This window comes from Hippopotamus amphibius, chromosome 12 (genome assembly GCF_030028045.1).
Source record: "Hippopotamus amphibius kiboko isolate mHipAmp2 chromosome 12, mHipAmp2.hap2, whole genome shotgun sequence".
Taxonomy (NCBI): Eukaryota; Metazoa; Chordata; class Mammalia; order Artiodactyla; family Hippopotamidae; genus Hippopotamus; species Hippopotamus amphibius.
The window spans coordinates 98,302,721-98,430,128 of record NC_080197.1 but is presented as its reverse complement, the minus strand read 5'-3'; the positions used below and the strand labels follow the sequence as shown (position 1 = coordinate 98,430,128).

Below are 127,408 nucleotides of genomic sequence, written 5' to 3'. Positions count from 1 at the left end.
CATTTCTTTAATTGGTGGCTTTGCCTAGCTCTGTTATGATCCACTATATGTCAATGTTAATAGCTTAATTCTTTTTTTTGGCTGCACTGTGCAGCTTGCAGGATCTTAGTTCCCTGACCAGGGATTGAACCTGGGCCATGGCAGTGAAAGCCTGGAATTCTAACTACTAGGCCACCAGGGAACTCCCCTAATTCATATTTTTTAAAGTGAAGTATAATTGACCTACAACACTGTGTTAGTTCCAGGTGTACAACATAGTTATTCCACAGTTCTGTATGTTACAAAATGATCACCACTATAGCTTAATTCTTCTTTTTAAATAAATTTATTTATTTATTTATTTATTTATTTATTATTTATTTATTTTTAAGCTCTTTATTGGAATATATTTGCTTTACACTCTTGTACCAGTTTTTGAGGTACACCAAAGTGAATCAGCTGTATTTATACATATGTCCCCATATCCCCTCCCTCCCACAACTCCCTCCCCCACTCCCTGTTATTTATTATTTATTTATTTATTTATTGGCTGTGTTGGGTCTTTGTAGCTGCACACCGGCTTTCTCTAGTTGCTGCGAGCAGGGGCTACTCTTTTTTTTTTTAAAGAGAGTTGCTTTGCTTTTATTTATTTATTTATTTTTATTGCCTGTGTTGGGTCTTTTTTGCTGTGCACGGGCTTTCTTTTAGTTGCGGTGAGTGGGGGCTACTCTTCGTTGTGGTGCGCGGGCTCCTCATTGCCGTGGCTTCTCTTGTTGTGGAGCACAGGCTCTAGGTGCGTGGGCTTCAGTAATTGCAGCACATGGCCTCAATAGTTGTGGTGCACAGGCTTAGTTGCTCCGTAGCATGTGGGATCTTCCTGGAGCAGGGATCGAACCCGTGTCCCCTGCATTGGCAGGTGGATTCTTAACCACTGCGCCACCTAGGAAGCCCTATAGCTTAATTCTTAATGGACATTTTTTTTTTTACTAGTAAAAAATAACATGGGTCTAGGGGCTTCTTCTTCCAGAATAGTGAAGCAAACTATTTCTGCACTTCTGCAGATAACAATTTTAAGCTCAGGACACAAGACAAAAGACAATTACCTGAAAGCTCTGGAGTATGAGCCAAAGCAGGCATATTTTAGTAAAGAGTTAAAACCTGGAAGAAGGGATTGGTCAAGAGTGATTTTCCGGACTTCTCTGGTGGCACAGTGGTTAAGAATCCACCTGCCAATGCAGGGGACATGGGTTCAATCCCTTGTCCGGGAAGATCCCACATTCAGTGGCACAGCTAAGCCCGTGCCCCACAACTACTGAGCCTGCACTCTAGAGCCTGAGAGCCACAACTGCTGACCCATGTGCTGCAGCTTCTGAAGCCTGTGCGCCTAGAGCCTGTACTCCGAAGCAAGAGAGAAGCCACTGCACTGAGAAGCCCAGGCACCACAACGAAGAGTAGCTCCCACTTGTCACAATCAGAGAAAGCCCACATGCAGCAACAAAGCCTCAACACAGCCAAAATTTTTTTTTTAATTGAAAAAAAGAGTGATTTTTCCCATTTTTGCAATGTTAGCCTGAGGGCAGACTATAGTGTTGCTTGAGACAGCTAGAACTTTGACAGAAAACCCACCATCTATCTGGCCTGAGGAGTCAGAGTTCATAAGCCAGGGTACCCACAGCCATGGGGAAGTTAGGAGGTAATTCCAAGAAGGAGAAAGAAAGTGGGCCCCCAAAATCTATTTATAAACACTATCTGAGTGTCTGAATGATCTCGGCTTGTGGCAGACTCAAAGCAGCTTGCAGTTGAGGCTAAAATAATTTAACTGAAATCTGAGCTACAACGCACCATACGTGAGGCAGAATTTGTAGTTTGATTCTAATCCAGTTAATTGTCTACTCAGAAACAATAACACTCTTCAGAGGAATATAACATAAAACAGAGTCTTCACATCATAATGTTCACAATATTTAGGATACAATCCAAAATCTTCAGTACACACACACACACACACACAAAATCAGGAAAATGTGACTAATTCTCAAGGGAAAAGACAATCAACAGAGATCAACTAAAAAATGACCTTGCTGGTGATTGATTTATTGCCTCTCAGCTCCAAATTCATCCTTTTTGCCTGCTCTATAAAAATGGATGGGCGCCCTTTGAATATTTTTCCTTTGCCTGAAGGTACTGAAGTTTTGTCAGTAGAAGGTGCTGGAGAGACATTACAGGAGAAAGCCTTTTGCTTCCTGGTTCTAATGTGCTCACTCTGCAGCCTCCTGCAATGCATGGCTTCTTCAGTGCATTGTGACCAGTGGCACCCAGAGGGCAATAGTTTTCCATGCTAAACCCCCTCTCAGGAGGTTTTGTAGTAAAAGGTGAGACATCTTCCCATGTTCAGCTTTCCCTAACACACTATAGGGCAGATTTCCAGCAAGTCCTGTGGAAAGTCCTACAGCTTCTTGTCTGCTGTTCAGCATGTTAAACTTTTCTTATTTAAATTGCTGTGTGGTTTCTTCTTTCCTGGTTGGATCTTGACTGATACAATAACTCATATATTGGAATTATCAGGCAAGGACTTTATTTTTATTATTATTCTTGTTTTAGATTTATTTATTTATTTATTTATGGCTGGGGTGGGTCTTCTTTGCTGTGCACGGGCTTTCTCTAGTTGTGGCGAGCGGGGGCTACTCTTTGTTGCGGTGCGTGGGCTTCTCATCGCGGTGGCTTCTCTTGCTGTGGAGCACTAGCTCAGTAGTTGCGACACTCAGTCTCAGTAGTTGTGGCTCATGGGCTCTAGAGTGCAGGCACAGTAGTTGTGGTGCACGGGCTTAATTGCTCCTCGGCATGTGGGATCTTCCCAGACCAGGGATTGAACTCATGTTCCCTGCATTGGCAGGCGGATTCTTAAACACTGTGCCACCAGGGAAGCCCAGGCAAGGACTTTAAAGCAGCTATTATAACAATTCTGAATGAAGTACAGAAAAATATGCTCAGAATAAGTGGAAAAATAGAAAATATCAGAAGACTGGAAACTATAAAAAAGGACCAAATGAAAATTCTAGAACTGAAAAATACAGTATTTGAAATTTAAAAATCACTGAATGGACTTAATAGCAGTTTGGAGATAGGAAAAAGTCAGTGAACTTGAAGCTAGATCAATAGAAATGATCCAGTCTGAATAATATTGAGAAAAAGAAAAGACTGAAAAATGTGAACAGAACTTCAGAAAGCTATAATGTCAGAAATTTAATATACATATATGTAATTGGAGTCACAGAAGGAGAGGAAAGAGAGAATGGGGTATAAAACTGCATGAAAAAATAATGGCTGAACACTTCCCAAATTTGGTGAAAGACATATATTTTCAGATCAGAGAAGCTCAGCAACTGTTGGTGGAAATGTAAATTGGTGCAGCCACTGTGGAAAGCATTATGGAGATTCCCCAAAGAACTAAAAATAGAACTAACATATGACCCAGCAATTCCACTCTTGGGTATATATCTAAAAAGATACATGCACCCCAATGTTCACAGTAGCACTATGTACCACAGCCAAGATGTGGAAGCAACCTAAGGGTCCAACAAGAGATGAATAGGTAAAGAAGATGTGGTATATATATACAATGAAATACTATTCAGTCATAAAAAAAAAATTTTGCCATTTGCAATGACATAGATGGACTTTGGAGGGTCTTATGCTAAGTGAAATAAATCAGACAGAGAAAGACAAATACTGTATGATATCACTTACTACATGTGGAATCTAAAAAGATAAAACTAGTGAATAGGACTTCTCCGGTGGCACAGTGGTTAAGAACCCGCCTGCCAATGCAGGGGACACAAGTTTGATCCCTGGTCCAGGAAGATCCTACGTGCCACGGAGCAACTAAGCCCATGTGCCGCAACTACTGAGACTGTGCACCACAACTACTGAAGCCCATGTTCCACAACAAGAGAAGCCACCGCAATGAGAAGCCAGTGCACCACAGTGAGGAGAACACACGTAGAGAAAGCCCTCAAGCAGCAATGAAGACCTAACATAGTCAAAAATAAATTTAAAAAAATTATCATTTAAAAAAAAACTAGTGAATATAGCAAAAAAGAAACAGACTCACAGATATAGAGAACAAACTAGTGGTTACAAGTGGGGAGAAGGAAGGAGGGAGGGGCAAGAGAGGGATAGGGGATTGAGGTACAAATTACTTTGTATAAAATAAATAAGCTACAAGGATATATAGTACAGCACAGGGAATACAGCCAATATTTTATAATAACTATAAATGGAGTATAAACTTTAAAATTGTGAATTATTATGTTATACACTTGAAACATGATATAAATCAACTATACGTCAATAAAAATAAAGTGAAAATAAAAAAAAGCTCAGCAAACCACATTTAAGCACATCACAGTCAAAATGCTGAAAACCAAACATTAGAGCCAATCTTGAAAGCAGTTTGAGAAAAATGACACGTTACCATACAGGGGACCAGTGATTTGAATTACCATGGATTTCTCATCAGAAACTAGAGATCAGAAGACAGTTTAAAGCACTCAAAGAAAAAAAAAAACTATCAACATAGAATTCTGTATTTAGTTTTACGTAGCATAAACGTGGCTGCTGGAAGCCACCCGTTTGATTCTGCGGCAGGGGAACAGAGGAGCGGTAATCACCGTGAGATGGACAGCGACCTTGAGGAAGTCACCACCACAGTTATGTACATACACCGCTACCTTCTACGCATTTATTTCATCATCTCTCTGGGGAATTTTGGCAGAAATTTTTTTTTTTTACAGGGTTTATAATGCAGTTTTTTTAAAAAAATTTTATGGGGGTGTAGTTGATTGACAATGTTGTGTTAGTTTCAGGTGTATAGCCAAGTGAATCTGTTATACATACAACCACTCTTTCTTAGATTCTTTTCCCATATAGGTCATTACAGAGTATTGAGTAGAGAGTTCCCTGTGCGATACAGTAGATCCTTATTCGTTATGTATTTTATATATAGTAGTGTGTATGTGTCAATTGGCAGAAAAGTTTAAAAAGCACTGATAGAATCAATAAGCAAAGCAATGAATGACAGATGAATACTCATTCCTTACATTTGTCTTGTCGTAAAAGCAACTTTCAATTTGCTGTCAATACATGACCTTAATCTAAGCTGGGTTTAGTTTCATGTGCCCCTTCAGCTCCCCAACCTGAGTGCCCTTTTCTCTTGTTTCTCTTTTACATTGTTTTTGCTCTTGGCCACCACCACTGGCCTTATAGTAGAGGGGTTACGTCTTGCCAAACAGTTCTTTCTGAACTTACTGTTCACCATGGCTACTCTGGTCAGTGGCCAGCCTTGCTTTGTGGCCCGAGATCAGCTGCATATTTTTGCATCTGTTCAGGCTTTTGGTTTTCAAAGATCTCTCTAATCTTTCCTCCCAGTGTGCTTTTCTATCTCATCAATATCTGACTTCCTTTTTGAAAGTAGGCAGATAGTTATGTATCATTTCAATCTTTTACAACACAAGCATCACTCTTCTAATACGCACGCGCGCACACACACACACACACACACACACACACACACTAAGGGGTCCTACAAAAAGGGGCAACAGACAAGCCCACACACTTAGGAATAGCTTCTGGATGAAAAAAATCCGAGAATACAGTCTTCTTTAGGATGGATGGTCTTTCTCAGCTATCTTTTTCCTATTTCCCTTTTCAAAAACTTCTTTCATAGCTGAAAGGCAGTGCTCACTATGCCAAAGTGGCACGCAGCTTCAACTCAGATGGGAATTGTGCCTCTCTGTCACTTTAAAATCCTTTAGCTCTTTCTTGCTCACTCTGTGCAGGATATACTTGTACAGTGTCAGTGCTTCCCCCATCATCAAATTAACGAACTGACTAAAAAGCAAAAACAAAACTACACTGGTGAGCACCCACTATCTTTCTTAAGTGAGTTAGGGGCAAAACAGCGGATGCAAAGGAGAAACCTCTCCCTACATACCGCCCTCCTCCCCCAGTTCAAGGGCAGCTTTCTCACCCCAACAGCCCTCCCCTCTACAGTTGCTGGCCTGACAGAAAACAGAGAAACTTGGGTCTTTCCCAAGGCCTCCCTCCGCCATCTAGTTACTACCGTCTTCAAAAGAGGACGTCAGTGCTAAACTCCTTCCTTGGCTAACCCCCATCAACACTTTTGCCAACATCAAAGGGAGCCAAACATGGATTTTCCAGGCCCATGGCAGTCCCGTAGCATGAAGCCACATCTGTTTCCTAGGGCCACAGAGAGAGGACACGAGGCCATAGCGCTCCCCCACAAGCCACTTTGCTTGGAAAAATCAATAAAGAGCAGTTTGAGGGTTTTTTGTTTGTTTGTTTGTTTTTATAAATTTATTTGTTTATTTTTGGCTGCATTGGGTCATCGTTGCTGTGCAGGGGCTTTCTCTAGTTGTGGTGAGCAGGGGCTTCTCTTGTCATGGAGCACGGGCTCTAGGCACGTGGGCTTCCGTAGTTGTAGCATGTGGGCTCAGTAGCTGCGACTCGCAGGCTCTAGAGTGCAGGCTCAGTAGTTGTGGCACACGGGCTCTGTGGCACGTGGGATCTTCCCGGACCAGGGATCAAATCTGTGTCCCCTGCATTGGCAGGCGGATGCTTAACCACTGCACCACCAGGGAAGTCCCAAGATAAGTTCGAGTTTTGTTAAGAAAAAGGCTGCCGTTCCCAGAAGAAGCAAAAATCCCTTGTGTTACCATCATTTCCCTGTCATCCCAGATGCTGAAAGAACGCTTAAACTCCTTATTCCTCTACTCCCCTCTTTTCCCCAGAGGCTAGAATTTATCCTTTCATGCATCCCTTTGGCACTGTGCTGGGTAATGGGACCATCAGCAGAAGCCTCCAGCATCTCCAGGTGAGTCCTGTGGGATAACACCTTTGTCTGTGAATTGGAGAAGTGGAGCAGATCTTGGTCTCCCTAACACTTGACAGGAACCAAAGAACTGAGGGATTTGGGTCTGATGTCCTTTCAACCAAGCTAGTGTCTGTGGGAGTGCATGTTCCAGGAGCAGCGGGTGGGAGAGAATGCCAGAAAATGCTTGTAATGGGGGTTGAGGAAGTTTGGGGCATCCTGGGAACAGAATATGCTGGCCCAGCCCCGAGCCATCCCCCAGCCCCTCCCACTTCCCGGTTATTAACCAGTTCCAGCTGTGCACAGTCCTGGCCATCGTTTCCCATCTGGCTTCTAGGAACTCCTGACTAATTAAAGGAGTGTGTGTATTGCAGGGGTCCTCTTAAAAACAGAGATTTCCAAGGTAACGGCTTGGCAAGCACTCAATTCCATTCAGCCAGGGAAATTTCCCTCTCTCCTGACTCCCTCAGGGCTCTGAGGGGAAAAACAGGCCAGAGGCTAACACTGCATTTCTCCCACATATCTCTAGATCAAGGGCAGTGTCTAGGCCAGTTTCCAGTTTCAGACCCCAGACTTGCATTTTATATACTAGGATGTCCAGCCCTCCAGGTCACCCCATTTGGGTAAGGGTGCTGTCAGAAGGGGGTGGGTGATGATTTAGAGATTGGCTTCTTCTGGGCTTAGAGACCTGTACCAACCTTTGCCTTCCACCCACAGCCCCACAGCTTCTGGTAGAAAATACTCTCAGAGTCTTGCCTACTTCCTGCTGCTACAGTTTAGTTTAATTAAAAATATTTCTGTACAAACTCTTCTGCCACAATCTGTGGGCAGAGAGGGAAACCAGTTTGCAGGGTGGGAGCAAGCCAGCCAAAGAACCCAGGAGTTCTTTCTCTCAGATTCAAGTTTTCTTTTTGGGGCAGGCAGACTACATGTCCTAACCCTTTACACACATTCCCACATGTCCCCCAGTTAGAGATGACAAATTCAGAGGGAAAAAGAGCTGAGTCAGCCCGACTCAGGGGGTGGGAGCTGGCGGAAGGGGAGCTTGCGATGCCCTTATGGGAACAGTTAGTCATGCAGTCTCGCGCACACGCCTGGCCCGCAGCTCCTGGCTCTAGGGGGTTTGTTTGGGTGCCTGTGGAAACTCTTGGGAGACCACTAGGATCATAGCTTGGGCCTGAGGCTCTGCTGCTTCCTAGCTGTGTGACCCAAAATAACCCGTTAGAGACTCAGTTCCTTTTCTGTAGGAGGTGATAATACCAGCCCACAGGGTTGTTGTGGAGATTTAAATGAGATAAACTATTTGGCGGCTTTTACTGTTTTACTCTGTTCTCTCCCAGGCTCCTTAGTGTCTAGAATGTGGCTCCATCCCCCAGGGACTTCCGAGGCCAGAGTGAGTGCCCATCCTTCACCTTTTATAACAACTACCATCTCTCTCACCCACACAGTAACACGCACTCTCCTAAGCATTCTTCCCCGACTCCTGCTTTTTTTTTTTTTTTTTTTTTTTGCTATATGCGGTGCCCAAGGGGAGGGAGAAATCGCCTGTCACTTTTATCTTACTTTACTCCTTTCCCTTTTCCCACACCCCTCTCAGCTCCTGTCCCTCCCCCACTGTCCTCACTACTTCCTGTCACTTTCTCTTCCAGCCCACCCATAGTCTCCATCCAGGGGCTGAGGCTGGGCTGGCAGAGCTGGAGCTGAACTCTGAGCCACCAACGCTTTCAAGTAAATGCATCGAAATGTTGCTAGTGGTTCTCTTCTGGGTAGAATTTGCTGGTGGTTTTCATTCTCTTCCTTGTTTATTTTGGTATTTTCTAAATTTACTATAATGAGCCATGGATAACTTATTCAGAAAAAAAAAATAGAGAAGACTTTAATCAGAAAAAAAAATATAATTTTCAATTGGCCCATGCCCTATTCTCAAAAGAAGAGGGATTGAAGGATGGAGGGGTGGAAAAGGGGGGCGAGAAGGGCAGGGCTGAGAAAATCCCTGCAGGAGGCTGAACAGAGCTTGTTCCCAAGCCCCCTCATTTCCTGGGGGCATCAGCCTTGATCATGGCCTCAGTCATGACCTCGGTCACTCATCAGTTAGAGGCTCTGTCTTTGCTTGCCTGTCACTGGCCATGTGGGACTTAGTCACTTGATTGTTACCCAGTTGAGTGCTGAGTGGGTCAAGAGGACCAGCATCGTTGAGGGCAGTGATATGAGTCGGGAGGCTCGCCTACTGTCATCCCGGGGTGTGAAGCTTCCCCTGTAGCCTGCCTGCCTGGGGTAGGGAGAAGGACTCAGAACTGGTGTCCTGCTGAGAACATGAGTTCAGTAACCCTTTCCCCCATTCCTATCCCTACTTCCCTATGCATTTGAATGGTCTGTAAATATTGGGTGATGCACAGATGATGGTGGAAACTTCAGTGGCTCCTAACCACTTAGAGAACAAAGCTCTAAGCATCAGCGTGGTGCATGGAAAGAGCATGGGTTAGGAGTCCGCAGAGGGATTTGAATATATGCCAGGCTGTTAGGAGCTCCAAGTCCTTCGTCATTTACCTCTTGGGATCTCCATTTCTTCTCTTCAAAAATGGCCAGAGTAATTCCTCCCTGATATGAGGTGAGTGAGAGTTAAATGAGATAATATATAAAAATCACCTAACACAAAATAGGTTTCTTTTTTTTTCTTTGATTGTTTTCTGGCTACGTTGAGTCTTCATTGCTGCACGCGGGCTTTCTGTAGTTGCAGTGAGCGGGGGCTACTCTTCCTCACGGTGCGTGGGCTTCACATTGCAGTGGCTTCTCTGGTTGCAGAGCACGCAGGCTCAGTAATTGTGGCGCATGGGCTTAGTTGCTCCGCAGCATGTGGGATCTTCCCGGGCCAGGGATCGAATCTGTGTCCCCTGCATTGACAGGTGGATTCTTAACCACTGCGCCACCAGGGAAGTCCACAAAGTAGATTTCTTTAATGTAAGTTTCTCTCTTCTTTGTTAAATAGCATTCAAGACCCTCTCTAAACTGGTTCCCAGGCACTCTCCCACCTAAGTTTGACCAAGATTTTTAAGCACCACCTGGAGCAGTGAGCTAGCCTGGGGTAGGCACAAAACAGACCCTCGGAACCTCTCACTGAGCACAGCTGGCTTTTCTCCTCTCTGCACTTTTATTCAAGACCTGCACTGTCCCTGTTCCTCAGGACTCTTACTCCATCAAACCCGTAGCCAGCCTTCACAGTCCAATTCAAAGCCTGCCTTCTCTGTGAATCTTCGCACAGCCCCATGACCCTCAGGATGGGGCACCTCCTGCCTGGCATCCTGGTTCCCTTCATTTCAGGTATTTGTGTTGGTCTCGCCCTATCTGAAATCTCCTTGCGGGCAGCCTCCAGCCCTTTACTTCTTTTTTTTTTTAAATTAATTAATTACTTAATTTATTTTATTGGCTGTGTTGGGTCTTTTTTGCTGTGCGTGGGCTTTCTTTTAGTTGTGGTGAGTGGGGGCTACTCTTCGTTGTGGTGCGCAGGCTCCTCATTGCCGTGGCTTCTCTTGTTGTGGAGCACGGGCTCTAGGCACATGGGCTTTAGTAGTTGCAGCACATGGCCTCAATAGTTGTGGCTCACGGGCTTAGGTGCTCCCCGACTTGTGGGATCTTCCTGGACCAGGGATCGAACCGTGTCCCCTGCATTGGCAGGCGGATTCTTAACCACCTAGGAAGCCCCAGCCTTTTACTTCTTTGTGTCCTTGTTAACCCCCATCCCCACCCACGCATTCCAGGCTCATTAATGCTTGAAATGATGACTTTTTATTAAAGCAGACACAAGTAGGCTTCAAGAGCATTTGAATTCCCAACTTGGTCTTGGATGCAAAGAAACTGAGATCTCATCCTTCATTCCTTTACCTGAAACCCAAGCACCTAAGAAACTTGCTTCCTGCCTCTTATTTTTATTTTTATTTTTCCTATCCTAGAGCAGACAGGGACACATGAAGGTTGCAGATGAGGGATTTGCTGCCCAAGGGTCCCTGGGGCACAGGAATGTCTAACTTCAGAGGATGGCCATGGTCCCTATCCTTAGTCTCTGCTGATATTCTGCTTCTAATCCCGCCAGGATGCCTGCACCCAGGACAATATGGAAAGTCTTTCTGTCTCCAGCAGAGGACCCTGGGGACTGGGTTGGAGGCTCTCTTGACTTCCACTCTCTGGCAGAGCCGGGGTTAATGGTCAATTGCAACACATCTCTGGGCTGAGTCACCTCCTACTGACACTCCCCCCAATTCCCCTCCCCTGAGGTTTTATAAAGAGGACCAGAGACTAGAGAGTGAAAAGAACTAGAGGGACGAGCCCCCTACCTAGCCCTGCTCACCCAGGCTCCCAGAAATCTCAGGACAGAGGACACAGACAGCCTCTGGGAGTCTTGCTTGGTGGGACCATGAACTGGCAGTGGCTGTGGATGGGCTTCCTACTCCCCATGACAGTCTCCTGCCGGGCCCTGGGGCCTGGAGAGAAGGAGGCAGCAGTGGTGAGTGCCCTGGGAAAGTCAGACCCAGGCTGGGGGAGGGACAGAGGAACTGCTCCACAGTCCCCTCCAAGCCTCCCTTCTGACCTACAATTGCCTGCCCTTCCCTTCCTTCCTCTATTCCATGATCCACTTCTACCCATCTCCACTCCTTCCCCTTATTCCTCCCCTAAGGCGCCTCTCCTTTAGTCTTTCTACATCTGTCTCCTTCTATCCTTATGGGCCATTAGGTCACTTAGAAGCTTCACCCAGAGACTAACCCCTTTTTTATTTTGCTGACCTCTACCCTCATCATAGGATTACTTGCTGCAATATGGGTACCTACAGAAGCCTCTAGAAGGACCTGATGACTTCAGGCCAGAAGATATCATAGAGGCTCTGAGGTGAGAGATGCTAAGGTGCATGCCTTCAGGGTCAAGGTCGCAAGGTCTTCTTTCTCTCTTCTCGTCCCTTCCAGTCCACAGGCCCACCTCTGCCTAACCCATGTCCGCGTTGGGGATTTAGGGAGTGGGCAGTGGGGCCTGGGGTGAGATGGGGGTTCAAAGAAGAGGGCGCAGTCATTGGATCTTCCTAGGCCCTAAGCACGTCTTTGAAGGCTCCATCCCACTTTATACCCCAAACACTAATATTTGGTCACATTCCACATGAGGTATAATTTATATGTAAAACAATGAGTTGAGTTGAGTTGGAGCTGAGTTGTTGACATGCTGTTGCCTTTTATAGACATTTAATACAGCATTTATTTATTTCTATTTTGAAGTTTTCATATGTTGGATCTAATGGGTAGTTTTTCTTTCTGCTCTCGGCTATGTTCCCAGTCCCTTGAAAAGCCACAGTACCTGCAGTGTCTGATGGATGGAATTGCCCCAGAGCAGGCTGGGCTGAGAGGGGCGGGTCCAGCCAGGAGGGGAGAAAGCAGAGGGAGGACAGGCCCTCAGGTGGGAGCAGTGGTGGGAGAGTCTCCAGAGCAGGAGGCAAGACACTTATCCAGAGTGGGAGGTTAGAAATTGCAGTAGAGGAAGAAGGCAACACCAGAGGGCACTTTACTCAAATAAGAGCATGAACACAGGAGGTGAGGCTGGAGTATTGGCTTTACACAGAACAGAAGAGGAAGTCCCAATTATGAAGACTGGATCCCGGAGTGATCCCATCAGCGTCAGAGATTTTGTGCCACTCTCAGCCACCACGTTGGGCAGCAAGGGGCCAAGGAGCTATTCCCAGGCCCCAGTCATTCCACATGCCCCTGCCCTGCTGGATCCATCCCTCTCCCTCTTTCCAGAGCTTTTCAGGAAGCATCTGAGCTGCCAGTCTCAGGTCGGCTGGATGACGCCACGAGGGCCCGTATGAGGCAGCCCCGTTGTGGCCTAGAGGACCCCTTCAACCAGAAGACCCTGAAATACCTGCTGCTGGGTGAGGACTGAGCCTGGGAAGGGGAGAGAGAGGCGGGGTGCCAGGGCTCTGGAGCGCAGGTGGCACTGGGACAGCCTGGACCAGCTCAGTGTTGAAGGGATGGCCACCTGGCAATTAACTCATCATTGCTTGCCTGAAGAGGTTGTGCCCAGGCTCAGGGGAGCTCTCCAGAGCTGGCAAAGGTATCTGTGCTTCTAATCTATTTTCTGGTCCAATTAACCAGGTCGCTGGAGAAAGAAGCACCTGACCTACCGCATCTTGAACCTGCCCTCCACCCTCCCATCCTACACAGCCCGGGCAGCCTTGCTTCAAGCCTTCCAGTACTGGAGCAATGTGGCTCCCTTGACCTTCAAGGAGGTGAAGGCTGGCTGGGCTGATATCCGCCTCTCCTTCCATGGCCGCCAAAGCCCGTACTGCTCCAATAGCTTTGATGGGCCCGGTAGGCACCAGCTCTCGGCTCTCACTTCACAGACCTCTGTTCCCTTGAGTCAGTGACTCTGGAACCTTAATATCTGGCCACCCCCATGCTCAACTGCACCCTACACTCTCTAATCACCTTCTAACATTCCCTTGGGGAGCAGCATGTCACCTCCCTGGGGCCTTACCAAGCATCGTCTTTGAAGCATATGCCTTCTTCCTTGGTTTAAGTTCCTCTGCTCAAGGCACACCTCAGAGAGGACTGGGCCAGAGATGACATAGTGGCTGGGAGGTGAAGGGACAGAGGGATGAACATCCTTGAGAGAACGGGGTGATGACAGGGGAATCTGAAAGGAGTGAGAGGTATCCAGGAAACAGTGAATATACATGGGGGAATTTTAAGGGAATGGAGTAACTGGAGTTTCTAACAGGTAGGGGATGCTCCACCCTAGGAGACTCTGACCTCCTTCCTGTCCACCTCTGCCTTTGTCCAGGGCGGGTCCTGGCCCATGCTGACATCCCAGAGCTGGGCAGCGTGCACTTTGATGAAGATGAGCTCTGGACTGAGGGGACCTACCGGGGGGTGAACCTGCGCATCATTGCAGCCCACGAACTGGGCCATGCCCTGGGGCTTGGGCACTCCCGATACACCCAGGCCCTCATGGCCCCTGTCTACGCTGGCTACCGACCCCGCTTCAAGCTGCACCCGGATGATGTGGCCGGGATCCAGGCTCTCTATGGTCAGTCCTTTCCCTTGGTGATCATGAGGGCCAGTCTGAGCAGTATTTCTTCAGGCATGAAGAGACAAGTCTAGTCTTCATGGAGGGAAGTGGCTTGGCTTCTTTCTCTTCCTCCTGCCCAGTTATTCACGCTTCTTCATTTTCAGAAGCTGTTTTTCTTTTCTTTCTTTCTTTTTTTTTGGCCACAATGTGTGGTTTGTGGCATCTCAGTTCCTCAGCCAGGGATTGAACCCAGGCCACAGCAGTGAAAGCCCTGAATCCCAACCACTAGACCACCAGGGAACTCCCAGGAACTGTTTTTCTGACACTCCCAGGTCTAATCTTCCTTGTAGACCTCTCTCGCCTCACACCCAGTCTAGGGGATGAAGAATGAACATTCCAGCAACCCCCCTTCTCCCTTTCTAGTGCCTCTCAAAACTAAAACATGTCTCTTGCTGGTATCAATATGATCTTTCCTCCCACCAAAGAAAGCTCTCTAGGTTTACCTTTTCCTCTCTATGGGACCTCTGAGCTGAACTTACAGTAGAAGAGTGGGGAGGCCAGTGCTCGAAGTTCTCTCCCTGAGCAGCACTATGTTACCTTGCAGGCAAGAAAAGCCCAGAGGTAGAGGATGAGGAAGAAGGGACGGCACTCCCCACTGTACCCCTAGTGCCTACAGAACCCAGTCCCATGCCAGATCCCTGCAGTGGTGAACTGGATGCCATGATGCTGGGTAAGACCCTCCCCCTCCAGGCTGTAGGCAGGCAGTGGGGTGACCTGCTGACCTTGAGACCTGGACAAATGGGAGTGACACGGGACCTCAGCGTGAGAAATGGCAGTTAGACACCAGGCAGGGGTTAGTGGTCATGGAAGGAGGCATGGGGAGGGAGGATTCAGAGCCAAATTAAAGGTGGGCCAGGCTGGCATTCACCTCTGTTGCCACCCTGAGGGCCACTAAACACATCTGGAAATACAGCAGGAGAAAACAGTCTTAACTAGAATGCATATTAGAAAGGGTGTTACAGCTGCCTGGAAGTACAACGTGGAAGCCACTTGGACTAGAAGGTGAGGTCCCCAAGGGGGGAGCAGCTATCTGCAGGGCTTTTGTTTTGTTGAGTGGGCCAGGTCGGATTTGCTGTGAAGAACAAAGGAGAGGCTGAAGACTGGGTCCTCCTTCTCTGCGTTTAACCCTCTCCTTGAATTAAAGTTGAATGAATTTTTGAGGAAGCAGCCTGTGGGAGGAGAGCAAGTGATCAGCCTGCCAGAGATACCGTCAAGTCTTTATTTGACGCTTGTCTTTTTGACTTGCTGACACGCCTACGCTTTCAGGGCCCCGAGGGAAGACCTATGCCTTCAAGGGAAACTACGTGTGGACCGTGACAGATTCAGGGCTGGGTCCCTTGTTCCAAGTGTCTGCCCTTTGGGAGGGGCTCCCAGGAAACCTGGATGCTGCAGTCTACTCTCCTCGGACACAATGGATTCACTTCTTTAAGGGTAAGGGAACTAGTTTACAGTGTGTTACCTGAGGCGGGCGTATGATCAGAGAAGCCATAAAAGAAGGGAGGGATGAGAGGTTTCTGAGCATGTGGATTGGAGGAAATGAAAGCTATCACCTGGGGACAGAGGTGACTTGTTCTTTCCTTACTTGCTCTCAGGAGACAAGGTGTGGCGCTACATTAATTTCAAGATGTCTCCTGGCTTCCCCAAGAAGCTGAACCGGGTAGAACCCAACCTGGATGCTGCTCTCTATTGGCCTCTCAACAAAAAGGTGTTCCTTTTTAAGGTATAAATGTCAAAGCAAGGGCAAATCCCTTCTTAGGAGGGGTGGGCTACCTCACACGGAGAAGCAAATACTTGCTCTTGAAGGGAGTTCTTCTGCAGCTGCGCCGGGCTGAGGGTAGACCTCTGGGGGTCCCTAAGCTCTCTCCTCATCCTCTTCTTCTCCCTGCCCACCCCACACCTAGGGCTCTGGATACTGGCAGTGGGACGAGCTGGCCCAAACTGACTTCAGCCGCTACCCCAAACCAACCAAGGAGTTGTTTACAGGCGTGCCAGACCAGCCCTCAGCTGCAATCAGTTGGCGGGATGGCCGTGTCTATTTCTTCAAGGGCAAACAGTACTGGCGCCTCAATCGGCAGCTTCTAGTAGAGAAAGGCTATCCCAGAGATATCGCCTACAACTGGATGCACTGTCATCCCCAGACCCCAGACACCACTCCATCAGATGGGGACACCACTTCCTCAGCCACAGGCACCGATCACTCAGCCGCAGGAGCAAGCCTGGATACCACTTCCTTGGGCATAGATATCACCTTGAATACTGACCACTCACCCGGAGATACGATCTTGGACATTACCCACTCAGCCACAGCCTCCACCACCCTTTCATTCCCTGGTAATGTCACCCTCCCAGAGGCCTAAGACCTCCGTCAATGTCTGCTGCAGCATGAGCGTGAACCATGGACCTCAGGCCTCGAAATACCCCAGTCCAGCCACCACTCCTCTGTATTCTTTCCCTCTTGGGCAGTGACTCTCTAACTCAGCCCCCAACTCCATCCATTTCTTCCCCATCCTAGATAGCACTTCCAACTGTGTCATCTACTCTCTGGAAGACACTGGTAGAGGAAAGGCATCCATCAGGCCTTATAGCTGACAGGAGGCCACAGCTGGGAATGTCTGGGTCCTGTTCTTCCTAGATAAAGTGCAAGAAAACAGCATGGCCAGTAAAATGAGCAATGGCTTTGGAATCCTTGAGAATCGCATTTACTTGCTCATGACTTCAGGCAAGTTAACTAACCTGTTAAGCCTCAGATTTCCCATCTGCGAAATAAGGTTAATACCAATCCTGCAGGGTTGTTGCATTAAATGAAATACTATATGTGAAGTGCCTGGCACATTTGTGCTTAATAAAGGTTAACTTCAAGTTCATAAGAGAGGACTGAACAGCTCTTCCTCTGGCTGTGTGTGTGCAGCTCCTATGGTAGTCAAGTCTGATAAGGTACCCTCATCAGATCTTTAAGGGTAAGAGGACTTGTCAGTATGGCTCACCCTTTGTTTTGGGATGCAAAGAAAGAAAAGAGCAGCAACAGTAGAGGCTGGACGCCTTGGTTCAGTGAATGCCACTTTATTCACATGCTCCCATGGTCTTCCTCCCTCCCATCATAACCTTTCTGCCGGGGAGAGGGACATATCTTTCTTCATGCTGTCTGGGGAACCAGGGAACAGACCTTGGGCAAGAGAATCAGGGGGAGTGGAGAGTTAGAATGGGTTAGTGGTTGGGACAACGTTCTGGTTAAGGAGATTAGTGTCACCTATAATGAAAGGCAGAGAAAGCACTCGTCTCCCACGCAGCCCTGAAGACCAGGCTCCTTTGGACAAAGGGCAAGACTCTGACATGTGGGCCAATGTTCTCTCCTTGGAGCAAGAAGCCAGCTTTGGGGGAAGGTGGGTGCTGAGCCAGGCACTGCCCTGTGGCCTTCCCCCCATTAAGAAGAAGGGAAAGGGAAGCACCATGGAGGACAGTACCCCCAACTGAGGTAGGAGAAGGCGGCTTGAGCCTACGGGGTCCAGAAGGAAAGGCTAACCAGGATCCCAACTGCTCCCTAATGAGGGACCTGGGGATTAGGGATCCTGGGCCTCCTCTGTTGCCCTTCTCCCCATCAAAAAGCTGTCAAGTGCTTTTGGAGGCTTTCTGATTTTCCACAGGTCCTACAAAAATAAAACCCCTTATTTTACCATCGTGAGGCACACTGAGGTGGGTATATAGAAGGCTATTGGGTAGTGGCCCTCCTTGGTTTGGTTTGGAGGGAATTAGGGAGTCAGTTACTTTAGGGACCAGGCACCTCTATTATTGGACAGAGGTAGGTACTCACACTTCCATTCCTCTCCCTTCCCCATAAGATTCCTCTCTATCTGTCCCTGAAACATATCCCTACAGGGCTGGTCTGGGTTGGAGCAGAGATTCCATCCCCAAGTCCAAAAGGTGGGGAAGTTTGTGTGTGGATCCTGTGGGCTCAGGCCCTTGCTAGGGTTGAGGGCATCGGTGGAGGTTTAGGCTCAGGTCTGGGTGGAACCAGAAGGTGTGGTGAGGGGTACAGTGGAACCACAGTCAGAATCCAGGTCCAGGATGGTGTGGGGGGCTGTGGTCTGGGTGCCTGGTCCCAGCTGGCGCTCTCGAAGGCTCTGGAGATAACTCTGGAGGGGCACAGGGCAGACAGGGCAGAAAAAACGGCCTGGGTCAGAGCCCCCCTCCCACCCTGATCACCCCCATATGCCCTCTGAGCACCCCTCCCCTGTCACTCACTGGAGCCAGACTGTCCGCAGGGCTCCGGGTGCTGGGGGGGAGCTGGCGTCGGTAGCTGCCCTCACAGAGCCCCACCCCAGGGGAGGTCCGGTGCCACTTGGCCTCTTGCTGACGGATTCGAAGGAGTTGGAGATGCCTTCGCTGGTGGCTCAAGACCACTGCTGGGGAAGGGGCAATACAGACTCAAGGAGGCCTCTTGAGACCCTGAAACCCACCCCCCAAAACATTCATGCCCTAGAGAAACCCATTCAATCTCCCTGTTACATTTCTCTCAAACCTAATTTCCCCCCCAGTTATTCTAAAGAAACTTTTCATTGGAATCCTCCTACCCTTTCCTTCTGGACTTCCCTGAGATCTTCCTTTCCTTCCATAACAGTCCCCGATAACTCTTCCCTGCTCCCCGCCTGACAATTTCTCTTCCCGTTCTCTCCCAGACCTTTGGCTCCTCTCACTTCCTTCAGTGCCCCGCCCCATGCGCCTTAGACACCTCTGCCTTTTGCCCTTAAGTGTATTGTCCCCCTTCCCCTCCTCAAGTCTGAGAACCAGGGACAAGAGAAGGCACAGGTTGGCTGCTTTCTGTACCATGGCAGTAACTCACCATTGGTGTGGCCTCCATGGTCCTCATCCATGAGCTTCCACTGGGCCAGGGCCCCCAGGGCCCCCAGGGCTGGCCAGGTCCCCAGCAAGACCCAGCTATACCAGCAGAGAGGAGGCAAGGCTGGAAGTGCCTGCAAGCGTTGGCCCAGCCGACTGCCCAGTGCCAGCCCCTCTAGGAAGTAGTCGGCACAGGCCACCAGCACCGCAGCACCCAGCAGGGCTGTGCCCAAAACTGTGAAGGGACGTGGCCACCGAAGAGTGAGCAGGGCCCCCAGCAGTGCCAGCCCCACCAGCCCCCCAGCCGGCACCCAGGCTGAAGGTGGCTGGTAGATGGGCTCGGTGCCCAGCAGGACCCCGGCGCCCAGGGTTAGGCCTAGCAGGAGACCAGTCAGGAAGAGCCCGACGCTGCGAACCAGCATGGTGACCAGGCCGCAGAGGAGTCCGATGCCTAGCGCAATGCCCGCGCTCACCTCCAGGCTCAGCTGTGTCTCTAGCACGCGCTCCTTGTGGCACAGCAGGAAGATCACCAGGGCTCCTGACAGCAGGCCGGAGAGAAACATCACTGCCTTGAAGCAGCGGTAGCCTGGGAAGGGAGGCAGGAGGCACTAAGAGGCAGGAAGGGGGGGTCTACAGGGATGGCTCTGATGAATGAGAAGGGAGAGGAGTGGCTAACCAGAGGAGCAGAAGACAGGAGCAGCACACCTAGGGGCCTCAAGGCCAAGGGCAGAAAGGGATCATCTGGGGAGGGGAGGGACTTTTCAGGAACTGGGAGGGAATGGGAGGGCAAATCAGGAGGTAGGACAGACGCACTGAGGGGAATCAGCACAGAAAAAACTGTCGTTCTTCCAGGGATAGTAGATGAGAAGAAATCAATGCAGGCTAATTCAGGTTACCGGGGAAGGGTAGAGAAGCCTTAAGCATAGAGGGTAGTTTGGGAATGGAATTCTGAGGTAGGAGGCAAAGGGAGGGCAAGTGATAGTCGCCAGGGGTCAGAGCTGGAGGGCATGGGCATGGTGGATGGAAGAAGAGCTGGCAAGAGCAGCATCGCCACGCTGAAGGTAGGCGTCCCCTGACAGAGGAGTAGAGGTGGCTCAGGAGCAAAGGAGAAAGTTGGTGTCATCCTTGAGGGTGACAGTCTTGGGCAGCTGCCCCCCAGAACCCTGCCCTGCCCTCACCGAAGCAGCAGTAGATGATTCCAAAGCAGCAGCAAAGAGCGCACACCAGGGCGGGTGCCAATTCAGGATTGTCCTGGGGTTCCAAGACACATCTTGGGTCTGGAGGCTCTGGGAGTTGTTGATTAAAGGGCCTGGGGTCAGACGTCATGGCGAGGGGCAGCAAGGCTTCCTCCATGGCCGAAGAGAAGGTGGTCACAGCGGGGGAGGTCCGTGTCAGCTCCTCTCATCCATCCATGAATGTCTTGAGGGGGCTGGGAAACCTGCAAGGGGGTAGGGGACAGGAACTCAGGTGCCCATGAATCTTGAGGCCTCTGTACCTCTATTTCTTTTGAAGAAAGGCCAATTTCAGGACGGAGCTTAGCCCTGCTGGGGTAACTGAAGAAACCTATAGGACCGGATTGAGGGGAGCCAGCTCTCTGTTTATCACCCTCTGAAACAAGGACATTAAGTAGAACTTCAAATCTTATAAAGGTAATGAGTCTTTGCCCCCTGGCTTTTCAGGGTGGGGTGGGAGGGGCAGGAAGTCCTCAGTCTGTGAAGGGAGGGGCCCAGGGGTACTAGTGGGATTGGGGGCTAAGACTCAGCAGCTTGTTCCAGCCGAAAAGAAAGTTTGCCCCATTTGCAGCGGGGACTCAAAATTATCCCACTGGGCTGGGAAGAATGGAGTTAATAGAGAGGGGAGAAGGAGAAGAAAGAGGAGAGAATGAGTCATGGTGGGGGTCTCCCAACAGCTGCTCCAACCTCAGAGAAGGAAGAGGGGGAAAAATCAGACACCAAAAGAGTCTGGGACAAGGAATCAAGTAGAGACCGTCACCCACACGTGGTCAAAGTTTTGAAGCCTTGGCTTCAGGTGGAGAAGGAGTTATTGGGGGAAGGGACATCCAGCCACAGTCCAACTCCCACGACCCCTCAGGGACTAAGCAGGCACCTTGCCCACAGACATCTCACATCCTGGTAGCATGTTGCCCCTCCCCTCAGGACACTGGTGGGACTTTTCTACTTCTCCCTTTCCCCCGGGGTGTCAGGGCTGCCACTGGGATCTGAACTCAGTTCCTGAAAGGAGAACACCAAGGAGGACCTGGCGCTGGGGGCACTATGGGAGTCGGGTAGGGTGGGTGCAAGCACTTCCCTTCAGCTGTCTTCTTCTGGACATCAAGGTCTCAACAGGCAGGAGAGTTGGCGTGGGGAATCCCTGGGGCTCCTCTCCTCAAACCGCTTGGAAGTCTGGGGACTCTAAACAAGGAGAGGCTGGGGAGGAGGTGTTAACTACTCACCACCCTGTCAGGGCTGAGGAGAGGAGGGGGTAGATGTGCTTCCCTAGACCCCCAGCTGCATCCCTGCCCAGAGTCCTAGGCGTCCCGGCGGCTGTCGGGCCGTGTGCACCCCCTGGGCCACTCTGTTCGTTGCGCCCTAAACTCTTGCAAGTCGTAGCCCAAGCCCTGTGAGCTAAAAGCAACCAGTTTGGGGGGGGGTGGGGGTGGAGGAAGGGGACAGGGTGTGTGTGTGGGGTGGGGGGGTGACATCACGGGGCGGGACCCTCCAACTCTTTTCACTGTGTGTGGGGGGACCCAGTTTGCCTACTGCTCTAGGCTGGGATCAGAGACCCCCCCCATCCATAGCAGGGAAGGGTCTTGGGGGAACCGCAAGAGGTTTGGGGAAAGGTCTCTGAATACTTAGGTGCTGACGCAACAACTAGAAGCTTTCAAAACCCCTACTGGTGTCCATGCGTCCCCCTACTCTGGCTTGGTTTCTTCCACTTCCCAGAGAATTGGAGTATTGTCTCCTGGAGAACTTGGTGGTCGGGATCGGGGACCCCAGGAAGGGGCTCTTACTGCTCTGGGGGCGCCGACGAGGGGTTCATGGGTAGAAAAACTCGCAGAGCAAAGACGGGGCCTGGAAGGGGGACTGACGGAGAGGCGTGTGCAGAGGAGGGGACCGACAGAGAGGGTACCCACGCCGGGTGTCAGTGGGGGCGGGGGCGCTTGTCAACGCCGACCGAGCAGCTCGGTATGCAGACGAGATGCAAAGCAGCGCGCCGATGAGCGCAGTGTGTTTAGGCTCTGCGCTCGGGTGCGGAGGCAAGCGGAGCCACGCTCCCAGTCCTTCTGTCCCGCTTCGTGGTCACGGGGCCTGAGAGCTGCACCCCGAGGGGAGGATCCGAGCCGTGGGAGCTACGGTTATACGGGGCAGTGCGCCAGCTGGGCCAGGCGCTGGGGGGGGGGGGGGGGGGGGGGCGAGCGCTGCTGGGAAAGAAGGGGCAGCGTAGGAGGGCCAGGGCGGGGGCAGGCCCGGGGCGTCCTCCCCTCCGCTCCACCCCCGCACGATACAAAAGGGCCTCTGTCCCCGTTACAGCAAGGGATCCGTGCGGTGGCTCCCCTACGCTGCCTGGTTTTGTCTGCAAGGGAAACAGACTGGTTCGGTGGCTTTCCTCTGTCTCCCGGTCTCGGCACAAGAATACGGCCAGAGGAACCTTGAGACTCTGCCCCCAATCCGCAGACACCGCTGCAGCGTCCACTTGCTTTGCTTCCAGCGGAGCAGCCTTCGGGAATCCCATTTCAGCACACGGAGGGCGGCGGCAGAGAGCCCTTTAAAAGGCGGGGCCGGTGCTTCCCCAGGCCCGCCTCCACGGGTTGGACTCTGCGCTTGCTGGACTGGCTCGCGCCCCCGCCAACCGCCGTTACTTTTCCTTCCCGTGTCTTCCCTGGTGACCCCGGAAGTGGAAATAGGCGCAGGTCGGCGGCCGCGGCGGGGACGGAAGGCGGAAGCAGAGCGTGAACGGGAGGCGGAGCCGGGGGAGCTGCTCTCGTAGCTCCCCCTGGCCCTCGGCCCAGCTGCTCGAGGGGGAGGAGTTACCGCCGCTCTTCGGTACGTTACCTTGGTCCCCTCTCCCCAGGCCGAGGGTTTGTGGGTTGTCCCTGTCAGGGGCAGCCCCAAGCTCCGCCTGCAGGTTTTCCTTAAGGGCTGTACGGTCCCCACCCTTTTCTGGGAGCCTGCGGCCCCCTTTCCGGTCGTCTTTTCCTTTCTCCCAAGAGTGACCCCAGGACCACACCCTTTATGGTACCTCCCTTTTCCCCTGATTCAGGATTATAGTTTTCTGGGGAAAGGAAAAAATAAGGGATTTGGAGGAGGGGGGAGGGAGCAGGGTTGTCGTTAATGTAGTATTGGCTTTATTGCTGGGGTAGTGAATGCCCTAAAAGAACTCGGGAAAACAAGGGAAGTGGGCGCATTCACTATATACCCAATGTAAGATTATTTAATCTCTCTCTTGGTCCCATCTTTGATCATCCCCACCTTGATCCCTTTGTTACAGGCATCAGAATTTACCATGATGGCTGTGACCTAAAATCCTCAGGAAGCCCTGGGGTCATGGCCCAGAAGCACCCCGGAGAAGGAGGCTTGTGTGGAGCCCACCACAGTGGTGGTGCCTCCCTCAGGACTTTAGAACCTTCTGTGGACTCTGAAATACTTTCATTCTCAGGACTCAGGGACTCAGCTGGGCCTGCTGCTAATGGTACCCGCTGCCTCACAGAGCACTCTAGTCCTAAGTACACACAGCCCCCAAATCCAGCCCACTGGTCGGATCCAAGCCATGGCCCCCCAAGGGGTCCAGGACCCCCTAGGGATGGAGAGGACCCTGATCAGAGTGAGGCATCTTCAGAAGAGTCAGGAGTGGACCAGGAACTCTCAAGAGAGAATGAGGCTGGGTACCAGGAGGATGGGAACCCTTCTTTTCTTTCCATTCCATCTGCTTGTAACTGCCAGGGAACCCCTGGAATCCCTGAAGGGCCTTACTCTGAGGGAGGAGATAGCCCTTCGAGCAACTTTTGCCACCATTGTACCTCTCCAGCTTTGGGGGAAGATGAAGAGTTGGAAGAGGAATATGATGAGGAGGAACCTCTTAAGTTTCCCAGTGATTTTTCACGTGTGCCCAGTGGAAAGAAACCTGCACCCCGGAGACAACGGCACCGTGTTCCAGCCAAGGAGGATACTCGGGAGGGTGGACGCAGAGATCCCAGATCCCCTGGTCGACATCGGCTGGGTCGGAAACGGAGTCAGGCAGATAAGCGCAGAGGACTGGGATTGTGGGGAGCAGAGGAATTGTGTCAGCTTGGACAGGCAGGCTTCTGGTGGCTGATCGAACTACTGGTATTAGTGGGGGAGTATGTGGAAACTTGTGGCCATCTCATCTATGCATGCAGGCAGCTGAAAGGCAGTGATCTGGACCTTTTCCGTGTCTGGGTGGGAGTCTGGGCAGGGCGGCTGGGGGGCTGGGCCCAGGTGATGGTCCAATTTCTGAGCCAGGGGTTTTGCTATGGGGCAGGGCTGTTCACCCGTTTTCTTAGGCTTCTGGGTGCTTTGCTACTCCTGGCTCTGGCCCTTTTGTTGGGCTGTCTACAGCTGGGCTGGCGGTTTCTGGTAGGACTGAGTGACCGGTTAGGCTGGAGGAGTAAAGCCACCTGGCTCTTCTCTTGGCTGGCTTCTCCCACCTGGCAGCGATGCCTGATTCTGCTGAGAGATAGCAGGCCGTGGCAGCAGCTGGTAAGAATAGTTCAGTGGGGTTGGCTGGAGTTACCTTGGGTCAAGCAGAGGACCAATCGACAGGGGAATGCACCTGTAGCTAGTGGTCGCTACTGCCAGCCTGAAGAGGAAGTGGCTCGACTCTTGACCATGGCTGGGGTTCCTGAGGATGAACTAAACCCTTTTCATGTGTTGGGGGTTGAAGCCACAGCATCAGATGTTGAACTGAAGAAGGCCTATAGGCAGCTGGCAGTGATGGTGAGTACCCTTCCCCTCTCTTTCCAGCTCTTTGTTCCCATATTTTATTTTCTATTACAATTTTTGGGAGAGTGGAATAAAGGGAAGGCAGAGTAGAAAGTCAACTTGAAGATGAAGAGTATCTTTAATTCTTAGGAAAGAGTCATGAAGACTTTTCCCCCTTTACTATGACTTTCCCTTAAAGTTTTTTGTCATGAGCTTCTTTTTCTTAATGAAAATCAGTGAACCTCATGTATTAGACATGTTGGACTCACCCTGGAATATCCAGGTGAAATCCCTCTAAGTAGGGTGAAGAGACTTAGAAAGCCTGTCAGTTCCTCTCTCCTGAACAAATGAAAGTTTTTCTGAACACGGGGAAATCCAACTATCTGTCCCAGTGAGGCAAATGTGGACAGTGTGGGAAGGCTCAGGGAGTACATGTGATTATTCCAGAACCACGTGAAAGAAAACAAGCTATTTCGAGACCAACAACCCCGAGTGGGAAAGGGAAGGAGAATGGGACATAAATCTTGAAGAGGCATGTACATCAGTATCTCATACATGAAAATATAGTTGCTTTTATTGGTAAGGGGGTATAAGTGGAAGTTGTGACTTATCATATGCTTAAGGGAACTGATTTAATACAAGCATGCAAATTGCTTTTAGAAGTAGATATTCGGTTGCTATTTTTAGATATGATTGTTACTGCTGTTTCTGTACAAGTAAAACTATTAGGAATATAAGTAATGTGTGTAAATTGCATTGGAGGCCTATCTGAGTGTATGGAACTTGACTGGTAAAATATGACAGTGTGCAAATTATCTCAACGGTTGCATGACACTAAAGAGGAATGGGCAACCAAAGTTTCCACTAACCATTCAAGGCACAATAAAGTACTAGGGCTGTATCTTAGAGAGGACTGAACTAGTTTGGTGGGAAATGTATGCCCCTTAGTGGATGGCCTGAGATATTCTGAGAGTGGGGAACAGTGTTCGTACTCAAATTGTTACTAATGGTAGAGCTCTTTTCTTACCTTCATTTCTTTTAGCAGACATCCTTTCTTGGGGAGTATCATTCAAAAATTCTCATTTTCAACTTACTTTCTTGGGGTAGAGATATATAGTAAAGTTCCCTGATCCTCAGTAGACCTGTGCCACAATCCAAAGTTCTCCCCTTTGTTCTGGGCCAGAGTATCTGTGGGCTTCTTTTTGTTTGGCCGTGCCACACAGCATGTGGGACATTAGCACCCTGACCAGGGATCGAACCTGCGCTCCTTTCACTGAAAGCGCAATCTTAACCACTGGACCGCCAGGTAAGTCCCTGTGGGCTTCTTTTATACAACCTCTCACTGCCCTTATTAGGCCCTAAAGTGCCCATTACCCACATTCTATAAGCTTGGGAATGTGAGATTTAACAGCATTCTGTTTATTTGGCCTCAGTCAACAGACTGGCTTTATCTCTGTGATTGGTGAATGGGAATGGGAACAATCAGGAAGCTGTAGGAAGTGAGGGTATTATATGTTTTGGAGAAAAGGCTGAAAAGTGGATAAAAAGCCTGTGAGGATCATGGTATATTATCAATATCTCACTCTTGGGACAGAAAGGCAAACTATTGTAGGAAGTTTTGAGTAGATATGAGAATTTCCTAGTTAGAAAATAGAGTTTGAGGATTGTTGGAACTCTAACTTTATGACTGACAATAAAGTTAAAATATGAGGGTTTAGTATGTGTGTGCCAGGTACAGTGACCAACCATCCCTGTTTGCCTAGGACGTGAAAGTTTCCTGAGACATGACGTTTCAGTGCTGAAACTGGGACAGTCCCGGGCATACTGGGATGGTGGCTCCCCACAGTGCCAGATTCAGTGCCATACGCTTCATGTGTATTCTCAACAATCCATGACGGATAAAATATACTAGGTCATATAGCTAATAAGCTACAGAGCTGGGACTTAAACCCAGATCTGTCTGCACACCAGAGCGATTAACCATTAAGCTATATTGACTCTTCAAAAGGGTGGTGAAGGAGAATCCTTTGATATGACGTTATTTTGACCCAGGTTGGGGAGAGGGTTGGAATGGATATGTGATGAAATGTGTTTTGGTAGGTTCATCCTGACAAAAATCATCATCCCCGGGCTGAGGAGGCCTTCAAGGTTTTGCGGGCAGCTTGGGACATTGTCAGCAACCCTGAAAGACGGAAGGAATATGAAATGTAAGTTGGAGCTAGAAAATTGTCAGGTGGGGTAAATGAGTAATCTTCAGTAGCAGAGATCCCTGGACTTGTGGATGAAGGCTCTCTCAGGCAGAGAGAACGGAGGTGGCTTGTCTAGCTGGCCAGGGGCCTCAAGAGGCCAATAGATCTGTCTCCCTTTGTCCCTCACTCAATACCCTCTGACTTACAAAGCCTTTTTTCTCTCAGGAAGCGAATGGCAGAGAACGAGCTGAGCCGGTCAGTGAATGAGTTTCTGTCCAAGCTGCAGGATGACCTCAAAGAGGCAATGAATACTATGATGTGCAGCCGATGCCAGGGAAAGCACAGGTATGATTTAAACAGGACAGGAGTGGGACTGCCACAGGTTAGGGATTGGATAGCTAAAAACCTTCCTTGTATTATTGGTAGTTGCAGGATCCAGATGCTAAGTAAAAAGACCCTGAGGTTTCTACTTTTGCCATATTGTCAAGAGATTGAGGATTTGAATTAGCAAGAAGAAAAGATAATATTTCTAGCTTTAAGATAGAAGGTTGAGGGCAGGGTGAACATGGGCATATGTAACAACTGAGTGGAGATAATTTTAGGTGTTTGTCAGTAATGATGAGATGTCAGTAATAGAGACTACAGCAATGTTCTAGGTAAGATTGACAGATTATTAAGGAACCGTCCTTTTGTTGGATTGCAGGAGGTTTGAAATGGACCGGGAACCTAAGAGTGCCAGATACTGTGCTGAGTGTAATAGGTTGCATCCTGCTGAGGAAGGAGACTTTTGGGCAGAGTCAAGCATGTTGGGCCTCAAGATCACCTACTTTGCACTCATGGATGGAAAGGTGTATGATATCACAGGTATACGTCTGTCCTCTGGAAGTATGGGCTCATAATATCCTCAGAACTGTGATATTTTGGCTAATTATCTCTCATGCTTGCAGAGTGGGCTGGATGCCAGCGTGTGGGAATCTCCCCAGATACCCACAGAGTCCCCTATCACATCTCATTTGGTTCGCGGATGCCAGGCACCAGTGGGCGGCAGAGGTAGGTGGTATTTCTCTCAATAACCTATCCACTATTCTAAGTTCTGAACACAATTTCAAATGACATGCCATTTAGGACATGTAGATGTCTTACCCTTCAAGAAGTTTGGGAACTGACTCAGTATATCTTTTAACATAGGTATAAATAGGTAACATAGGTAACTATTTGACTCCAATATCTCTTGCCTTATCATGTCTTCCGTTTTCCTCTCAGAGCTACCCCAGATGCCCCTCCTGCTGACCTTCAGGATTTCTTGAGCCGGATCTTTCAAGTACCCCCAGGCCAGATGTCCAATGGGAACTTCTTTGCAGCTCCTCAGCCGGGCCCTGGGCCTACTGCAGCCTCCAAGCCCAACAGCACAGTACCCAAGGGAGAAGCCAAACCGAAGCGGCGGAAGAAAGTGAGGAGGCCCTTCCAACGTTGACACCCCCTCTTTCCTCAAATCAATGTCAGGGAGTCAAAAGGGCTGTGTACAGCACCAGATGGAGTTTGATTTGTTTATTTTTAAATATTTAAAAAAAGGGAAAATTTTAAGCTCAAATTGGTCACTCAGTGCTTAAAGGAAGCCCTGGAACCACTCTCCCTCCTCCACCAGCACCCAGGAACTGAATCTTGTCTTCTGACAATACCAAAGAAATAGGGGGTGGCTAGAACAAAGAACCTAGGGCCTGGACCTGGGCTGGATGATACCTCCCATGGTAGTGTGGGAACTGGGTATTTCCCTGGGGTCTGTATGCCTTTGTCTTGTCTGTTGCTTCTACAGCAGATGACAGTTCCCCCCCCTCTTTTTAAACGTGTCTATCTTAATTTCTTGACCCATTTCAGGAGGGAGCACCCTCTTTTGCCCCATCATACTAGTAAAAAGAAGGAACAAGAAAGCATGTAACCCTAATTATAGGAGAAGCAGTTCGGAGAGTGGGAACTCTCAGCTTGTGGGTAATCACCCAACTTCATGCTTGTTGCTGCAGGGATGGCCACAACTAATAATTTTTAAAAAACAGATTCATGCCCTCTGCCCTTGGGTGAGGGGGAGGATAAAGGGGCTCCCAGCAGCCCCCTTACCATCCAAGGGTTTGTATTTTTTTAAGTTTGTTCATATTTGTATGTACATATCTATTTAAAGCCAGGGGATTATCTTTCTATAAATACGTAACTGGCAACCTGTATCTTCCCTCTCTTCTTTGCCCATATAGCGGGAGTCCTTTTTCTCCCTTGAGACTCTTTTCCCTCCTAAGTGTTAGCTGAGAGTGAAGGGCACCTCCTACAGGACCAAGGGAAAGGGGATTAAAAAAAAAATACCTTAGAGAAATTTTGTAGTTCTGTAAGTAAAGTCATTGTTGCATCTTTCTTCCCTAGCCTTTTGAAGACAATTCCCTACCCTTCCTGCTGACCAAACTGTAGCCATGTCTGAAAAAAATTATATTTATTATAAGGAAAATACACAGTAAAATAGAGCTGGAAGGTGGTGGGAATGGATGATATGGAAAAACTTAATCAAAAAGCTGCCCCAAAATGGCTTCCTGCTGTGGAGAGTGATTTGCCCCTTACCTCACCTGTCTTTCCTGATTCAAAGAAACCTACTCCTAGCAGGGCTGGGCCCAGGGAACCCCATTTTCCAATGAAAATTTGGGAAAGTTTGAGTTTCCAGTGGGAGTTTGGGAAAGGTTGTACAGTTCTCAGGCTTTCAAGATATAGAAGACAATATAGGAAAAGGAGGGATGTTCCAGCCCTTTGTTCCAGCATCCCCAGCCCCATCCTTCAGTATCTGTTGATGCCAAAGAGACGAACCCCATGGAACTGCGGCAGCTTGGGCAGCAGTACACTAAGCAGTGAGGCTGTGTTGATGAGGAAGTGAGCTGCATCATACTTGGTGTAGAAGCTGGCCAGGAGGTAGCTGGGGAGAGAAGAAATCAGTTGATTGAAGTTGGCCTTCCCTGTCCATATTCAGGTCTTTTCAGTGACTTTCTCTTCTACTTTAAATGACCAGTTTTACTGCATGCAGTCCTAGAATATCTGAAAATATTCCACCTGTATTAACAATATTTACTTTGGGGTTGGGGAGATAATTAGCACCTTTAACTAGAGATTTATAACTTAGTGTTCTTTTTCAATTGTTAATGACAGGTGGCAAATGACAGCTGAAGCAGTTTCAGCCTGTATGACTGTTAGATCCTCTTTGCTTCCACTTCTCACAGGTTTCCATCAGTTCTGCCTTTATTTATTTACTTCTTTTGGAAGTGTAAAGTAATTTGTTTTACTTGGTGTTTTATCTTTTCTCAGTCCCTTCTCCATTCCTTTACCACTAGGGAAGCAGCAAGTAATGCTTGATTACTGTCTTCTACTTTTTTACTGTTCTCTCTAGATGTAGACCTAGTGTATCATATCTCTATAGGGTCTAAGTGAGTAGAAGTCTGCTTTTTTAAAGATTCCCTGTCGACCTTTGTACCTGGCTTTTGAAGCATCTCCCATATCTCCCCCTGGACTCACAGTACAATGGGAGAGATGCTGAGGAATTTTCGGGAAGAGGTAAATTGGAGCCCGTAGTCCATCTGTTCCCAGTGTGTCAGTAGACGAGCCTTTCCTTGGTCAGGGGTCTCAAAGGGTGTCCCTTTCACTGTATGTAGGAAGACATACATAGCCTGGGAGGAGGGAAGGGGGCAGTGTGAGGGGGGCAGAAAGTAGTCCTTCAGCCCAAGAAGTATGCTAAGACCCCAAAAGGAAGACAAATCTCCAAATAATTGGTGACTGTATTTTGGTTTTGATTGGGAAAAGCCTGGGGTGGGTAAAAGGGCATGGTTTAGTGCTCACCAAATTATGGATGACGTTGGTCAAGGTCCAGACGACAGGAATGCTTAAGAAGGGGATGCTGAGTAGAACCACATGCAGCAGTCCTACCAAGATGATGTAGGCCAGCCAGATGCCCCGGCTATTCATCACTCGCGTGTTGGGGTTTACTTCGCTGTGTGCCACCCCCACATTCATCCTACCACAATGGGGGATCAGGCAGGAGTCCAACTTAATTTCCTCTCAACCCTTCTGTGAGTCTGTTCCTCCAAGTTGTCACCTGAATAGCCCAAATCCCCCAAACACTATTGGGAATGAAAGAACTTCTCCATCATGCACAAATGAAAAACTGAAGACTTGGGGAAAAAATTGAGACGGCAAGAAGAGTCCCCTCTACATCTTAGAGACATATTATGGTAATCTTCTGATCCTTACGCTTGAACTGTAACTTGAAGGAGTAAGCATAGGCTTGACGCACTTCAAGGAGCAAGGGAAACAGAAGCATCTCACTTTACTTTCCTGAAGAAGTTAAGGAACCATGAAGACATTGCGTACACCCAAAATTCCAGAAGAGGGTCATGGGAAACAAGGAACCACTAAGGAGGGATGAGGGGGTAAAGCTACCTTTTCTAATCTGTTCTAGTAACCAGCTTCCCCACTGGGGCTCGCCCGTTTGTCTCTCATCTCCTTGGCATGTAAGCAAGCAGCATCTTAATTCTTGCTCTCGAGTGTGGGGTGCTGCAAGAATGTGCCCAGGGCTTCTGCACTGAACTAGCAAGGGACGTGAGGTGAGTGTCTCGAGAGATGGAGCCCTAGTCCCGACTCCAGGGCGGCACTGATCATCTGAACTTGGCCCTTTTAAAATCGTGCTCGCCCTAAAGTTGATGACGCCTGGTTAGGAAGCAACTCTGGCCCGCCCTCTACCTAAAATTCCCTAAAACCTAGTATTGAATCTGCCCCTTGCTCCTCCCAGGCTCCCTCTCTCCTTCATCGGCTTCCCTCAGGGCTTGTCTTCACTCCTTTCTCGGTCTGTTGTTCGCCGCCACTCCACACCCCCCTCCCCTCCCTTTCGCCTCTCACCATTTTTCCTTACTACCCCTTCTCAGTCTCCTGTAACCCTACCTGCCACCTTCGGAAGCCCGTCCGGCTCGGGGCGCGGCGCCCACCTCTACACCTGCGGTCTCCAGGAAGCAGCCGCCCCGGCCCCTCTGCGCTCTCCCTATTGGTGGAGCACAGTCAGCGCCGCCACCACCCATTGGCTAGCGGTTCGCCACGGGGACGCACAATTGGTTCCCATTTCCGTCATTCGGAAGGTGCCGAACCCGCCCTTCTCCAGGTCCCACTTTTTGAGAGAGGCGGGGAAAGCCGCCGGGAGGAGTGAGGGCCGACGCCAGCTACTGACTAATAGAAAGAGTTGATGGTAGGAGGCGGGAGTAAGAGCCACAGCGATTGGTCGGCCGTGGCTGTCGGCGCCGAGGCGGGAGCTCCCGGAGGCGGAGGCGGAGGCGGAGGCGGAGGCGGAGGCAGCGGGTGGGGGCCAGGCGGAGCGGAGGAGCAACAAGATGGCGACGGAGACGGTGGAGCTCCATAAGCTGAAGGTACCGTGAGGAGGGGAGGGCCGAGTCGGACTTTTCCGGAGACTAAATTCTGTCGGCTGGATTGCGCCTTCTCCTTGCAGGCTTTTCCACTCCGTTTTTCGGCTCCCGCCGTAGTTCTGTTCTTTTGTGCCTCTCTTCTTCCCCACTACGCCTTCCTGAATTTCCCATTTCTCTTCAGGGTTTTACTGTCTTCCCTTGTTATTCATCTCCAGTGTAGTGTCGTCCGTCACTTTCCCACCGGGTTGTGTAGTGCCTTCAACCTGTTCTGCTCTTGTGTCTCGTCAGACTGCATTACGTCAGTGGTCCCCTCCCCGTGGCCCCGTGCGGGGCCCGGGACCCCTTTTTCTTCCCAGGGTTGATGCTTCCCTGTCTGTTGTCCAAAGCTGAGATTCCCGGTAGCAGATAATGGCGGTTTCGTGTATTACTGTTTATCTAGGTCTCAAACGTGATCCAGAAAATGCTTCCACTCCGGTTCTTTTTAGGTGGGGTGACGCCCCCGAGGCAGACTTGGAAACCTGAGGAGAGGCCTCCGAAGATGGGCGTCCCCTTCGAGGCCTGGGCTTTAGGAGACCTTAAGAGGTAGTGAAGGCACAGATACCCCGGATTGGAAAGTTTTTCGAGTTCTTTCAACGCGGTTCTGCGCCCGCCAGCCTTCCCCCCGCCCTGCCCTCCACCACCCTAGAGACAAGTCACTCAGAGCTCTAATATTTTGGAAAAACGTTTCCAAGGTTTGGGTTACTTCTGTCCCATTTCATGTCGCCGATGGACCCTGCATCTCTTGGTCTCACCACTGGGTGACACTCAGTCACAGAAGCCGTGTGAAGTTGTGTCTTGGGAATCTTGATAGCTATTTCGTGTTTAGATTATTATTTTCCTGGAAGAAAAGAATCGTTTCTTTTAGGGTGAATTAAGAAAATATCTCGATTAGTTGTCCATTTGTGGTTTCCCAAGTAGTTTTCCCGTCACGTGTTTTGGTCACATCCTGGGGACCTTTGACAAACCAGGTTGATTTAGCCCAAGCTGAAAACTGATCCTTTAAAGTTTGATGAGCTTTTTTTTTTTTTAAAAAAAGGGTAAGGAGAGTAAGAGTATAAAGAGGTCCTTGTAATCACTTATTAGTTGACACCAATTAGACTTTCTGTGAAAGCTGATAGGTTTGTTATTCTTGGATTCTAAGCTGTACTAGTGGGGTTTTGTGTTATCCTGGAGTTACTGTTAATTTGGTGGTACTGAAATGTGTAGATTGTATCAGTGGTCTGCTAATAGAATGAGAAGTAAAAAATGTTGAGCAACTACTTCCATTATACATATGCTTACTTGTAAAAAATTATGTACTACTGTAGTGATGTATGTTATAAAATGAGCACAGAGAAGGAATTTTTGAACGAATGGGATAAAAAGGAAATATGAATAGAAGATCTAATATTTTCTTCCTATTAGTTCCATTTTTGAAACCCCTAGAGTAAGTCACCAGACTTGTGACTTGCCTTTATGGATTTTGTGTTGGATTATGGAGTTCTGCCTTCCATAAAAATATGTTTATGTCAGTTCTGTATTAAATTTGATTTTGATTGGATAATGTCCTCTGACCTGATTTCAGGTATTATAGTCTTAGAGAACATGAGGCAGTCCTGACAGCCTAAAAACGATTCACTTTTTTAATCGTATTTGCTTGTCTTTGCTTTTTCTCTAGAGCACTTCTTAACCTTTTGGAGGTCACAGATATCTTTGAAACTGTGATGAAAGGTATGAACCTTCTCCCCAGAAAAAGGCATGTACACATACTTTGCATGCGATTTAAGGGGCTTCATAAAATTACCTTGTAGCCCTGAGGAGTCCATGGACCTCTGGTTAAGAACCCATGCCTTTAATTCTGACTTCCAGGATGGTTAACGTTTGGTTCCACTGTTGGTCTTGATGGAGTGATCCTGACTTTTGGGTTGACCTGAGGTTTATCTCTTTTTTAAAAAAAAATCTTTCCGTTTTTATAAAGGGAATTGCAGGGCTTAAGTGTGGGGTCTCAGAGGAAAGGAACAAGCTTTGAAGTAGGAGGACAAATATAATCTACCTGAATTGATATGTAAATCCACATCAGTTGCAAATTTCTGAAGATTTTTGTAGAAATGGAGTCATTCCAAACACAGTTGGAAAGAGAGACTGAATTGTGGGTGAAAATGTCCTCAACTGTAATAATACCAGGTTTCCAGTCAGTTGTGAGAAAAGAGACTACAGAGGAGAGAACAAGAAAGGTGTACTCGTGTCCGAGTGCTGAGAACAGTGAAACATTTGTAATATTGAAGCATGAAGTGCATATATGTTGGTGGTTGAAGATGGTCTGGAAAGGAAAGTAGGTGAACTGTGTGACTGGAGGTATATTGGAGTGATACTGAAAAGGACTTCTAAGCTGTGTAAGTTGTTTGGTTTTTGTCATGTAGGCAGAAAGTGGGGAACCTTTGGAAACTGGAAAGGAAGAGCTGATGTGATCAGTTTGTGTTTTTTGTTTTGTTTTGTTTTTTTTCTTTGCAGTGCCACTTGCGGGATCCTAGTTCTCAGACCAGGGATCAAACCCAGGCCCTCGGCAGTGCCACTGGACCACTAGGGAATTCCCAGTTTGTGTTCTTTGGGCAGTAAGAAGGATGGGGTCTGGAGAGGAAGAAATTTCACCAGTTAGATTTTTATTAGAGTAGTCACTCTCCTGCTTAAAACCCTTTAATTATATCCCTGCCAATCTCTCCAGCTTAGTTTCTCACACTCCAGCTACAGTGGCTTTATTTCATTTCTCAGAATGGCTGTTCATTAATTGATAACATTTACATAGCATTTACTGTGTGGCAAACACTGGTCAGATCTGTTTGTATACATTAATTGATTTAATTCTCCCAATAATCCTAAGGCAGTAAGGTAAATGCCTGTGTTGTCTCCATTGAAAAATGAGAAAAAACGAAAGTTCAGAGGTTGGAAAACTTGCCCTAGGTCACGCAGCTAATAAGTGGTGACTCAAGTCCAGGCAGTCTGTCTCCAAAATTCCTGTTCTTAATCACTGTGCACGACTGCCTCTCCTTACCTTAGTATTCAGAACCTTTACACATGCTTTTGGCTGCAGTGCTCTTGCCATCCCCATCCCCCATACCTTTGTCTAATTAACTGTTATTTGCCCTTCAGATATCAGTCAGACATAATTTATCCAAGGGACCCTTGCATAGGATGGGTTCAGTCCATCTACACACAAGGTCAGACCACATTTTTAAAAATTAATTTTATTTTGGCTGGTTTGGGTCTTCATTGCTGCGCAGGCTTTCTCTAGTTGCGGCGAGCAGGGGCTACTCTTTGTTGTGGTGCATCAACTTCTCATTGCGGTGGCTTCTGTTGTTGCAAAGCACAGGCTCTAGACAGGTAGGCTTCAGTGGTTGTGGCATGCGGGCTCAGTGGTTGTGGCTTGCAGGCTCTAGAGCGCAGGTTCAGTAGTTTTGGCGCACGGGCTTAGGTGCTCCGAGGCACGTGGGGTCTTCCTGTACAAGGGATCGAACCCATGTCCCCTGCATTGACAGGCAGATTCTTAACCACTGTGAGGTGGATTCTTAACCACTGTGCCACCAGGGAAGTCCCCAGACCACTTTTTAAATGCTTTTATAGGACCCTCTACTTTTTTTTTTCAGTTAAACATTATGTATATGATCATTGATTGCCTCGCTTTGTTTCCTTACTAGATTGTAAGCTCCTTGTGGGCAAGAACTCTTTCTGTTTTGCTTATGATTATTTTCCTGTATCTAAGATAATGCTTGACACACAGTGGGAACACAATAACTGTTTATCAAGTGAATAAACTTACTGAGACCTGAAATAAGGTAGTGGCTTTTAGAATAGGAATGAATTTGAAAGAAATTTAGGATGTAGAATTGTAAGTATTTATAGACCAGTTAGATGTGGGAGGAATGAAAGATGACTCCGAGTAGTGATACCTTTAGTCTAAGTTGGGAGAAGGTGGAGAAGCCAGTCCTTGTGCAGGAGAGAAGATAAGTTCAGTTTTGGGCATAAATATCTTGAGATATTGATTTGGAGATATGTAGTAGTTATTTGGAAATGTAGGTCTCTTGCTCAAGAGCGGGAACTGATAATAAAGGTTTGGGACTTATTCAGAAGTATTTATGAATTGCCTACCATGTGCCAGCTACCGTAGGCACTGGGGATACAGCAATGAACAAAGCAGACAAAGTTCTTGTTGTAATGGAGCCTGTATAAATATAAATACACATATGTGTGTGTGTGTGTATATATATATATATATATGCTTGTATTTTACTAGGGATGGGCACAGTACATAAGTAAAATTTATAGTATGCCAAATAGTGATAAGATTTGTAGACAAAAATGGGAATAGGGAGTACAGGAGGAAGAGAAGGGTATTATAATTTTAAATAGGGTGACTGGGGAAAGGCCTCATTGAGAAGGTGATGTTTAAGCAAAAACTTGAAGGAAGTAAAAGAGTGAGCCTTGTGCAGAGTGTTGTAGGAGGACCTGAGAGGTGATCATTAGGACTCTGGCTTTTACCCTTAATCAGATAGGAGACCAAGGGAGGATTTTTGAATAGAGAAATGACATGTTCTGATTTAAATTGTCAAAAGATCTGACTACCTTGTTCAGAATAAACGCTAATGAGGTTCAAGGGCTGAAGAGTTTTTACAGTAATCTATGAAAGAAACACGAGAAGGGCTTAGATTCTAGATATGTTTTGAAGGTATAGAGCTGACAGGATCTGCCAGTAATTGGATTCTGGGAAGTGAAAAAGCCTTTGCGACAAGTGGAAAGATAAGAAGGCCAAAGTCTTCTTAGTGAATGTCTTAGTGAATATCTGTCTTAGTGAATATAACCTCCCTTATGAGAGGGTTGGGTGGAAGAAGAGCTAGTGAAGAAGCTGAGGAGGAGAGGTAAAAGGAGAATGGTGAGAGAGAGAGTGTGCACATGAAAGCAGTCCTTCATGTTGGTACTTAAAATTGGGCTTAAATCAGAGAGATCTGAGCTGGCATATTGGCTCCACAATTTTCTAGCTGGGTGATTTTTTTTTTAGCAAATTATTGAGTCTCTTTAGCCTCATTTTCTTAATTTATGAAATGCAGTCATAATACCAACCACGTAGATGTTGTGAGGATTAAATGAGGAAGTGATGTTCAAAGTACTTAGCCTTTTGCCTGGCATGTATTAATACTTGAAATTTGAGTTCCTATGATATGAAATGTTATGAATGATATAAAATGTCTCTGTCCTCAAAGGTTTACAAACCAGGTTGAGAGATAACATGAAAAAGATTTGAATCAAAATTCAAGATTAGTAAATTAGTAGAAATCACGGGGCCATGAATGGTTAATGTCAAATGTATAATGTAGTCAGTTGATCAGTCCTTTCTCTGCTGATTGGATAGGTGGCATGAAAAATGCCTTATTAATACTGAAAAATAAGATTTTTAGATTGATAGTGAAAATTTAATTTTTGAATAGGTGATTCATGCTGAACTTCACAATTTTAAAGGTGTAAAAGAGTATATGGTAAAAAGTTTCCCTCCTGCATGTGTCCTCAACAAACTTCTTCCCAGATTCAACTAGTGTTAACTTCTCTGTTTCTTGTCCAGGCATCTTGTGTACACATGTTATATGAGTGGTATGTATGTGTACATTATTTTTTACATTAATAGTAGTATCTTATATACAATGTTCCATAATTTTTTTTTTTAAACAGCCTTACTGAGATACAAGTCACATACCATACAATTCACTCAGTATACCTTGCTTTTTAAGTATTGGGTTGGCCAAAATGTTCCTTTGGTTTTTAAGTAAAAATAAAATACACATTTTTCATTTGCACGAAGAACTTTATTGAAAAACGTATTCACCGTTTTGTTCCATTACCTTCTGCCATTTTTCAGGCAAGTTCATAATTCTGTCTTCCCAAAACTTTTTATCTTTTGGAGCAAAGAACTGTTCCAGGTACCTTTTATAGTCTTCCAGGGAATTGGAGTTTTTTCCATTAAGAGAGTTCTGTAAAGACCAAAATAAATGGAAATCCAAAGGTGCAACATCTGGTGAATACGGTGGGTGAATCAGAACTTCCCAGACAAGCTGTAACAGTTTTTGCCTGGTCTTCAAAGAAACATGTGGGTCTTGTGTTATCCTGATGGAAGATTATGTGTTTTGGGACTTCGCTGGTGGCGCAGTGTTTAAGAATCCGTCTGCCAATGCAGGGGACATGGGTTCGAGCCCTGGTCCGGGAAGATCCCACATGCTGTGGAGCAACTAAGCGTGTGTGCCACAACTGCTGAGCCCGCATGCCACAACTACTGAAGCCTGCGTGCCTAGAGCCCATGCTCCGCAACAGCAGAAACCACAACAGTGAGAAGCATGTACACTGCAACAAAGAGTAGCCCCTGCTCGCCACAACTAGAGAAACCCGCACAGCAACGAAGACCCAACACAGCCATAAATAAATTTAAAAAAACAAAAAACCAAAAAAAAGATTATGTGTTTTCTGACTGATTCTGGACGCTTTTCGTCAAGTGCTGCTTTCATTTGGTCTAATTGAGAGCAGTACTTATTGGGATTAAGTTTTTCAGAAGGCGCTCATAATAGAGGACTCCCTTCCAATCCCACCATATATACAACATCACCTTCTTTGGATGAAGTCTGGCCTTTGGTGTGGTTGGTGGTTGGTTTCACTTCATTTCACTTGCCCCACAATCTTGTCCATTCCACATCATTGTACAGTATCCACTTTTCATCGCCTGTCACAATTTGTCTTAAAAATGGAACATTTTTGTTACATTTAAGTAGAAAATCACATTTGGAAATACAGTCAAGAAGGTTTTTTCCTGCTTAACTTACGTGGAACCGAAACATCAAAGCAATTAACGTAACCAAGCTGGTGCAAATGTTTTTTAGCACTTGATTTGGATGTTTTGAGTATGTCTGCTATCTCTCGCGTAGTGTAACATTGATTGCTCCCAGTTAATGCCTCAGTTTGATCGTTATCAACTTCAGCTTGTCTACCTGACCGTGGAGCATCGTCCAGCGAGAAATGTCCAGCACGAAACTTTGCAAACCACTTTTGACACATTTGATCAGTCACAGCACTTTTTCCATACACTGCACAAATCTTTTTTTGCATTTCAGCTGCATTTTTACATTTCTTGAAATAATAAAGCATAATATGCCAAAAATGTTGCTTTTTTTCTTCCATCTTCAATATTCAAATTCACCAGTTTTGATAAGTTTTTTCTTTTTTAATGAACACTCGTATGACAAGCTGTCACAATACAATCAAACAAAATAGTTACGAATGAAGTGAAAGACAGCTAAGCACTACTAGAGTCATCTTACAGAAAAATCCAAGTGAACTTTTTGGCCAACCCAATATGCTCTTTTAAAACATTTTAAAGTCAAATGCATGTAAAAGTGGGTAAGATTTGATATTATAAGTTCTCATTTGAGGCTTTAAAAGGGTTTTGTTCTACTACTAATGTAATTGTGCCAAAATGAAATGTGTGAAACAACTTCTTTTTTAGCCATTTTGTTTTTACTCATCTATTTCCCTTCTGAAATAATGTCCCACTGTAGGAGCAGAACCCACAATATAATAATAAAGTAATATAGCAGTGTGTGTGAAAACTATAAGTAACATTCTCATTTGATCAGAGAAGGGGATGTTGAGGTGCTTAGACTGCTGAAAGTGCCAGACACCTGAGGTTAGGGACTGGGAGGCAGCGGAGAGCTGAGATTTCAATGACCAACAGCAATGGCAAGGTCAGAGGTCAACAGTGGTGGATGCTATCCACGCTGAACAACCAATTGTACCAATCTGTCAGCTTCAAGTCTACTGTATCAGCATCTTTGCAAAATCCATCACTGACTGTCTATTTCCCTGTCATCTGGAAGTTTTTGTAAACTTTCATCTGTGTCTGCACACAGTTTTGGGAAGGAAGGAGAAGGGAGGAACAGCTATGTTAGAAAGTTGAATTTTGAATTGCCTGAGTATTTACATTCCTTTTCCTTAAGTGGTATTAATGTACTTAAACCAGGAAAAAAAAAAAAAGGAATGGACTCTTCTGGGGAAGATTAGGAGTTACAGGAAGTAAAGGAATTGTATTGTTTTGTAAACAAACAGCCAACACCCTCTAAACACACTGCACACAGTAAATGATGTATTTAAAATGTTAGATGATCTCTAAGTGCTAGGATTACATAAGACTTTCATTTTCTTCTATACTTTCCAGAATTTTTAAACTATTCTACAGTGAACATAATACTTTTATAACCAACAAAGCTCTTTTTTTTTTTTTCAAAGCTCTTAAAAGTGTAGCTAAAGTCAAAAGATTTGTTCTCCAGTAAACTGAAAGAAAATAAAGTACCAGCATGGGAAAGATCAGATTCTTACTTAAGAAATGGACCTTAGAGATCACTTAGAGTCTAGATGCTAGATTAATACTGTTCACTGTATCATTTGTAGACCAGTGCTCATCCATGAACTAATTGTTACTGGTTAATGATGAGCTAAGCTAAAAAAATAAGTAAGCTTTTAGAAACTTTTATAGCAGTTTGACATCACTGTTATATCTAAGTGTATGACCATTTTTCTAGTAATTGATTTTATTGTTTCTTTACAAAAGTATTGGTCCACAACTTGGTTGGAATGCTATAAAAAGTTGGCAGCCCTATCAGTCTGCCTATTTAAAAATATATTGATCTGGAAATTCAGAAGTCTGAGAAGCAGTGATTCTAATCTTGTCTAACCCTTCACGCAGTGTCTAATACTTATAAGGTGTTACTAGCTGCCAAGCACTATTGTAAATGCTTTACAAACCTTTGCTGGTTTAATCTTCATAACAGCCTTATGCTGTAGGAACTGTGGCATTATCCCCATTTCATAGGAAACTGAGGCACAGAGAGGTTACGTTACGCACCCAAGGTTACACAGCTGTAGGTGGTGAAGCTGGAATTTGAACCCAAGGTAGTCTGACTTCAGAGGCTATATTATGCTTTGAGTCACTCCACGCTTTTAATGGGTGATTACCTACCATGTTTCTCAATAGAGGGTGTTATTGGCTTGTTCGGTGGAACATTTTTCCACATAGCATCACTCCCTGTCCCACTCACTGAATACCCAATCAGAAAAAAAAGAGCCTCCCTCTCCGTTTCCAAATGTTTTCTTTTGTTGAAAACCTTCTAGAGATGACCAACATATTCCCTTAGTTGTAAAGTTCTACTATAGGAATCTGCTTTCTAACTTCTATTGGTGGTTTTAGATCTGTATTTCGAAATTAGTAAAGTCTTTTTTCAGGATAAATATCCATTTGTGCACTGATCTGCGTGTAGAATTTTTGGAACCTTCCTTTTCCTGGTGGTTCTCCTTGAATCGGTGTGTCATTATGTTCCTTAAAATGAGAATTGAGCCCAGTAAGGCTATTACATCATTTAATATAGATTCTGTTTTTTTACTTACCCTTAACCTAGAATTACTTTGGTAGCAAATCATACTGTTAACCCTCTTTGTACTTGTAATCATCTAAAATCCTAACTGAGATCTTTATTCTTTGAGTTATTATTGAGCCAGATCTTGTTCATCTGGTTTTTTAACAATTTAAGTTTTGAATATAAGTGTAGCACTTTGTAGGTATACCTTATTTCTTCTAAATTGAGTCTTCATTTTGGCTCACTGTTTTCCCTGAAGAGCCAGTGACACCTCTGACACCCCCATCCACCCACTTTTAGTTCTGTCAGTAATCCATCAATTCTTCCTCCTATTGTCTGCAAAATTGATGTGTACCTGTTATATCTTTAGTCAAGTTACTGATTTAAAAATCATCAGTAGAACTCTGTGGCATGCCATTATATATTTTTTTCCATTTTGGCAAAGATCCTTTAAGAGATTCATTGTTGACATTAAGCTAGCTATCACATCTACCTGATTCTGTGATGGTCAGACTTGTATGCACGTATATGGCAGATTGCAGTAAAGGATCTGGGATAATAGTAAGGAGAATCTGCTTTTAGATAATTAGATATTCTTAAAGATTCATTCTATCCTTATATGAGCTGGTACAATAATTGTTTGGGAACACCCCCCTCCCCTGAAATAGCTAAAGATATATATATTTTATAGATGAATGAATAGATCAGAATTTTATTAAAGTAGGTTTGTTCTTCCCCATCTGTTACAAAATTCCTCTTGCATATTGAATATTGTTAGGGGGAGGTGGATCATCTTTATGGTCCTAGAAGCTTGGTGGGATTAAAAGCAGTAGTTTGAGGTTGAACTTTCTTTTCTTTTTCTTTCTTGTGAGACCTACCTCTTCCCCACCCCCTCCCCCACCCCCCAAGTTCATTCTGTAAATTAAGGAAAAGCTTTATTCTTTTTTCTCAGCTTGCTGAACTGAAGCAGGAGTGTCTTGCTCGTGGTTTGGAGACCAAGGGAATAAAACAGGATCTCATCAACAGGCTCCAGGCATATCTTGAAGAGCATGGTGAGTTCTTTGTGGAGGCAAAGAGTGATGTGAGTGAGGGGATTAATTTTTAGGCTCTGCCATACAGAAGATTTCTTCTTTTCCTTTAGTTTGATGATGTAAGATTTTGATTAACTCTATGAAGAAAACTCTTGTCATCTAAAACAGTGGTTATAATGAAAAGAAATACCCCCCTTTTAAAAAGGCATTGTGATATTATTTCGACAAATTATTTTAAAGGAAGTATGGGAAAGCAAGTATCAGGCTGAGACTTTGAAGATTTGAGGTCTCATTCCTTTTGTACCAGAAATTTAGTAGGTAACTTTAGATAGCCAGTGTTTTCATGGCTGAGTGTCTGTTCTGGTGAGACAAGTGTCTCTACTCTTGAAATCCATAAACCTAGGTAATCTCTGGTCCCTTCTAGCTCTGACAGTCTCTAATTCCACTTGAAAAAAAAACAAAAAACACACTTCATTTAAGGCATGCTATCATCCCTCTCTAATTTTATTTATTCTGTTTTATTCCCATTCCGTTTACCCCAGCTCCCTTAGGCAACTATTCTACTGTGATATATATATATATGTTTTTTTATAAATTTATTTATTTTATTTATTTATTGGCTGCATTGGGTCTTCTTTGCTGTACATGGGCTTTCTCTGGTTGCTAGAGCAGGGGCTACTCTTCATTGTGGTGTGCAGGCTCCTCATTGCAGTGGCTTCTCTCTTGTTGCGGAGCACGGGCTCTAGGCACATGGGCTTCAATAGTTGTGGCGCATGGGCTTAGTTGCTCCGTGGCATGTGGGATCTTCCTGGAGCAGGGCTCGAACCCGTGTCCCCTGCATTGGTAGGCAGATTCTTAACCACTGCGCCACCTAGGAAGTCCCTGATATATATTCTTTGTCTTTGTCAAGCATGTAGTGTTGTTTGGTCTACTGTAATTTTATGCAATTGGCAATGAGCATAGCCTTACTTTATTGCACACTTTTTTTTCTAAGTACTGTGTTTTTTTAAGATGTATTTGGGGGCTTCCTAGGTGGCGCAGTGGTTAAGAATCTGCCTGCTAATGCAGGGGACACGGGTTCAGTCCCTGCCCCAGGAAGATTCCACATGCCGTGGAGCAACTAAGCCCGTGTGCCACAACTATTGAGCCTGCGCTTTAGAGCCCATGAGCCACAACTGTTGAGCCCATGTGCTGCAACTACTGAAGCCCATGCGCCTAGAGCCCATGCTCCGCAACAAGAGAAGCCACGGCAATGAGGAGCCCGCGCACCACAACGAAGAGTAGCCCCCGCTCACCGCAACTAAAGAAAGCCCACGCACAGCAAAAAAAAAAAAGACCCAACACAGCCAATAAAATAAATAAATAAATAATTTTGTTAAAAAAAAAAAACTGTATTTGTATGAACTGTGAGTGAGTGGTCCATCTAGTCTATTGATTCTAATTCCTGCATGGTATTCTATGATGTATAGAATTCACCACATTTTATTTAGTTCATCTAGTGACTGACTCCTATATTGCCTCCTGAACTACTTTCATATTCCTTTATATTACATTTTGAGAGTCTTTTGTGGATATATACCCAGGAGTGGGGTTGCTAATAAATATCTGTTCATAAATGTGTACTCAGTATGGCTAAACACCACCAAATTGTTTTTCTGGATTGCTCTAAGTATCATCAGCACATGAGGGTTTCACTGTCCTATCAAGAGGCCTAATTTTTGCCAATCTGTTAGTAGTTTCAATTTACATTTCTCTAATTATTAAGAAGTTTAAACATTTCTTTTGTTCATTGGGTTCTTTGGGTTTCTCCTTTGCCCATTTTTCTGTTGGGGCTCTCATCGTTTGCTTGTTAGTTTGTAGGCATTTCTTCTATGTTCTTGTGACTATTACCACGTTGGTTTTAGACACCAGTATCTTTTGTCATTTGTTTCTTTTCCTGTGGTGTCCTTTCCTGGTTTTGAAAAATCATTTTTTTTGCGTAGTGCTTTTGCTTCTGGGTTGTGTTGTTTGTTTGTTTGTTTTGTTTGTCTTTTTTAGGAAATTCTTCCCCACCACTAAATTCTGCCACGTTACTTTTTATTAATGTTATAGTTTGACCTCATGTTTTGCTCTTCGGTCCAACCAGAGTTCAACCTCATATTGATGTTAGATAGAGAATATAGTTTTGTCTTCTCCATGTGGAGCAAATTTTATGAGCATCATTTCTGCCTTCATTATTGAATTTTATTTTGGGAGAGCAAAATGATTATAATTTTAGCCTAAGTACAGTGATCAAGATGGTTTTGTAGCAGGGCTTGACCTGAATATTTTAATATTCTTTAGCTGAAGAGGAGGCAAATGAAGAAGATGTACTGGGAGATGAAACAGAGGTGAGTTGGAGAGAGTAAGGTTAGTCACTGGCTTGGCAATGTGCCACTACCTTGATCACATTGCTGAACATCAATCATTAGAGGGCTTAAATGCTGAGTCGTTAGGGGAGCATAAAGGGGCAACGAAGGTTCTGAAAGACTGGTTTGTTTTGAAGTTCTCATATTCTTCTGTTGACAGGTATTTAGTCTTGATTTATTTTAACCATCTTGTTTCATTTGATTTTAGGAAGAAGAACCGAAGCCCATAGAACTGCCTGTCAAAGAGGAAGAACCTCCTGAAAAAACTGTTGATGTGTAACTATCCCTTTTTTATAATGAGTACGGATCAGATGGTTCTGGACTGTTTAGTGTTTCACTCTATTTACCTGTTATACATTCCTATTGGCTTTTTCATTTCTCATTAGATCATACATTTTCAGAAAGGTCTAGTTCATTTCAAGTACATGGTCCCAGTGAAGCAATGTAAGTTTGTCTCTGGGTTATGTAATAGGTAATTAGGACCAGGAGACTTCAAGCCCAGATAAAATTTAGTTCTCATAGCCTTTGTTGTATTACCATAATAGATGATTCTTTCTTTGTAGAGAATCATGCAGATTTTCTGTGTAGAAGGAATTTTGTAAGGGAGGAGGGTGCTGAGCAGAGGTTATGTCTCAAGTAACACTTTTCTCTTTTCATTTTTGGTTTACAGTGGGGGGGGAGGACAAAGTACTAGAGTGAGAGGTAGATCTTGATTTATATAAATTATTCCACAAGGTTGATCATAAACATCTATTATTTGGGGTTTCCCCACAAATGTCTGGCCATCTTATACTCCAGCACATTAAGAACAGTTGAATCCCTTTTAACGTTTTTGTTGCTGTATTAATAGCTGTATTAATTGTTTAATTATAAAAGGCAATATGTGTACTAATAAAAAGTCAAACAGTACATAGAGGAGCATATAAATTAAAAATTAAGTACCCTTGTCTCCACCCCCACCTAATTTTCCAGAGGTTTTCAATGTATTCTTTTGGAATATTTTATATGGTATCTGTGTATGTGTATGTACAGATACATATGTACGCACATGATGCATATTGTGAGTTTCTTGATTTTTTTTTCCCACATATGGAGATCTTTCTATATCATCATATAATGTCCTTATTTAAATATTAGTTATAGGGACTTCCCTGGCTGTCCGGTGGTTAAGACTGCAGGGGGCACAGGTTCGATCCCTGGTTGGGGAACTAAGATCCTGCATGCTGCGTGGCGTAGCCAAAAAAAAATTAGTTATATAGTAGGCAAGGTTCTAAGTGTTTTGCATGTATTCTCACTTAATCTTCACATCAGCCGTGTGAAATGGGGATAATTATCTTAGTAAGTGATAGGTCTCTCTTTTTTTTTTTTTTAAGCTTGTTATGGGATATCACAAGCATATACAAAAGTTAGGAGAATAGTGTGTAGACCCCCATGAACCCATCACCTAGATTCAGTTTTTATCAACTTAGAATTTTGTTCTTTCTGGCAGCTAATAGTACTCCATCCTGTGAATGAACAGTAATTTCACCAGTCTCCTGTTGATGGACATTTAGATTATTCATAATTGCAAAATATACAGTGCTGCATGTCCTTATACAACTAATTTTATATTTATGCAAGTATGTCCAAAGGGTAAATTTCTAGCAGTGGATTTTCTGTGTTAGAGAGGCTGTGCATTTAATGTTTTATTAGGTTTTATCAAATATTACTACTTTCTAATGCCATTTAGTTATTGTCTATCATAGAAGCTTTATGGTTAGATATAATACCTTGAGAAAATGGCCAATAGGATAGCTTTAAAATAGAGACGTTTTGGGGACATACGGGGCGAGAAGGAAGATGAAGTAAATACAATGATAATTGGCCTGTGTGGGTTAAAAATAATGAGTTTGAAAATTTGTAGTTTGTTATCTTAATGTAAAATATATAATTTTTTTGCTGAGAGGGCTTTAATTTTATCAGGGAAATTCTGAACAAAGAAATTGAAAGTGTGTGTGGGAAGGGTTGTGTTTTTGCTTGTTAGAGGGATAGTAGTGGTTAGACTAAAGTATGTGCAAAAAGATTCTGGGGCCCTGTAGGTTGGAGAATGTTTTGTATTTGACTATAGGTAGGAGAGAAACTTCTCAGTCAAGAGAAGAAATTTCACATGAGCTCCAGAATATGATGTGTGTTGCTTGAGCTTAATTGTGCCTGAGGGACTTGGAACAGAGCTGAAGGAAGCTTCGTCTCTCCGGTTCCCTTTCTGCCATGAGGTGTACTGATGGGAATGTGGAGGAAGTCATTAGCCGGTGGTTTGGTGGAGAGGACTGCTATTTTAATGGCATTGGACTTCAAGTAAAACATTAAACTTCAGTGTCCCTTACTGCCTGAACAAAACACAACGTCAGGGAAGGAAAGATGACTAGGAAATGGAAAGAAATCAGAAATTTCTTTAGAAGTCGGTATATACAGGGCTGATTTAGGTCCTTTGAACATTCAAAAGGTGATCCCCTCACTTTGTCTTTTGCTTGAGGTTCTCCAAAAAGGTACCTCTGTTTCTAGTTTGATTCTACCCCCAACCCCCCCAAACGCGGGCTGTTAAATATTGCAGGACTTAGTTATGGTCAGCAGGGGGCTCCCATTGCTTATCTGTCAGTCCAGGGACCTCCAACAAAAGGATAGAGGAGAGACTAAGTTCCTGTTCCAGAATTGCTTCCTCTGAAAATGCCATTAAACCATTACTACCTTTCAGGGCATCAAATGGGAAAAGTGTCCGGGATATTGGAACAAAAGCCGCCTATGTCTCTAAATGAGGGACCTTAATGAGACTGGTTATGACCCACAGTTTTATGGGAGTTGTTTGGTGGAGGGTTAATGCCCTTCCATTTATCCTGGGTACTTCCGAACTTTGTCTCCCACCCCTATGGTCCCCCCCTCTTTTGTTTTCTCTTAAACCTTTTGACTAGTAACTTACCATGTTTTCTTAATTCAGACTCCCCTTAGTTTTTTTTCTTCCCACTCCCTTTGGCATTTTTATTTGTCCCACTTTGACTGTTCCAGCTGGAGCTATAGTCCCATGGGAAATATAAGGGATTTGTAAAAGAAGGAAACCAGACCTCCTAGAGCACTCATTAATTGTGAAGAATATTGAGAGCTGGTATTTAAATGAGGGTTGGAGGTGTAGTAATTAGTCCAGAAGTACATTTAAAGTTCCTGAAAGTAAATGAAGTGATTTCCAGTGTCCTTTGAGCATTTCCCTCAGCCCAGTATATTTAACCAGACTTGTTTCTTGGTTGCTTTCTTAGACTCTAGCAAAGTGGCTTGGTCTGTTGTTTGAACTTTTTTATCAATAGATGACAGTTCAAGGAACTAAAGATCTAATGGGCGTCATGTTTTTTGGTCTAAGGGGTGGCAGAGAGATATGGGACAGAGGACGTGATTCAGGTGAATTCTTATACAATTCTAAGGTTTTGGTTTAGAATATCACTTTTCTGATTTTAAAAATCTCTTTTCCAGGGCAGCAGAGAAAAAAGTAGTAAAAATTATATCTGAAATACCACAGACTGAGGTAGGTATTCTTTCAGAAGAGCAGCCTATGTATATCTTTGTTTTCTTACCCTTTATTTTGTGTCATCACTTTAAAATATTTACTCATAGGCAGAAAATCAGTGTTGACAGATTTTGGTATTGAAACATTTTCCCACCAGCTACACTTGGGAATATGTTTGGGCTGGCATAGTCACCTTTGAGGCCCTACTAGTCTTTCTGTATAGTATTCTGGTCTTAGTGGTAACTCGAGATGTTTGCAGACTAAGATTAGAGTTTGAGAGGATTGTACCTTGGGAGAGATGAAAAGGTACAAGGAAAGAAGTCACTCTGAAGTTACTACTAGCTAGCTGGTGAGATTGAAATTTTTCTGGATTTTGTCTCAAGATCTCTGAAACTAGGTTCCAGTCAAGATCTGTGGATTTTTTTGTACTTTCAAAGTAGAGATGGCATAGGACAATGCTGCCTCATTTCTAACTGAAAGAGTACAACTAGTGTTGGAACCAAGCTGTTCCTTTGATCCATTTTCAAAGGTTGACCAAACACAGCTTTTGTCTTCTTGGCTAGATGCAGAATGTGGGTTTTATTTTATTCCTTCCCTTTTGTTTTTGAGGACATGAATGTAATAATAGTCTTTTTGTGTTTGCTTTCTGGAAAGGGCTGTTGAGTTAAACCCTGGGATGAATGCAACCTGATATCCTCTACGATTGTCAGTGTAACTTAGTTTAGACCTTAAGAAATTATTCCCGATGTTCTAAAGATAAGTACCTCTAAATGACTTCTGTCTTAAAAAAAGGAAACCAGAAATTGAATTTTTCTCTTTCTCTTCTTTTGTCTATTATCACTTAGAGGATGCAGAAGAGAGCTGAACGATTCAATGTACCTGTGAGCTTGGAGAGTAAGAAAGCTGCCCGGGCAGCTAGGTGAGTGTTCCCAGCCTTTTAGACCTGAGATAGTGATAATATGAAGGTAAGGGAATGTGTTCCTAGGTTTTAAATATAGTTGTTGATTTTAAGTAGAACAGAGGCCTTGGTGAAAAGAAATACTCTCTTGGGTCTGTTCAGAACATATCTGCTGATTGGATGTAATAGTTATAGATTGGGTTTTATTATCAAGCAGAGTTTTTATAAGTCAGGAACTGACTGCTACTCCCAGTTCTGATAAGGCTACCTTTTAGCTTATTCTCTGGACTCTTGGTGAGAAAAAGAGTCAACTGAACCTCTTTCATGGGGTTGTTAGAATTAGCTAATGATTGCAAGGCTTGAGATCACAAGCCAGAAGTGCCATATGTACACTTGACACGGATACAGACAACCAGGAGTGTGAACGGCTTCCTAAAATTTAGCATGTTTTTCTTTCTACAGATTTGGGATTTCTTCAGTTCCATCAAAAGGTAAAAATACAGAGACTTCTGAGAAAGTTATCTTTATGTTTTTACTTTTTTGGCACAACAGATTCCTTTTCTCCAAATTAGGGTAAACTTGTTAGCTCTAGAAGCCTTTAAGAGGTTACTATATTCACTTCTTTGCTTTAGGTAAAACCGTACTTAAGCCTTCCTGGGCAATTTAGAGAAGGTACTAAAGTTATTAGAGGATAGGAGGAAGTGCCGACATTTGTTTTCCTTTTCTTGGATATCTTCAGAGAATTTTCTAGTACCTTCTTTATTCTGGTGTCTCAAATCAGCATGTAATTATTGTGTACCTGTCTAGTGTTGCACTGCCTAGTGTGAGTGGCAAAAGGAAAAAAGGAGAGCGTCTTTTACCTTCTAGGAATTTACAAGGAAATAATCTTGGATATGTGTAAAGACTTAGCCAAAAGGATTGTCACAGCGTTATTTATAGTGATCAATAACTGGAAACATTGTAATACACAATAGAGAATTGGTTGAGTAAATGTGTACCATGGTGCGGTTAGCAGACCATGAAGATGTTTAAAATTATACTGAAGAATATTTGTCAGACAGATAAGTGGAAAAAGGAAGTTATAAAATATTTGTAGTATGTTCCCATTTCCCAATAAAAGTGCATGTATGGATAGGAAAAAATATTACAGGGGTATACACTAAATTGATAACATTCATTATCTCTGGTTGGTGGAATTTTGAGTGACTTCTTTTGCTTGTCTGTGTTCTTAAAATTTCTACAGTGAATATGTGTTTGTAATAAATTAGGGGGAAAAGTTATTCATTTTAAAAAGAATATAGTCCCTGTTCTCAGAGACTTTAAATGTAGTCAGTCTTCTGATCCAATGCAGACTTCCTAGTGACCTGTTAGTAGTGTCAAGTCTGTTAAGAAAATGTTCTCCAGAGATCTTGTAGACTTTTGCTATGCTGTTTGAAAGACCAGCAAAATTCTGGTCACTGCCACTACATGCTTCAGAAACAGAAGATTTTGTGACATTTAGTTATATCAAGAGAGAGATAACAGGATTGGTGATGGTACAACAAAAGTTTTTATTATTCGGCTGTGCTGGGTCTCAGTTGAGGCATGTGGGATCCCTGATCAGGGATCGAACCTGGGTGTCCTGCATTTGGAAGTGTGAAGTCTTAGCCACTGGACCACCAGGGAAGTCCCCAAAATTTTTTAAAGATACTATTAAATGGAGCTATTTGAAGAAAGACAAAAGTTAAAATTAATACTTAGCCTAAAAAGGAAAATCAACCAATAAAATAATGTGTAGATAACATTCATAGTGTTAGTCATATAATCCTAGAACTACAGAGTAGCTCTTAAAAGAGTAGAATGCGGCAAAATTTAAAACGAAATACTATTTTATGAGTGAGAATATAAAAATATGTAACAGTTCCTAGTACATAGGTTATGGTAAAAGTCGAGTCCATACCTGAAAGTTTACAGGGAAAGTTAGGGAACCAATTACAATATTGAGATTGCTTAAAATAAAATTCTGAAAAGTTTAAGTAAATAATTATTGACTAGATTAGGGTTGGGCCTACAGGTTAATATACTACTTGCTTCTTAGTGATAATTTCAAGACAGAGCATTGGCTTTAAGAAGCCATAATTTTAATTCGTTATAATAGGATAGCTCTGCTGTTTTGTCCAGATATGATGTTTTTCTCTTTTTTTTAACAGCTGTATTGAGATATAATTCATATATCATATAACTCATCCATTTAAAGTATATACTTAGTGTTTTTTGGTATATTCACAGGGTTGTGCAGCGATCATCATAGTCTAATTTTAGTACATACTTATCACCCCCAAAAGAAACCCCATACCCATTAGCAGTTTTCTCATTTGTTCCCTGTGCCCCCCTAAGCAACCACTCAGTTTTTTTATATGTAAATTTGCCTTCGTATAAATGGTATCATACAGTTCATGGTCTTTTGTGACTGGCTTCTTTCACTTAACATAATGTATTCCAGGTTTATCCCCATTTTAGGATGTAGTATTATTTCCTTTCTTTTTATTGTTAGATAATGTTACATCGTACTGCTGTACCACATTTTATCTACCCCTCAGTTGATGCACATTTGGGTTGTTTTTTAGTTTTTGGCTACTATGGCTAATGTAGCTGTGAACATTCATATACAGGTTTTTGTGTGGATGTGTTTTCATTTCTCTTGGGTGTATACCTAGGAGTAGAATTGCTACGTCATATGGCAAGCTCCATGTTTAACTTTTTGAGGAACTACCAAACTGTTTTCCAAATTAGCTGTACTATTTTATGTTCCCAACAGCAGTGAATGCAGAAGTGGTCTCTAGATGTAATCTGTGCCTTTTCTTTATCTTCATGAGATAAAGGACATTTGTCCTATATATGATTTCTGTGCTGTCTAATTTGATTTGAAGACTGTCAACTTTCTTTGACTTTTAAGAATACTAAATAAAACTTTTTTATTTATTTCTTTAGGCCTGTCATCTGACACCAAGCCTATGGTAAGAAATCTTTTTTTTTTTAAACCTTGAGAGCCAAATCTTAATTCTATACAGTTAGTTTAAAGTTAGAAATTTCCGTCTTCTCCCCAGATCATAGGAAACTGAGATCATATGTGTTTGGTGACTGTTTTCAGTACAGTGTTTTATGTCCTGAATAGAAAGAATTGTTTGAGGTACTGAAAGGTCAGGAAATGCTGCATCTTCAGAGTCATTATAAACACCTTCCTTCCTACCACTCCACTTGAAAAAAAATGGATAGGTTTTGGTCACTAGAGGATAGTCCATATTAACGCTTTGTTTTATGGTGCTGGAGTTGTAGGCCTCATCCAGTGGCTTTGGATCATGTTTAACTCTTAATTACCACAAAAGCATCTGTGGAAGCAACTTATGAGTTCTATTTTGTAGATACTGGTAATTTTCTTTTTTTCTTTTTAAAATTTATTTATTTATTTTTGGCTGCATTGGGTCTTTGTTGCTGTGCACAGGCTTTCTCTAGTTGTGAGCTGGGGCTCCTCTTCATTGCAGTGTGCGGGCTTCTCTTGTTGTGGAGCATGGGCTCTAGGCATGCAGGCTTCGTTGCTCCATGGCGAGTGGGATACTCCTGGGCCAGGGATCGAACCCATGTCCCTGCATTGGCAGGCAGATTCTTAACCACTGTGCCACCACGGTTAAATACCTGTTAAATACCAGAGAATAAAGACTAGGATAGTACGCCTTCTGGACCGTTATGACTTGTCAGTATGTTTAGAAAATGCAAACAAATGCTGTGAAGTAGTTTAGCTTTATAAAATCCTGCTCTTAGAGTTACAATTCAATAATGTAAGTGAAAGTAAAATGTTTTAGTAGTAGTAGAAGTTAGTAGCAGTAGTAATAGTGATGTCCCAAATTATTCTTAAGTCTTATATATCAAGACTTCCAAGAAGAAAGGAAGAAAATTGAATTGGGTACTGGTAGTAGAGTTGTCTTCTGAAGAATGGAGAGCTGCAGTGATAGTTTCTTTTTGCTAGGAGATAGAGTTTTAAGAACTACTTGCAAAGGCTGTGTATAGGAATTAACAATTTTGGACATGAATGATGGACCTGTTTGGAGGTGATGATTTAGACATTTGTTTGCTTTTTCAAGTAGTGTTTGGCCTACTTTGATCTTAAACCCTCCTTTGGCTTTTGCCACCTTTGGTGAATGAAGGAGGCAGGGCTGAATCTTTCACTGCATTCCAAGGGAGGCCTTTTAATAATTAATGGCACGGATGAGTGCTGCTTAGTTTCCTAATTTGGCACATAGGGTATCTTTGATGTTGTATAGGTTTATTTGAACTCTTAGCTTTGTACCATAGTTTGTGCCTTCTGTGTTTTCTGTTTTGATTTTCTAATATTTTTTTTTCCTATGTTTTTGTAGGTTAATCTGGATAAGCTAAAGGAAAGAGCTCAAAGATTTGGTTTGAATGTTTCTTCAATCTCCAGAAAGGTAAGGTGCTATTTTTGCATCATTAGACCAGCTTGGGGCTACATGGTTTGGAAATGACTGTCCCAAGAATAGAACCGGCTACTCACACTTCATTAATGCAATCCTTTGACTGTCACTTCCTCTCACTGACTATTGATTACATTCTGGTAATTGTTTCACAAAGTTAATTGTTTTGTTCCACAGATAGTTTGCATAGCTTCTATGCTGGCTATTAGAACAAGATCTATATTTCTCTTTGTTAAGTTGTTGAATTCAGTGATGTTACATCTACTGTAACTTCTGGTATAGGCATAATGAAAATTGAATAATCAGGGGAAGACAGTCCTATCTTTAGATCACAGGTACCTAAAAATAAAATTTGGATGTTCTATGGAACAAACTGAGAAAATTATTTCTTTCTGCCACTCTGCTAACTGATACTGCTTAGTTTAAGCAAGGTGACTGTGTTGACACCATGCTGTGAGGAGTGATCAATTCTACAGGGCATTGTTGTGTTTGGAGTTTTGCTAGTCACATTGGAGAAAATGCTGAGGACTCTCCTATTTGCCTAGAGCTGGTAGTCTTTTAATCTTTGTCCTGTGAGAATGAGAGCATGTTTCTTGGTTGTTGAAGTGGTGGTAGGATTAAGGGAAGACTCAGAAAAACTATCATTAGAAAAAAAAAAAATTTCCTATTCCAGTATGGAAGCATTTAGCTCTCTAGAAATCCATTGGAAAAAACTGACCTGACAGTAGGTGTATTTTTGCTCAGAAAAAAAAAACCCAGCATGCAAAAGTAAGCATTCGTTGTGTCCCTATGGGACTCATAACCTTGCACACAACTGTGCTTCATCTTCCTTACCTTTGGGTTACATTTTTTATGTTTACCAGAAATATAACATCAAGTCTTTTTGCCCAATTTGATGCTGAGGCCATAGGTATTCAGTAGGAGTATTTGGTGGTTTATGTGGAATAAAATAAAGGAGTTGACAGGTAGGCAGATTATGTGATTCTTAAGCCACATGCAGCTTAATTGGGAAGGATTATTATAAACCAAAAGTCATTTGTGTTTTGCAAGATGGTCAAGGGGAAGGGTGCCTTGGATCTATGGCCCTGGTTACCATCTATCTCCTTCTTTTGTATATGATGCCTAGTATCTGAGAATCTCAACAATAACTTCACTCCTGTAGGGAATTATATGAGTTTATGTGTTGGAGGACCGAGGGAGCAAAAGGTACCCACTGAACTGAGAAGGTATCTTTTTTTTTAAAAAAAAAAAAACTCAAAAAACATTTTTTTTTTTTTTTTTAATTTAAAAAAGTATTTAGAACACATAAAACAAGGCAATATTTATTCTTTCTTCTCATCTTCTGGTACGGGATCTGTTGGTGGCTCCTCCACGGTTGCACTGTTGCTCTCTGAGCCAGTGTTACTATCACTGGTCCCTTCCTCTGCCAGACTGTCCACCCCCTCCTGCCCGCTCTCCTTGTCTTGAGAAGGTATCTTGATACTGAAAAATGAGGCAGGCAGCTCCATATAATCAATGGATTAGTTTATTATAGGGTAACTTACTTATAGGGTAGGATCAGATAGAGGACAATCTGTAAGTATTCACAGCTGCAGTCCACACTGCTGAGGGGCCATTGGGCCAATTTTATATTTATAGTTAACCCATTGTTTGGGGGTATGTGCTTGGAAACAGGAAGTGCATTCCCAAGTCAAGATTTATGAATGGGAAACTAGTCTCATGGGCGCCAGGAATACATCAATGAAGGTCTTCATTGTTGTTTAGAGACTAACAAAGCATAGAGGCCACCCAGACCTAATGATCATTAAGCAATATCTATTAACTATAAAGCCCTTGATGACAGAGGAGATTTACTACACAGTAAATATGTAGAGTCAGTGGACGGACAGGAGGAACTGAATGGACCCAAGATGTCATCAGTTATGCCAACAGCCGTATGTATGTTCCATCAAAATTAACAGAATTGAACATCGTATCTCTTACTACTTAGCTCATATGGACACATTCCTGAGAGGAATTTGTCCATCACTCTTATTCTGTCCACCTGAGTTATACAAGAATATCAGCCTTTTCCCTTCCCTTCCCTTGAGTCTTTCTCTATGTTGTACCTGTTTATATTAGACCTCCTGTGGAGGCTGAGTAAAACATGAAGAGATACATTTATTAATTTTGAGCAAATTACTAAACTTCTTTGGTCCTCATCTATAAAACTGGGAGGAACACCTAACCCCATGTTTGTGAAGAAAAAATAATTGTATATTTGCAGTTCCCTAACATAGTGATACTTTGACCCTCAGTAAATTTTAATTTCCTTCCTTAGTTTTCAGTTCTGGCTTTATCATTTTGAGTCAATTAACTTCTGTGTTTTAGTTGATTGTTGATAATATTACAGGTTCCCATTTTAAATTCTAAAGAGTTAAAATGAGATAATGGTAAATTGGCAGAACTCTGTATGAGCTCTGTTCTCTAATAACATTCATTGTCACACATATGTTTTAGAGTAGTGCTTTGCAAGTTCTGTGCCAAAAGGCTAATTTTTAAAAATTTTCAACTCATTGTAGAGAAGTACTGTTGCGAAATAAAAATGTCAAAGAAATGTTAAATTACTTTGGAAGTTTCTAAACACTCTCAATTTATGGACTTAACTGCAGACTGAACAAACAGTTTGGAGATCGAGCACTAGCACAGACCAGATTTTGAGTAGCACTGCACTAGAGTATATATGATTTCTTTGAAGGACTGCTTTGTTTGGAGGCTTGTGACTTTCTGAGATGTCCTCTTTGAGTGTAGGTTCCATTTACGTTGATCATAAATCCTGATTTTCAGAATTATCCTAATTTCAATGGTTCTAATTTGCCTCATAAACCATTAAAATGTCCCTGCTATCTAGACCACCACTGTCTAGTAGAACTTTCTGTGATGATGGAAATATTCTACAAAGTATTGTTCTATTGAATAATCTGTGTTATCTAATACAGGCATACCTCAGAAATATCATGGATTCAGTTCCAGACTACCACAATACAGTGAATATTGCAGTAAAGTGAGTCACAAATAAGCAGTGTACATTCCTAAATTGAAAACTACTTTACTGCTAAAAAACAGGTGCTAACTCTTGTCTGAGCCTTCAGCGAGCGGTAATCATTTTGCCAGTGGAGGGTCTTGCCTTGATGTTAATGGCTGCTGACTGATCAGGGTGGTGGTTGCTAAAGGTTGGAATGGCTGTCGCAGTTTCTTTTCTTTTTTTTTTTGCCAAAAATGCATTTTTTATTAAAAAAATTCTTGCTTTTAATGTCCTCAAACAACCAAGTGGCATTCTGAACCTCAAACTGCAGTGTTACTAAGATGTAGCTGAAATAACTGTGTTGTAAAATAATTTATGCTTATTATTTTTAAAAATTCAGCTTTATATACAAAAAAGACCTGTTTCAGTTCCTTCCTAAATTTAGTACAAAATACAGTGTATAAAAATATATCTATTCCTTGCTCCTGAATTTTATTTTCACACAGTTAATAGATTCTCCAAATTACTTTATATTACATAATCACTTGAAGTAGAATTAAGGATGGGACAGATACATAAATTACATTATAAAATCAATTTAGAAATATATAAAAAATTATCTTTGTCTAGGAGTTTACAAAATGAAGGAAATATGTATGTAGTTTATGTAGTAAATATAAATCTCATGCTGTGTGGAGTTCTAGACAAATGCATTTGGTAGGCGGTTTCTTAAAATAAAACAACAGTGAAGTTTACCACATTGATTGATCTTTTCACAAATTATTTCTCTGTAACATACAATGCTGTTTGATATCATCTTACCTACAGTGTAAGTTCTTTCAGAATTGGAGTCAGTCCTTTCAAACCCGACTGCTGCTTTATCAACTAAGTTTATGTAGCATTCTAAATCCTTTGTTGTCTTTTCAGCAGTATTCAGAGCATCTTCTCCAGGAGTACATTCCATCTCAAGAAATCCCTTTCTTTGGTTATCCATAAGCAACTCCTCATCTGTTCAAGTTTTACCATGAATTGCAGCCATTCAGTCCCATCTTCAGGCTCCACTTCTAATTCTAGTTCTTTAACTGTTTCCACCACATCTGCGGTTACTTCCTCTACTGAAGCCTTTGAAGTCATCCATGAGGGTTGGAATCAACTCTTTCCAAACTCCTGTTAATGTTGATTTTTTGACCTTTCTCCATGAATCACAAATTTTCTTAATGGCATCCAGAATGGTGAATCCTTTTCAGAAGGTTTTCAATTTGCTTTGCCCAGATCCAACAGAGGAATCACTACCAGTGGCCTTATGAAAAGTATTTCTTAAATAATAGGACTCGAAAGTTGAAATTACTCCTTGATCCGTAGGCTGCAGAAGGGATATTGTCTTAGAAGGAGTGGAAACAACATGAATCTCACTGTACATCTCCGTCAGAGCTCTTGGGTGACCAGGTGCGTTGTCAGTGAGTAGTAATACTTTGAAAGGAACCTTTTTTTCTGAGCAGTAGGTCTCAACATTAGGCTTAAAATATTCAGTAAACCATGTTGTAAGCAGATGTGCTGTCATCTAGGCTTTGTTGTTCTATATATAGAACACAGGCAGAGCCCTAGAATTTTTTGAATGGTAAATGAGCATTAGCTTCAACTTAAAGTCACCAGCTGCATTAGCCCCTAACAAGAGAGTCAGCCAGTCCTTTGAAGCTAGGCATTAACTTCGCCTCTCTAGCTGTGAAGTCCTAGATGGCATCTTCCTCCAATATAAGGCTGTTTCATCTGTACTGAAAATGTGTTGTATGGTGTAGCCACCTTCATTAAATAGCTTAGCTAGATCGGGACAACTTGCTGCAGCTGCTACATCAGCATTTGTTGTTTCACCTTGCACTTTTATGTTATGGAAGTGGCTTCTTTCCTTAAACCTCAGGAACCAAGCTCTGCTAGCTTCAGACTTCTGTAGCTTTCTCACCTCTCTCAGCACCCTTCATGGAATTGAATAGAGTTAGCGCCTTGCTCTGGATTAGGCTTTGATTTAAGGGAATGTTATGGCTGGTTTGATCCTCTATCCAGACCACTTAAACCTTTTTTCACATCAGCAATAAGGTTGTTTCACTTTCTTATCATTCTAATGTTCAGTGGAGCAGCACTTTTAATTTCCTTACAGAACTTTTCCTTTGCATTCACATCTTGGCTAACTGTTTGGTACAGGAGGCCCAACTTTTGGCCTATCTCAGCTTTTGACATACCTTTCTAGCTTGTTTTTTTTCGTTTGGGTTTTTTTTTTTTTTTTTTTTTTTTTTTTTTGGACTGTGTTGGGTCTTCATTGCTGCATGTGGTCCCTCTTGTTGCGGCAAGCACTGGCTACTCTTCGTTGTGGTGCGAGGGCCTCTCATCGCAGTGGCTTCTCTCTTGTTGAGGAGCACAGGCTCTAGGTGCTCGGGCTTCAGTAGTTGCAGCACACAGGCTCAGTTGTGGTTCATGGGCTCTAGAGTGCAGGCTCAGTAGTTATGGCGCACAGGCTCTGTGGCATGTGAGATCTTCCCGGACCAGGGCTTGAACCCGTGTCCCCTGCATTGGCAGGCGGATTCTTAACCACTACACCATGAGGGAAGTCCCACCTTTTTAGCTTTTGATTTAAAATGAGAGATGTACAACTCTTCCTTTCACTTGAACACTTAGACACCATTGTAGGGTTATTAATTGGCCTAATTTCCATATTGTTGTGTCTTGGGAAATAGGGAGGCCTGAGAAGAGTGAGAGAGGTGGGAAGGGCCGGTTGGTGGGGCAAAGCACACACATTTATTGATTCAGTTCACTGTCTTATGTGGGCATGGTTTGTGGTGCCCTAAAACAATTACAGTAGTTAACATCAAAGATCACTGATCACAGATCGTCGTAACAAATATAATAAAAATGATGAGAAAGTTTGAAATATTGCAAGAATTACCAAAATGTGACACAGTTATGAAGTGAGCAAATGCTGTTGGCAGAATGGCTCCAGTAGACTTGCTAAACATAGGGTTGCTGCAGACCTTCAGTTTGTGAAAAGTACGGTATCTGTGAAGTACAATAAATTGAAGAACAATAAAACAAGGTTTGCCTGTATGCTAGTCATTAGCCACATGTGGTTATTGATCACCTGAAATGTAGCTAGTATGACTAGGAACTGAATTTTTAATTATTTTAAATGTAAATAGCCACATGTGCATTGGACAATTCAGGTCTACCTTGTATCTCCCACACTGCTTTCATACTTGGAAATAGCATAGAAATCCTTTATCAGACCACCTATTTGAATGGCTGTTTCCATAGCCCAGAATTTTTTAGTACTTATAGAATATAAGCAGTTTCAGAGTGAATTTGTAGACGGAGAGAAATTGGAAGAAAGGGAATAAGAGGTAAGAAGAGGAAGTGTTCTTTTTTTCAAGTAACTTTTTTTCTAGAACTTAGTCTTCTAGACCCAGATCCTGGAATTGCAACTGGTTGCATTCTCACTGAGAGTTGCTTGGTTCAGAATCTTGTGTTTAACAAGATTTCTCTATCACCAGAATGACTTTTTACCTAGTATTTGCTTGGCCAGAGGTTAGTGATAGGATTAAATTTTTATTTATGGAACAGCCAGATCAGCACAATTATGTCCACCTCATCCTGGAGTCCTGGGTTCCAGTATAGCCTTCTCCTGTGTAATTTGGTCATCTGTCTTTAAGTTTTACAGTTCTCTAGGCACAGATTTCATTCAGTTAGATATGGTGCAAATAGTGGAGGTTAGTAGGTGATGTGGAGATACCTCTTGTTCATCCTAGTATCTTAAAAGGGACAATGAGAGACCCACCTCCTGTCATCTCATTGCATGGAGTTTGTGTTTGCTTGATCCAGCTTCAGGTCTTCGTTGCATCCTGGTTTCTCTTCAGTAGATTCCAGTGAAGAATAGAGAGAGAGAATGTGTGAAGAGGAGTGAGTCATAGTGTTTGTGAGATTTTTTTTTTTAATTGCCACAATCTGACCATCTCCTCTTCATATTTTATTTATTTTTTAAAGTGTACAATTTGATATTTTTTCTTAGTAGGTCTATCTGTTTTATACATATTAATACATATATATCTGGCAATCCCAATCTCCCAATTAACCCCACCCCAACACTCCCTCCCCCATATTTTACATATATGGCTTCAACAGACTATAAATTTGAGGATATTGACTTTCTCCTAATCTTCCTAGGCTGACTTTTGCATGACTGCTCATGTATTTCACTTTTCAGTTCCACTAGTATACTGTACACATTAGGCAGTACACAGAAACTTAAATCTGGCATCCCCTCCTGTCCTCCCCCCCCACCCCCCCCAATCATCTTCCCTCTCTCCCCCTGTCCAGGAAAGGCCTGTCCGTTCATGTTTCCAGCTCAGGTCTCAGTGAATAGAATCCTGTTGGTTTAGGATAATGGGAAGTGACAGGGCAAAGAATGGCACTGGCATTTATAGACATTTTTTACACAAGAGGCTATAAATTGTCCCCTCCAACTCTTTGGACTATTTGAGGATAGAATGGCATGCTTTTCTCCTGTAAGCCTCATAGTCACTATGGGCTGAGAAACCTCCCACTCCCTCAAACAAAACAAAACCCAGATAAATAACCTCTGCCTAGTTGGTTCTGATTGATCACCAGCTAAGTTTTCAGTCTTGTGCTTGACTGGTTTTTTTTTTTTTTTTTTTTTCTCTTGTCAGTTTTCCATGCCTCCCGAGAAAAGTAGTGTTTGAATCAGTCCTCTTGGTGGAGGACTTGGCCTGGCACATAAGAAATTCATCTCTGAAAGGAATGGATAAGGGAAATAGATGGGAAGCCAGCTCAGTTACATTGGTTTTGGTAAAAATTAAGTCTGGGCTTAGCGATGTTAACTGATGTAGCTAATTTGAATGGATTGGTTTTTTTGTTAGTTTGTTTTCAAACATTGGGAAAGTGAAACCTGATACTTTTAGGAAGTTACAGGAAATCCAGCTAGGTAAGTGTTACAAACAGACAAAAACACCTGGCCCAGGCACTAAGCAGAAAACTGGGGTGTGGTTTATACTTTTATCCCTTCCTGAGAATGTGAGGGGCATGTATGTGTTACTGCTTTTTGATTCTTGATTAGTGGTAGTAAATGTTGACATTAATACATCTTCCTTGCTTCTGTACTAGGATATTACTGAGTTTTCCCTACTTGTAGTTCTTCAGATAGGTAACTATCCTAATGAGTTATCATAAGGGGCCAGTAAACCCTGAAGGCTACTTTTTCCATGTTTGTAGTTTTTGCCAGTTTTCTTTCCTGATGAATATATACACAGTGTTAGAATATATCAATAAGGAACTTCCCTAGTGGGCCAGTGGTTAAGACTCTGCTCTCTCAACGCAGCAGTGGTTAAGACTCTGCTCTCTCAACGCAGGGGGCCTGGGTTCGATCCCTGGTCAGGGAACTAGATACCACATGGTGCAACTTAAGAAAGACCGGGCACAGCCAAATAAATAAGTAATTTTTTTAAAAGAATGCATTGATAAAAAGGTTGAAAACAAATTAAATATTCCTCTCCTGCCTATCTTCTTGTTGCTGAGGCTGGCAGCTAGAAGAATCTTAGGTTGCTGCAGTGATTAGTTTCACGAACCTTTCATGTAATTGTGTATTTTTGCTCACTGTTGGTTGGGGATGAACGACTTCAGAGTGAGAGATATATTGGACCTGCCTTGTTTTTGAGGAGCTTGTCACTGAAATGTGTTGCGATATCAAAGAGGAAGCTGGGACAAAGAGTCACTTCCAAGCACAGGAGGGCACAAGTGTCTTCTAGCATACAAATTTCATTATGGCTTGTCTCCATTCACTCTCTGCTGGAAGGCCTGTTTGATTCTATCAAGATTCCCGTCCACAGTATGAAATAGTGAAGAATGTTTGTCTTTCCCCTTTAGCAGTGGGTTTTGGTACAGAGGTTAGTCAGTGGGATATGGAGAGAAGGAAGTTCACACTGTAGATTTAGAATTCGACGATATTTCCTGGTGGTCCAGTGGTTAGGACTCCAAGCTTCCACTGCTGGGGGTGTGGGTTCGATCCCCGGTCAGAGAACTAAGGTCCTGCAAGCTGCACGCATGGTACAGCCACAGAAAAAAATTTGGTCACCAGCCTTCTCAGAGTGCCTATAATTGGGATTTGTTAGAGAGTTTAGGCATATGTATACAAACCTTTTCCAAAGGAAGAACTGTGGGACCATGCATAGGACATTATCAACATGGAACTGTAAGAACCTGAGGAACCAGCCAATAAATAAATAAATAAATAGTAAATTTATTTATTTGGGGGGGTGGGGGGTGCTTCCCTGGTGGCACAGTGGTTAAGAATCCGCCTGCCAGTGCGGGGGACAAAGGTTCGAACCCTGATCCGGGAAGATCCCATATGCCTCGGAGCTACTAAGCCCATGCACCACAACTATAGAGCCTACCCTCTAGAGCCTGTGAGCCACAACTGTTGAGCCCACGTGCCACAACTACTGAAGCCCGCGAGCCTAGAACCTGTGCTCTGCATAAGGAGAAGCCACCACAATCAGAAGCCTGTGCAATGCAATGAAGAATAGCTCCCACTCTCTGCAACTAGAGAAACCCCACACGCAGCAACGAAGACCCAACACAGCCAATAAATAAATAAATAAATACATTTATTTAAAAAAAAAAAAGAGGAAACATAAGCTATGGTGAGGAGTTTGGTGGAATAATTTTTAAAGGGGTAGAAAATTTAGATCCCAGGATAAGTTGGAAAAGGATGCTGAGTAGGTTTGGGTTCTTTCCATCCATATATACTCAAGCAGCAGTACTTGGGCCAGATGCAACACAATTATTTCCTTTTCTCATGGTGCCCCATGAGACCAAGAAAAATTCAGGTAGTAGGGTTGTAGGTGGAAAAAACTTAAGTGTAGATCCTCTCAGTCATTGTATTTCATTGATCAAGGGCTTTGGGGGGAACTTCCCCCCCCCCCCTTCATCCTAGATAGTCATTTTCCCCCAAAATTGCTTCTTCCACTTGAAAAATTGTATTATTTTAACTTACATTAACCAACAAGAAAAGATTAAAAAAAAAGAAAGAAAAGATAAGAACAGATAATACAGATGATAGAGATGGCAATTGAGAGTGGTTATCAGAGAAGATGCATTTCAGAAAAGCCAAGACCCAGCTCCACATAGTCCTCAGCATTTCTGGGAGCATTTTAGGACCCAACCAAAATCTAATCAGTCCTTTAAATCCCCTTCTAATTCATAATAATTTGAAAATAAATATTTGGCTTTTTTTCCCCCTTCTTCTACCTCCTTCTCTAAAATGAAAACACATATGCTGCTGTTCTTATAGCCTTCCATTGGAACAAACCTTGAGGGAGTGGTGAAGGAGCTGCTTCAAGAGGAAACAATAGGGAAAACTCTCTGACCTAAGTTTATCCCCTCATCTGGTTCTTCATTTGTCCTTGCTGAGGAACAGAACTTGTCTTTTGTCTGTAACACAAATACATCTTTACCTCCCTCCCCCCCCCCAACCTGCTCTTCTCACTCTCTTCTATTATGGTTCCAGTCAATGATGTCATTATGTGTGCCATTCAACCGCTGTTGAACCACTTGGCTATAGGAATTTGGAAGAGCAAAGAGGCAGAATGGAATTTTTCTCTCTCCTGCCCAGGGCTGTTGAAAATGTATTCTAATTTTAACTAGAGAAATAGGAGTCAGGTTTTTCTTTGCTCAATTTCTACCCTCCCTCTATGCCCTAAACCTCAAATACACACTTTTACCTGGCTGTGGATGAGAAAAAAATTGGACAAGAAATTTTAGGAATATAATTTGAGCCCTTTAGAGGAAAAGCTTTAAAAATTGGGGGAAGCAAGGTGAAATTTTTGGTGCTATATTAGCACTTATGGCTGGTGTGTTGCCCTGTTCACTGTAAATTGGATCTTTGAGAAGTTTGTGGTAGAGGGTTTATACGTGGTTGAGACCGCTAGGATCTTGTACCATTTCATTTTATTTTTCTCTCTGATTTCATTCATTGAGTTTGAACCCAGAGAACTAGAGAGTTTGTAATGAGAAGAAACCTCACTCTTTTCTGTTTCCTCTGCTTGATACCCCACCCCCACTAATGTCTTTGCATTCCTTCTTCTAACATGTCAGAACTGATGACTTTGATAAAAAACAAGTTTTATGCCTCTCTGTGGTCCCCCTTAGTCTTTGCCCCAAGAGTAAACATACCCTGGAAAAGGAGAGGAATACTGCATTCTGTTGAGTCTATTTTACTTTTAAATACCTTCAGCTGTTTTTGCCAACCAGGTTCTTGGGGTGGGATCATTCTCTGAGTGCCAGTTTTTATTTTTATTTATTTATTTAGAAAATTTTTTGGCTGTGCCTTGCGGCATGCAGGATCTTAGTTCCCCGACCAGGGATCAAACCTATGTCCCCTGCAGTGGAAGCCTGGAGTCTTAACCACTGGACCTCCAGGATAGTCCTTGAGTGCCACTGTTAGACTCTTAGCACCTGAGGTTTTTAAAACCCACCTGTAAAGCATATCTGATTGTATGCCTTGTTGTATGTCTAATTTTGGGGTGACCAATAGCTAGCCTGACTCTCTAAGCAGAGCAGTATCTGTCCGATCACTCCAGCTACTCTCCCTAGCTATAAAATGTGAGCTGTCTGAATCCAAGTCTGTCCATCCTTCAATATCTGTATGAGAGGGAAAAGTGTGGGTGTTTTTTGGTTTGGGTTGTGTTTTTTTGTTGTTTGGTATGTGTTTGTGTTATTAATTTTTTGGGGGTGTTACGAGATTTTGGTGTTCAAAAGCTCTTCATGATGTGAAAACAGTAGCAGTATAGGAATGTTTGAGATATTTTTACACTTGAGAGACTAATACTTGAGTAATACTGTTTGTTGGGCTGACATTGATAAGGATAGGTAACATTTTAAAGAATACATTTGGGTTTGGTTCAAGTAAGGTTTAATAATTACATGATAGTTCATTTTCTTATGTACTCACCAAAATAGTAAAGTTGCTTTTTACGCCTGAAAACTGAAGCAAGTCTAATAAAATTGTATAGATTTTGGAGTTGGAGATGGGAATGAGACAGGGCATCAGATCCTGAGATGTTTTATAAGAGGATACTTGGTAAGTGATGTTTGCAAACTAGCAAAGGCCCTGTTTTTAATGAAACCTAACACCCCTTTGTAAGATGTAGAAAATGTTAACTTCTTTCCTCCCTTCCCTTTCCTTTGCTACTCTTTTCTTGTATTTTTAAAGAGAGTATTTTAACCCATTTATACCTTCTCATCCCCAGAGCAGATTGTTAGGACTGATGTAGAAATGTATTTTCAGAGTGTTCCACACTTGGCTTTTATATCACATATTGAATCTTTAAGTCCCTAGCAGTGAAGAAATCTTGTTGAGGAGGAGATTATGCTTGAAATGCTTGGTGTCTGGATGTTAGAAAGTGTTTATTGGTTGAGGAATTTATTGAAGTGTAGAGTAGAGGAGGCAGTTTCAGAATTTTCACCGTCATGCTCATGCTTGGATATGAAATGTTTCAGGAGGAAGAGCAACTGGAAATGAACAGACTAACAAGATGAGAGGTTTTATATGATGGACCTCTTTAGTGCTCTAAATGAACAAGCAAAACACATGAGCTTTAAGACAAAAGCCATCTGTTCGCCTGTCTGTTCTCTACTTTACTGATACTCTCCCTCTTCCTCTGTATCAGTTCTATAGAAAAAAAAAAAACCTTTGTGTGCTTGAACCTTGTTCCTCTGTCTTTTCCTCACATACCTGAGGTGTTCCCTGGTCTTGTTTCGGCATATTCTTCCTGTATTGAACTCCCCTGGTAAGAGTTTCTGTTCCTCTATTTGAGTTCTAGACGGGCAGCAAGACAGGTGTGCCTTAGAGCAAGCTGTGATTCCTTAATAGCTTTTTTTACCCCTTCACATTCCTGCCGCTGAGCTAACCTGTTTGTAGGAAGCATAAGCTTTTTTGGAAGGCCCCTAGTGCTTAGGGGGAAAATTGGAGTGGAGTAGTAGCCTTATTTGCTTTTGTGAGTTTTTTTTTGGTTGGGTGGGGGAGTTTTTTGTTTGTTTTGTTTTTTGGTCTATACTGTCTCAGAGCTATTTGTGATTATTCCCAATTATTTTTGCACATAGGGATCACCAGGAGTCCCTTACGGTTCCCTACCCTCTTCCTTTTGAGATTCAGATTTATTAGGTTGGGGTGAAGCCAGAAATCTGCGTTTTAAAATACTTCCAGTGAAAAGAATCTGTTTTCCTAGCGTTCACTGTAAATTTCTGAATGCTTAGGTAACTGGAATCCTTCATTCTCTGTATGTTTTGGCTAAGACAGAATTCACCTCCCCTCAGAAGTTTTTTGCTTCCCTCTACTAACTTCTTGACATTTCTGCCAAGCTCTGCATCGCTTATCCTTAAAAGCAGCAGCTTCCTGACTTTTGAGGGAGGGAGGGTGGGGACTTTTAATAGAAACTTGGTTTCCAGGGGTCTCAAGTGTGAAGCCTTCATTTCCTCCACCTTCCTTGCTTTGTCCTACAATCAGCTAGAGCAAGACCGAGACGACCTCCTCTGGGGTTGGAGAAGAGTGGGGGTTGGGCAAGAAGCTTGATTTGGACAAGAGAGGAAAAGTGATGGGAGCTAGTAACTCAGAAGAGTGGTTCTGATCTGAATATGTAGTGGGGCTTCAAATACCGTAAAGATAGGAGGAGATACAGTTCCTGGTAGTCTCTAATTCTGGTGTGGCTTTACAATTCCTGGTATCCTTCTGGCCCTAGAAGGTTGATTCTGATCTCAACAGTTAAAAGATTGTTGAGAGTAGGTAAGATCGTTGTATTGCGAGGTGTGTTATATGTGTGGCAGTATTGGAGTGTCTCTTTACCCTGTGTGTGCTAAGATCATGGCATACCCTCTGCTAGTCCAGTGCATCACCTTTAGTCCTGCTTAGGCTCTGTGCGTTGGTCTTTAGGACCACCTCATCTTCTGTGGTCTGGCAGGCATAAAGCCTAGGGAATAAACATGTTCAAATGAATTTCAGGAACTGGGGCAGGGAGGTGACAGCTGTGTGTTTAAGCATTAAAGTGTTTCTGAGAGAAAAACCATCAGTTGCTGTCATTCACCCTGAGAGTATGAAATTGGAAGCCCACTCACCCTGGAGTGTTTCATAACCTTTACCTCTGGGAAGTCAAGGCCATGTCATTATTAATCTACCATCGCCTGAAAGCCCGCAAGCTCTGCTTTTCATCCTGCCATCAGTCATGTGGCAGTGAAAGTCAGGAAAGTCACCAGAAGGCTCCCTGTCTTCCTTTTTACCTCACTGTTACCTTACATTCCCTTGGAAAATCAGATTGGCCTGAGAACTATTAACATCCTGGTGTGGTAATTCATTTACAAAAGGGGGCAATTATTTGGGGTTTTTTGCAAACTGTGATCATCTTAGCCCACTAACAGCCTCTCTTCCATCACTCCAGGGAAAAGACTTCTGAGAAAATAACTGGTAAAGTAGAATAAATAAAGTGGCATGGTTTAGGTCCTGATGGGAATACATATGAGACTCTTACATTGAACAGTGTCGGATGTGAGCAATAGCTCAGTCATTAAAACAGCTATAGGAGAAGGACCAGCTCCAACTCAGCAGTACCTAAGCTTCCCTGAAATGCCCCTTTCTACTTGTAAGGATATCTCTGACTGAATTGTTTCGATTGGAATTTCTACTTCTCACACATAGTGTAAGAAGGGATGATGTGAGTGAGCTTGTTGTACTGACCAGAAAAAATACCTGGCTTGGTTAATTTTTTTGGTATCCTATCAGAATGGTGAAGATATCTTTTATTTGAATTCAGTAAATACTCTTGCTTTGAGTTTTGGAATTCACTGAATTCAAATTCCCTATATAAGTGTGGGTTGCATTTGGGTCACTGTTTTGTTTCTCCTAGTTTCTCCCTATGATCCAGAGTGGCACTGGTAATAAGACTGAAGAAAGTGAATGCTTTTAGCACACAGCTAATTAAATCAAAGTGGACTCCTTTTGGCAGAGCAGATAACCCTAGCACACTAAGCTTGAAGCAGTACTCTTTATTGTATTCAGGATAAAATTACTAAGTTTTGAAAAATGTTCACTTGAATTTGAGTCTTGAAGACACAAGTTGGGTTTGGAAGGTAAAGCTGGAACTCCATTTTGGGTAGAGATTTTATCTATGGTCCTCTTTGCTATAAAAAGAGGCAGTCACTTTAGAAAGCATCTGTGATATTCGGGCTGCCAGTTGTTACAGCTGATCTTCCACTTGCGGCTTAATTCCTGGCCACAGTGTATATACTGTGGAAACCATTAACAAGAGCCCTTCCTTTAAAATTTCTAGCTATAACCTTGTACTTCCATCCCCTCTCTTTTTCCTTCTTAGGGCATTGAGGTTTGGGGGGTGTTGTTGTTGTTTAATTAATACCACTGTAATCAGAGGGGGTGTAAGTTCTTAAAGGGTCTGGATGTTCCATCTCCGTCTCTCTCTCTCTCTCTCTTTTTTTTTCAGCCGTGCCATGCTGCACAGCTTGCCCGATCTTAGTTCCCCGACCACGGACTGAACCGCGGGCCTTGGCTGTGAAAGCGCAGAGTCCTAACCACTGGACCGCCAGGGAATTCCCTGATCTCCATCTCTTGATCCTCACATTTCTCTCTCACCTCAATACTTCTGGCCTCTCCTTCCTAATACAAATATTTTCAAAACCATTTGCCAGGGACAGGCCATACATTTTGCTTCAAACTTTATCGCAATCAGTAGAAAGAGGACAACACAATTGTACTGTTCCCAGTGAGTCACAGGGTTCAAAAGGTAAAACTAACAAGTTGCTCAGCAAAAGCATAATTATTTTGGGTCTGGGAATCAGAAAGAAAATTTTCCCATGGGTCCTCATAACGCAGTAATGTAATGAACACTGGCACACATCTTTCTAGTCACTCAGTTGTGAATTCATAAGCCCCACGAGGTTAAGGATCTTTGTCTTATTCATCTCTATATTCCCAGTGCCAGAACAGTGCCTGACCAAAAGTAGGCTCTCAGTGGATATTTGAATGACTAGTGGATGAGTGGTTTAATTCTATGGTTTCAGTTTTATTGACAGTGTTGATAGAAACTGATGTTGTATAATTCAGTGAAAGCAATTCCTCCGGGGCCTTTAGAGTACCTGGAATTAGGTCTACAGAGTTAGAGGTCACATCCTTGCTCAGTTCCTTTGGACGTTACATTATATAGATATCTCTTCTTGGAGTCATTAATTGTTAGGGATGATGAAATCAGTTAAATCCTGGCAGCATAGATTTTTTTTAGGGTCCCAGAAAAAGAAGATGGTAATGAATAGTACTGTCTGGTGGAGAAGACAGTACTTTTGCTGCATTACTATTCTGCTATACTTTAACCCTAAATCTGATCCTCTGTCCAAGTATCATTTGCCTTGCAATGTAAGGGAATTTCCTTGTTGCCTTGGTAATGAGTCTGATTCTTAATAACTTTTGATGACTTCACTTCTAGTGTAGAAGAATGAATGGCATTGTTAGCTTCAAAATCCTGTTGGTGGTCTCACACTTTGTTTCAAGGACCATAAGGAAGCAATAGAAATAATGGTTAACATTTATTCAATACTTATATGATAGTCCCTGTGTACTAAGCACTTTCACACATGTAATTTGTGTCTTGGGGCAATCTGGAATGTCTCAGTCTTTTCCCTCAGCAGGTATCATTTTCTTTATATTGTCCAAGGATCTGCCAAATATGAAAGGGAAACAAGAAGAAAAGTGAATTTTGAAAAGTTGAAGATGTCTTCTGAAGGGTTCAGTTTGGAACTGTCTTATTCCATGATGGAAAATACAGTGATAGTGATGCATGGGGTATTTGGCTTTCTCCCTGTGCTGCTTATATGGGCGCTCTCCTCTTTTATGCAATTCTCTTTCTTATTTTTATTGTCAAACTTTTGAAAAGAAAAACAAGGCAGTTATTGGGAGATATGAGTGAGGATCGTGTATGCTGAAATCATTGACATTGGCCAGTTAGCTGGCTTGCTCTTTAAATCTTGGGTGAGTGAATGGGGGAAGTGAAGTATATGGACCAGTTGAATATCCAGTGCCTGTATTTAGTCAGTGAGGACAGGTTTCTCTTCTGATTTTGGATGCAAGTTGTGTGTTTTGAAGCGTTTTCACTTGATAGCAAATAAGGGTGCTTCAGATTCCAGCACTTTTCTTCCCACACAGGAGCAGGCCTTGGAAGAAAAAAGATTTGTTCGTGGTTGAGGGTTTGTGGGAGGGAAGTGGGGGAGGGATGAAGAAGGGAAAGGTTTGCAAATGCATATGACACTGAGCTAGAGGGGTCAGTGCTGCTTGCAGATGCACAACCCCATTTGTGCACTTGAGCATGGCCTGGGGGAGCATTGGCCTGATGAATGCAGAGAGAGATGCATTTCGATCGAGGTAATTTCCCTCAGATGGGTCTCACCATCCCATGAATCAAAACCTGTCAGCAAGGAGCTAAAGATGGAGTGAAGTTTATTGTACGTTTGTTTCCATGCGACACCGTCACGCCAGAAGGGTCAAGTGAGAGAGATCATTAGAACTGTGTTGATTTACTGGGCCTGTTGTGCACTTTCCCTGCAGGGCAAGGAGGAAAGAGGCCTTAGTAGGGGAGCTGAGGGGCACTGGGTAGGGAGACAAGGGCAGGCATGCACAAAATAAATAAAACCCTCACTGGTCTGTGTGGGTGAGGGGTTGGGCAGGCTGTTTATAGAGGGTGGGAGGTGGGGGCATCTATATTGTGTTTTTTTTTTGCCCCCCACTAGAGCCCTTGGTAGATTTGGAGCAGATGCTCTTCCAGGAGAGGCACCAAAGGATTAAAAAATCTCAAGGGGAAATCTCTGATACTAGCCTTGGTGGCTAGAGAAATATATCCATCCGACCCCACCCACCCTTCTTTTCCTCCTTCGTTCTTTCCTTACGTTTGAGCTCAAAAAGAAACACAGGAAATTTAATTTAGAAGTCAAACTCCCCATTTGGGGATATAGCAAAGTAGAGAACCAGAGGAAAGTCTGTCCCACACATTCCAAGTGGATGTAGGCTTTGTGGTGAGATCTCAGAAGGGAGTGGTCCCAGGGTTTGTGCTGAGAGAATAGCTGGGTTTCAGAAGTAGCATCTTCCTCCGTGATTTGAACTTGCTGAAGTATCCCTAGCACAATTTGAATTGAATGAAAAAAAGTACATAGTGGTAGTTCAGCAAGATACGATCTAGTCCTTCCTATCCCCAAGAAGGGTATGGTATGCTCCTTTTATTCCCTTAAAGCTGTTTCCTGCTTGGCCTGGAGGCTTAATGAAATGGAAGTTTTTCATCTAGAATGTTCTATCGAGGTTCTCATTTTGAAATCTGCATTTATATCACTTATTCACTTTTCATGTTAGTGGTGGTAGACAAAATCAAGAAAAACTTCCTAGTGACTTTGGTAAGGAAAAATATAGTGATGCCTGTGTTCGTTGGAAATCCTAATTCTTTTCACACAGTTCAACAGATGGAATAGCCAGTTAGCCAAAATTAGAAACAGATTCAGTAGAGAAAATCTTTAGTATGAGACTACTAATTGGAGTCCTTTCCCTAGATCCCTAGTTAGTTATGAAGTGGAGGCCTGTGGTATGGTGGAAAGGGGGTGGGATCCTAGCATTGACCCAGTCATTTGAGTGATGTAGAAGTTGTTGAAGTAGTTTACAGCTACTTTTGGCTAGGATCCTAGTGATCCTTCTTCCTTTGGAAATTAAGCACTGCTTCCATTCTGCTACTGTTCTTCCAAATAAATGCTTATGTGAGATACCTGAGGTCTTGGTAAAGTTAAGAAAGTGGGTTCCTGAGTAAAATGTCTTGGGTTTCATTTCTGGCTCTGCCACTTAAGTCTTTTGTGAGACTTGGGCAAGTTGCTTAATCTCTCTAAGCCTCAGTTTTCTTATCTATGAAATGATCTACTGTGTATGTACCTGCTATGTTTAAGATTGTTAAAACAACTGAGTTCTTTGTATGATACTGCATGTAAAGGATTTCATATAGTACCTGACACATAGTAAGCACCCAAATGTTAGTGGCTATAATATAATCATTATTATTTTAATTTATGAATATTAAAGACAGGAATACTTCTTTTTTCCTTTGGAACCTGCCTCAGTGTTTTACAGTAGTTTAGATTACATTAATTATGCACTCACTATGGACTTGCTGATGGTTGTAATGAAAAAGGCAGGAAAACTATGTAGGTGGTATTCTATTCTAGTAATACACTGTGATTAAGTGATAACTTAGCTTCTTTCTTACTTACTAGAAGGCAGGTGCAGCAAAAGGGAGAAGATGAACATGTTTCTCAAGCTGAAAGAGCCAAAGTAAGACTGAGAAAGTACTCCTGACTACTGTGTTCAGAGAGCTGGGCTAGTTAGACAGTTTGAACACAGAAGGCTGTATAGCTGCCCTGCTTTTGACCAGGAGGTGGTTCCTCTGGTCATAGGAACAAAGTCAACTCCATGGTTGGGGTTGAGAGTAAAGGTATTTTTAAAATTCCTGTGTCTCTGTAGGTCTCTTGATTGCCTTTCCTTTTGACTCTGGTTTTTGGGACACCCAGAGACATAACCTGCCTATGTACGGCAGGAATATGAACTCCTTGGGATTTTTTTTTTTAAATCCAACTCAGGAGTGCCACTCATAAGCTTGCTCAAAAGTTTGCTTAAGCAACTGTACCCCAATTTTTTAAAAAAAGTTTGTTTCAACACTTCTGACCCGACCTTATGTTGGTTATCTTTTGAAAATAAAGTTAAAGAAACTGTCCTGGCCCATGATGAGGGTTTTATGTATATATGGAGTAGAGGGTCTCCTGGGATATCTGAGAGGATAGGATCTTTGTCTAGATGTGTCAAGTTCTAGAAAATGCTTTTGGGGGCGAAAAAACACCCAGGAAGCCAACCTACTTTTAGATGTTTCTAATCCTAGGGCTGGGCTTTTGATTACTGGTGACAGGTATGAAGAGAAAGTGGAAAAGGAGAAAATAACTGTTAAAGTGGGATAAATAAAGTGGCAGGGTTTAGGTCCTGGTGGGAATATAGTATATATGAGACTCTGACATTGAACAGTGCTGGATATGAACAGTAGCGCAGTCTTTAAAGTGCTATAAGAGAGTGGCCAGCTCCAGTTCATAGTATGCTGGAACATTCTCTCTGATTACAGGGGCAGACATCATGAGTCTCTTGGATGCTTGGAAAAGATCCAGAGCATCTCTGTCAGAGAAATGACTGCAGCTGTTTCCTTATTTCAAAATCATTTCAAACTATTCAGAGCCTTTTGTGACTTTGCTGGGTGTTCATAACGCTTAGCTTTCTTTGTTAAGTTCTTCAGAAACACCACTCTGGCCCCTTCCCCTTCTCTTCCTTAGAAAAAAATGGAACTTGTTAGCAGTGTTCAACAAATAGTTTAGGTGCCTTCTACCAACCTGCTCTCTGCAGATATTATTTAGTAAAGCCTCAGCTTTCCATAACTCCGAACTAGAAAATTTTCTTTAGCACAGAAATTTGTTTTATCAGTATTTGTTCCTCTTTTCTTGACTCTCCTTGTCTTATGAATATTGAAATCCTGCTTAAAATTAAGCTTTTAGTCACTCTAGGGGCAATATGCTATATGCTAGCTTATTCAGTTTCCTATCTGTTTTTTCTGTTTGTGTGATCCTTAGTTCTTGACACAAGGTTGGCTAGCATATTGTAACCAATAAATTATAATTTCATTCCCATTTATCTTGTGAATGGACACTAGCTTGTTTCAACCCTTTTCTCTGTCCCTGAACAGTCTGAGGATGATGAGAAGCTGAAAAAGAGGAAGGAGCGATTTGGGATTGTCACAAGTTCAGCTGGAACAGGAACCACAGAAGATACAGAGGTAAAATATACCTGGAATGCTTCACAGGGCCCTTGAAGGGAAAATGAAGTGAACAGACAGAATGGAGAAACATTGTTATTTCCCCAACCTACTTCTTACGTGCCTAAATGACAAGATTTTTGGTCCTTTGCTTGATACCTGTTTTCTGGATAAAGTGGCCCCACTGAATTCCATCAATATACTTGAGTAATTCACTGTTAGAGCCAGTTAACCTAGTAGGAAAGAACACAAGATTTGGAATCAGTTAAGCTTGGATAAGTGACTCTGCCATAGAGTATTACAATATCTCTTAAAAGTTATAGTGATTTTCTGAGCCTCATTTCATCGTCTGGAAAGTGGAGATAATAGAACCTACCTCGAAGTGGTATTTTAAGCATGAAATGATTCTGTGTAAAAAGTTAAGTATTTAGTAAGTAGCAATGTTTCTGATTATCTGCCAAGCAAATTTCTTTCATCATTTGGTGAAGGCCGTGTCCAACCCAGAAATGAAGTCCTCAAATGAGACTTGTTGTTCTTAGCACTTTATTTACAGATAGTTTCTCAAAATGAAAGAATGGCTTCTTTTTGTTTGTGCGTTAACGCTTGCGTGCATGCACACCCCAGTGTTCTCTGGGGTAGCATTCGCTGAGGCTCAGGGTGTTGGCAGGCGGCACTGACGTGCTGGTTTCAGAGTATCTGTAATGGAAACCAAGTGTCAGCAGAGGTGTATGTGAATGCTTGAAATAATGAATATGTTTAGGGACATCCCTGGTGCTCCTGCGGTTAAGGCTTCGTGCTCCCAACGCAGGGAGCCCGGGTTCGATCGCTGGTCAGGGAACTAGGTCCCACCTGCCGCAGCCAGATAAATAAATAATAAGTGTGTGTGTGTGTGTGTGTGTGTGCGTGTGTGTGTGTTTTAATAAAGAGTCTCCTTTACCCCTTTCTTTAAAAAAAATGAATGTGTTTAGAATTATAGAAATTTATTAGGTGGTGAGAAATTTGAAATGTTGTTTCTTCCATTTAATCCAAATTTACTTCTTTCCATCTACCTCTAGGGATGGCCTCTGAAAATCTATTACCTCACACACTCAAAATCTTAAAGTGTCTTTATGAATAAATATGAGTCAATATTATAGTAAACCCTGAAAATTTCAGAATCTGATCAGTTTACATTCTCCACTAGGAAAAAACTAAAGGAGTTTGTATTCTTTGTGCTGCTAATTCAGAATAAAGCATTACCTGTTGTAAGTAAATGTCTGCTTACTTGCTGACTTGCCAAGATGAACTAGAAGTAAACTTAGGTTACTTTTAATTCTGGTTAAAATTACTCCCTCTTTGCCAAGGAAGCTGTTGTTAAACCAGGCATGCCCACTAAGTTGGTACATTTGACCTCCAAGATAAGGCAGCTGAGGATTTTGTTGAGTAGAAAGGAATAGTGGCTTTTATTGGGAGAGTTAGTATATGTAAGGTTAGTATATGTAACTTTTGTGGCTTATGGAGTTTATATGAACCAGATGACTTTCATTTGATTCCAGAGAGTTGCGTGAGTAATCCAGGTGGAGTGTGCTGGGCTTGTATGCATTCAGCTTCCCCCCCTGCACCCCCCCTTTTTTTTTTTTGCTGTGCATGATGCAGCACGTGGGATCTTTGTTCCCTGACGAGGGATCGAACCCACACACACTGCACTGGAAGCACAGAGCCTTAATCACTGGACTGCCAGGGAAGTCGCACTCAGCTTTTCTTTTTAATATAAATTAAACCTCTGTGGATGGAATGGGGAAAAAAAAAAGCCCCCTCTTCACTGGGGGCAGTGGTTAGAGTGAGGACTCAGTACTGTTTTGTGAGTTACTCCCAGAACAAAAATATCTTTCTCTCTTTCTCTCCCCCTACCCTCTCTCCAACACTGCCTCCCTTAAGAAATCCATGCTGGGGCCTCCCCCACCCCACCCCCCATTTATTCTGTTGGCATTGAAGATTTATATGCCTCTTTGTGGATTTGGAGGCCGAAGGAATAGTTGCTGATTGGGTCTAACTGCCCAAAAGGGCATCCCCTTCACCTTCTCCATGAAATAGCATTGGTCAACCTTTTGTCCTTTGAAATTTCCCATCTCCCCACTGACTGGAAGACTTTCCCTAGCCTGTTTAAGGATCCATTGTTTCCCGGCTAACTTGCTGTAAGGCTGAGTGGCTCTCTCGCCTTCTGGAATCTTTCCATTTTGTACCACTATTCTCAATCTCCTCTCCCCCCCCCCCCCCCCCTTACTCCCCACCATCTTCTCCCCTCCTTATTCTCCTTTCCCATCAAGCCAGCTCTAACTGGTTAACTGGAGAGATTCAGACATTAAATCTCTGGCTGCCAAGCTTAAGCCTGGCCTTCCCTCCTTGGACCTTGTGACAGTCCATGTGAGTTGGGATTAAAGCAGCCAGAAACCCAGGCCACTGTTGTCTTGCAATCTAATTTTTTTCTTCTTGCTTCTTTCTTATAGGCAAAGAAGAGGAAAAGAGCAGAGCGGTTTGGGATTGCCTGATGAAAAGCTTTTGATGTTTTCTGTTCTCCAGTGGTTTCCATCTTTTTGACTCTTCCTGGTCACATATATACCTGAATGCACAGTCATGTGCCTAGGTCCTGCCTTGCAGTGAGGGAGCATGTACCCCAGGTACATCCGTGAACTCCAGCAGCAGTTTGACTTATTGCAGTTCCAACTTAAAGGTTTTTGTTGTTGTGTTGTTTTTTAATTATTATTTTGCTTGTTAATAAAAAAATAGAAAAAAGAACAATGTGTTTTATCAGGTGCTCCTTTGAGTTCTTAGTGCCAGATTAGACCAGATAAGGAGAGCCTCAGGGGCAAATTTTATAGAGAATTGGCTATAATGCCTTTATCCTTTAGAAAAGAGAATGAGGAAAAGGATTATGTCCCTTTGAGCCTCTTTATTTTTCTCTCATACTCACAGACATCCTTTTACTTCTTTATCCTCCATGAAGAGGCCAAGTTTCACCCTGAATCTTTGCTTCAGCAAGTTAACTGACACATTCGAATAAAATAGGGAAAACAGTGTGGGTTTTAGGAGGTGCAAAGGATACAAACACAAGGGCTAGTGATTGGTAGTCTGTTATGGCATAGAGTTCAGAGTCCCTATTCTGGAATCCAGAAGGGCCCTATTTTTAGGAGTGACTTGTCTGGTTTCAGTTGAAGCCAATATGTGGGACCCTGTTGGTTATGCAGTTCAGAAAAGGAGATTGGCTGGGTACCCCTAGAGCTAGAAGAAAGTACAGGGATTCAAAGTACGACAGGATGTCAGAGGTGTTAAGGATTGTTATATAGATCATTGGGAACATACGCTGTGGACTAAAGGCTTCTGTTTTCTAATCAAGCTCTATGCTAGTTTAGGTTGTCTTCTGTTGCAGAAATAAACTTTTGCAGTTTTTGGTGGCAGCATTTCTTAGATATTACTAAAATCCGTTTTCCTTGCTGAGCCTCCTACTTAGAAAGATTTGGCTTTCCCTAAGCAGGGCTGTTTGTTTGTATTTGAAGTTTCATGTAGGTCTGAGACTTTCTAGTTAATCTTTTTGGACGTGTTGGTATAGGGTTTCTCCTCTTAATCTTTACCTCTGTACATCTATATAAGGTTGGGTATTGTTCTTTGGTTTTTTGTTTTTTGGTTTTTTTTGATAATAAAACTTAAGAGCCTGGCAGCTTACCTGAAGACTTTGGTCTCATGATCAGATCCTGTGTTGCTGTAGTATAATTCCTTGTTCCCATTTCTACTGACACCTCTGGTTTTGTAATTAATAGAAAAGTAATGGTTTGATCACCTTCCTAACAAGAATCTCTTTCACAAAGAGATTGCTGGAGGACAAGGACAGGGACCTATGTTTAGATGCTTTAGGAAAAACATGTCTTGGAGAGCAGATCCAAAGATTGCCCATTTGTTGTGAATTTTGCCCCATTCTGAGACTTTGGAGAAATGAACAAAAGGGAACCCTGGTTAAACTTCTTCCTCCTCTTCTCTCTGGTCTCTACTGTCTGCCTCCCTTTTCTTCAAGCCCTGATCCTTAGGCTAGCTTTTCTTCTCTCTTACTCTGTCTCTCTGGAAATGGAAGCAGAATTAGTTCAGTTTTGTAGCTTTACAGAGATTATAGATTCAGTAAGGGTTGTCTACCCAAAATAAGAAAGAGGTAAAGGAACAGAGCAGATGCTGATAGTGGAGTGGACCACTACGTCCTTGTGAAGTTTTCTTCACTTTGTCTCATCCTCCATAATGTTCCAGAAAGGTATTCAGCCTCCCCACTCCCAACCTCTGCCCCCAGGATTCTCTTCCTGAAGCCTAATCAGTCTTTTCCTCACTTAACTCACTTTCCCTATATCTTTGACAGAATATTTCTCAATTTGTGTGGATTTTTTACTAGCCCTTTTCATCCCATTCCGGCTGTTTTTATGTTGGTTAGAAGTCTCTCACCTCCAAGCCTGATCACCAAATCCTCCTCTTCCTGTCTCATTGTAATCATTCCACACATACTTTTTGAGCATGAATAGTTCAGGATGCCCATGTCTTTTTTACTAATTCCGTCTTAAAATAGTAAGTCCCTTGAAAGGCAGAACAGGCATCCAAGCTCGCAATTCTTTATCTGGGATCCAAGTACCCTTCCTTCCTATCCCCCAGTCTCTTTAGTGTAGCCAAGCCAAGATCCAGATGTAGTTAGCTGACTCCAGGCTTGTTTTCCTGTTCTGAAGCTGTGACATTCTCTGCATACCTGGAAGCTCTTAATGAGGGAGTCTATAAAAGATGCAGAGGGAACCAGCTTCCTCAGCTGTAAATCTGCACCTTTTTATGGTTCTCTAAGATCATTCTCTTTTTTTCTCCACCATCACTCTAAACTGCCCTTCCCCCAACTCCAAGTCCTGGGAACTTACAAGAAGAAGATACAGGGCTAGAAGCTTCTATGGGGATGAGGGCTATAAGGAAGGAAGATATGAATAAGAGCAGCACTTCTTGGTGTTGAGTCGTGTTGCCACATCTGACATGAGAAGCAGATCAGGGGGAAGGAAAGACCTTATATAAATAAGTGAGAATAACTATTTTCCCCTGTTCTCTTTTATGAGGTTCCCTGACAGTGTCACTCACCTCTGATTATTGGAATCCACCAAAATCTAATGTCCCCCCGCCCCGCAACATGTCCACACTCTTCTTGTTTTTCCTTTAAGGGACTGAAAAATGTCACATTTTACAACTTTGGGGATCCTTTGAGCCCAAAGTACTCCCAGCTTTCTCTGTATTTCTTTTCCTTTCTTAGTTGTCTCTGCGTTTAATTTTTCCACCTCTCAGGTCACTATTAATAGATTAGAATGAAATATTGTATAGCAACTACTTTGGTGTAATTCCTTGTTCTACCACACTAGCTCAACTGGCTCCAAGATCCTAGGCAAATTACTTAATCATTCTTGACACTTTTTCCAGACTCTGTGCCAATAGCAATCCTATTATGAAGGTTACTGTGAGAATTGATATTATATTTATGTACTGAGCACAATTTGCTTACCATAGTTTGCTTAGTAATCAATTAGTTCAATAAAATTTAGCTCTTAATTTTACTAGGTGATTTACAGTGGAAGTATTTTCTTTTCCCTGAGTAGGTTCCAGCCAGGGGGTAGGGCGCCGAGTGGACTAGATTGAGAGCGTGTATGTGTATAAATACCACATAGGCAGGTACATTTGGAGGTTCAGAGTGGAAAGAGGTAGGCGTCCCAATTGCTCCCTTACCCCCCAGCTCACTGGCAGGAAAAAATAAATGCCCTACTGCCTGCTAGTTCTTAGTTTGGGGCCCCTGACGGGCAAAGCCAGAGTATAGGTTAGCTACTCATCCATTAGGGTGCAGGATGTTTAGGGATAAATGTTATCTTGCAATCTCTTCTGGGTGTCCTTTCAATGTAAGAAACAATGAGCTTGGGGTGGGGGGGGGGGGCTTTTTTTAGCTCAGGCCAAAAGGCAGGGGTAGGTGTGGATAAAGCAGTTCTTTGGGGGGAGGATACAATATGTAGCACTTCGGTCCTCCCTCCTTATAGTTAGTCTGAGGTGTAGCTGGGCTGAGTTGGGGTCTATCTGCTGACAGAACTGATAGGACAGGGAAAGCATGGCGGCACATTGAACCCACATTGACCCCCGTCCTGGGTCAGATTGATGTCACGGGAACTTTCTTGTTTTCAAAAAGTTATGAGGCAAGATTCTTTTGCTACCTCCCCCACTCTTATGCCCTGGGAAGTGTGCTCTAGGTACATGGGAGACATTTTTACAGTAGAATCAAAGAATATTTAAGATGTTTAACCAATCTTGGTATACTGGAAGTTCAGAGTTGGGTCGGTTTGTGGATTTTGTTGAAATCTTGCTGAGGAAACCTAGGGTCAGGGAACTGCAGGAGGATAGGATAGATATTAGCTGGATCATCTCAAGAGGACTTTTATAGATCTGTCCTGTGGAGGCTGAGAGAGGGTTTTATAATCTTTGGGACTGTTTTGGATCAAGCCTCCAGTGAAGAGTTGTACTAGGTTCCCTTTCTCACCTGTCCTCTGTCCAACCTCCCTTGTGCTGCATGTCCCAGCCCTCATCCCAAATGACCCTGGTGTTTTTCCATTGCTTCAAAGACCCCCATCTTCTTAGTCTTTGACCACAAAGTTTCATTCTCCCTCAGATCTTCTGCTTCCTGGTCTCCGGGGTGTAAACATGGCGCTTAAGGGAGAAGAGCGCATCACTGATTTCTAAACTCTTTGACTGCTTTTATTTTTCTTTTTTCAGGTTCAAGTGCTGGATTGTGTCATGTGACCATCCCAAAACTCAGAGCACCCTATGGCCATCTTTGCCCTCTGTCACATAACTTGAAAACTGCCTGATGGCCTTTTTGCAATAGTTCCCTCCAGGAAGCCTTGATCTCAGTGAAGAAGTCCTTTCCCGGCATTCCAGTGCCCCTGTCAGCCCCATACTCCTCAGACACCCTTAACACACAAAGGCAATCACGCACATGGTGTAACAAATACACAAAGTAAATAATAATTACACTAATTATGATCAGAGGGGCACTGGCCAGGTCCACACACATCATAAGTGGGTACTAGTTCCCACTAGGTTGCTGGGCTGTGCCCCCAAGCCTCTTTACCCCATGCCTCTTTTGGGGCGAGGAGGACCAGGGGAATGAGGCTTCAGCTCATAGATTTATGTTCATAAGAGAAAGACCCTCCCCCAAAGGTCTTTATTTGGTGGCATTAAAGGGGCATATTCTGTGCCCCCCAAGTCTAATGCCCCAACTCTCTAGAATTTGTAGAGGGAAGTCACCTGATGCCTATTGCCCAACCCCCACCCTGTGCCAAGATCAGGAGACATGGGCATTTGACCTTGGAGGAGGCATCTTCTGTTCTTCACTTCTCTGTTCCTTTCTTTCCACCAAGGAAATGTGAATGGTGTTGACAGTCACATGTTATCTTGTTCTCCAAGATTGGGGCGGAAGGAATGATGAAGAACAGGGCCAGAGAGAAGAGGCTGGGAGTTGGTATAGCTGCTCTATGGGAGGAGGCAAGTTGAAATGCTTAACAGCCCTTGCCCATTCCTATGCTGAAATACCTCCTCTCACTTCTTCACAATGGGAATGGGAGTAAGATGCCAAAACTCACCAACATCACCTTTCCAAGGGTGGCCACCTTTGCCCCTTCCACCAGCTGGGCCAGGCAGGAAAGTCATGCTCTTGGAAAGAACAAGCCTTCCAGGTCAGCTCTCCAGCTTGGGCTTTAGTTCAGTACTGTTTGCATCAGACCCATGACTGCTGACTACTTAGAGTGACAGTTTTGCTGAAGGTTCTTTCCCCTCCTCTCCTGACAGCCTCTGGGCTCTTGCCTGGAGCCATGAGGTCTGGAGGTGCAGTGTGGGTAGGGTATAGATCAGGAGGGCCTCAACTCCTTGGCTTCAGGCACTGTCCAGCTGGGAGGCAGAGGGGAACTTGCATTCTGAAGCCTGTGACTCCTCTAAGCCTCACATCTCTTCACCACTACTCTGGTGCCCTGGTTATCTGTCCCACAGCGAGAGGTATTTTATGTCCATAAAGTGCCCGTGGTAAGTGCTCAGAATTCATCTCTTGGCTGTGGCGGGTGCTGCTATTTCTCATTCCATCGAGGGGAAGAAACTGAGGCACAGCGAGTCCAGAGGAGGGTGGGTCAGGATGGTGGGAGGAATGAATAGGCCCAGCTAGTGACCTGGAGTGGCAACCAGTCCCTGCCTACTTCCTAGCTTTCCAAACCAGGCAGTCTCTATCCTGCCCAACCTCTGCTCTAACTGGCCTTGTCAGATGCTTTTCCCCCCTGTACTGTCTCCTCCCTGCTGCCAGGTACTGCTAGATTCCAAAAATAAAAGATAAAAATAATTATAGACACTCTGCTCCCTTGTTCTACCCCTTCCACCCTGAGCTTTGGGGTTGGGGGACTAAAATGTCCCCCTTCCAGAATCCCTTCCACCTTGGTCTGCTGGCTCCAATCCCTAGCCCAGAGCAGTGATTTGGATTCAAATGCCTTGTAACCTTCAGCCTCCTTACTACTCCTTTCTTGACCCCCTTCTGACCCTTCCCAGACCTGGGGACTCTGGGCTCTCTCTATTCTTTATTTACCTGAAGATAGAGGCTGGGAGCAGAGGCATTCCACAGGCTCTTTGGTCTCTCTCTTGGCTGGGGGAATTTGGGCATAAGCAGGCCACACCTCTGCCTAAGTCAGTCAGCACTATGAGGGTAGACCTGAGGGTTCGTTTGGTGGCTCTCATACAGATCCTGGATGCTGAGCCCTCCCTCTCACCCACCACCACCCCTCCAGCTCCTAAGCCCTAACCTCTTAACTGTTTCTGTGACTGCTGGAATTCACTGCAACCCGTTTGGCTCAGGGAAGGTTAAGTAGGGTGGTTTTGGGTTGGAAACTTCCATGTGTCAGCCCTCTTGCCCTCTACTCCCATTCTCAACCCTGGAAGCTTTAAACAAGTGCTTAAGTAGGTGAGTACTGAGGAAGAACGGGGTTTAGGGGATAAGGGACAAATGGGGCACAGTGGGCAGGGGCCCATCTATTTCAGTAAAGCCAAATACCAAAAAATGAAAAGTCATAATAAATAAATAAATAAAATTCCCAAATCCTCCGTTTTGCCCCTGCCCTCACTTCCCTTCCCCCAGCCACTGCTGGAGGGAGAAAGGGAAGAAGCTAAGAATGGACACTGATTTCCTCTCTTACTGAGAATGGTAGTCAGGGGATCTCCCCAGACCACACCAAGCCCCTCACCTTGCCAGTGGAAGAAAGGAGGCTTGGTGTGGGGCTTTCTCTTAATACTCCATTTCTCTCTCCTCATGGTTTACCTCTGCCTAGTCTCTGTCTCTTCTGCATCTCTATCCCTTTGCCTTCTTCTCACTGCTGCTCTTTTTGTTCCTCTGTCTCTATCCGTCTGCTCTACCTCTGTCTCTACGTCTCTCTGTCTTCTTGCCAGACCTTCCCACCTCAAACCTCAAACAGTCCCCACCTGACCATGCCCCCTCGCCTTCCCTCTTTCCCCCACCCCCCCACCCCTCCACCCCCCACCTGCCTCCCTCGGTTGTATTGCACACTGCTTGGGCAGGGAACAAGGTGTGACGTTCACCAGAAGTGGTGGAGGGGGCTCTAGGGCCTGGGGGGAGGGAGTCAGGGCCGGGGGGGCTAGGAGCAGGGTCTGTTGGGGAGGCATCCTCTGTCCCCCACCTTAGGAGCAGCCACAGCGATCCACCACCATGCCAGGGATCTTGCCGTAGATAATCTGCTGCTTGTCGTTGAAGTAGAGCATGTTGATTGGGGACATCTTGGTGGGGGTACAGCAGGGCCCAGCAGAGCCTCTTGGATTAGCCTGTTGTACCAAGTGGGTGTGCGGATACTTTTGCATGAACATGTACTCGCACTGGCCGGAGCAGTAGTTGGCCTTGTAGCGTTTAGGTGCGATGATCCAGTCCCAGCCGAAAGCCTCGAAGTCCACAGTGAGGGGGTACCGGCAGCAGCGGGACTCACTCGAGTGCTCATCGCAGTCCAGGCCCAGGTTCCGCCGGGACCGTTTTGTGTTCTCTAGGACTCGAAGCTCCATGAAAGGATGCTGGGGGTGAGGGAGAGGAGAAAGAGATGTGACCGAGCCTTGAAGAGCTCTTACTCCCTGTTTCTTCTCACCTGCCCCTCAACAGGGGCATCAGAACAGAGACTATTGATTTCTCAGCTTCTCCAGTGCTCCCATCCCCAGCCCCTGTCTTCTACCCACTCTTCTTGCCAGCTCGCCATCTCTCCCTCAACTCACCTTCCCCAGTTCTCTCTCTCCTGGCAACATGACCCTCATCAGCCCCTTGGCCCAAGGTCTCAACAACAGCTCATCTTTGTTGTCCCGTGAATCTATTAATTCACACCTTCACCCCAATCCAGTTTTCAACTGTTGCCCACCTTGGACCTCTGAAAAGTGACAGCACCCTGTTACCACCACCTAACTCCTCTAGAATCAGCTCCGGGCCCTAGAAAAATAATGCTGGTCGCTAACCCCCTTTACATTCCTGGTCTACCATGTCCAACACCCCTCCTCCTCAGGGCCAGGTTATGCATATCTGCCAATATCTCAGGCTCCCTGCTCACCAGCCCCTCAGCTCCCGGCCCCAGGGAGGTGACAGCCAGGTCTGTGCCACTGGGATCAAAGGCGTTGATCTCGATGCCCCAGTTGCTCTGTGGCTGGCGGAACCAGCTGTGTAGTACTTGCTTGAAGTCGATGCTTTGCCAGTGGCCGGAGCGTGAGTGCAGGTCAATTTTGAGTGAGCGGATACGGATGTGACGCCGGCCTCCGCCCCCTCCCCCTGCGGTCCCTTCCCCAGTTAGGGGTTTCAGTCGCAAGATCTGCAGGTATACTGTGGCTGGGCGGGGCACAGGCCGGAGATACACCCACAGCTGGGCCTTCAGTACCTTTGTGAACATCACCTTGGGGCTGAAGTGGAAATGGCAGCAGAGGGGGCTGCCATCTGTCTGCACCGCGGGGTCGGCTGATAAGAGAGAAGGGGGCACAGTATCAGCAAAGGGTGTCTGTGGAGGGAGTCAGCAGCTCTGGGGACACTGGCAACTCGGACTCCTCAGCCTGTGTTTTCCAGCTCTTCACCCCTCTCCCCTGCCTGTCTTGTTGACTACCATGTCCCTGCTACCTGGAACAGCACCCCTGCTCTTCCTACAGGACGGTGGCTGGATCAGTCCTCCCTGATCTACACCCCTTCCTTAATGTGTTTGCCCTAATGCATAGGTTCTTCTCTACCAGATAACCTGCAAAGATAGTTATTAGGGAATTCTTCCACCTTCAGTCTTCCCTTCCTCCAACTTTCCCCAGCATCTAGAGCTCCAACTTTTTCTGAAACTTTGATGTTCTCCTTAAAAGCCAAACCTAATATCACACCTGCTGTCCTCAGGTCACCTTGCTGCATTTCTGCTCTGTTTTGTCTGGTGGCCAGGTGGAGCCTGGCACAGTCCCCCCAAAACAGATGGCCTTAGGGAATGGATAACCCAGGGTCCAGATAGGGAGCGTGGGCTAAATTTATTCCATGAAGTAAACCAGAACTCAAATCTAGGCTTCTTGCATCATTCCCACCAGAAATAACACACCCAGAAGAATGGAACTACTCAAGCACTCCCCATGCATCCGACTACTCAGTCCCTTGACCCTGAGAAAAGTTCCCTTAGCTGCTTCCTCCTCATCACCATTAATGTCTCCACTTTTAAGAAAGGGAAGAACTACCTCCGTGTATTTTTTTCTCCTACTTTCCCAAAGCAGCAGAAATAGTATTCAACATATCAGATCAACTGTAATCAGTCTTCTTCTCTCCCCTGAGCTTCCTTTGGTTTCTCAGTCCAGTGCCAATAAGTCTTTACAAAGGTTTAACATCCCAGCTTTACATTTTGGCCAATTTCCCCTTGTTTTGGATCATAAACTGATCCTTCTTGAATTTAAAGGATGATTCTCAATATCTGCCTCTGCTTCCATTTCAGCTCCTCTCAGTTCCCCTTTCTAATCTCTTAAATCAGTTGGGAATGCCCTAAATCATGTTTCTGTTGGATACGACTATCCATTCTCACTCTAAATAGCCTGAGGAAAGATGAGGATTGAGCTTCCAGAGCCATGTAACGATGATCAGGAAGTCCACGCCCAAGTCTGCATAATCATAGAGAATATATCATCTGTTGTGTCATCATCATGACCCCACCCCGACCACAGGAGAAGGAGGATACTCCAAGTGAGATGGGGGGGAGAGTGCTTAGTGATCTTCATATATTCAGGACAGAGGACACAAAGTTCCTTTGCAGCTTTCTTTCCCTTGGTTCTTCTCCAAGCTCCCGGGGCACTGGTAGTCCAGTTATCCTCCTGCTGCAGCTTCAGTGATGGTGCAGTGGGGTAGGGTTTGGGGAGTGGAGATTCGGGGATTAGTAGAGTCCCTGGCGGGGCAGGGTAGCCACCGGTGAGATGGAGATTGACAGGCAACAATCCAGATAGCATACTCTGGCTCAGTTCAGTATAGGGATTGTTTTATTTTCCTGCCTGTCTTCACCATTAGGTCCTAATCTCCATGAGGGTAGACACTGTGTCAACACTGCTGCTGCTTTGCTCACCACGGTAGCTTTACTGCCTCCCATAGTACCAGGCAGTGTTCAGTAAATGCATGTTGAATGAACTCCCTAAGCTCCCAATCTTAAATTATACAGGCAAATGCCTGAAAGTTCTTCCTGGCACCTAAACACTGTTCTTTGACTACAACTGAAGTGGGTTTAATCACTGCCTGACTCATTAACAAGTATCTGACTTTATTCAACAAGCTTCTCAGTGACAGAGATAATAATCCTTGTTTCATAGGAGTGCTGAGCATTAAAGAATGTGAAAATAGTAGTAGTTTCTCAGTTGGTTTATTGTTAGTTTTCTAAACTCTAAATATATGTCCCTACCTAAGCTTCACCCAAGGCTTAGTAATGGGGGACTGTGCTCCAGGTCCCCACCCCTCTAAGTCTTTGGTTCCTTCAGGCAGAGTTTCCCATCCTCACTCCCGGGGAATCACCATATACTTCTCCCCCAGTGGATATGAGGACAGTTGGTACCACAAGGGGACAGGATGAAGACATCTGGAGAAAGAAAGGGAAAGAAGAAACCGGGGAGAGACTCAAGATGGTGAGGGAGATAAGAACAGAGAAGAGACTGTTAGAGATGCAGGCAGGTTAGAAGAGATAGGCAGAGAAATGAAGGAGAGAAGGAAGAGAGGGGAAGATCATGGTTGGGGGAGAAGAAATAGGTTTGGGAGCTGGAGAACCCTGGGAGAGGAGGAGGGATGCAAAAGGAGTGAGTGGGGGTTAAGAAGCTGAAAGGAGGGAGGTAGCTAAGACTAGTGGGGTAAAGAGAAAGGATAGAAGGATACAGAGGGAGGAACAAAGAAACAGGTAGAGCCACAGAGGGAAACAAGGGGGCTTGAGAGAGTCCCCAGCACACACATAGGCCCAGCTCCCAAGGGGAGGGGAAGGAGCCACATCTGTGTTGGATTGATCCGGTTGGTGGCAGGCAGCAGGTCAGGTTTGGTAGGCAGCTCTGTTCTGGAGAGAGGTCATTGCACTATTTTCAGCAAAAGCCCAGCTCCCTCCCTGCTCACCACCTCCTCCTCTTCCCACACCCCCCACTCCCAAACACCAAACACACTTTCCTTACCCCGGCTGGAAGGCCTAGGGGCAGGAGGTTGGACTGAGAGGGCAGGGGCCTCTCGGTGTAGGGAGGAGAAAGAGAAACTGAGGGGCTGGGCTTGGCTCCCAGAAGGGCAAGGGGGCTGGGTTCCCAGGATGAAGGCTGGGGTGGGAGAGCCTGAGAGGGTGGAGGGAACTAGGGCAGGCACTGCAGCCTAGGAGAGGTGGGGGCTGGGGTCCAGGGTTGAGGGCTGGGGGAGGGGAGGAAGGGGGAGGGGAGCGGAGGCCATCTCTGCTGACAAACACCTCCCCCGATTAGCAGAGCACAAGTCTCTTATTAAAGCGGGTCCCTGGGGATTAGACTATAAAAGTCTCTTTTTCCTTTTCCCCTCTCTCCCTCCCCGCCCCTCGGCTCCCCCTCCCTCTCTTAAGAACTCAGCTTGGCTCTTAAAGGGGACGTACAATACCTGGCTGGAGACCCAGTTCCCTAGTTATCCGAGTCCTGTGGTAGCAGGAGCGTAGCCGCTGAGATGGAACCGCACCTGCTTGTGTCCTTCCCCCTCCTCCCCACCCCCTGGGTCCAACCTGTATTTCCCAAACTGTACATGCAGTGTCTGTTCACCTCCTGCATCCCCAATATCAGAGCTAACTCTGGGCTCAGGCCTATTGGTGGAGAGATGCTAGGGACAGAATGAACAGGAGGAAGCCCACAGCTCCATCACTCATTCTGGAAATCCTCACGAACTACACTGCATAGACCAAAGTATCTTTTTCCTCTGTGCCCTTCGTCTTCTTCCAGCAAACTCTTCTTCAGAATTCCTCTTCCACTCTCTGTGTCTAACTCTGTTAGTACCCCTGCCCCCACCTTTGTCCTCAGTCCATCTCAGACTGCCCCCAGCTTCTGTAAGGCAGAAGCCTTAAGAACAGAAGGGAGACTCAGGAACTCAAGACCAGATCCTAGGCCTTCCCACCCCCCACCCCAGGTTCGTGTCCCAGTCCTTTGAGTGTTCTTTTCTTTGCAGCCCTGACCAAGCACTGTGGAGTTAGCCCTGCAGAAAAACGGGTGGCGGCGTGAGGCACCCAGCCTCCCAGACGCACACCTGGGCTCCTGTGCCTCTCCCTTGGGGGTGGGCCACGAGGACTCCCCTAAGCCCCCAGCTTTTTATGACCCATGTGCCAATAAACCAGGCTCCCCCTCTTCTGTTCAGAGCCATAAAATCAAACAGTGGCGGGGGCCGGGGGTGGGGTGGGGCGGTTGGTGACTTTGTCAAACCCCTAGGGAATAAGAGAGGGCCTGGTTCCCTGGAGTTGTTGGGGGTGGGGGGAGACCTGAGTGGGGGAGGGGAAAAGGGAGTCATCTGCCCTTAGGGAGAGCTGGGTAGTTGGGTGGGGGGCATTGTTGGCCTGGATTTTCCAGGCCATAACATTTCAAAGCAGCTCAAGTCTATTAACATGTTCGTCTTCTGTCTGGCCAGGGACTAGGATGCCTGGGTTCCCCCTCCCTCCCATCTATGTCTTCCTGTTTCTGCCTAGGTCTTCCTCTCTCTCCTCAAGTCTGGTTGCGCCTAGGGGCACGTGAAAAATGGGATACAACACTAAGGTCTGTGCTGCCAAATGGGTGCCCTCTGCCCCAGCGCACTGCAGTTGAGTTCTCTGAGCTCGGTTCGTACCGAGAAGGCACAGCTTTTCCGGCCCCTTGGGAGACCCGGTGTCAGAGGGCTCCCGGTGGAACGGGTGCCAGCTGGGCTAACGGGGGAGATACAGGGCTCTGGGATCTCATTCCTGGGAGGAGAGGAGCACTAGGTTTTCTGCAGCTCCGGGGGCGCGTTGCAAAACCCAAGGTGGAAGGGGTGGTGAGTTGGTGCCAGGGCCACTGGGAGGCGGAGAGCACAGCAGCCCGGCTGGGACGGCGAGGGTCCCGAAGTCCCGATTCTGTTCTCCATTCTCGCCGCCAGGCCCCTTCAGGACTGCGTTGCTGCCCCTTCCCCTTCGCTGCAGGAGGACCCCAGCTTCCCCCGAACCCCTCCAACACGGGTGGTAGGCGGTACCTTGTAACCCTTTCCGTGTGGCCCCTCACCTCCGGCAGCGGGGCGTGCGCACAACTCCGCAGCCCATCTCCGTAGCTCGAAAAACTTGTGGAGCAGCCCCCGCCCCCCAATCCATCAAGTTTTCGCAGAAAAGGCTTTCCGGCGGGAGCAACCGGGAGCGCCCCGCTTCGGAGCGGGAGGCGCTCCCCTTCCCGGAGCCGAAGCGGCAGCCGACACCCCACCGCTCCTGCCCCGCCGCCCACTTACTCTCCTGGGCCATGCTAATGACAGTCTCGGTGGTGGCGTGGTACTCGTCCTCCTCCAGGAAGTCCTCGGGCTGCAGCGCGTCGCCCTGGAAGTCGTGCAGGTCCAGGATCTGCTGCAGCGGCGGCGCCTTGGGCAGCAGCTGCTTCACCACCTCGCGGCTGATGTTGGGCGCCTCCTTGAGCCGCAGTTTGCTCAGGATCTGCGACTTGATGCTCTCCAGGCGCAGCTCGCGGCTGTGCTGCCGCCACACGCACACGGGGCAGCCGTCGGGCTCGGGCGCCGCGGACGGGGCCGGCCGGCTCGAGCGCTCCCCCCCGGCCCCGGCCCCGGCCCCGGCCCCGGCCCCCGCCGCCGCCGCCGCCGCCGCCGCCGCCGCGGGGCCCTCGGCCGCCTCCCCCCGGGGCCGCAGCTCCAGGGCGAGGAGCAGGAAGCCCAGCAGCAGCGGGGCCGCGAGCACCATGCTGGAGGGGAGGGGAGGGAGGACTGGGGGGCGGGGACGCCGGAGTCCCGCGGGGAGGGGGCGGAGGGCGGAGGGAGGGAGGAGGCGGGGGTCCGGGCGGCGCGGGATTGGGGGCTGCCCGGCCGAGGGGGGGCCGGGGGGGCCGGGGGCGGCGGGCGCGCGGGCGGGGCGGGCGGGCGGCCGGGGCGGGCGGCTGGGGGGGCCCGAGCCCGGGCCAGGCCCTTTATAGCCCCGGCCCCCGTGTCGTCAGCGGCCGCGATTGGCTGCGGAGCCAACAAAAGAGGCAGCGCTGTCATCCGAGGCGAGAGAGGGAGCCGGAGAGAGCCGAGGGAAAGAGAGAGAGGGAGGGAGCGAGGGCTCAGAGAGACGGAGAGACGGAGATATTGGGGTGGGGGAGAGGAAAGGAGCGAGCGAGAGAGTCAGAGTCAGAGAGACCCAGGAGAGACTGAGAGATCGGGGGGAAGACACAGGCCAGAGGCACAGAGACGGAAAGAGCGGGAGGAAGAGGAGAGAGAGACAAAGGGTGGAGGGTTGAGCGGGTCAGAGGGGGGAAGACACAGAGACGAGAGACTTAACTAGAGAGACAGAGAAGGAAAGTGATAGGCATAACTGTGGGGGACTTTAGAGTGAGGGGAGTCAGAGACAAAGATAGGGGAGAGAGACTGGAAGGAGGAGAGAGGGGTTGGCTAGACAAGGGGAGAGATGGAGGTCTACAGATCCAGACCACAGGCGGTCAGGGGTGCAGGGAGGTGGGAACAGGGGGTAGAGGAACTGATGGGACAGAGACCAGAACCCTGGGATAAGAGAGGGAATTAAATCAGGAAGGGGAGGTGGGAGAGGCCCAGAGACTGGGAGATACCAAGGGAGCCCCTGGTAGACACAGAGGAGGCAGACACAGAGGATCAGGGGAAGGCAGAGATGGGAAGACAGAGACTCCTGAGGGAAGGCGAGACAGCCCAGCCCAGCGATGGGAGTCAGTACTGGTGGGAGCACGGAGAGCCCCAGGGGGAGGAGGTGGAGCCCAGAGGAGCCCCAGCTACCAGAAGTAGCCCAGTACCAGAGAGGGCAGGTGTGTGGAGGGAAGCATCAGCCTGGACTCATCAGGGGGATCAGGAAGCAGGAGCTGGAAGGACTGGACATGGGGATTAGGGAGGGAGACTAGGAGAAGGAGAGACCGGGGACAATCTGCGAAAGTGGAGAGGTGGTGGGAAGCCCTGAGACCAGAGGAAGACTTAGAGCTGAGAAGAACGTGAACTTGAAATTGAGGCTTGATAAGGGGATAAGGGAGTCAGTAGGCTGGAAAAGGCAGGAACTGAGGACCACTGCAGAAGGAGTGGGAGGAAACAGGGCCAGAGACCACTATGCTGGCAGAAGAATCTGGACTTCTGGATTCCTAGCTGTATTTTTGGATCTGCAGGGTCTTAGAAATCTGAGAAGGGGCTTGTAGGTGCAGGGGTGAGGGTGAGACAGAGGTCTGCCTTCAGATGCCTTAGTTGTAGAAAGTCCCAAGGGGAGAAATCCAGATGGAGGACCAGCCCTAGTCTTCAGGTATAACCTTGGGTATAGCCAGAGGGCAGAGTAGAAGGGTGCCAAGGTACTAAAATGCTCCTGATGTGCTTAACTTCTTCTGCTTCTGGATACCTCTTCCCAGACCTCAGTTTCTTCAGGCTGATTTCTTGAGTCTAAAGCCCTAGAGGTCAAATAACCAATAGACAAATAACCAATAGGTTGCAAATATTTGAGGGGATCCGATCCGATCTTGCTTGTTTCCTGGCATACACACTGTTTACTGAATATGTGGATGAACATTACTGGGCTTCGCAGGCAGAACAGAGACACACTGGTTTCCTCTTTGGATTAGCTGGAGAGCACTGGGTGTAAGGACAGTGTTGGGCTGGGGAGCTGGAGTGGAGCAAGGAAAGAAACTGGGGGTCCGGGTGTGAAGGAAGAAAGTTGGGTAGCGATGAGGAGCACCAAGCTGGGAGCTTTGAAGGGATGATCTGTTCCATAGAGAACAGGAACTAAGACTGCAGCAGAATGAAAACAAACAAAAACCCCCCCCAAACCTTAGACAGCTGGTTCCCTCCAAGACATGAGCATCTCAATATTTCATCTAGTTTCTTCGTCTATAAAATAGGATGACATTGCTTGCCCTCAGCTGGGTGTGAGGATTACACAGCAATCAACCAACAGTGGCCTCCATGGGCTCCTTTTTTCATGATTCTTTGGCTTTCCTTTCTGATTTCCCAGAGCAGTGGCTACTTTCACCACATATTCTGGCATATCCTGTTCTCCAAAATGTTTCTCTGATGTTATTTCCTCAGCAAAATTGCAGACTCCTTGAGAGCAGAGGTGGTGTCACATCTTTCTTCCTTAGAGGAGGTGGCCCCACTTTCACTTCCCTACCAAATATGTAGCTAAGTGGCAGGTCTATGAGAGATGCAAAGATAAATAAGACTTGACCCCTCTTTTCAGGGAACATATAGAGTCGATAGGACAACTAGGTAAAGGATCCTGGCCAAAACTCCAGGCCAGATGCCTCCTTGGTATCGCGATCTGGACACACTCTCAAACATCATAGATTAAATATGGTAAACAGAGAACCTCTCTCTCCCCTGAATTGTGCTCCCAACCTGCTGTTTCATTTTAGTGAATGACACTCATACAGATCAGAAACCTGGATGTAGCCGTCCACCTCTTTCTCTTGATCATTTCTGCATCTTTGCACAAGTTATCTCCTCTTCTTGAACAACTTCCCCTCCGACCTCCCAGATTTACTCTTTCCTCCCTTCCCCCCAAATTTACTCTCAGTATAGATGAGATTTGGGACATGTCTTCCAGGAGTCCATTCCTGACTCCCAAGTTTAGAGTAGATGCTTCTCTTAGCTATATCTGCACCATCCTGTGTGTCACGGAGGTTAATGAAACATAGCTTCTGGACTCAAACTAGGCAGCCTGGGCTCAAGCCCCAGCTCTCCGCACTTTCCTGGATGTGAGAACTTGGCTCTGTGCCTCAGATTCCTCATGTGTAACTTGAAGATAACAATACTGTACCTAGTTCATAAAATCATGAGGATTAACCACCTGATACACAGTTCTAAGTGCTATGAGTCATCACTATTACCCAGCTTATCAGCCTCACACTGTGAGACCCAAGAGAGCAGGAACTTTTTTCAAAGTATTCCTTAGCAGCTTTGGGTAAAGAATGAATGAACCCTGCTCACTGGCTCTGCTCAGAGCCAGGTTAGGGAAAGAAAACTGTGTATTTATGGCCATAAGGAGTTATGGGTATCTGCCAAATACTAGAGAGCAAGAGTTGGGAACCTGTGTGACAAGAAAGGATTTCTGCCTCCCGGCTTCCTCCCGCGGGTTCCAGGGCCGCACTTCATCCAATGAGTGGGCAAGACTGCCATCCGGTGGTAGAATCTGGAATTTCTGCTTCTTGGAGGTGGGACTAAAACGACTTTTTTTTTTTTGCATACTTTGCATTTTTTCACTTTAGATTTCTAGTCCAAGAAGTTCTATATCATAATGCATTAAGTCTTGTTCCTCTCTCCACTGCCTCCTAGATCTTGCCTCTTCCCTTGAGTTCCCTCAGGCTTGGTACTGTTGGGTTCCCTTGAGTTGCAGGTAACCCCCAGGGACGCCTCTTTCAGGAGGCCCTAGACCCAGTTCCCAGGAGGGGACCCTGCTGGCTTTAAGGAAAAGGAGTTGGGGAAGATGTGGACATTTAGATCTGTCCTCATCGCAACACTAGCTAACCTGGGTTTAGGGCCCCGCCCACTGCCCTGGTCTCCCAGGCAACTGTCTTCCTGCCAAGGGTGCCCCCTCCCTGGTGTTACCCAGGCAACCTTCAGGCTCGCCTCCTTCAAGGTCCTGACTGAAGGGTGTGAGCTGCTGGGAGAGAAGCGGGGATGAGGTTTCAGGAGCTGCTGGAGGAAAGAGGTGCTTGTGTAGCCTTGGGTAGAGGGTCCCTTATGTTCCATCCTCAGGAAAAGGAACTGCAGGTCCCAGGAGCCCGTCACCAGGGTTCGAGGCCAGAGACATCTGGACCGCTCTCAGAGCTGCGGACCCCAGCACAGGGGAGCCACTGTGAGCAGGAGGGTCTGCTGCTGTCCTTCACTGCTACCAGGCAGTCCACCCGCACACCCACACTGCCTTGTGCATCAGAGCTGGACTTAGTGGGCAGTCACGCATCACCTCTAATCCCATCTCTTCTTGCTTCTTCCTCGTAAAGGCCCTATTCGTAGGGTCAATGGACTCATTGCCTGGCACTGCAGGTCCTTCCCAGGAGGGGAAGGCCTGGGCCGTTGAGAAGCAGCTGGAAGGTGGGAGGCTTCCCGAGGAGGAGAGGCTTTCCCCTCCTGGCCCTTCCAGCAGGAGCCTCGAGGAATGTGGTGTGGGGAGGCTATTCTGGGCTGGGGATTGTATGTTGGTGGAATAGATCCCTCCCAGGGCCCTGCCCACAAACCCTGAAGCCCTCAGAGAGAACCTCACTGTGTAATTACCGCCCTCTCCCACCCCATGTTCTAAACCCTATAATTATCCTGCCTGGATTGCCTGGCAGCCCTGTTAACCTCTTTAACCCCGAGGCCCTCTAGGAGAAGTTGGAGGTTGGGAGGAGGGAGCCAAAGACTTCGTGTTCGGAGGGAGGGGGTGGAAGTGGGTGGGATACGAGTGGGGAGCCCTGAGAATCACTTGCAGCCACATCTTCCTCCAGCGCCCCTGCCCCGATCCGCAATCCGCTCCCCACACTTTCTCGGGGCAGGCCCAGCCCTCCCAGTCCTTGGCTGTGCCCTTTTTCTACCTTCACTCTTGGTCTCCCCAGGTCTGCCCACCTCTTCCTGTCTTTCTTTCCTATTACTCCTTCTCCAGGCCCGTGGTGGGGTCCTGCTGGGGGTGGTGGCCAAGGCTGGCCCCAAGGCCCAACTATGCTGGCAGGAGGCACCACTATTCCAGCTGCTGGTCAAAGAAAAGGAGGGGTCTGAGCACAAAGTCTGCTTCTCCAGGGACTTCAAGCCCCTGGTAGATGTGCTAACCTAGCCCCAAGGAACAGAAACCTGAGCTAACCACCCCAACCACCCCAACCCACATTGCCTCTTTCTCCTTTCGCCCAGATTCTTGTCAGCTCCCTCCCAGGAGAAACCTTAGTCGTGCTGACTCTCAAGCGGAGAGTTGCCTTCCTGAACACATCCTGGACCAGAACCACACAGCTCCTGGGCCAGGTGTGCAAAAGAAGGCCACGGGCTGGAGCTGCCCATCCTGCCCAATCACCAGCTGGGCACTGGGATTGACCCTGTTAGTTACAGTGACACGGGCTGGGAGGAGGCTGGGACAGAAGTCAGACAAGGGTGGGGAGAATGAGGGGCCAGAGGTCAAGGGGCTGGGGGCCCCCGGAGTAGGGAAAGGGACGGGTAGGAATGGGGGCAGAGCGCCGAGGATCCAGCCTGGCAGTGAGGGGTGGGTGGAGCTGGAGCTGGAGCTCTGGGCCAAGGCCGAGCTGGGTAGGAGGAACTGACGGAGGCTGGGTTGTCCCTCCCAACCCTTTCCTTGGCCATCTCAAGTAGGGTGGCGTCCAGACATTTCTCAAAGCGAAATCATTTTAACTCCCATGAGTCTAAAATCAGGGTATGATCAGGACTTTATCACTCTGAAGGTAACAAAACTGATCCCTTCATTCTCTTCTGATCCTCACAACTGCCCTGTGAGGTGAGGAAGGGAGTAGTCTCCCTCCTGCCTAAGTGGGAGAAAGCTGAGCCTCAGGGAGGGTGAGAGTTTAGCTAAAGCCAGCCACTCATGTGGGGGAGAGTCTGTCTCTCCCCAAGGCTTCCGACCGCAGTGCACTGCTTGCGGATGGCGAGTGAGGTGCACCCAGCACCGGAGGTGGTGTGTCAAGACCCTGGTTCTCATCTGCAGGTTGTGCCTGAGTCAGTGCTTTCATCTCTCTGAGCCTTACTTTCCTTGCAGCGGGGAGGTAAGCTGACTTTGGCAATGATGATGTTCTCCTGGGTACCACAGTGCAGTGACCAAGTCTTGACCAGAGTTGGAGTTGGCCCCACAGTGACTGGAGACCCCTCTCCACGCCCCCAGACTCCATCAGTCAGAACATCTGCAACCTTGCCCTTGTTTTGATCTAACCTTGCCATTTGGGAGCTGCTATCCAGCACCCCTGCCTCCCTCACATCCGAAGCTGGGCCTCTGGACTGAAATCTCAGGCCCCCAGTTCACACCCCAGCTCTGGACCTTAAGTCCCAGCATCACCCTTCCTACCCTCCCCAGTGAAAAGATGCATTATTTTCCTCTCTCTCTCCCATTCCTGTCTCCTCCCCTTACGTCTCCCTACCCCCTCCTTTGTGTCTGTTTCTGCCTTCCTATCCCCCAGCCTCTCCCTTATCTTCCATCCTCCTCTATTTGCTCCTGTATCTCCAGGCCCCTCTCCAACCCTCCTCAGCTCTTCCCCTCTCTTTCCTCCTCTCCTTCCCCATGCCTCCTCACTCTTCTCCCATGCTCCTCCACCCCCAAGGGCCTCCGCAGGTGGCAGTTCCCAGTTCACTGCGGCCTCTCCTACCAGGGCACCTGAGTCTTATCTCTGAGCCAGCCCCTTCCAGTGGGGCTCAGGCAGGAGTCCTGCTGAGTGGAGGGGAGAAGGTGTCTGCAGCAGGCCCTGGACTCTGTACGGATCTGGGCTTTGGGAGGCCTGGGTGCTGGCTACAAGCTGCTGTGCGTTGCACTGGGTCTGGCTGATTTGATGCCTACATGCTCTCAGATGGCATCATGCTCGCTTGGAACACCTGAGGCCCCCATGCCTTGCTGCTGGCCCTGGTTGGAGAGCTAGAGGGCAGCCTGGCTCTGCTGCGTGGGGAGGGGGCAAGCTCACCCCAGGTCATCTACCACTAGCCAGTGCCAGGCACCTATGCAACAGGAGCCTGAGCTAATCAGGTGGCTTGGTGGCAGTTCTGGATGCTAGCACTTGGAACTGGTGCTGGAGGCTCTGAAGGATGTGATGTGAAGGGCCAGGTCTGAGGTCAGCCGCCTCCCCACTCAGAGGTACACAGGGCTCTATGCTGACTTTCCAGGCTAGTGGGGTGGACCATTCATTATTTAAAAATTGTGTTACGGACACAGAGAACAGACTGGTGGTTGCCAAAGGGGAGGGGGTTGGGGGAGGTATGGAGTGGGAGGTTGGGGTTAGCATATGTAAGCTTTTATATACAGAATGGATAAACAACAAAGGTCCTGCTGTAGAGCACAGGGAACTATATTCAATATCCTATGAAAAACCATAATGGAAAAGAATGTTAAAAAAAAAGAATGTATATGTGTGTATAACTGAATCACTTTGCTGTACAGCAGTAATTAACACAACATTGTAAGTCAACTATACGTCACTAAAAAATTGTGAAAATATACATAACACAAAATTTACCATTTTAACCATTTTTTAAGTGTTCAGTGGCTCTAAGTACATTCACATGTTGTGCAACTGTCACCACCACCCATCTCCAGGTGTAACTGTTGCCATCCATCCATCATCTGTCTTCCTCTTCCTAAACAGAAACTGCATACCCAATGGAACAATAACTCCCCATTCCTCCCAGCCCCTGGCAGCCACCACACTGCTCTGTCTCTATGAACGTGACAAGGAATAGACTCTTCTTGCCCTCCCCCTCCAGCTCCACGCAGATCTGTTCTGTGGGGTCTCCCTGGCCCCATTCTTTCTCTCCCACTGCGTGACCGACCTGCGGCCAGCACTCTGCACTGGCCCCAGTTTGCTCCCAGCCCTTCCCCCAGTGTTCCTGTAGGAGGGTCCCCTTCTCCTGACCTTCACCTCAGTTCCGCCCGCACCTACCTGGATGCCTCTATGACCCGCTCAGCAGGGGCTCGGGATCCTGCCCTAAAACAGTTCTGCAAAAGGCTACCCCATTCCTCTTGTTTCTCACCTTTCTTTACTGTTTGGGGCTTCTGGCCACTGTCCCCTCCTCCTGTCGTGAAGTTGTCTTTTCTCTTGGCCTCTGAGAGAGAGGGGAAAAAGCACACACAGGCTTTGGAACCGCCAGAGATATGGGTTCAAATCCTAACACCGCCCTTTACTGCTCGGACTCTGGACATGTCACGCCCTTGTCTCTGAGCCTCAGTTCCCTCATCTCTAAAGCAGGACAAATCATACAGACCTCACCGGGTTGTCACAAGGATTAAACGGTGCCCAGCACCATGGCTGGCAGAGTGCAGGGGTCCAGATCTGCAACTTCCTTTCCCTTTCAGCGCCTTTACTTCTACTGACCCCTCCCCCATGGTCCTGAAACATAAGGGTTTCCCAAAACTCTGTCTCTGTTTTCTTCTCTTGCTCTGGCCTTCACCCATCTTATTGATTTAGATATCACTTTTTATCTCTAGTCTGACTACGCCTCCCCTCCGAGTTTCCATCCCCAGTTCCAGGTGGGACATCTCCACCTGGCTGCCCCCTGTGTGCCTCCTGCCTTGGGTGACCACCACCTCCTCTTGGGTGCCCAGGTTTGGAAGCTCTGAGTCATCTCAGACTCTTCCCACTTCCTCTCCTGCTCCCACAGGTAAACAGTCACCCTTGTTCTTTGATTTTCCCTCTGAAAGGCCTGAGGAGTTCCCCTCCTTTCCCTTGTCCTCCCTTGTCCTGGCCTTCATCGGCTCTCCCTGGGACCACGATGTGCCAGCTACCCCTCCAGGCATTCATTCCTCCTCCTTTCAAAGTAGGGCCAATCCCAAGAGAGTTCACCCTCTCAATAACTTCCCACGTCTTCCCTCTGCCTCTAGAACACACCCCATACAGCCATCCAGGTTCTCAACAGTCCTGTCCCCCAGGCTGTCTTTGCTTCATCTATTGTTTTGTGAAGTATCCCAAAGTAAATTACAGATGTGACATTTCACCCTTAAATATTTTAGTATGCATCTTTAAAAAAGAGTAATTTTCCTATATAATCATACTATTATCACAGCCAGCAAAATTATTTTTTCATGTCTAATCCCCAGTTTATATTCAGATTTGCCTAGCTGTTCTCACAATGTCTTTCACAGTCAGTTTGTTCAGGCGAAGATTCAAAGACCGAGCATTATACTTGGTGGTTAGGTAGCTAAAGTTTCTCAGTCTTGACTTCAGACTACCTTCCCCCACTTCCATCTTTCACCACATCCTTCCCCAGCCCTGTGAGCTGGCCAAGCCCAACGTGCCATGGACTTTTTTTTAATGATTTCTTTTTTTTTTAATTTAATTTATTTTATTTTTGGCTGCATTGGGTCTTCTTTGCTGTGCGCTGGCTTTCTCTAGTTGTGGTGAGCGCGGGCGGGGCTACTCTTTGTCGCAGTGGGCCGGCTTCTCTTCTAGAGCACGGGCTCTAGACACATGGGCTTCAGCAGTTGTGGCGCATGGGCTTAGCGGCTCTGCGGCACGTGGGATCTTCCCGGACCAGGGCTCGAACCTGTGTCCCCTGCATTGGCAGGTGGATTCTTAACCACTGCGCCACCAGGGAAGCCCCCATGGACTTTTAAAACTACTCCTTTTTCACACATGACCCTTTCCTTGTCCTTGGAACTGAGTGAGTGACCTTTTATTCTCACAGGTCACCTGGGCCTGCAGCACCCACCTCCGTGAAATCTGTTCTTCTTCCTCTGGGCAGAGGTACCACCTGTCCCTCCCGCTGAGCTCGTCCAGCTCCCACCAGGGGTTTCTGCCTCTCTTCACAGTGTGGGCTCGGTTCCGCCTGCTGGCAGAGGACAGGGCCGCCAAGTCCCTCGCCTCTCTGGCCCTGCGCCCAGCACATGCCTGGCAGAAACAGATGAATACTCCTTTCTTCAGCGTCCTCGCTCCTCCTCCACAGCCTGCCTGTGGTGATAACTGGGGAGCAAAGTCCAGAAGCGGCTTGGGGTGTCTTGCTGGGAGACTGTGATCCTGGAAACTGGTTCTCAGCCCAGCCCAGATCGCCTTCCTTCTGCCCTCACAGTTTCTTTCTTTCCTTGTGTACCATACCGAGGCTCAGGAAATGGTTCTTCGGGCAGGACCAGAAGAACCTAAAGGGTGGGGTCCAGGCTGGGCAGGCAGGTGTGTGGTGGCTGGTTCTGTTCTTGGCCTGCGGACACGGCTCCTGCGGGGGACCACCACGGCCCCCAGGGAGGGAGGCAGCTGAAGACCACCCCCTCACCGTCCAGTCCTCTCCTGGCCCTGCCCTCTGGGCTGCCCCTAGGACGGGATGGGGAAATCCAGGGGATATATGCCACCTCCACGCCTCACCTCACGGGAGCGGGCTGATCCAGGAAGGCTGGGCGCTCGGCCTGGGCAACCCTCCCCCAGAGGGAGGGACCTGACTCTGATGCGTCATTCACTGGACGGCATGCTGCCGGGAAGGGCTTCCTCCACCTCTCAGCTCACTACTCAGGAGCCCCAGAAAATGGAGAAGGGACTAAACGGGGGGGGGGGGAGGGGGGCAGGAACACCCACTCCAGAACGCTGGGGGTCTCCAGGGCGTGAGGCCGGCGACCTTCTGAAAGTTTATTCCGGCCCCACCCGATCCCGGGGAGCCAACAGCGCCCTCTCCTGACTCGGGGAAGGGGTGGGGGGCTGGAACAGAGTTGGAGCGAGAGGAAGGGCGTGGGCTCAGCGGGGAGGCGGCAGAGGCCCCTCGAAGACCATCTTGTCACCTCGACTCGGCCCCGCCGCCAGCCGGGCGCTCCCCCCTCCTTTGGCTCTCCCACGTCCCCTCCACTTCCCTGGGCCAGCGAGGCGCCGGGTCCCGCACTCCTACCCCGACGTGGCCCCCTCCTCGGGGCGCCAGAAGGGCTCCGGGCACCCCGAGGGCCCCCTCTGTGCGGGGGCGGCTCTGTCTCCCGGGCGGGGGGGCTCGGCCTTCCCCGCGCGGGCCGGGCGCCTCAGGCCGCAGCTGCTCCCGCGGCCCAGGAAGGAGGAGGCTGGCGGCCACTCGGCGGGGGAGGGGGCTGTGGCCGGAGCCGGGGCGGGGCCGGCGCCGGGCGGGGCCGGAGCGGGGGGCGCCGCCGGAGAGCGAGCCCCTGAGCCGCGGCGGGAGAGCAGCGCGCAGCCTCCGGGAGCCCAGGTGAGGCGGCGGGCGGCGGGCGGGCGCCGGGGACGGCTCGCCCCGGGCCTCGGCAGACCCGCCGCGCTCCCCGCGCGCCCGGGGCCCTGGCGACTTGGCGACGGCTCCAAGTTCCGGAGGCCCTGGCGGGGGTCGCCGCCCCGGGGGGCCAGGGCCCGGGCTTCGGGCTGGGGCCGAGGACGGCGCTCCGGGACTGGCTGGCTGCGGGGCGGCCGGAGCGCCGGGGGGCGGGCGGCCGGCCCTGGCCCCTGCCGGCGCCCTCGGATGGGCCGCGGGCCCTGGCGGCGGCGGCGGCGGCGGGCGCCCCCCTCCTCGGCGGGCGGGCGGGCGAGGGGGCTGGGAGACGTGGATGCGGCCGCGGGCTTCCGGGTGGGAGGGGCCGGGCGCGGGGGCCTCGCAGGGAAGGTCTCGCGGGCCGGCAGGCAGCTCGGAAAGCCGAGGTCCCCCCTCGCCCGGTTCTGAGCCCCCTGCCGTCCCCTCTGCCCAGGCCAGGCAGCCATGGCGGTGGAAGGAGGAATGAAGTGTGTCAAGTTCTTGCTCTACGTGCTTCTGCTGGCCTTTTGCGTGAGTGGGGAGCGGGGAGCGCGGGGGCGCGCGGGCACGGTGCGGGGAGCCCGGCTCCGGAGGGATGGGCGCTGCGGGGCCGGGGACGAAGGGCAGCTGGGGACCAGATGTGGCAGGAAGGCCCGGGCAGCGACCAAGGCCCGCGCGGCCGTCCCCTCCTCCGGCTTTCAGGAACCTCTGAGGCTGGCTGGTGTGGACCGACATTGGCCGGCCACCCTCCCCTCCCCATAACGCCTCCGGGCCCTTCCTGTCTGGTGACCCAGCCTCTTGTGATAGGGGGCAGTGGGGCAACCAGCCAACCGCCTGATGCTATCGCCACGCCACGGGTGCCCCTCGGCTCCCCACCCTCCTCTGTCTTCCCTCCCGCCTCCACCCACCCGTTCCTCCGCCTTCCTTCCCCACCCCTCCCGGCTGCTGGGGGTGGGTGAGGGCTCTGCCCACTTCAGCTGCTCCTGTCCTGGGCTCCTGGCTTGACTGCCGTGTCCAGGGAGGGGCAGGCCACTCTTAGCCCTTTGCCTTCTCCTTTCTCCTCTCCTCGTTGGCCTGAGGAAGCCTAGTCACAGCTGATGAGGATGCGGTGGGGACTGGAGGATAGTGAGAGGGCAGCTCTGGGAGCCCTGGAGGCCCATAGGAAGAGGCTCAAAGGAAGCACTACTCTTTGTTGGGAATATATGCCCAGGAATCAAAGCTTTCTGGGAACTTCTCTTTTTGCTGGTGGTGAGGAGCCGCTGGAAGGAAGGCGGGCTTCCCCCGACTGCCTTCTCCCAGAGAGCCTTGAACCACTTCCCAGCCCTCTCTGTGGTGCAAGGATGGGTCAGCCTCCTCCCCCACAGTCACAAGTTTCCTGGAGGTGCGAGAATCTCTCGCGCCGGGTTCCGTCTGTGTCCTGGGTGCACCCGCCACCCTCCACCCTCCACCATGGAGGGCTGATGGGTGGTGGGTCTTCTGAATCCTCACCTGCCCCCCTCGCAGGCCTGTGCAGTGGGACTGATCGCCGTGGGCGTAGGGGTCCAGCTCATCCTGAATCAGACCATTACCCAGGGGGCCACCCCTGGCTCCCTGTTGCCCGTGGTCATCATTGCAGTGGGTGTCTTCCTCTTCCTGGTGGCCTTTGTGGGCTGCTGTGGGGCCTGCAAGGAGAACTACTGTCTTATGATCACAGTGAGTGGGTGCTGGCCAGGGTGGGTGCCTGGGACTGCCAGAGGGGCATTTCTGTGAAGGGCGCTTGGGGGGGGTGGGGGGGTGAGGGAAACCTTGATGAATGGTCCTGAGACCGGCAGGCCCCCCTCACTCAGATTCCAAACCTGACTCCCGCCGTTTGCACCTGCAGTTTGCCATCTTCCTGTCCCTTATCATGCTGGTGGAGGTGGCTGCAGCCATTGCTGGTTATGTGTTTCGAGACAAGGTAAGCAGGGAATAAGGGGAGGGCCTTGGCTCAGAGGCTTGGCTGCTCTGGGACCCAGGTGCCCTGAATTCTGGCCTTACCAGTGCTTCTCCCTACTCCCAGGTGAGGTCAGAATTTAAAAAGGATTTCCGGCAGCAGATGCAGAATTATGCAAAAAACAACCACACAGCATCCGCCCTGGACAACATGCAAGAAAAAGTGAGTAGGGTTGCTGGGAGCAGGGGTGATGGGGGGAGGAGATTCTCATCTCCATGTTGAAGGTGGAGCTTCACCTAACAGCCTTTTTCGCCTCTCTCTCCCTCTCCCCCAGTTTCATTGCTGCGGGGCAGCTAACTACACAGACTGGGAGCCCCTGCTCCTGCCCAAGCGAGTCCCTGACTCCTGTTGTATCAATGTCACTCGGGGCTGCGGGGTTAATTTCACCGTGAAGGAGATCTATACTGAGGTAGGGAGGGGGCTGAGATAGTCGGGGACTTGGGGAGCCCCGGAAATGTTTCAGGAGGCAAGAGGGACCAGAGGTGGCGGTGGAGAGGGTTGGGGCTCTGGGAAACTGGGCGTCAGGAACCTGGTGAATGCTAGGGGTGGGGTGCAAGGTGCAGAGGGTGGGGAGAGACAGCCGGCCCAGGGGAGGTGGGTGGGAAGTTGCTGATGGTGTCTGGTGTGCCTGCCACCCGTCAGGGCTGTGTGGAGAAGATTGGGGGCTGGCTGAGGAGCAATGTGCTGGTGGTGGCTGCAGCGGCCTTGGGCATTGCCTTTGTGGAGGTGAGACGCGGCCTGGAGCACCTGGGGTCTAGGGGCAGTGGGAGCGTGCCGAGCAGGCGGTGCTGGCGTGGCGACGGGAGCCCTGGTTGTGTTTGGGGTCTCTTGGGTGGGTCCGGGTGCCTTGCCTCCCTGACTCCTCTTCACCCCCGTCTCCATCTTCCCTTCTAGGTCCTGGGTATTGTCTTTGCCTGCTGCCTTGTGAAGAGCATCCGAAGTGGCTATGAGGTGATGTAGGGGGTCTGGTCTCTTCAGCCCCCTCATCCAGGGGAGTGGGGTCGTATACTCCCGGTTTTTCAATTAAACGGATTATTTTTTCAGACCGAAAAGAGAGTCTCGGTTTGTCGTAAAGAGTGATGCTTTATCCCTTCCCCCTCCTCACCCATGTTCCTGTCCTCTGGGACCTTGTTCTGTTTGCACCTCTGGGAAAGGCAGGCCTGTTTCGGGGGGTGTGGGGAAGGGAGGATTTTGCTGCAGCCATTCTCTGGGCTGGCGGCGGACGTGGGGGTGCGGAGGAGCCTGCGGCTCCCTGCCCTCCCTGCCTCCTCGTCTTGTGCTGCCAGGCTCAGTGCTGAAGGGTTCACGAAGCCATCTATCTCCCACGTCAAAGGGCTTCCCTACAGAGGTCCTACCCAGGAGAGACCAGGTCCTGTCCACTGTCGACCTCTCCTCCCTGGCCTTCTGCCTAGCTCCGAGGGCCCAGCAACTCCCTGGCACACACGGACCCTCAAGGGCGTCTGGCTCCTCGCAGCATGCTGACAGTTGCTTTTATACCTGTGTGGCCAATGTCTTTCCTTCCTGACTTACATTAGATAACAGAAGGATTTAAGAGGGTATGGCCTTTTTTTTCCATGGAAACCACCCAGCTTGGCCTTGACCCCTTTTCCCCACCTCCCTAGCCCCCATGCCCATTTCAAACACTGAATTTCAATCTTCCTCTACGTAAAAAATAAAGGAAACACCCACCAGTGCCCTCTAGTGGCCACCCCTCCAGGTGCAGCTTCAAAGATGCCTTACAGATGCAAGGCAGTCCCCTTGCGCCCCACAGTGGGTGCTAGTTGTTTTGCAGGTACTGAATGGGCCAGAGACCTTGGAGGATGTCAGCCTCGGTGAGTTAGGAGTTAAATGGGGTCATTCTCCCACTGGGCACCTTCATTTCTGTCCACCTACAGTGTTTTTTGTTTTCTTTTGAACAGTATACATTTATTGAGTGCCTGTTTTGTACCAGGCACCAGGCAGTACCAGGGTCAGGGACAGAAGTAATTCAAAGTCCTTTCCTTGAACAACAATCTCTTGCTGGAGGGCTGGATTCAGTAGACCGCCTGAGCAGGCTTGGGAAGGGCCCAGGTGAGCACAGCATCCACCAGGCTGGCTGGCAGGTAGGAGGCTGGCAGCCAGAGCAGCTTGGCATCCCAGCCTGGGCTGTAGCGGGTTCTGGGGTGACGGGCGGTCAGGGCATGCTCCAGACACCTGCTCACCTTGCTCAGGTCCCAGTCACAGATCAGGTTCATGATGCGCTGCTGCACTCTCAGGTCTGCAGCCAGCGGACGGCTGCAGTCAGGGTCCCTGTCCCACTGCAGCCCACCCCAGGCCGTTCTCCTGGGTCCTGAGGCTTGTTGCCCAGTAGAGGTGAGAGGACTCCCCGGTCCCCTCCCCAGTTTGGGGGGTGGGCAGGTTGCACACGGCCTGGGTGTCCGCCTATGGTGTCTCATTCACCCTCACCCCCTCCCTGATTGCCCTGTCTGCCGCCTCCCAGCAGGCTGGTGCAGGCCTGGCCTTCCTGGCACTCTCATTTCCCTTCATACGCCCCTACGTGAGCCCCGCTACTCACACTTGGTGAGGAAGGCCTCCCCATAGAGGGCCTGTGTGGCTGGAGGTAGCCGTGCCCAGCAGGCCTGAAGGGTGTCCTCCAAACTTTCCAGGTTTGTCACCGGGGTTCGGAAGAAGCCAGGCTCCACGATAGAGACTCGTATCCCAAAAGGAGCCACGTCTCGCCTGGAGTGGGGGCAGAGGGAGGTTTCTGGGGTTGTTGTCTTAATAGGGAGACGGCCTTCAGGGACATGGGTAGGGAGGCTAAGATGGGAAAGTATCACAGACCAGGGCCAGGGGTCATGACAGGAAGGGATATCCCCGCTGCCCTGGGATGAGTGGCAAGTGGGGCAGAGGGAAGGAGGTATTTTTAAGGCTTTCCTTTGTATTCTCTTCTATCATGTAGAGCAGGGACCAGCAATCTTAATTTCGGCACTGGAGATCTAAAATTAATGATATTATGTAGGTACTTGTATAACCATTTACAGCGTCACCACTGAAAAATGTAAAAGCCATCATTAGCTTGTAGGCAGATGGTGAGATCTGGCCCAAGAACCACAGTCTGCCAACTCCTGAACTGGAAGAACCACATTCCCTAGATTGCAAAACACAGGGTTGAGTCCCAAGTGCTGGATGTGGAGGGCGTGGAATGGTATTTGCTGGGGGAAAGTGGAAGTTCCTGACACAGATTGCAGAAGTCCCAATATAAAGTAAGTGTTCCGTGATGCTGATTGGAAAATAAAAAAACTGAGGCATAGGGACAAAAGTAGATATTGATGTTATTTGCTGAGTGATGGTGAGAGAGGATGGCTTCCTTCAGAAGGTGGGCTCAGCTTGGGGGAATTGAACTCCAAATTTTGGCCCTGTTCCTGTGCTGTCCCTCAGTCTCCCTTTTGCTCTCATGGGACTTCGAACATTCTTGTGTAAAGATGAGGGGCAGGAGGATGTAGCGACCAGGCTCTGTGGGCAGGCAGACCCGGGCACAAGTGCCAGCGCTCCCACTAACTGTCGCATGGTCTCGGGGAGGTTATGTTACCCGAAGGGCATTAACACCTACCCTAACAGGATTTTTGGGAGAATTAAACGGGAAAGTGTTCAGTAAAAGTACCAGCTCATGGTAAGTAATAGTTATTAGTAACAACTGGCTTTTGGGGGGCTTTTCTGTGTGCCAGGCTCTGTTGGGGCCTCACATGTATGTCATCTTACCCACGAGGCAGGCCGCCTCATCCTGATTTAACAGAGGAGGAACAAACTGGGGAAAAGAGAAGGAACTGACGGAGGTCACCGAGCTCACATGACAGAAGGCTGGGATTTGAACCCACATACCCGAGCCCTGAACTGTCTCTAAGATTTCCCTGGCGCCGCCGTGCTTTCACGAGCTCGGCAGGGCAGACGCTAATCCGTCTGCTGAGTGGGCTCTCCCTGGGTTGGGAGTGGGGCCCTGCACCCCTCACCTCAGGCTGTCAGAGAAGGCCTCCAGGCCAAACTTGGAGACGCAGTAGCCTCCTCCGTTGGCTGCCAGGCGGCCCAGGACGCTGGCGACGTTGATGACCCGGCCCCGGGCCTGCCGCAGCAGGGGCAGCAGGGCCAGGGTGACCCCGATGGGGCCCAGCGTGTTCACATCCAGCACCCGCTGGAAGTCCTCGCGTGTCTGCCAGGGGGTGGGCCCGATGATGCCAGCCACGCCAGCATTATTCACCAGACCAAAAAGCCCTGGCGGGGAGGTGAGACAGGCATGGGGGAGGTGAGGCATTCGAACGGCCCCTCTCCTCTCCGGGAGGATCTGAGCCCTGCTCGTCCCCCACACAGTCCCTCTCGCTTCCCACCGGCCCTGCGAGTGCACACCTTCCATCCCGTTCCAGGTGGCCCTGGCCGTACTCACCTGCGTCCCCAACGTGTGTTTCTACCCACTTGGCTGCCTGCCGGATGCTCTGGGGATCGGTGACATCCAGCAGGGTGGTGTGGAGGCGGGAGGAGGCCACCCGCTGGAGGTCCTCTGCCCCTGAGGGGGTCAGGCAGCTGGCCAGGACTCGGAAGCCTCTCTGGTCCAGCCTCAGTGCCAGGAGCCTCCCGAAGCCTGAGTCACAGCCGGTAATGAAGACGAAAGCATCGCTGGCGGGCAGGCTCTGCCGGTCCCTAAGCCACCACAGCGTTGCCCAGAGCGAGACTCCCAGCAGCAGAGGCAGCCACATGGCTGGAGCCCAACTGACCTGCAGGTGGCAGCCGAGGCCGGGCAGGGAGACGAGTCTGGCTCACTCGGGCCCCCAGCCCGCGCCCCTTGTATCCTCCCGTAGCTGGAAGTCTCTGGTTTGAGCAGACTGAGAAATTATCTGCTTGGCAGATAACTGGCAAACTACAGTTCAGCTGAGTAAAGTGAAGACTGGGCACACCCTGTATCCGTGGGAACTTAACGAACGCCAGATGTGCCGGGTCCGGTGTGCAGACCCAGGAGCACAGCAGCAGAGGCATCTTGTTTGCTTTCGCCTCTTACCTCCTGCTCAACCAGCTGGGCCTGGTCTTTGGAAACACACATGGAGCCCCTACACTTCAGTCCTGGTGGCTCCAAACTCACTGTGTGAGGCTGAGCATCTCACTGTGTCTCTGACCCTTCCTCATCCACCAAGTGGGGCTCACACCCCGCAGGCCCACCCGCGAGCTGTGGAGGATCAAAGGGGGTAAAGTGTGAAGGCGGCACACGAAAAGCTTTAGGCTTTGCGTTATCCATACACAAGCATCTTGCTAGTCCCTCTCACAGTCCCCAGCTCCCAGCACCCTGCTTACCTCCTCAGGGGAAAGCTAGGGGGTCCTACAACCCCTCAAGCTTCTTCTTTTGCTTCGCTTGAGAAACTTTGCTCCAGGTCTTCCCAGGCTCCCACACAAGCTACTGCTAAGGCCAAGGTCTGCAGCGGGTGGACTGGGTGCCAGAAGTATTAAGTGTGTGTGGGGCGGGGTGGGGGAGGAGGGGCCAGGGAAGCTGAGGCCTGCGGGTTGAAGCCAGGGCTTGGCACAGGCCAGGAGTGCCCGGCGCCCCTCTTGGCTGTCTTTTCCAGTGAGACTTCCTGACTACCTCTCTCACGGATTCTCAAGAGGGATCTGTCGAGGATGGCAGCTGCCCCTCTCTGTTGGTGACCTTGGACCTGTCATTCCTCCCCCTTCCCTGCCCTGAAGTGCTCCCATGCCCAAGAGTTAATCTCCCACCTGGTCCAGACTCATGACCCTGCTTAGCACCAGGCAGGGAGAGGCTGGGAGCACGTGGAGAGGCTGAGAGCCAGAGCGGGAACAGGCCTGCTCCCTGTCTTGTTCCTCCTCTGCCAGAAATGGAAGTCCTGGGTTAGGAAGCTCGGGACAGGGGCCACTGCCCTTCTCTGGGGAGGGGTGGGAAACTCCCACCCTCTGCTTACCCAGCAGGGACCTGCAATAGGTACCAGGCCCAAGGAGGAGAAGAGAGTTGAGCTTTTAAGAGGAAGCTAGTTCCAGCCTCTATCCAAAAGGGGAAGAGTCTTTGAACCTTCCATTCCTATTCCCCCACACTGAGCTAGTAGCTCCTGGAGACAAACACAGAGGCATGGAGGATTGTGTTTTATTCATGGCCTGCCAGCCTCCCTCCTGCCCGCCTGGGGGAGGTAGGAGGAATGGGGGACAGGAGGGCAGCGGGGCTAGGAGGGGGCCGACTGCAGCTGCCCTTTGTAGACGTACTCCAGCGCGGTGGCGATGGTGCGCATGTCCAGCTCGATGCTCCGAGCCCAGTTCTCTACATCCCCGATTTCCTGGAAGGGAAGGGGCGGGAGCCTGGGGGTCAGGGTAGCTGGGGTGTGGCTCTAGGAGATGGATGGGGGCACTTTCATTCCATCCCCTAGAAAGGGCTTTGCCTGAACCCACCAGCTGCTTTTACGTCTCACGCTTCTGTGACACTGGGGCCATAGATTTCCGGGGTTTCTGGGACCATCCCCACTTCCTCCTGAACCCCACTGGAGGCAGCCGATGGGGGCGCAGGATGGGGCTGGTGACACAGGGCGCGTGGCCTACCTTGAGCGCCTGGTTGAAGTTCTCCACCATCCCAATCCACTGGCCTGTCTGCTTGGCAAACTGGGCAGCCTGGACCTGCAGGGTCTTCACCTCGTGGTCCAGCTTTCTCTGGTTCATGTAGGCCTGGGCCACACTAGACGTTGGAGGAGGAAAGAGGTCAACTAACCCAGCTGGTGGGGAGTGGTCTCCAGAACTAATATCCTGCTGCCAGGGTGGGAGCCTGGTCAGGAGTCAGGCTGGAGGAAACCTTGTGATTTTGGCCATTCCTGGATGTGGGGCAAATGACTAGAGTACATGCAAATGAGCCTGGTGCCGTCCACTCCCAGGATTCCCAGGAGAGCCCAGCCGGGAGCTGACTAAAAGCATACCATTTCCTACCCCCAAAGGAGTTCCTGAAGCTGGGTGAGAGAAGGGAGGGGTAACCTGGGGGGGTGGGGTGGGGGGTATCACTGAGGAAGAAGCTGGGAGGGAAAAGGGGGCGTGGGGAAGCTGGGAAAATCCAGCAGCAGGGACACATCTGGCAATGATTGGAAGTCCAGGGATCTGTGCAAGAAGTTGGGAAGGGGAATTGGGCCCCTCCCTGAATCTGGGGTGGGATAGGAGAGCAACCCCCTCCCCAGGAACTCAGGGTCAAGATATCCCAAGGGCTACTTCTTGGCTCTGTCTCCCTCCCAGTCCTGCTCCTCTCGCCCACACAGATGAACACACACACACACACACACACACACACACACACACACACACACACACACACTCTCTCTCTCTTCCTTCTACTCTAGGCAATAGTTTTTCTTTTCTCCTCAATCGCCGTTGCCTGCAGTTATGACTGCCATGAGGTTGGTATCCCCAGCCCTCTGCCCGCTCACTCCCACCCCTGCAATAATTGTGCAGTCATTGTTCCCCCTTTTTGGCTGATGAATCTCTCATTCCCCACCCCAAAGCTCTAGGTCAGTGGGAGACTCCACATCCGGTGCCGCCACCCACTGGAATCTGTGGGGGCTGGAAGGGGGAGGGGGTTGGGGGGGATGTCCAGACAGTGGGAAGGACACCTGACTGGGGCTGAGATAGACTGAGCCTTTGTTTTCCTTTCTGGGGAATGAGAGGAGCCGTGGGCAGCAACACAAAACCCTTTCTAATCTGGCTTTGGCTTAGCTGCCCTCTAAGCTGAAAGTGGGGTGGCCCTAGCAAACGAAGAGAAGCAGGGGAAGCCTGGGCCAACCTCACAGCAGAGCCCAGGAGGCGCCAATGTGGGAGGGAGGGAAGGCGGAGACTCTGTCCCTTCTCTTTGGGAGACGGCTGGGTCAGGGTACGGGGTGTGGCAGGAGCCCTCCGCTGCTTCAAGATTCCCTTGGGAGTTCGTGACATCCCCGTGGACCTCCTGCTTTCTCTCATTCACACTGTGTGGAGGGAGAGGCCTGGAGGCAAGGGAGATCAAAGGCCCCAACTACAGCCTTCTCTTCCCCTAATCTTCCCGAGACGAGCAGTGAAGAAGACAGTCCCTGCCTGGCTCACTTGGGTGACTCAGTCTGTGAACTCACAACCAAGCTATTCGACTTGCCCTGGGGTGGAAGGCATCATACTGCCTCCTTTCTCCCAACAGACGGCCTGGCTATCAAATCATCATCTCTGCACTTTTCTGGGTCGCTCAGGGTCAAGAGACAATGTTGTTTGCTCCTTCCCAAGTCTCTGGTCATTACTGGCATCCTCACTTAGGAGCAAGGGGTGGTCTCTAGAGACCCAGAAGGAAGAGAAGTGACAGCTTGGCTCTGCGGTGGCTCCTGGCATAGGTTCTGCTCTCCTCCTCACCAGCTGTGCCATCTCCTTCCTGCCAGCTGCTGTCCAGGCCTGCCAGAGGGTGGGGGGTGAAGAAGGAGAGGGTGGGAAGCTGTGGTGAAGGACGGTGCTCTCCCTCCCGCTGCAAGTGACAGCTGGACTTGGAGGGGTGAAGAGAGGTGGCCAGATGGCATCAAGTTGTGAGTACCAGGGAAGGTATTGTTGGGAAGGGGAAATCTGGCTGCTTTTCTAACCGCCGCAGCTGCTCCTCCCTTCCCAATGTTAGGGGTCAGAGCTGACTCAAGCCTCTCTCCATAAAAGTTAAGCTGGGTGGGGGTAGGGCAGGGGAGTGAGCGGAACATCTCATCCCTTCAAGAGCAGTCTGAGGGCTAGACCTTGCTAGTGCCTAAACTTGGGAGGGCAGGGTTGGTGTTGATGGGAAGAGGTTCGTACCCCACATTGAGGTGATCCACCAAAGCTTCTGTCAGGCAGGTCGCTGCAGTGATAGCCTCTCGCCTCCTCTTCTCTGGGTGGAGGGGAAAAAGGGATTAGACTGGAGACTTGTTTTTTTGAGGGGTGGTGCTTAAGGTTCCCCACCCATTCATTACTATTCTGCTAGTTGCGGGAACATCTCAACTAATCTCAGAATGCCAGAGCTGAAAGGACCTTGCAAAACATAAAGCAAGCCTTTTCATTTTAGAGGTGAGGAAACTGGTACCCTGAGAGGGGATGCGATTCGCCCAGGGGCGCTAACGAGTCAGTGGCAGCGCCCAGGACTCCAGACTCTCAGGCATGCTTTTCCCGATGTCTTGGTCTAAGGATTGGTAACCCCGGGATTCCCAGCCCGGATCAGAAAGCAAAGGCCCCACCCCCAATTCGGTGGTTTCAGGCCTCCAAGAATCCCACCTCTGCCGGGTCCCCAGCACCCTTCTCCCTTTAGGAGCGTCCCTTCCCTCTTCCAGGACGAGCGGCTCCCTGGACCAATCGGCACAGCGTTCCGAGAGGAGGGGGCGGGGCCAGGATGCCGCGGAGACTCCGCGTGGGGGGCGTTGCCGGGGGACGCGAGTGCTGCTACGGGGACCAGGGCCCGTCGGCCAGGGAACGGGACTCCCCCAGACGCTCCTCTCATTCCCTCTCCCCCACGCCCGTGCCCACTGGCCCGCGCCCTTGCTCGGATCTGGGCCGCTACTCGAGGTCCAGGCTCCGGCCTGAGGCTGGGCCGCGGCAGGAGAGGAGACGGTGGACTGGATGTTTGGCTCACCCTGCAGCTCCTTGCGTTCGTTCTGCTTGGCCTGATGTTCTTTCAGCAGGCGGGACAGCATGGTCGCGGCGGGCTGGGGGCAGGGCACGCCCGGCCGGCTCCGGCTCCCGGAACTGGAACGCGCCGCTCGGCTCCCGCGGGGCCCGCGGTCACGTGGCTGCAGTGTCACGTGAGGCCCGGAACCGCCCTCCTCTTGAGACTTGGGGTGGTAGGTGGTGAGGATCTTGGCTGGGAAGGGGGGCGGGATCGTAGGGGCAGGTGGCCTCCTGTCTTTATTCGGAGCTCATTTTTGGTGAGTGTGGGAAGACGTTCTCCTTGGTACCCACACTGCAGAACAAGCTTTTAATCTCCTTTGGATCTCAAGCTCCCAGGAGGGTTGTAGTTGCCAGGCTGTCCATCACGGTTCGGTTGTTGCGGGAGCAGAGGCTCCCAGGACTCAGTGAAATTCTTTTCCTTCCATGGCCTTTCCCAGCTGGCAGCTCTGGCTGGTTCTCAGTTGATCCTCAGCTCCTCCCTCTAGTGGGGAATGCTTTCCACTCTTTTCTAGCTCTCTCTCTTCTCATCACCCCGCCAAGGTCCCTCAGCTCTGGGTGATGCTTGTCCAGAAGAAGCATTTTAGGCACTTCCAGCGGCCTCCTAGGGAGCTTTGCTAATTTGGCCGGCTCTGTGTGGTGAACGTGCGATTCCATCTCTGTCCTTTTGTGGTCAGGGAATGCGAACCCATTTATTTCAGTCTTACCAGCAGAATAAGTGCTGCTGCCAAAGTAAAAGGTAAATTATATAACACCTCTCTGAAATGCTTCTGGGATTAACCCCAACAAGAAAAAATGATAAACATCATCAACATATTCTTGCTGTTACAACATTCTCTCTTGGTGCACCGTACCCGGCCATGCTGGGTGACTTTGGGCAAGTTGCTTAGCCAGTCCAGGTGTCGGTTTTCTCCTTAGTACAATGAAAAGATTGGATTAAATCAGGGGTTCTCAGTCCTGGCTAAAGATTAGAATCATTGGGGGAAGTTTTCAAAAATATGCCTTGCTCCGAGACCAATGAACTAGATCTCTGAGGGTGGAGGCCTGGTATAAGTATTTTTTAAAAAGTTGTTCAGGTGATTCTAATGTGCATAGAATGAGAATCACTGCACTAAACCATATCTAAGGCTCTTTCCAACTTTGGCCTCACTTTGTGATTCAGTTACATAGTTGAAAATTGACTTTATTATGTCCACTTGCAGGGGGGTTGAAATGGATGCTGATTGATTTAGAATAGAACATTCTTGAATTTTCGGAGTCAGAGTTGAAGATTACCGATTAGTTTATTCAGCTCTTTGCGGAGTAGCATCTTATTCTTTTTTTTCAGATCTTTATTGGATTGGACCAAACCCAGTCCAATATAATTGCTTTACACTGATGTGCCAGTTTCTGCTGTACAGCAAAGTGAATTAGCTGTATTTATACATATATCCCCATATTCCCTTCCTTTTGAGTCTCCCTCCCACCCTCCCTATCCCACTCCTCTAGGTCGTCACCAATCATCGAGTTGATCTCCCTGTGCTCTGCAGCAGATTCCCAGTAGCTAGCTATTTTACCTTTGGTAGTGTGTATATGTCAGTGCTACTTTCTCACTTCGTCCCAGCTCCTGCCCACCCGCCCCCCCCCACTGCCACTGCCCAGAGTAGCATCTTAAATCTCAGGAGGTATGCACCTGTCAAAGGATTAGTGAGTGAAATGGTTAAGTGGAAGCATAAAGCAGAACACGAAGAGCCAAAATAAAAACTCTGAATAAAAAGTGTTGGATTCTGTGTTTACGTGTCTATGCTTATATGTGTACTTCTTTAACAACATATCCTGAGGGCTTACCATGTGTGAATCACTTTACATGTATTTTTTCATTTAATTCCTAGAACAATCGTGTAAAGTAATAATTGTCACTCCCAGTTTGCAGAGGAAGAATCTGCGGTACAAAGCAGTGCAGTAATAGAGCGCCTAAGAGGTCAAGCTAGGATCCAGATGCAGGCTATCTGATCCCAGAGCTTGAGTGTAACCACTGTACTATACTGCAGAAACCAAGGGAGAGACCCCAGGAGGGGGAGGCCCAGAAGCACATTTGGGGAGGGCTCCCTGACTTTTGTCACTCTCTATGCTTGTGGGGCATCAGTTGAAGGGAATCCTGGCCCCGGGGGTAGGGATGGGGTGGGGAGTGTTTGGGAAGCGTCTCCGCTCCAGAGAGGAGCTGATCAATAGAAGCAGCGGGCAGAGTGACAGCATGGCACGGCAGCCTGGCCCAGTCCTCCCCCACTCTGGCTTTCACTTCCAACTGCAGTGAGCTAGCAAAATAGAGGCAGACTGTAAGATGCCTGGTGCCTCACTCCCAAAGCTGGGAGAGAAAGGCAGGGGTTGGAAGGGGTGCCAGAAAATGGTGACAAGTGGACCGTGAAACAGAGGGCAGGGGCTAATGAGGGGGTTGCTGCTGGGGGTTTCAGTGGTGAGCCTGTAACGGTTAAGATTAGGATGACTCATGGACAGTGGCAGCCCCCTCCTGTGTTACTGTCACCCCCTTGGCACACCCGCCTGACATTTTCACAATCCGGGCAGAACTGCCAGGACTCTGCAGACGTCTGCTCCACCCTCCTCTGCCACACACTGGCTGTTCCTTTGCCCTAGAGCTGGGCAGAGGACACGAGTACTCGTATCTGGAGACTCCAGCTGATCTCTCCAGGGTCATCCTCCACCTACTGTTTTGCACTGTCTGACCTCAGTGCCTACTGTGGTTGAAACTCAGCTCCACCTACCTTTGGTAGAGATGCAGAGACACTGTCTGCAAGCATATCCAGAGAATGACTCCTGAAATTTGAAATCTCCTTCTGCCCACCCCTGCGTACAATTTCCCACCCAGGTTATTTTTCTCTTAGAATAAATGAATGCCACTCCGACCTCCTTTTGTCCACTCATTTCTCTATTCTTCTGAGGTCTCTTTCAGAGGTAGCTTTAATTAGCAGGCTCCAAGCTGACTGGCTGGGCCAAGCCTTAGGCCCAGAAGCTGCTGCGTTCTTAAGGGGTTGGGTGAGGACTGAGGGAGGACATGGTGTGAGTGGAGAAGGCGTCTCATACTGGGAAGTCTGGCTGGGCTTCAAGAGGGGGCCGTTGGTGGTGCGGCCAAGTTCCAAATGTTGGCCTGAAGCCAGTGCTCGAAGAAAAGGGGCCCTCGAGACAGGCTGGATGGCTCACCGTGGGAAGTGACCTCCCAGTCCCTCTCCCCAAGACACAAGGGGTTTCCCTGGGATCTTCAAAGATCAGAGTGGTCAAGTCATTTCCCCGCTGACTGCCCTCAATCACGTTTATATTCTTTCTCTCCCAGCCACTCCCATCGTTCGAACTTTGGCTACAGCTGGAATTCAGAGGCCAGCAGAAGGATTCCAGTGCTGGAGAGGTGGGTGGGGTGAGAAAGTCCTCATGTTGTGTATGTTGGGGGTGAAGAGGCTGACCCTGGGACATGTGCTCCAAGGCTCTGCTGCCAGAGGAGGTAGAGGGAGAAGTTAACCCTGCAGGCTGTGTTCTGGAAGTGTCTGCTCCTCAGCTAGAGACAGCAGCTGGGAAATGTGTGATCTGGGGGCGGTGAGAAATAGGGATCCCAGTCGGAGGGGAAGAGGGCTGTTAGAGGGGGGAGGGGCTGGCAGACAAGGGCCAAAGTCTTTGCCGGGTCTGACATTCATCCGTTTTTAAAATGTTTTGAAATAGTTGTAGACTCAGAGGAAGCTGCAAAAAATAGTACATGAAATCCTGTGTACCCTTCACCCTGTTTCCCCCACAGGCGACATCTTATATAACTGTAGCACAATATCAAAACCAGGACGCTGACATAGGTACAATACTGTTAACTAGCCTATAAGCCTTATTCAATTTTTCCCAGGTGTTTTGTTTGTTTGTTTGTTTTTTTAGCATGCATTCGTGTGTGTGCATAGTTCTGTGCAATCTTATCCCATGGATAGATTCAATAACCACCACCAAAATCAAGATACAGAGCTCTTCATCCCTGTGAAGGAACTCCTTGTGCTATCCTCTTATATATACCCTTTTATATATATCCACCTCCCATCCCTGTCCCCTGGCAATCACTAATCTGTTCTTCACCTCCACAGTTTTGTTATATGAGTGGAATCATATAGTATCAGCATTTTTTTTTTTTTTGCCCTGCTGTGCAGCTTTTGGGATCTTAGTTTCCCAACCAGGGATCAGACCTGGGCCCACCCCAGTGAAGGCTCAGAGTCCTAACCACTGGACTGCCAGGGAATTCCCAGCATTGTTTTATTTTTATTTTTATTGGGGTGTAGTTATTCCCAGCATTGGTTTTAATTTAATGAATTCCTGAACTCTGAACTCAGATACAAAACTTCTGTGTCAGGTTATTTATTCAAATATCAAGCTTATTCCATTCTCTGGATTCCTCCAGCTTCTTCATTCCTCCCTTAACCTACAATACTGCTCTCCACTCCAACAATCTGGTCTCATTTCTCCTTTAGGGAAAATCCACGCGTCTGAGTTTATTAGGCTGGTCTGGGACGCTTGCATGTTCCCCGCCCTCCCTTACCCCACTATTTATAGCCGGGCTAATTTTGGGTGGCCTCTCTCTCCTTTCCTGCTCCTTCCTCCTGTGGCGGGTGAGGTGACTTCTCAAATATTTGGGCAGAGGAGGTCAGAAGCAGATTCTTGGCATCTGATTTCAGCCTCGGATTTAGCAGGAACCAGCGGAGTAGAGAGGGAGGGAGGCAGAATTGCAGGTGCAGAAAGGGAGGCAGCTGGGGCTATAAAGGCATTTGGACCCTGGTTGCATGTCTGGGCTGAGAGTCAGGAGTCTGGGTTCTATCCTGATCTTACTCCTCTGCATCCTCATATCAGCTCTTCTCCACTGTCTGGGCTGTGAGATAAAAAAGAGATGGAAAGGGCATATCTGTAGGATGATAAAAGTAGGATCTCGGGGCCAGCCTGATGTGTTACCTGGGTAGCACCTGTTTGGAGGTGTGCTAGTCCCCTGGAGGGGGTAGCCACAAGTGTAGTGTTGCAAAAATGGAGACCTAAACTTTCAAATGTAGAGGAACTTACCGAGGGCAAGGATTGTCCCACTGAGTAGCAGAGTGAAAGCCTGTTTAAAATTTAATAAAATTAATCATAATCCTGGAAAAAGAAGGAAGAGAGACAAAGGGAACATGGGGAAGAGCAATTAGGAAGAACATCTATTGGCGCTTTTAAGAAAGGGAGGGAGAAGAGAGAATCTTAAGAATATGATACTGTTTGAGGGGCAAAGGAAACATTAGAGACATTGAGAAATAGTCTAGAAAGAGTCTAAGTGACAGAGAAAGGAGGGAGATAAAGACAGAGTTTGGGGTGAGACAAAACCAGAGAGTGAGAGACACAAGGGAGAAAGATGGACAGATGGATGTACCCAAGATCAACACCCAGTAAGAAAGAGAACTAGAAAGGGGAGGTGGGAGCAACTGAGGCTCCAGTTGTGCCAAATTATTTCCTATCTCTCTTCTTGGCCCCATTTCTGGATTGGAGTTATAAATAGCAGAGTTGGAAAATGTCCTCCCCCCTTTGCCTTTGTTTTAGCCTGGGGGGAAGGGAGAGGCAGAGGGACAAGCCTGTGAGTCCCTGTGGACATCCCTGGGAAGCCCTACCCGGATCCTGCCTGGGCCAGCCCAGGACTCTGCCCCTGCTCATCCATTCCCCTTTGAAGGGTAGGAAATGTACACTTCTGGGAAGGATCTGGAAGCTCTAGACATCTTTCCCATCTCTCTGCCTCTTGGGTCCAATCTCTCTCATCTTTGGCCTTCTTTGACAGCCCATCCTTTTCCCCCAGCTTAATTTCATCTTCCTCTATCACCCTCAGTCTTTTCCTTGTTTTCTTCCTTCATTCCATCCTTGTTGATCAAACTCTTGCCCTTTTATCTCCATCTCTCTTCTCTTTCTGTTTTCTTTCTACCTGCCTCCTTTACCCTCTCCCCAGGTCTGCTGAGTTTTTCTTTCTTCTCGCCTGTCTTTTCCTCTGTTTCCCTGAACGCTGATGATGTATGTGTCTAGCAGAGCCGTTGCCACTGCCGGACTCTGAGAGGTGGGATGGGATGGGGTGGAAATTGGTTTGATTCAAACAGCGGGCGAGGTGCTCCGTGTGTCCACGGGGAGAAAGGCGCATTAAGTGACCACATCGGACTCATCTGCATCTCTTTCTCTCTGCACCTCTCTCTTCCCAGACTGTCCTTTAGCCTCATCCACTTCCCATCTCTCACCCGTCCCCTTCCCCCCGCTTCAATTTTTCGGCCCCTTTCCATCCGCATTTCTCACTCCTTCTCCACTCCCAGGCGCGGCCACCACCACTCGCGGGCTAGGGCAGGAGTGGGGGGAAGGGGAGCGCGCGGGCGGGGGCGGTGTCGGAGCTGGGGTGGGGCTGGGGGGGGCGGGGGGAGCAAGGCGGGTTCGCACCCGGAGCCGCCCTCCTGGGCATCCCTCTGCCACTCGCGGCGGCCTCCACCTGCCGCGGGGCCGAGGGGTGGGGCGAGGGCGGGGCGAGGGCGGGGCCGGGGCGGCACTCGTGGGAGCGGAGGCGGGAGCCGGAGCGGACCAGGGGCTGCGGCCGCTGCCGTCGTCCTGGCTGGTGCGAGAGGGGTGGCGAGGCTGAAGCCTGGGAGACCCGCTGAAGGGCCAGCGAGACTCAGAGACCGGAGACCCGCCTCGGGAGACCTGAGACTCGGCGCGCGAGCGGATTTCCTTGCGCTTGCCCGGAGCGCGCGCGGGGGTAGCCCCATGGCCGGGAGTCCGGGCCGCGATCCTTGGGGGGGCCCTGGGATTTGTTACCTTCTTGGCTCCCTGCTCTCCGGACTGCTCTTCCCAGGGGCCGTCGCCTTCAATCTGGACGTGATGGGCGCCCTGCGCAAGGAGGGCGAGCCAGGGAGCCTGTTTGGCTTCTCTGTGGCTCTGCACCGGCAGTTGCAGCCCCGACCCCAGAGCTGGTGAGTCACCGCACCCGCCCAGAATCCCCATGCCCGAGCCATAGATGCCCACCCTCCCTCTTCCCGCCCCATCTTTCCATCTTACAACCCCATCAAGACTCAGACTGCCTGCAGATAACCGACATCCCGGCCTGGAGCCTTGTCTGTCTTGGGTCTGAGACCCAGGATCTTCCTTTGGGGATGAGTTGGAGAACAAGATTCTTGTCTTGGCTGAGAGCTATCTCCTTTCGCCTTTGACCGCAACTTGCATCCTTGTTCCAGTCCCAGGGCCTGTGGCTCCCCTCCATCTTCAGGGGGCTGAACTCCCTCAGGGAGGGAGACTGAGCATTTTGCCTCTGATTAGGGCAGGAGGAGAGGATGAAGGTGTCATGGGAAGGATGGAGGGTAGACTCCAGAAATAACTTCCTTGCAGGCATTGCCGTGGGATGGAATGAGAGCAGCAGGATGCTGGGAGGCCAGGAGAGACCTGCCGCTTCGGTGGCTCAAGACCACGGCGAGGCTGGGAGGGGACCCGAGAGGGTCTGGCAGTCTGCACTGGGCAGTTTGGTGATAGAGCAGGGCAGAAAACAGAGCCCCCCAAAGGTGTAGTGGCAGCAGCAGTGAGAAAGATCCAGGAAGGATGCTGGCCAGACTGTTCCCCTTCCTCCTCCTCAGGAAATTTCCAGCTCCAAGAATCTCAGCAGTGGGGGGGGGGGGGGGGGGGAGGGGGTAGAGGGGGTGGGCAGCAGGGAGAAGTGAGGGGCAGAGGATAATTCTGATAATCAGTTCAGAACTTGTCGGAGAAAGATACCCTTGTGTGTGGGGCCTGTGACTGTCATGCTTCCTGTACTATTGGCCCTGGCTCCATGTATGATTTTAAAAAGACAGGCAGGAAGGGGAAGAAAGCTGCCCACCGCTTCCTGCCAGGGGTCGTTTCTCTCCTAGGCCACCGCCTAAGCCACACTAAGTGTCCATTACTGGGATCAGTGCTGTCCACTGGGACCATCTTCTCCCCACTGCTCTTGGCCTGGGGCAGAGAGTAGGGTCAAGAGCTCATTTCTCTTCCCCGGCTCAGGGAGAAGAGGCTAACTCTGATTCTTCTTCTTCCATTATCGCTGTCATCAGGGAGCAGGGTCAGTGGTTTGCCAAACTTGGGGAGCAATAGAAAGCTACTGACTTCATCTCTTCTTCAGCCTTCCATCCGCTTCCTCCCTCATCTCTGTCTCCCTCCCTCCCCCTCCCTCCATCTGCCAGAGTTCCAGGACTGGAGGCCTTTTTAGGACATGCTGAACTCTCTGAGCTATTTCCAGGCAAATTCTAGGTTATTTTTAATAGCTTGGTCTTTTGTCATTTCCCCCTTGTCTCTGAAGGTGGCCCCTGCATCTGTCTCCCAGAGCCGAGTTGGGGGCCTTCCCAGCCCGACCCCCTCACCCTGCTCTTGCTCCAACAGGGGGCGCGCTGCGGTCTCGTGGCCCGTGAGAGGCGGGGTACCTCGCTAAGTCCGCTTTGGGGTTGCAGGTCACCTTCCCCAGCACTCGCCTATTTTGATGTCTTTCAATCTAGTCCCGGGATGAGACGTTGAAGTTTAACCTTCTTTGCTCTGTGGTTTTAGCCTCATTTATTTCCATCAACTGTAAAATGGAGAAAAACAAGGGTACTACCATATAGAGTTGCTGTGGGCATTGAAAGAGTTGTTAATATCTGTAAAATGCTGAGAATAGTGCAAGGCCCGTAGTGGGTGCTGTGAAAGTGTTGGTACCTTTTTCTCGTATGGTGATCCACAGAGCTGAAGTGTAGCTTTAGTACCTTACAGCTAGCCTGGATCCAAAGGCTTGGCTAGAGCATCCCCCAGGCTGAGCCAACCTTCCACGCCAAGCGCCCTCCCCAGAGGGCCACCCAGATTGAGAGAGTCAGAGAGGGCTTGACTTGGGTCGGAGCCTGGAGTGAACGGGGAGCTGAGAGGGGCAGAGGTAGTGGGCTACTCCTTTGCCTCCACTTAGGCTCCCAGGGGGTCCCTTGCTCCCTGCTGCCTTTCTCTCTGCAGTGGCTGCAGCTGTGACTAGCATTCTGTCTCGAGGTCTGGGATGACTGGGCATCATGAGATGAAGCCAGGAAGGAGTGCCTGGCTGGGGCAGAGGTGGAGGGATTGGAGAGGCTGCGCGTGGGAACTCTTGTTCCAGGCAGGATGGTCTGGTCCGTTCTCAACCAAGAGCGGGGCTGGGCATAGCTTCTTTCCACTCAGCTTCTTCCTTCATATGGACCCCTCCCCTCTTTTTCCTCCCTACTGGTGACCTCTAACGGAAATGCGAGCATTGAACACCGTTAGCTTCTCCTGGTGCTTAGTTATGCGCTGGCCAGCTGAGACACTGCGTGTCTGCATAACATGTGGGTTCAGCGAGCACATCTGGACGCCTGCTAGAGGGCAAATGCAGAGGTGAATGGGGCAGTCCTGGTCCTCCCAGCGGTCGCCATCTTTGTGTTTGGAGGTGGGGGCACCACGGACTTGTGTGCAGCTTGGCCGTTCCCCCTAGTTTCTTTTCTTTTTGTGTTTGGGGTACCCTCCTCGCCTCATCCTCCTCTTGCTTTTCTGAAGGTGGCCAATCATTGGGTAGAAAAGGCACGGGTTTTGGAATTAGGCGGATGTGGGTTTGAATTCCAGAATCTAACTACTGTCTCTGAGTGAGTTTCCTCACCTGAAAGATAAGCAAAGAATCCTCACACAGGGTTGTGGTGAAGGTTAAATGAGATTAGGCAGGCAACCCGCCTAGCCTGGTGCCCGACGCCTGGGGGAGAGTCGTTAGGGCCTCATATCCCTGGCATCCAGCCTGGGGCCTGATTCACAGTAGGTGCTGAATAAATATTACTTCCTTGTCTCACCAGTGCCTGACACAGGGTTTGGCAGATGATCGGTTCTCAATAAATAGCTGTTAACGAATGCCCAATGTGTGCTCTCTTCCCTTCCACTCCCCACCCTCCTCTCTTGTGACATGGGCTCTGACATGGGATGACAGCTGCTGAGAGACGAGGAGGAGCTGTGGGAAGGGAGAATGGCTCTGTGCCCCCTCAGAACTGGCACGGTGCCCCACAGATGCCCGTCTGCAATGTTGCCCCACGCAGTTTTGGGCCTCGCACCCCAGTGGGGGAGATGGAGGAAAAGAGTAGGTGAAAGAGGCCTCAAGGTTTATCTTGCTGACACTTTTGAGTCTCCTTCTGCAAAGAGAGGATCCTGGCAGCCAGCTGGGTGCCAGTCACCTTGCCTTGGCCGCTCCTTCACTCCTGGCCTGGGGGTCCGTCCTCCGGAGACCCAGGCAGCCTCCATTCCCAGCACAGTCCTCCCCTGGGGAAGAAGCCTTGGCTGTGATCGTGGAAAATTGTCCTGCCAAGAAAGCTGTAGCTGGGAAAGTGTCCGAAGGGGAGGTAGGAGAGAAGGCTGGGTGGGGGTGGGGGTGGGGGAAGAATGGGGAAAATTGTGGACATGGGGAGCGGAAGGAAGGATGGGGCAGGGGACTGAGGATGTAGAGGGAGAACGGGGCTAGGGCTGGAGACGGAATGAGAGACTGGCTGGGGCGACTGATAGGACGGGTGGACCCACGTCGAGTCGCTTGCTCGGGCTGGTGTCTGGGCCACCTCATGGCGCTGCTGCTTTGGCCCCAGCATTCTTGGCATTTCTGGGAAGGTTTCAGCTGAACTGGGGTTGGGGAGAAGGGCAGAGCTTGGGGATGCGGCCAGGGAGTTGCGGGTAGGAAGGCCTGGTCAGGAACAGGTGCAGGGAACAGGCGGTTCTTTCAAATCAGCAGTGCTGGCCAGGCTGCTTGGGGTGTGTGTGTGTGTGTGTGTGTGTGTGTGTGTGTGTGTGTGTGTATCTACTGTGTATGTGCTCCCTCATCCAGATAGTATGTGCATATGTAATGTGATGATTGCATGGCCAAGTGTATTAATTTGCCTGTACCAGGGTGTAGGAAAACTGACTTTTGACCTTTCACCTTGGTCCTTCAACACTCTCCCTGGTACCGAGGAATTGGGCCTGGGCAGCTTGGGGAGGTGGAGCACTCTGGCCACTAACTGCTGCCCCTGCTCCATCATGCAGGCTGCTGGTGGGCGCTCCCCAGGCTCTGGGCCTGCCCGGGCAGCAGGCGAATCGCACTGGAGGCCTCTTCGCTTGCCCCCTGAGCCTGGAAGAGACTGACTGCTACAGAGTGGACATTGACCGGGGAGGTGAGGGCCTGTGGGGGTGGGGCAGGGGGAGCACAGGAGGAGGGGAGGGGAGGACCTGGCCTCCTCTTTCCTCCCCTAACTCCCAGTGTCCTGCCTCCAGCTGATGTGCAGAAGGAGAGTAAGGAGAACCAGTGGTTGGGAGTCAGTGTTCGGAGCCAGGGACCTGGGGGCAAGATTGTTGTGAGTACCATATCTTTTTTTTTTTTTTTGACTTTTTTTTTTTTGACTTTTAATATTACCATTTTAATTGAAAAAGTTCACAAAAATTAATTTTTAAAAAGAGGGAAAAACAGTTTGACTCTGTAATAATAATATAATTGCAATGAGTGTGACTTCTTGTGACTATGCGAAAGGTTGGTTGTGTGTGTGTGTATGTGTGTGGGGTGTGTGTGTGTGGTGTGTGCATTTGCACAAATGTGCTTATAGAACTCAGGTTGGCAACATGGTATGATGGTCTGCTTCTGAGGACCTCAGAGAGTTATCAAAAGTATAAGACATGGTCCCTGTCCTTATAAATTTAAAAATATCTAACTGTTCACCCATCCCTCCATTTGTCAAAGTTACCGAGAACCTTTTAAGCATCAGGCATTGTGCTAGTTACTGAGAGAGGACATGTAAACACAGGGAGAAGCCTGGTCCATGGCTCAAATAGCCTACTGCGAGGTTACGGAGATTCTCATTCTCCCTCCGTGTCATCACAAACGTGCACAAATGCAATAATACAGGTCCCTGTGGTGCAGAATATGGTGAATGCTAAGTGAATGGTATGGTCCTCAGTCTATACACGTTCAAGGGAGGAGTGCAGGGCAAAGACTTCTACAGGTGGGGGTGATTTGAGCCAGGATTTCCAGAATAAGCAATACTTGGAGAGTGGAGGGGGAAGGAGTTCTTTGCAGACGAGGTGGCGGTGCTTAGAAAGGTTCAGAGGCAGGACCAAGCTGGTGTGCTGGGGATAGTCCCATCTGGCGGGATCAAGGAGATACAAGTCCTGGGTGCTGGCTTAGTTGTGCTGTGGGCACCTGGACAGAATGTGGAGCAAGGGCTTCTTTCTGCCAGGGCGAAGTGGGTGCAGAGAAGATAGGGTTATGTGTATGCCTGCCTAACACGGGGCTGGGGGGTGGTGCCCAAGTGATGCTGACAGAGATGTGTGTGTGTGTGTGTGTGTGTGTCTGTGTGTGTGTGTCTGTGTGCAAATGTCTGCACGGGGGCAGTGTGGCTCAAGCAGGGTCCTGGCCCTCCCAGTGGAATGACACCCTCCCCTTTCCTCCCACAGACCTGTGCACACCGATACGAGGCGCGGCAGCGTGTGGACCAGATCCTGGAGACAAGGGACGTGATTGGTCGCTGCTTTGTGCTGAGCCAGGACCTGGCCATCCGCGATGAGCTGGATGGCGGGGAGTGGAAGTTCTGTGAGGGGCGCCCCCAGGGCCACGAACAATTTGGGTTCTGCCAGCAGGGCACAGCTGCTGCCTTCTCTCCTGACAGCCACTACCTCCTCTTTGGGGCCCCGGGAACCTATAACTGGAAGGGTGAGTCACTCCCTGGGGAGGGGAGAAGGGAACCAACATGTCCCAGGACCTCAGAGAGGGGGTTGGGGGCAGCATGTGGCCAAGCATGCCCACGTGTTCACTGCCATGGAGCCCTGGGGCCGTGCCACGCCTCCCACCGCTGCCACGCCCGCACACGCGCACATGGGGCCTCCGCCTCTCCTCCGCATGGCCGAGAGTTCCACGACATGCTGGCATGAGCCCCACATGCCCAGCCGGGGCCGCACGCTCCAGCACGCCAGCCCACACCTCATCACTCCCATTCCCATCTCCGCACGCTGCCGCTGGCCGGGCTGGCACTCGGTGAGTGTGATGCCAAGTCTGGGGGACCCCAGGCAGCTTGGGCTGGGGAGGGGGTGGAGATAGGGCTGGAACGGAGAGGAGGGGCTTCCCCGGGTGCCTGTCTAACTAGCGCCCAGCCTGTGGGCGCTCCTGCTCCCTGCCCTGGGCACTCACAAGTCTGTCCTTGCAGGCACGGC

The 127,408-nt window shown here is 47.8% G+C and overlaps 10 protein-coding genes and 1 long non-coding RNA gene across 39 annotated transcripts in view; 5 read left to right on the top strand and 6 right to left on the bottom strand.

Moving 5' to 3' along the window:
• The first annotated feature begins 11,159 nt into the window (after positions 1–11,159).
• MMP19 (matrix metallopeptidase 19) lies at positions 11,160–16,836 on the top strand. The gene is made up of 9 exons (XM_057702359.1): positions 11,160–11,366; positions 11,661–11,746; positions 12,643–12,773; positions 12,997–13,212; positions 13,685–13,930; positions 14,517–14,642; positions 15,239–15,403; positions 15,565–15,692; positions 15,874–16,836. The coding sequence occupies exons 1-9, from the start codon at positions 11,277–11,279 to the stop codon at positions 16,327–16,329; spliced, it is 1,644 nt and encodes a 547-aa protein (XP_057558342.1). The 5' UTR covers positions 11,160–11,276; the 3' UTR covers positions 16,330–16,836.
• A 184-nt stretch (positions 16,837–17,020) lies between these two features.
• Positions 17,021–22,673, bottom strand: LOC130834139 (transmembrane protein 198-like). 9 transcript variants are annotated; one of them, XM_057704205.1, is made up of 5 exons: positions 21,816–22,673; positions 19,984–21,231; positions 18,810–19,391; positions 18,212–18,372; positions 17,021–18,102 (listed from the first exon to the last, which is right to left on the bottom strand). In XM_057704205.1, exons 2-5 carry the CDS (start codon positions 20,156–20,158, stop codon positions 17,965–17,967), a joined length of 1,056 nt encoding a protein of 351 aa, XP_057560188.1. In that variant the 5' UTR covers positions 20,159–21,231; positions 21,816–22,673; the 3' UTR covers positions 17,021–17,964. The 9 variants fall into 9 exon arrangements, with proteins under 9 accessions (XP_057560188.1, XP_057560196.1, XP_057560197.1 ...); XM_057704213.1 differs by having other exon boundaries at positions 18,212–18,369; XM_057704214.1 differs by having other exon boundaries at positions 18,810–19,343.
• Positions 22,652–29,143, top strand: DNAJC14 (DnaJ heat shock protein family (Hsp40) member C14). The gene is made up of 7 exons (XM_057704204.1): positions 22,652–22,848; positions 23,294–24,759; positions 26,845–26,951; positions 27,159–27,278; positions 27,637–27,797; positions 27,881–27,983; positions 28,197–29,143. The coding sequence occupies exons 2-7, from the start codon at positions 23,350–23,352 to the stop codon at positions 28,405–28,407; spliced, it is 2,112 nt and encodes a 703-aa protein (XP_057560187.1). The 5' UTR covers positions 22,652–22,848; positions 23,294–23,349; the 3' UTR covers positions 28,408–29,143.
• A 248-nt stretch (positions 29,144–29,391) lies between these two features.
• ORMDL2 (ORMDL sphingolipid biosynthesis regulator 2) lies at positions 29,392–31,975 on the bottom strand. 4 transcript variants are annotated; one of them, XM_057704220.1, is made up of 4 exons: positions 31,890–31,975; positions 30,792–31,047; positions 30,471–30,622; positions 29,392–29,877 (listed from the first exon to the last, which is right to left on the bottom strand). In XM_057704220.1, exons 2-4 carry the CDS (start codon positions 30,963–30,965, stop codon positions 29,742–29,744), a joined length of 462 nt encoding a protein of 153 aa, XP_057560203.1. In that variant the 5' UTR covers positions 30,966–31,047; positions 31,890–31,975; the 3' UTR covers positions 29,392–29,741. The 4 variants fall into 4 exon arrangements, with proteins under 4 accessions (XP_057560203.1, XP_057560204.1, XP_057560205.1 ...); XM_057704221.1 differs by having other exon boundaries at positions 30,792–30,966; XM_057704222.1 differs by having other exon boundaries at positions 30,792–31,072; positions 31,890–31,972.
• A 46-nt stretch (positions 31,976–32,021) lies between these two features.
• On the top strand, positions 32,022–80,499 carry SARNP (SAP domain containing ribonucleoprotein). Of its 7 annotated transcripts, none has more exons than XR_009048570.1 (12): positions 32,023–32,365; positions 42,770–42,869; positions 45,171–45,217; positions 45,444–45,511; positions 48,731–48,782; positions 49,610–49,683; positions 50,125–50,153; positions 52,633–52,658; positions 54,054–54,122; positions 57,107–57,171; positions 74,988–75,077; positions 76,112–80,498. XR_009048570.1 is itself a non-coding variant. In XM_057704215.1 (11 exons), exons 1-11 carry the CDS (start codon positions 32,330–32,332, stop codon positions 76,154–76,156), a joined length of 636 nt encoding a protein of 211 aa, XP_057560198.1. In that variant the 5' UTR covers positions 32,022–32,329; the 3' UTR covers positions 76,157–80,498. The 7 variants fall into 7 exon arrangements, 4 of the variants coding, with proteins under 4 accessions (XP_057560198.1, XP_057560200.1, XP_057560199.1 ...); XR_009048571.1 differs by having other exon boundaries at positions 77,543–80,497; XM_057704215.1 differs by lacking the exon at positions 57,107–57,171 and having other exon boundaries at positions 32,022–32,365.
• Positions 80,500–84,606: 4,107 nt separating this feature from the next.
• On the bottom strand, positions 84,607–91,513 carry GDF11 (growth differentiation factor 11). Its single transcript, XM_057703966.1, has 3 exons — positions 91,054–91,513; positions 85,703–86,100; positions 84,607–85,181 (listed from the first exon to the last, which is right to left on the bottom strand). The coding sequence occupies exons 1-3, from the start codon at positions 91,511–91,513 to the stop codon at positions 84,801–84,803; spliced, it is 1,239 nt and encodes a 412-aa protein (XP_057559949.1). The 3' UTR covers positions 84,607–84,800.
• A 7,337-nt stretch (positions 91,514–98,850) lies between these two features.
• Positions 98,851–101,959, bottom strand: LOC130833594 (uncharacterized). The gene is made up of 3 exons (XR_009048500.1): positions 101,128–101,959; positions 99,454–99,525; positions 98,851–99,071 (listed from the first exon to the last, which is right to left on the bottom strand). It is a non-coding gene; the product is annotated as an uncharacterized LOC130833594 (long non-coding RNA).
• Positions 101,960–101,967: 8 nt separating this feature from the next.
• Positions 101,968–105,649, top strand: CD63 (CD63 molecule). The gene is made up of 8 exons (XM_057703361.1): positions 101,968–102,588; positions 103,076–103,152; positions 104,125–104,313; positions 104,483–104,557; positions 104,660–104,755; positions 104,868–105,002; positions 105,236–105,319; positions 105,488–105,649. Exons 2-8 carry the CDS (start codon positions 103,087–103,089, stop codon positions 105,551–105,553), a joined length of 711 nt encoding a protein of 236 aa, XP_057559344.1. The 5' UTR covers positions 101,968–102,588; positions 103,076–103,086; the 3' UTR covers positions 105,554–105,649.
• Positions 105,650–106,502: 853 nt separating this feature from the next.
• On the bottom strand, positions 106,503–110,585 carry RDH5 (retinol dehydrogenase 5). Of its 2 annotated transcripts, none has more exons than XM_057701857.1 (5): positions 109,907–110,585; positions 109,008–109,781; positions 108,580–108,838; positions 107,148–107,311; positions 106,503–106,850 (listed from the first exon to the last, which is right to left on the bottom strand). In XM_057701857.1, the coding sequence occupies exons 2-5, from the start codon at positions 109,315–109,317 to the stop codon at positions 106,627–106,629; spliced, it is 957 nt and encodes a 318-aa protein (XP_057557840.1). In that variant the 5' UTR covers positions 109,318–109,781; positions 109,907–110,585; the 3' UTR covers positions 106,503–106,626. The 2 variants fall into 2 exon arrangements, with proteins under 2 accessions (XP_057557840.1, XP_057557841.1); XM_057701858.1 differs by having other exon boundaries at positions 109,008–109,335.
• A 100-nt stretch (positions 110,586–110,685) lies between these two features.
• On the bottom strand, positions 110,686–114,343 carry BLOC1S1 (biogenesis of lysosomal organelles complex 1 subunit 1). The gene is made up of 4 exons (XM_057701860.1): positions 114,186–114,343; positions 113,378–113,450; positions 111,152–111,284; positions 110,686–110,892 (listed from the first exon to the last, which is right to left on the bottom strand). The coding sequence occupies exons 1-4, from the start codon at positions 114,244–114,246 to the stop codon at positions 110,782–110,784; spliced, it is 378 nt and encodes a 125-aa protein (XP_057557843.1). The 5' UTR covers positions 114,247–114,343; the 3' UTR covers positions 110,686–110,781.
• A 6,380-nt stretch (positions 114,344–120,723) lies between these two features.
• Positions 120,724–127,408, top strand: part of ITGA7 (integrin subunit alpha 7) — a 19,174-nt gene continuing 12,489 nt past the window's right edge. For 7 of the 11 annotated variants that reach the window (XR_009048388.1, XR_009048389.1, XR_009048387.1 and 4 more), the window contains exons 1-5: positions 120,853–121,188; positions 125,255–125,382; positions 125,483–125,562; positions 126,656–126,911; positions 127,402–127,408. The exon at positions 127,402–127,408 is cut by the window's right edge. Coding sequence is in view for 8 of the 11 variants with exons in the window: in XM_057701850.1 (XP_057557833.1) it covers positions 120,983–121,188; positions 125,255–125,382; positions 125,483–125,562; positions 126,656–126,911; positions 127,402–127,408 (677 nt within the window). In the remaining 3 variants the exon portion in view is untranslated. Of the gene's footprint in view, positions 121,189–125,254; positions 125,383–125,482; positions 125,563–126,655; positions 126,912–127,049; positions 127,233–127,401 lie in introns of those variants that run through there. The other 4 variants (XM_057701853.1, XM_057701854.1, XM_057701852.1 and 1 more) reach the window with 4 other exon arrangements.

Coding starts and splice junctions, on each gene's coding strand:
- CD63 (XM_057703361.1), top strand. CDS start 103,087: ATGGCGGTGGAAGGAGGAATGAAGTGTGTCAAGTTCTTGCTCTACGTG. Junction 104,314..104,482: donor ACTACTGTCTTATGATCACA/GTGAGTGGGTGC, acceptor TTGCACCTGCAG/TTTGCCATCTTCCTGTCCCT. Junction 104,558..104,659: donor GTTATGTGTTTCGAGACAAG/GTAAGCAGGGAA, acceptor CCCTACTCCCAG/GTGAGGTCAGAATTTAAAAA.
- MMP19 (XM_057702359.1), top strand. CDS start 11,277: ATGAACTGGCAGTGGCTGTGGATGGGCTTCCTACTCCCCATGACAGTC. Junction 12,774..12,996: donor CCTGAAATACCTGCTGCTGG/GTGAGGACTGAG, acceptor CCAATTAACCAG/GTCGCTGGAGAAAGAAGCAC. Junction 15,693..15,873: donor AAAAGGTGTTCCTTTTTAAG/GTATAAATGTCA, acceptor CCCCACACCTAG/GGCTCTGGATACTGGCAGTG.
- SARNP (XM_057704215.1), top strand. CDS start 32,330: ATGGCGACGGAGACGGTGGAGCTCCATAAGCTGAAG. Junction 42,870..45,170: donor GGCATATCTTGAAGAGCATG/GTGAGTTCTTTG, acceptor AATATTCTTTAG/CTGAAGAGGAGGCAAATGAA. Junction 54,123..74,987: donor TTTCTTCAATCTCCAGAAAG/GTAAGGTGCTAT, acceptor GTCCCTGAACAG/TCTGAGGATGATGAGAAGCT.
- RDH5 (XM_057701857.1), bottom strand. CDS start 109,317: ATGTGGCTGCCTCTGCTGCTGGGAGTCTCGCTCTGGGCAACGCTGTGG. Junction 108,839..109,007: donor AACACACGTTGGGGACGCAG/GTGAGTACGGCC, acceptor CCTCCCCGCCAG/GGCTTTTTGGTCTGGTGAAT. Junction 106,851..107,147: donor GGAGGCCTTCCTCACCAAGT/GTGAGTAGCGGG, acceptor CGCTGGCTGCAG/ACCTGAGAGTGCAGCAGCGC.
- ORMDL2 (XM_057704220.1), bottom strand. CDS start 30,965: ATGAATGTGGGGGTGGCACACAGCGAAGTAAACCCCAACACGCGAGTG. Junction 30,623..30,791: donor CCAACGTCATCCATAATTTG/GTGAGCACTAAA, acceptor CCCTCCTCCCAG/GCTATGTATGTCTTCCTACA. Junction 29,878..30,470: donor AGCATCTCTCCCATTGTACT/GTGAGTCCAGGG, acceptor TTCTCTCCCCAG/CTACCTCCTGGCCAGCTTCT.
- LOC130834139 (XM_057704205.1), bottom strand. CDS start 20,158: ATGGAGGAAGCCTTGCTGCCCCTCGCCATGACGTCTGACCCCAGGCCC. Junction 18,373..18,809: donor CCATGGAGGCCACACCAATG/GTGAGTTACTGC, acceptor CCCCTTCCCCAG/CAGTGGTCTTGAGCCACCAG. Junction 18,103..18,211: donor CTGCGGACAGTCTGGCTCCA/GTGAGTGACAGG, acceptor GTGCCCCTCCAG/AGTTATCTCCAGAGCCTTCG.
- DNAJC14 (XM_057704204.1), top strand. CDS start 23,350: ATGGCCCAGAAGCACCCCGGAGAAGGAGGCTTGTGTGGAGCCCACCAC. Junction 24,760..26,844: donor ATAGGCAGCTGGCAGTGATG/GTGAGTACCCTT, acceptor GTGTTTTGGTAG/GTTCATCCTGACAAAAATCA. Junction 27,798..27,880: donor AAAGGTGTATGATATCACAG/GTATACGTCTGT, acceptor TCATGCTTGCAG/AGTGGGCTGGATGCCAGCGT.
- BLOC1S1 (XM_057701860.1), bottom strand. CDS start 114,246: ATGCTGTCCCGCCTGCTGAAAGAACATCAGGCCAAGCAGAACGAACGC. Junction 113,451..114,185: donor CGAACGCAAGGAGCTGCAGG/GTGAGCCAAACA, acceptor CCCTCCACCCAG/AGAAGAGGAGGCGAGAGGCT. Junction 110,893..111,151: donor ACTTCAACCAGGCGCTCAAG/GTAGGCCACGCG, acceptor CTTCCCTTCCAG/GAAATCGGGGATGTAGAGAA.
- GDF11 (XM_057703966.1), bottom strand. CDS start 91,513: ATGGTGCTCGCGGCCCCGCTGCTGCTGGGCTTCCTGCTCCTCGCCCTG. Junction 86,101..91,053: donor CATTAGCATGGCCCAGGAGA/GTAAGTGGGCGG, acceptor CTCTCTTATCAG/CCGACCCCGCGGTGCAGACA. Junction 85,182..85,702: donor GGCCGGGAGCTGAGGGGCTG/GTGAGCAGGGAG, acceptor CCTCACCCCCAG/CATCCTTTCATGGAGCTTCG.